At 36.8% G+C, this 139,934-nt stretch overlaps 8 protein-coding genes and 2 long non-coding RNA genes across 15 annotated transcripts in view; 8 read left to right on the top strand and 2 right to left on the bottom strand.

Moving 5' to 3' along the window:
- The first annotated feature begins 1,695 nt into the window (after positions 1–1,695).
- LOC141376536 (uncharacterized) lies at positions 1,696–11,172 on the top strand. The gene is made up of 8 exons (XM_073916350.1): positions 1,696–2,071; positions 4,004–4,150; positions 5,119–6,735; positions 7,103–7,197; positions 7,327–7,377; positions 8,404–8,896; positions 9,812–9,920; positions 10,214–11,172. The coding sequence occupies exons 1-7, from the start codon at positions 1,852–1,854 to the stop codon at positions 9,916–9,918; spliced, it is 2,730 nt and encodes a 909-aa protein (XP_073772451.1). The 5' UTR covers positions 1,696–1,851; the 3' UTR covers positions 9,919–9,920; positions 10,214–11,172.
- Positions 11,173–21,796: 10,624 nt separating this feature from the next.
- On the top strand, positions 21,797–35,900 carry LOC110440124 (uncharacterized). Its single transcript, XM_073916349.1, has 8 exons — positions 21,797–22,307; positions 24,517–24,663; positions 25,917–27,698; positions 28,056–28,150; positions 28,280–28,330; positions 29,355–29,847; positions 30,563–30,668; positions 32,937–35,900. Exons 1-7 carry the CDS (start codon positions 22,088–22,090, stop codon positions 30,664–30,666), a joined length of 2,892 nt encoding a protein of 963 aa, XP_073772450.1. The 5' UTR covers positions 21,797–22,087; the 3' UTR covers positions 30,667–30,668; positions 32,937–35,900.
- A 3,676-nt stretch (positions 35,901–39,576) lies between these two features.
- On the top strand, positions 39,577–51,090 carry LOC137496750 (uncharacterized). The gene is made up of 8 exons (XM_073916348.1): positions 39,577–41,777; positions 43,441–43,587; positions 44,846–46,672; positions 47,036–47,130; positions 47,260–47,310; positions 48,324–48,816; positions 49,732–49,840; positions 50,133–51,090. The coding sequence occupies exons 1-7, from the start codon at positions 41,558–41,560 to the stop codon at positions 49,836–49,838; spliced, it is 2,940 nt and encodes a 979-aa protein (XP_073772449.1). The 5' UTR covers positions 39,577–41,557; the 3' UTR covers positions 49,839–49,840; positions 50,133–51,090.
- LOC141376538 (uncharacterized) lies at positions 50,123–59,783 on the bottom strand. Its single transcript, XR_012386989.1, has 4 exons — positions 58,574–59,783; positions 58,101–58,176; positions 53,834–55,358; positions 50,123–53,597 (listed from the first exon to the last, which is right to left on the bottom strand). It is a non-coding gene; the product is annotated as an uncharacterized lncRNA (long non-coding RNA).
- On the top strand, positions 59,402–69,453 carry LOC141376537 (uncharacterized). The gene is made up of 8 exons (XM_073916351.1): positions 59,402–60,199; positions 61,848–61,994; positions 63,262–65,025; positions 65,394–65,488; positions 65,618–65,668; positions 66,693–67,185; positions 68,100–68,208; positions 68,504–69,453. Exons 1-7 carry the CDS (start codon positions 59,980–59,982, stop codon positions 68,204–68,206), a joined length of 2,877 nt encoding a protein of 958 aa, XP_073772452.1. The 5' UTR covers positions 59,402–59,979; the 3' UTR covers positions 68,207–68,208; positions 68,504–69,453.
- A 6,052-nt stretch (positions 69,454–75,505) lies between these two features.
- On the top strand, positions 75,506–85,784 carry LOC141376535 (uncharacterized). The gene is made up of 8 exons (XM_073916347.1): positions 75,506–76,007; positions 78,268–78,414; positions 79,606–81,381; positions 81,745–81,839; positions 81,969–82,019; positions 83,020–83,512; positions 84,425–84,533; positions 84,826–85,784. The coding sequence occupies exons 1-7, from the start codon at positions 75,788–75,790 to the stop codon at positions 84,529–84,531; spliced, it is 2,889 nt and encodes a 962-aa protein (XP_073772448.1). The 5' UTR covers positions 75,506–75,787; the 3' UTR covers positions 84,532–84,533; positions 84,826–85,784.
- A 6,081-nt stretch (positions 85,785–91,865) lies between these two features.
- Positions 91,866–104,086, top strand: LOC141376527 (uncharacterized). Its single transcript, XM_073916341.1, has 8 exons — positions 91,866–92,495; positions 94,758–94,904; positions 96,134–97,915; positions 98,276–98,370; positions 98,501–98,551; positions 99,545–100,037; positions 100,747–100,852; positions 103,122–104,086. The coding sequence occupies exons 1-7, from the start codon at positions 92,276–92,278 to the stop codon at positions 100,848–100,850; spliced, it is 2,892 nt and encodes a 963-aa protein (XP_073772442.1). The 5' UTR covers positions 91,866–92,275; the 3' UTR covers positions 100,851–100,852; positions 103,122–104,086.
- A 337-nt stretch (positions 104,087–104,423) lies between these two features.
- LOC141376533 (uncharacterized) lies at positions 104,424–117,624 on the top strand. Of its 4 annotated transcripts, none has more exons than XR_012386985.1 (6): positions 104,424–105,811; positions 115,981–116,042; positions 116,437–116,476; positions 116,565–116,605; positions 116,995–117,034; positions 117,240–117,624. It is a non-coding gene; the product is annotated as an uncharacterized lncRNA (long non-coding RNA). The 4 variants fall into 4 exon arrangements; XR_012386987.1 differs by lacking the exon at positions 116,995–117,034 and adding an exon at positions 111,566–111,623 and having other exon boundaries at positions 105,722–105,811; XR_012386984.1 differs by lacking the exon at positions 104,424–105,811 and adding an exon at positions 107,677–111,623.
- Positions 116,002–137,077, bottom strand: dnase2b (deoxyribonuclease II beta). Of its 3 annotated transcripts, XM_073916346.1 has the most exons (7): positions 136,920–137,077; positions 136,645–136,813; positions 132,731–132,809; positions 129,436–129,597; positions 129,153–129,350; positions 127,514–127,691; positions 116,002–116,205 (listed from the first exon to the last, which is right to left on the bottom strand). In XM_073916346.1, the coding sequence occupies exons 1-7, from the start codon at positions 137,021–137,023 to the stop codon at positions 116,202–116,204; spliced, it is 894 nt and encodes a 297-aa protein (XP_073772447.1). In that variant the 5' UTR covers positions 137,024–137,077; the 3' UTR covers positions 116,002–116,201. The 3 variants fall into 3 exon arrangements, with proteins under 3 accessions (XP_073772447.1, XP_691451.6, XP_068080386.2); XM_686359.10 differs by lacking the exon at positions 116,002–116,205 and having other exon boundaries at positions 121,019–127,691; XM_068224285.2 differs by lacking the exon at positions 116,002–116,205 and having other exon boundaries at positions 124,105–127,691; positions 136,645–136,782.
- Positions 137,078–139,893: 2,816 nt separating this feature from the next.
- The window catches only part of uox (urate oxidase), an 8,155-nt gene continuing 8,114 nt past the window's right edge, over positions 139,894–139,934 (top strand). The window contains 1 exon segment of the mRNA NM_001002332.1: positions 139,894–139,934. This exon segment is cut by the window's right edge and continues 5 nt beyond it. Within this exon segment, the coding sequence (NP_001002332.1) occupies positions 139,919–139,934 (16 nt within the window). The 5' untranslated portion in view covers positions 139,894–139,918.

Below are 139,934 nucleotides of genomic sequence, written 5' to 3'. Positions count from 1 at the left end.
AGTGACATATTAAGAACTATTTTTTGCTGGATAATCTTGTTGGATAGTTATTACAACTACACTTTTTGATGTACCAAAACTATTTCCTACTATTTGGTCATATTGCTTTATTTACACATTTAAACGGTAAGTTTTATTACAGTTTTATAAATATTAAAAATACTTTGAACTAGAAATTAGGACTTTAAATTCTTAGAATAAAGAAATGAAGAGTTCAGATGCCAAAACCTCTAAATGCCATGTAAAATGAGCATTTTTCTCAGCCTTGTATATTTATGTTCAATTTTTTTCACTTTAAAGGCAACGAAAAGAACGTACAGTAATTGTCACTATAAAAGGAAATTCACACACAGTCCACACACAGGAGTTGGAACAAAATACTAATTTTAGAAGAAAATATTAAATGGCATTCAGAGGTTTTTGCATCTAAACTCTTCAAATATGTAAACATACTTATTTTTAAAATACAATTTTTTTATCATAATCTTGTTTGGGAAATCTGTTAAAACTTGATTGAAATTAAAAACTGAAGCCTATAGGCAAATAACAAACTGGCCAGTGCATTCAACTTTCCTCTGTGAAAATTTGTCCATTTGAATAATAAGATAAATTCAAACATAATAACAATAATCCAACTTTTGGTCTTTCAAATCACCTGACCCCCCCTTGGCTACACGCATGACTATTAAATTTAACTTTATAAATTGTAAGAAGAGAAGATTACTTAATAATACATTTTAATAGCAGTTAAATAATAAATAGCAATATAATATAATATATATATATATATATATATATATATATATATATATATATATATATATATATATAAACAATATTAATTCTTGGTGGGGGTGACTCGTCCCCAGTCCCCACCAAAGTGAAGCGCAAACCTACGCCCTTGGCTGGATATTATTAGAAGTGTGAAGGAAAGTTAGTGCTATTGTCTCTACCCAAAGATGAAACTCAAGAGTCAGTGGTTAAGGTTTATTTTTGCAAAAATACCTCAGCATTATAGCCCAGCCATGTGCTGTACGAGTGCTTCTGGAATACTCACGCTTACAACAGAGAATTCATCAGTTGTTTGGTAAAGGAAGGATCAGAAAAATGTTGACAAACATCAGTAAATGAACAGTTATGAAAAACAATCTGAGCAAGCAATTTACTCTACTGAGTGAAGCCTGCAGGCACTGCTCTTTTGAGTCACTTTGGAAAAATTGCTAAAAGTTGGAAAATTTCTGTTAAAAATTGCTCAATTTGTTGCTAGGTGCTGTTTGAAAATAAAGTTGCTAGAGTAGTATAAAAAGTTGCTAAATCTAGCAACAAAATTGCTAAGTTGGCAACACTGTGTTTCGGACGCAGCCTAAGTGTCGCTCATATTGTTTATTATTTATTTTTCATTTAATATTTGTAATGTGTTGTAAGAGCTAGCGTGTTTCTTTAACAAAAAGGTATTTTGACAGATGTTTCTGTCTGGCGCTCAAGGTTAACTTTAAATGAATGATTATTTTATTGAATGATTATGATTTATTTTGACATTGATGAGCTATCGCTGACTGTAGTGGTTATGTGGTTTAGTGACAACTTCAGATGTGAACAGTCCTAGTTGAGTAATATTTGAAAATCGCCTTTGTAGTTTTAAGCAAAAAAACTACAAACTCGTAAGCTGTTTGAAGCAAGCTGCAACTGTTCGAAGGATTCCAAAAATGACGTCATCGCTATTCGGTGCTGCCACACCCTTCATTTAATTGATATTCTGAATTGAGTGAAGACGCGTTTGCAGAAACCTCGCGCAAATCTTTGGATTTGCGAATATCTATTGACTAACTTATTTTCTGAGTAAACAGGATTATGAGTGAGAAAACTAATTTTATGTTTGTCCACGCGATGGCAGCAACAACGCCCGTGTGTGTCGAAGGAGAGACTGAAGGGACGAAAACATGGCTGGAGAACATTGGATTCTGCACCAACTTCTGTCCCTGGCTCGACGAGGAGGATTCGACAATGGCTTCAGATGCCGACAAAGCATTTGATAAGCCTTTTACTGTCAGTGACAAGAAAAATACAACCGGTAAGACTGTCAGCAACCACACAAGCTTTCTAGGTTTTTAAAAAATGATAAAACTGGGCAAAGAGAAAGTATTAGGGGATGAAATTAATTTAATATATGACTTAAGAAACATAACATATAAAACAAAACATGAGAAGTTGTCAATAATGGGGTTTAGGATAAGAAAAGTGTGAGGTGAATTGCCCTGAATTGAGACTCTGGCCTCAGATATCCCTAACGTTAACCTTAAAGTTAGTTTGACGTTAGACATTCATTGACGTTAAACAATTGGTTTCAAACCAATTAAACTCTTTGCTCCTGCTATAGTTTGAGTCAAAAATATGTCAGATAGACATAAATATGTGCCCTTTATATTGCACAAAGATTAATTACTCGATTTAAAAAAACAAGTTTTGGTTCTGGTCTTATTGTATAAATTCATCTGATTGAATTTTAATTTTTTTCGAGAAATAAGCTTTGTGCAGCATAAAGGGCTCAAACCATAGCAAAGAAAAAACCATAGCAAAGAGTTTAATCGGTTTGAAATCAAATGTTTAATTTGGCCACAATTTTCTGTTTCTGCATATTGAATGATTTTCAAATCTTATTTTAACACATATTTTGGGAAAATGCTTTAAATATTTTCTGACATACAACAATACTCTGGGAAAGAATTTTGTTACGTTCGTGGCTGATTTTGCCCCATTAATGATGTCAGTTTTTGATAGCAAAGACATGACACCATATAATAATGCAGTTTTGACTGTTGCTTGATTTTCTTGTTGGGAAAAGGTCAGAGTTTATTTTTTACTCATCAGTTGCAGTGCAAAAAAAAGGCTTAGTTTCTGCCTTCTGTTCAATTCAATGTTGTTTCTAAAGTGCTTTCACTATGTAGACCAGGGGTCACCAATCCTGGTCGTGGAGGGCCGGTGTCCCTGCAGGGTTTAGCTCCACCTTGCCTCAACACACCTGCCTGGATGTTTCAAGTATACCTAGTAAGACCTTGATTAGCTTTTTCAGGTGTGTTTGATTAGGGTTGGAGCTAAAATCTGCTGGACACCGGCCCTCCAGGAACAAGTTTGGTGACCACTGATGTAGACTGTGTCAAAGCAGCATAACACAGCTGAAGTTCTAGTAAACTAAAACTGCTTCAGTCCAGTTTGCAGAGTTTTCCCTCTATATGGAATATTGTGTGTGTGTGTGTGTGTGTGTGTGTGTGTGTGTGCGTGGGTGCGTGTGTAAGAGACATATGTCTGAAAAAATCAAAATAAGCAAGTTAGCTCTCAGAGGATAGTAAACATAGTGAGTGTATTTATGCACAAACACTATAATCTGCAGTTTTACTCCATAGAGCTCCATAAAAAAGCCAGAATCTTATTTGCACAGGGAAAATCTAAAGGGTTAATGCTGTCAACTGATGATGAACAGTAGAAATGACACATTTTATTTCTTCCCAACAAGGAAAAACCACCAACAATCAATCGAAAATGTTATATACTTTATTACTATAAATGTTAGCCTTTTTAAGTAAGATAATATTTTACTTGATAAGATTACAAGAATAATACAAAATCTGTTTGTTTTAAGTAGCAAAGAATTAATGATTGAGATATCACCTCTGCCTTATTTTATTAGCCAGGAAAGACCCTAATATACATCACACTAACTTAATGTATTTCTGTGCGTGTGTGTGTGTGTGTGTGTGTGTGTGTGTGTGTGTGTGTGTGTGTGTGTGTGTGTGTGTGTGTGTGTGTGTGTGTGTGTGTGTGTGTGTGTGTGTGTGTGTGTGTGTGGTAATCTTTAGGAATAGACTAAAATAAATAATTTTCCTTTTTATGTCAACGATCATCTGAAAATTAAGTAATGATCATGTTCCATGAAGACATTTTGTAATGAATAAATTACAGTTGTTGTTGTTGTTTTATGACTCTTATGGCTAATTTTGTTATTTAGGGTCACATATGGAGATCATCAGCTTTTGCAGTGATTTCTGTCTCTGGCTGGACGATGACTGGACTGTAGCTTCAGATGTCGGTACAGCACCAGATGAGATGCCCGATGACCCTTTTCCCGATAACACCATGGAGGAAAACACAACCGGTGAGATAATTAGCAACCTCTTCACTGTAAAATATGAACATTTTATTAATGGGAATTAGGATACTTAATCTCTTTAAGTAAAATAAAAAGGTAAAAACAGGGTAAAGACATAAGTATTAGGGAAATTAAATTAAATATATATAAAAAAAGGAACATGACATATTAAACAAAAATGAGAAATGATTAATATTAACACAATGTTTACATGTTGTTCTATAAGGTAAATTGGCCTCAAGTGAGACTTTTTTAAAGGTGGCCTATCCAAAACAACAAATTCATATTCAAAATACTATTTCAAAATTCACAGGACATGTTATATTAACATTGAAAAAGAAAAGCTGCAAATAATACATTGAGTAAATTAAAGATTTTAATAATATATTTAATTGTGTTCTCAACTCACAAAATCACAGACTCTAAAAGTTATTTTTGTTAAAAGCAAATCTTCCTTGCTGTTCTGTGCTTGTAATAAATGGACAACAAATTACATTTATCCCTCTTTGACCTAAAAAATTGAGCCGATCGGTGACTAAAATAATGTTAACCAAACCATGAGATTTGTGATATGTTACACCATTAATTTCCTATAATAATATTTCTTTTGTGGAAGCCTTTTTTATTTTGTTTGGCTGGAATAAAAGTAGCTTTTTAACAGTTTAAGATCAATAATATTAGCCACTTTAAGAGAATATATATATATATATACAAAATGAAGCTTAAACACTTCATTTGATTTCCTTTTTATACCAAAATTCATCAGAAAATTAAGTACTTCAAAATTAAGTTTTTTAATGAATCTTATGTCTAATTTTGTTATTTAGGGTTATACAAACACTACAGCTTGTCCCCACTTTGGGAAAAGTCACCCTATATCTTGTTATTTTTTAATATGTTTTATTTATATATACTTAATAGCCTAAACAATAACAGATTGTCATGTTTTCTTTTTTGTCTTCTTTTCAATTTAGGAATTCAAATACAAGGCAGCAGCAGGTGGAGCAAAATCCGTGCTTTCTTCAAGAGAGTGTGGAAGGCCATAAAGAAACCTTTCCTCTGCTGCAGACAGATAAGCGTGGAACCACAAACACCACAGGAGAATCCACAAACGACTAATCCAGACCTAGAGACTGATTCAGATACAGAGAATGTAGCTGGACCTTCTTGGATCTGGAACTCTGTTGGTCCAGATTTAGAGCCTGTCCCTGGAGTATCTGGTCTCTGTAACTCTGTTGATCCAGATCTAGAGCCTGTCCCTGGAGTGTCTGGGCTCTGGAACACTGTTAATCCAGATTCAGAGCCTGTCCCTAGAGTGTCTGGTCTCTGTAACTCTGTTGATCCAGATTCAGAGCCTGTCCCTGGAGTGTCTGGGCTCTGGAACACTGTTGATCCAGATCCAGAGCCTGTCCCTAGAGTGTCTGGTCTCTGTAACTCTGTTGATCCAGAGCCTGTCTCTAGAGTGTCTGTTCTCCGAAACACTGTTGATCCAGTGCCTGTCTTTGGGGTGGCTGATATACAGAACTCTGTTGATCCAGAGCCTGTCCCTGAAGTGCCTGGTCCTAGGGACACTGTTGATCCAGATCCAGAACCTGTTCCTGAAGTGCCTGGTCCTAGGAACACTGTTGATCCAGATCCAGAGCCTGTCCCTAGAGTGTCGGGTCTTCGAAACACTGTTGATCCAGTGCCTGTCCCTGGGGTGTCTGATTTACAGAACTCTTTTGATCCAGAGCCTGTTCCTAAAGTGCCTGGTCCTCGGAACACTGTTGATCTAGATCCAGAGCCTTTTCCTGAGGTGCCTGGTCCTCGGAACACTGTTGATCCAGATCAAGAGGCTGTTCCTGAAGTGCCTGGTCCTCGGAACACTGTTGATCTAGATCCAGAGCCTGTCCCTGAAGTGCCTGTTCCTTGGAACACTGTTGATCTAGATCCAGAGCCTGTCCCTGAAGTGCCTGGTCCTCGGAACACTGTTGATCTAGATCCAGAGCTTGTCTCTAAAGTGCCTGGTCCTCAGAACACTGTTGGTCCAGATTCAGAGCCTGTCTCTTGGCTATCTTGGCTTTGGAACAATGTGCGTCCAGTGACACCGTTTGTCCTTGGACTTTTCCGTCTCTGGTACACTTTAAATCCAGATCCAGAGCTGTTTTCTAGAGCACCTGGGGTCAGGAACACTGTTGATTTAGATCCAGAGCCTGCCCCTGGAGTGCATGGTCTCCGGAACTCTGTTGATCCAGATCCAGAAAATGTACCTGGAATGTCTAAGCCCTGGAGTACTGTTTATTCTGATCCAGTGCCTGTACCTGAAGTATCCAGGAACCGGATTACTGTTGATCTTGATCCAGATCAAGAGCCTGTACTTGGACTGTCTTGGCTTTGGTACACTTTTGTTCCTGAGCTAGAGTTTGCCCTTGGACGGAATCGTCTCAGAGCCTGTTTAAATCCAGATCCAGACCCCGTTGCTGGACCATCTGTAGTTCAGAACATGGTTGATCAGGAACCGGAGCCTGTGCCTGGACCATCTAGTCTCCAAGACACGTCCAATGCGAGGTCCTCATCTGCCTCAGGAGCCCCTAATTTTGAGCCAAATACTGGTGAGTGTGCTAACAGCACTCTGAAATCACATACAAAACATAAATGCAGAATCAAATTCATGAAATTTTGTTTATTTAATTTGATGGAAACAGTAATATTATAGATGCTACTGTAACATACTTGTTAATGTAAGGCAGTTGTTCTCAACTTCGGGCCTCTGGCCACCCTGCACTGCACATTTTGTTAGTCTTTCTTACTTAACACACTTGATTCTGATCATCAGCTCATTAACTTATCCTTGTGTGTTAAATAACAAAGACATCCAAAATGTGTGTGTAGGGGTCCGGGGGTCAAAATTGAGAGCAACTGATGTAAGGTCAGTATGTCAGTATAAGAGAATAACCTCTTCTTTCTTCTTTTTTTCAGGATCTTTGACTGGTCTCTACGGCTTTGGAGAAATGATAGGATCTGGGAGCTTTGGCTCAACATACAAAGCAGTTCGTAAATCTGATGGCAAGCAGGTAAAAATCTCTCACTGTTCAATTGGCTTCTTATGTAACCTGTTCACTTGATCCAAACTTGTATATTTATTAAACAAATTACAGATTGAATAATGTGAAAAAAATAATTATTGTGTTTTCTTTTTTTAGGTTGCCATCAAGAAGATTCCGAAGAGAAAGAATCCAAGTTACATCTCTGTTGTAAGTTGGCAAAACTTCACTCATCATTTAATTCTTTAATGGTTTGGACACATTTACAGTAACATAGTTCAATTTCAAAAGTCAAAAAGCAGCCATATGAATCTGTATGAAAACTTCTCTCATGTTCAAACTGAAGAAAATTATTTTATGGTGACTTCAGGATGAGCTGTGCTTCATGCTGAAATTTGATTAATGTGAACATTTACTGTATTATGTAGCAGCACTGTAAGAGAAAAGAGCTGGAAAGCCTTGTTGATCATATACAAAAGTACTAAAGCAGGGTAAAATACATGTAAAGGATAAGTTTGCCCAAGCATTAAATCATTGTTTACTCACCCTGTGATTCCAATCCTCGGAGACTTTTGTTCCTCATCAGAACACAAAAGATATTTCAGATTTAAGAGCTTTCTCTTTTGCTATAGACGGCAAGGGTCCTGAGAAGCTCAAATTCAGAAAAGAAGCCAAAACCATTGTCTGAACAGTTCATGTGACTTCCGTGGTTCCACTACAATCATACAAAGCTGCTGAAACACCTTTGTCTGCCAAAAAACTGTAAAAACAAATTAGTTTGCCAATGTTTTCTCTCCTGCATCAGGTCAGGGTACATGTTTTCTACAGGCAGTATGATGTTTTGTCAGTGTCATATTACCTAAGTAGTAAATGCACACCCCAGTCTGATGTAGAAGAATTGGGCAAAGTCAGTTGTTTTTACAGTTCTTATTTTAGTGTTCTTGGAGCATCGTATGATAACAGTTGAACCACTGAAGACACTCCTTGTCTCCTTTTCTGGACTTTGAGCACCTCAGGACCGTTCCTGTGTGTGGAGGATGAGGGAGCTCTCAGATTTAATTTAAAATGCCTTAATTTGTGTTCTGAAAGATGAATGAAGGTTTCAGGGGGTTGAAATGACATGAAGGAAAGTAAATAATAACAGTATTTTAATTTTCAGGTGAACTAATTATTTAAATAGCACCAATTTTTCCTCAGATGTACAACTACTAACCTTTTTTCTCTTTTTCTCTGCAGCCTGGTTGTTCCAGACCTGTGTGTAAAGAAGCAGCGTATATGCAAATGCTGAAACATCCTTCAGCAAGCAAGCATGTGATAGAAATGTATGAGTGGTTTGATCAACCTGGATTCATTTCACTCGTCATGGAGTACCCCCAACCTTGCGTATCTCTGCGGGACTATATAATCATGCATGACAAACTGTCAGAACGGGTTGCACGTTCCCTGCTGCACCAGTTAGTCCAGGCAATGCAGCACTGTAGTTACCGTGGTGTTTCCCACAACGACATGCATCCTGACAACATCCTAGTCAACACAACGAAGGTGGAGCTCAAGCTGATTGACTTCGGTTGTGCTACCAATATCAGAGCAGAAAATTGTCAAGCTGTCGTCTTGGCAAACATCCGGACCATAGGCAACATGCTGTATTTCATGGTGCATGGAAGATATCCAAAGTACAGCATGTCTGGAACGAAGCGCCACCTTTTGTTTGGTCCCAGTGTATCCAGTGGTAAGTGAAAAGACAAATGTACATGCCAAAACCTCAACCTGTTGTAGTCTCATGACAAGACAGGAAGAGCTTAGCATTGCTGATCCTAGGAAATGTTTGACTTTATTAAGGAATCTAACGACACCTTGTGTAATAGCTAATGAATGAGCAACTTCAGTCCTGGGGGGCCACTGCCCTACAGAGTTTACCTTTAAATTGAATCCTCAAGTGATCTTGTCATTGACTGTATTCAGAATCACCCCCTATATCAGGGGTGGCCAACCCTGTTCATGGAGATCTACCTTCCTGCGATTTCAGTTGCAACCCATATCAAACACACCTGCCTGTAATTATCACACAGTGTTCAGGTCCTAATTAATTGGTTCAGGTGTGTTTGATATGGGTAGCAACTGATATCTGCAGGAAGATGGCTCTCCAGGAACAGTGCTGGCCACCCCTGCCCTATACCCTCATCTACTACTCCTTACGTTAGTCTAGTAAATTAGTGTATTTAAAGGAGTGAATGTAAACAAATAAGTCAATTGAAGCAGTTTTGTTTGGGCTTTTCTGGTTGATAAACCCCTCAGATGGATTGGATTCTGCTTGGTTAGACCCAAGTTATTTAACACAACAAGCTGTATGCTAGTAATGAAACTCTGTAGTTTTATTTGTCATGTATAGGAATGTTATTTTTACAATTAAATAAATGTATTTATTAATTCATTTAAGGGTACAGGGCTGCGATTTCAGATATAGCCATTGGTTAACTTGCTTCACAAGTGTTTGATTAGAGTTTAAGCAAAACTCTGCAGGACACAGACCCTCCAGGACTCTCCAGTAGCCTTTTTTAATAACAAATTTCAGAAGATATCTTTATAAATGTCAGCTTTAATGTCTTATACTGTCTTGATTAACTATCTCTTTCTCCTTGTACAGACTGCAGGGATCTGATAGAAAAGTGCATGGAGAGAAAATTGTCAACATTGGGGGACGTCTTACAGCACCAGTGGATGAAGAAGCAGGAGATGGAGGAGCAGGGATGAAGGTAAATACAACTGATCCAGTAGGAAACAACTTTTCTAATACTGGCACACACAAAGCTGATGATGTCACGTTAGTTTTAGATTTTTTATTAATCATCTTCACTTTTGCTAATGTGTAACATATTTAAGTGCACTTAAAACTCAAGTATTAAACATGTTTAGCAATACCGTTAATTAAAAAAAAACCCATATTAAAATATTCGAAGATGTTTAAAAAAACTGACAACGAAAACATTTAAAATGATTAATTTTCTAAAAAACTGAATTTTTTCTTCTTTTATTTTTCCTCATGTAGGAACTTCACACCGAAAGCAGCAAAATCTTCAACAAAAAATGCTCAAAAAATCATCAAAACTCATCTATAAAGAAGCTTTTCCCGATCCAGGACCACCGTCTGTGCTCATAAACACTACAGGATCAGCGTTTCCCCAGGAAACTGCCTCTTTTGAGCTACTCTCCATGGGATCGGCCTTCAGCAGAGACATTACACTGAACTGAATTTCAACAGAGACATTTGTTAAGCTGCTTAGACAACATTTTCATTGTAAAAGTTTTGTAAATAAAGATGAATTGACATGTACATATCAGAAATAAGATTTATTTTTGCACTGTTTATGTATATATTAGAGTATATTATGTGTATGTTTATTTATTTAGGAATAAAGTTTTAACTTTTGCACTTTATGCTGTTTATGACACTACTGGTCAAAAGTTTGGCGGTGGGGGGTGTTAAAGAAAATGATTCTGTAAATATTGATTTATTACTTATTGTATGTAGTTGCAAATGAAATCATTGATCCAGTCATTTTTGCTTTTATTACTGTTACCATTAATAGGATCAAGTGACTGAAGACTGGAGTAATGATGCTGAAAATTCATCTTTAAAATTACTGGAATAAATGATTAAATTAAATGATCAAATACATTTTAACAGTTATTTTATAGTGGAATAACATTTCACAATTTGTACTGCATTTTTGATGAAACACAGCCTTGGTGAGCAGGAAAAGCTTATTTTAAAACATTTAAACATTTTACTGACCCCAAACTGATGGCCGGTAGTGTATAGAGGTATTTATATGTATTTATTTTTCCATATATTTATGTATAACATTTTATTGTTGAAAGCAAAGAACTTGATTGAACAGGGAATCTTGTTTTCTACTGTGCACATGACAACATAAAATGAAGCGAGATGATGTAAGTAAAAGTACATTTCTTAATAAAAATCTCTTCAATAAAATTACTTTTTGCAAGAAAGTTACTTTTTAGAATTAATTCATATTAACTTTAAAATGGATTTTTACTTTAAAGAGCCCCTATTATGGGTTTTTGTAAATGACCTTCCATGAAGTGTGTAACAGCTCTAAGTGAAGTGAAATATCCAGCTAAGGTCTAAATCTGAAAATGCGCAGTGTTTAAAATTATTGATTAATTTATAAAAGAGTCGACTCCTAGTACTTTAAATGAATCACCTTGACAACGAGTGAGCTGTTTCTGCGTGACGTGGATACAAAACTTAAGCCCCGCCCAGCTGTTGCGCGCACAAACCCGGGAAAATTGAAACCTGCGGTCCCGTCCACTAGCACAGTAGCAAATAAACAGGCTTGACACACACTGTAGCAGACGGTTGTATGAAGTCACGCTGTGCTCAGCTAGATACAGGGGCGTAGATTCCCGTGTCCCCACCAATATCCACAAACTACCGAAATGTCCCCACCAATAGTTTAATTCACTTAAAAACATTGCGCTGTCAGTATAAACCTAGACATGCCGAAAGGGTTAAATCACTGTCTCTCCTCGAGTCGCACCGCCCCCAAACACATATGAACATTGTGATTGGCTGTGCCTTTCCTGCTGTCATGTGAGTGGCTGCTTTCAGATCATAGTTTCAGATACAAAACAACTGCGCGGGGGGAATTTCCCGATGTGTGAGGTGTGTGACACGCACAAGTGAGGATGGAGGTTGCAAAAAAAGGTGGACATAAAGAGCTTTTTCCAACGAAAAGTGTAAGTCACATAAACTCAAGTTCGCTACTGAATGAGTCCATCATGATAATGCCGTTATGCTAGTGTTTTCACCGCTTTTACGGTCAGTCTAATGTTAAAGCAGACTGATATAGTCTGTAAACAATATTCCCTGAAAACTAACAGCAGAATAATTACCTACATGTAAACTTATATGACCCTGCCAGTTCTCCTAATCTCTTAGTCCACAGGTGTCAAACTCAGTTCCAAAAGGGCCGCAGCTCTGCACAGTTTAGTTCCAACCCTAATTAAACCACCTGATCCAACTAATTGAGTCCTTCAGGCTTGTTTGAAACCTACAGGTAAGTGTGTTGGAGCAGGGTTGGAACTAAACTGTGCTGGGCTTCGGCCCTCCAGGAATCGAGTTTGACACCCCTGTCTTAGAGTAACATCTCCAATTTTGGTTGAAACAATTTGTCAGAAAAACTACAGCTTGTGCTCCATCTTTTAATAATACTATGAGACATGTTTAATTTGTACGAAAAATGAACGAAAGTCTTTAATAAAACTCTCTCTTTATCAGTTAATAAACATTATTTTAACATGACACTTTCAGGCCTGTTCAGCTTATTGAAAGGGGTTATTTGATTTCTGAAAACCTGAACCTTTTTGCAGCTATTCCCCTGATTTTCTGTTTAATTGAGGTATAAATAACACATTTTAGTGACATATTAAGAACTAATTTTTGCTGGATAATCTTGTTGGATAGTTATTACAACTACACTTTTTGATGTACCAAAACTATTTCCTACCATTTTGTCAAATTGCTTTATTTACACATTTAAACGGTAAGTTTTATTACAGTTTTATAAATATTAAAAATACTTTGAACTAGAAATTAGGACTTTAAAATCTTAGAATAAAGAAATGAAGAGTTCAGATGCCAAAACCTCTAAATGCCATGTAAAATAAGCATTTTTCTCAGCCTTGTATATTTATGTTTAATTTTTTCACTTTAAAGGCAACGAAAAGAACGTATTTGTCACTATAAAAAGAAAATCACTGAGTCCACACACAGGAGTTGGAACAAAATACTAATTTTAGAAGAAAATATTAAATGGCATTCAGAGGTTTTTGCATCTAAACTCTTCAAATATGTAAACATACTTATTTTTAAAATACATTTTTTTTATCATAATCTTGTTTGGGAAATCTGTTAAAACTTGATTGAAATTAAAAACTGAAGCCTATAGGCAAATAACAAACTGGCCAGTGCATTCAACTTTCCTCTGTGAAAATTTGTCCATTTGAATAATAAGATAAATTCAAACATAATAACAATAATCCAACTTTTGGTCTTTCAAATCACCTGACCCCCCCTTGGCTACACGCATGACTATTTAATTTAACTTTATAAATTGTAAGAAGAGAGGATTACTCAATACATTTTAATAGCAGTTAAATAATAAATAGCAATATAATATAATATATATATATATATATATATATATATATATATATATATATATATATATATATGTATATATATATATATATATATATATATATGTATATATATATATATATATATATATATATATATATATATATATATATATATATATATATATATATATATAAAAACAATATTAATACTTGGTGGGGGTGACTCGTCCCCAGTCCCCACCAAAGTGAAGCGCAAACCTACGCCCTTGGCTGGATATTATTAGAAGTGTGAAGGAAAGTTAGTGCTATTGTCTCTACCCAAAGATGAAACTCAAGAGTCAGTGGTTAAGGTTTATTTTTGCAAAAATACCTCAGCATTATAGCCCAGCCATGTGCTGTTCGAGTGCTTCTGGAATACTCACGCTTACAACGGAGAATTCATCAGTTGTTTGGTAAAAGAAGAATCAGAAAAATGTTGACAAACATCAGTAAATGAACAGTTATAAAAAACAATCTGAGCTAGCAATTTACTCTACTGAGTGAAGCCTGCAGCCACTGCTCTTTTGAGTCACTTTTTTAAAAAATTGCTAAAAGTTGGAAAATTTCTGTTAAAAATTGCTAAATTTGTTGCTAGGTGCTGTTTGAAAAAAAAGTTGCTAGAGTAGTATAAAAAGTTGCTAAATCTAGCAACAAAATTGCTAAGTTGGCAACACTGTGTTTCGGACGCAGCCTAAGTGTCGCTCATATTGTTTATTATTTATTTTTCATTTAATATTTGTAATGTGTTGTAAGAGCTAGCGTGTTTCTTTAACAAAAAGGTATTTTGACAGATGTTTCTGTCTGGCGCTCAAGGTTAACTTTAAATGAATGATTATTTTGATTTGTTTCTTTTTTGGAATAATGCACCTTCCAACACGAGCGTTACAATAACCACTTCTGAAAATAGTGGAGTTCACAGGCTGAAAAGTTCGAGAACCCTTAGAATAGACCTGATAAACTAATAAATAATTATGATAATTATAACTAGGAATGCAACAATATTACAATTCTAAATAAAAACAGATTCGCCAAATAAATTTCTAATATTCCATCCAATTTTGATTTTACGAATGAAAAACAAACAAACAAAATTAAACCCATGAAGTATTCATATATTAAAAATAAATTCCCAATATTCATATTATTTTCTTCGGCTTAGTCTCTTGTTTGTCAGGAGTTCTCACAGAGGAATGAACCACCAACTATTCCAGCATATGTTTTACACAGCGAATGCCCTTTCAGCCGCAACACAGTACTGGGAAACACCCATACACTCACTCTTTCACACACACACACTCATACACTAAGGGGAAATTTTGTTTATCCAATTCAGTTATCCCGTCTTTGGACTATAGGGAGAAACCGGAGCACCCAAAGGAAACCCACATTAACACAGAGAGAACATGTACACAGAAACTTCACACAGAAATGACAACTGGTCCAGTCGAGACTTGAACTAGTGACATTCTTGCTGCGACTGAGCTACTGAGCTGCCCCTATTCCCAATATTGATAATGTGTAAATTTGAATTCTCCATCTAAAATCACAAATAGCAAACCTCAAATCATGTGGCTTGATGTACTGTGGCTCTTGTGCACTTCAAAGCAATCACCCTTACTATTTTCATCTGGCTGACCATAAAAACTCTATTCAATATAATGGCATCAAAAGCTTCTGAATCAGTGCTCCAGCACATCAGCAGATCGATAACATCCAGGTACGAAGCATCATCTAATGCAATGTTCGATTTGGAGAAGCCATTCAAACAACAAATAGTTCTCTCTATGGGTATAGGAAACCTCACTTCCTACTGTTCCCCTGGCAAAAGGAACATGGCAGGCACTTTTTTCCAGGTGTTTCAGTACAGCGTAACCACTACTACGTCATCGGGTGGGCGTGGCCTATATGTGAATTTGCACAGGTCACGGGTCATGCGCAGATTGTGAAAACAGCCGTTTGATTCAGATACATGTACGTAATCGCAGGGGTTTCGTGTCCAATGCCTTTTATATGCAGTACAAAATAGCTGTCCTGATCGCAGGTGTTTCATGTATGATCGTTTTATATACAGTAACATCAGATACCTGTCCTGATCGCAGGTGTTTCATGTATGATCATTTTATATACAGTAACATCATATACCTGTCCTGATCCCAGGTGTTTCATGTATGATCACTTCAAGAGTTCACACTTAGCTGATAATCAATAAAGCGTATTTGGCATGCTGTCCCGGGAGAGAGCCCTGAGCTCGTAATATCCTCGAGCCCGGGGCTTCCTCCCGTTAGAAGGGCGAGAGGGGAATTCGAGGTCAGGTAGGTCTCGAGAACTCCCCTGCTTGTCACCGTGAGAAGTGTAAACTCAGGTTGTATTGGGTGATAATTTGTTTTAGTCGATTGGCTATGGTTTATGTTTTTGGATGGTGGGAGGAAACCGGGGAACCCGGGGAAAACCCACGCGAACACGGAGAGAACATGCAAACTCCACACAGAAACACCAACCAGCCCGATGGGTTGGACTAGCGGTGTTCTTGCTGTGAGGCAACAGTGCTAGCCACTGGGCCACCGTGTCGCCCGATCAGAAAAAGTGGGAGGATGTAGGGGTGGAAAGGGGGGGAGCTTCAAGACGAAGATAACTGGAGTGGAAAACTCAGGTTATTTATAATGCTTCCGTAATCATCTAATAGGGCTGATTACGGAGCTAACAAGGAGCCAGCCGTGTTGATTATAAGCACGTGATCCTCTCGAAATTAGTTTATGAATAAACCACACTTTTATATACAGTAACATCAGATACCTGTCCTGATCCCAGAGGTTTTATGTATGATCACTTTTATATTATATACAGTAACATCAGATACCTGTCCTGATCCCAGGTGTTTCATGTATGATCACTTTTATATACATTAACATCAGATACCTGTCCTGATCCCAGGGGTTTTGTGTATGATGACTTTAAACAAAAATAGAAAATAAATACAAGTTATGTTAATTAACTAAGATAGAGAAAGAAAAATGAATCACGGTTTATTACAGAAAAATGTGGTATTAATTTGTTTAAACATGACTGAAAACCATATTTTTGACTACAAAAACACGGTTAATCTTACCACAACCATTATTATTTGGTTTACCATAGAAGTATAAAAGCCTAGAGACAGTAAAACGGAGTAAAACGAGGTAAGCTGTTTTTGCTAATGAACTCTTTAAAATATAACATTATGAAAACAAAAAATAACCTGTATGATTGTTTTTTTTCCTTCGTTATCCACCGCGGTAGGTTCTTTATCCATAATCATCCTGTTTGAAATGACCGTGCAAAAAAGAACCTGTACTGTGCATGATCGGTGACCTCTCAGTATTGTTTTTTTTAAGGGGGCGTTTTCCAAACACCGACCAAGCCACGCCCATATTACGTCGTGGTAATGAAACCCCTGCAATTTAGTGCATGCCAAAGAAACAAAGTAATGACCTGATGGACACTTCCTCCCAAATATGGCCATTCCTGTGTTCAGGCCAGGCAGCTGTGGCATTTGTTAAAAAGAGACTGTGGGTCTTCTCAAATGAAGGACGCAGTAGAAGAAGCAGCTGGTAATTGCTAATTAGTATTGCATATGGGTTTAGAGATGTAATCAAACCCCTGACCCTGATTATTGAACTGCAGGGCCCGAAATTGCGACCATTTTGGTCGCATATGCGCCCGAATTTTTACCTATGCGACCTCAAAATTTATTTGGGAGCATTTGTGCGAGTGCAAAAAATTGTTGTGTGCGACCAGTTTTGACTGCAAAATGTTCACCACATGCGCAGATTTGGGAGACATTCACGCAGAATGCATCTCTGCACTTGAAACGCGAAACGCAGCGCTCAGGAATGGTATAAAACAGTTGTCATGTCAACTTGCTGCAGTAAACAAAGCCAAGTCCGTAATGCTTGCCCCGCCTTCGCGCTCTTCTTATTGGCTCACCACTGCTCTAGCACTAAAATATCAGCTGTCAATCACTCAGTCATTGCCTTCTGGTTTGGGATGACAGAGAGAGCTACTACCGCAAAAAAACTAAAGCGCTGAAGATGAGAATGAAGATGACACTGACAGATTTTGTTTTAGAAACCATGGCATCTAAAGTTACAAATAATGACACATCTTAGTAGTGATCATGTGCTGAATGTTAATCCACTGTCTACACTTTTCGATGAGTGGATAAATTACTTAAATTGGCTTCAAGTCCGCTATAAAAAGTCTGTGGGATGGAATCTTCTGGTAACTCTGTGCCGCATCTAGCACGAGAGCTTCTGTTTAATCCTTCATATAATCGCCAGATTCTGTCCGCCATGCAAGGGGCAGCTATATGTAAAATTGAACACCACGTACACCATCACAAACGGGCTTACACTGAGTAAACTAATATTGCTTCTCATGAAAAGTATTGCTATTAACATGACGTATGCATATAATAAGGTACAGTATATGTCAAAAGCATCAGTGCAATATTAGACACGACGCGTGAGAACAGCACAGTTACACTGTTAACAGATTTATTCATGTCAAGCAGTGCGTGAAGGGCCGGTGAGCGCTCCGTGTACCTTTTGGTCACTCAGTTATGTAAAAAAAATCTATTTTCTTGTGATAACGAGATTTCGTTGAGACATATTTTTCTCATGCATGCATATATATTGTTTTGCTTGTTAGTTTGATTAGTGTTGATTTTAAATTGGTGGGGTTGGGGTTAGGGGTGGGGTCAGGTGCCACGCCTCCTTTTTAAAATTGTACCATTTCGTATGACTGAACTCGTACGAATTTGTACGAATTAGCCACTAAACTGGCAAAACGTAAAATACTTGAAATTGAAAAGGCTGAAATTTTTTGTATAAAACTTGTAGTAACGGTGCTTATACGTGTGACTAAATTTTGGCTGATGCGCCTACATTTTTAAAGTTAGGAGCACCGGTGCTACCAAGCAGAAAGGTTAATTTCGAGCCCTGTATGCTACACTATTTAAGGGCATTCTACTTTAAAACATTGATAAGACCTGTTGTTCAATTGTCATTTAAATGTGTAATGCCATTTAGGGCTGTACGATATTTCAAAATTGCCATATTTTTGTATTGTATTGTAATTATATTAATACAATTTCTTTAAATGACTCGAATGTCTATTTGGAATTTATAATTTTAGATTGATATGATTCTGTAGGGGAGAATTAAATAACAGTACTTAAGTAATCAAATGTAAAAAAATATTGGACAGTCTTTGTTGTATTCATTCAATTTCTTTTGGCTTAGTCCCTTATTTATCAGGGGTCATCACAACGGAATGAACCGTCAGCTATTCCAGCATATGTTTTATGCCCTTCCAGCTGCAATCTATTACTAAGAAACACCCATACACTCACATTCACACACACTCATTCACTACGGTCAATTTAGTTAATTCAATTTACCTGCACCGCACGTCTTTAAACTGTGGTGGGAACCGGAGCACTCGGAGGAAACCTACACCGACACTGGGAGAACTTGCAAACTCCACACAGAAATGCTTACTGGCCTAGACGAGACTCGAACCAGCGACCTTCTTGCTGTGAGGCAACAATGCTAACCACTGAGTCACTGAGCCACCCTGTTGAACAAACAATTCATTAAAATAATTATTATTGAAGTTAAAAAGAAACAATTTTTAAAATTCTCATTCAATCACAGGCCTTAAAACACTTGCAAAATTATTAATTATAATTTAGACTCGATATTGTATATTCTGCGATAAACTTGTGAATGATCACATTGCGATATTGATACTGAAACGATATATCGTGTAGTCCAACCATTATCGTCCCAGTAAGATAGGAATATGCTTTTGAAAAAAGCCTATCCATATATATTGATATTTGTGTGCCAGTGTGACACTAAACTAAGGAGAGTTTAACTCAACGTTGTAAAGAAAGCCTGGTAAGAGCTTAATTAGCTAGTGCAGGTGTGTCTGATTGGGGTTGGAACTAAACTTTGCAGGACACCGGCCCTCCAGGACCGAGTTTGGGCATGCCTGGTTTAACTCATTCAAAACACTCCCTCACCTGAACTCACCATGAGAGAGATGAAGAAAATGAAAGCACACAAGCGCTAAGGTATCAAATGCTCAAGACATAATCTTTAAAATGTTGTATTAAAAATGTTATGCTGATTTTTTGTGGAGAAATCGATTAGAGGTAGCCTGCTATTTTTATTTTTAACGGAAAACAGCCTATTCTGGTTATTACCAAAAGATTGACCCAGTGTTTTTTGTTTTATGGCCTAATCTAAATCTGTAATTTAAGTGAAAATATTTAGTGCAGCAAAATTTAGAAAAAATAGACTTGAGATATTTTAAAACCAATTAACTATAATGTTTAATCCAATTAGGACATTTACTGCCATCTACTGTACAAAATATATATTTATTAAATTTTTTGAAAATAAAACACCTCTTAAAAATTGCTCATGAATATGTTATTAGAATTTTGACTTGATCATGGTTGTTGTTATCTTCTATTATGTACTTTTTATTGTCTCACTTTAACTTTTTTTTGTAGTGCTTTGGGTTGTAAGAAAATTATCCCAAATAAAATTTATTAAAATTATTATTTTTACAATAGTTTAATAATCAATTCAAAACTCCTTAAGATCACAATGAATTAAGATTTTTACTCATCATAGTACATAATGCTGTTGATAATGTAACAATAAAAATGATTTGATTTGAAAAATGTTGTCAATATCCATTAAAATCTTTTAATTCCTTAAATTGAAGTCTAAGTTGGCATTTGAGCTGTTTTTAATTTAAGAATTTTAATAGCAAACACAAACACTTTCATTGGTTAACCATAAAACATTCTTTGGTTATGCACTCTTCGAATCCAATTTTTCCACTCTCCATCAACACACACTCATGGATGAAGTCAGAACTTCTTGATGTCTGCACACAGAGCAGTAGGAGACAAATGGTCAAGTTATAGCTCTGCTGCTTTTGACAATAAAAAATGAAACATTATAATGTGAAACTGTGAAATGTTTCTCCATCACAATTAAACTGATGTTTTCTTTTAACAATTCAATGTCACTTTTTCCACTATCTACATGTCATTCAGCAGGAATAGGTCTGAATATAAGGACTGAATATAAAACACTAAATACAAAACACCTTCAGTTTACATCACGAAATGTTTCTTAGTAAAACCACCATTTAAATCCTCTACAAAACAGTTTAGACAAAGCATTGAACTTAAAATGATAGAAAATGCACATATACACTGATATAAATAAAAGTAAATAGCTAAACTCTATATTAAATAAAGAAATAATTACCTGCGCACAGAGACTCAAACTGACAGTTGTTATAATTCCACCATTTTAAAAACATCATTTCGTTAGCACATGGAAAATTGGCGCTCATGGAGAAGAGTAGGCATCAAAACGTCAACAAAGGTATAAAAATAGCACAAACATAAAGCGAAAACCCACTCTGAAATTTACATGAAACTTTGTTTAAGTTTCTGTGTGGAGCTACACAGAGATGTCGCGCTAACAGCAGCAAAGCCTGACGTTACATAGGATACAGCTGCGGACACGCACATTAATATAGCATCATTTTTGTAAGACTGTATAACAATAATTAATATTTTTACAGTACTGTGAAGGTTGGGTTTAAGGTTGGGTAGGGGTAGACGTTAATAAAATACAATTTATTGGGTAATTTATTAAATACCATAAATAATACTCGGTACAACTACTGTTTTTACATTGCTGTTATGTTTGGGTTTAGGGTTGGGGTAGGGTTTGACGTTAATAAAATACTATAAATGGAAAACTTAATAAATAATAATATAAATAATTCTCATTAACTTCCGGCCGCAGCCGTATCTGGTTGTTGCTAACGTTAGGGCAGATATGGTTGGTTAACGAGAATTATTTTTTAAATTTCCCATTTGTTGTATTTTATTAATTATTGTTATTCAGTGTTACAAAATGATATTGATGTGCGTATCCGCAGCTGTATCCTATCTAGACTTTACCCGTGTCTGATGTAGCAGCAGGATTTATTTAGAAAACCCACATACTGATTAGGATTATTTCATTCAATATTTGTTTTTATTCATATTTTTTAATCGAAGCTAAAATAACGATATCTCCTACAAGAGTAATTAATTAATAACTTGTCTATAAAATAATTAAACATTTGTTTGTTGCCCTTTTTAAACTGCCTTTATGTTTTTTTCAGTATTGTGCTATAGTATTCAATATCCGTCACAAACATTCATATTTTTGAACTTGAGCACTAATTTTGTATTTTTGTCAATCAATTTGTAATCGTTTTTAAATAAATCCTCTGCGAACTGTAAAGCCCGCCTTTTTGATTTGATTGGCTAGCATTTTGACATTGATGAGCTATCGCTGACTGTAGTGGTTATGTGGTTTAGTGGCAACTTTAGATGTGAACAGTCCTAGTTGAGTAATATTTGAAAATCGCCTTTGTAGTTTTAAGCAAAAAAACTACAAACTCGTAAGCTGTTCGAAGCAAGCTGCAACTGTTCGAAGGATTCCAAAAATGACGTCATCGCTATTCGGTGCTGCCACACCCTTCATTTAATTGATATTCTGAATTGAGTGAAGACGCGTTTGCAGAAACCTCGCGCAAATCTTTGGATTTGCGAATATCTATTGACTAACTTATTTTCTGAGTAAACAGGATTATGAGTGAGAAAACTAATTTTATGTTTGTCCACGCGATGGCAGCAACAACGCCCGTGTGTGTCGAAGGAGAGACTGAAGGGACGAAAACATGGCTGGAGAACATTGGATTCTGCACCAACTTCTGTCCCTGGCTCGACGAGGAGGATTCGACAATGGCTTCAGATGCCGACAAAGCATTTGATAAGCCTTTTACTGTCAATGACAAGAAAAATACAACCGGTAAGACTGTCAGCAACCACACAAGCTGTCTAGGTTTTTAAAAAAATGATAAAACTGGGCAAAGAGAAAGTATTAGGGGATGAAATTAATTTAATATATGACTTAAGAAACATAACATATAAAACAAAACATGAGAAATTGTCAATAATGGGGTTTAGGATGAGAAAAGTGTGAGGTGAATTGCCCTGAATTAAGACTCTGGCCTCAGATATCCCTAACCTTAAAGTTAGTTTGACGTTAGACATTCATTGACGTTAGACATTTGGTTTCAAACCAATTAAACTCTTTGCTCCTGCTATAGTTTGAGTCATAAATATGTCAGATAGATATAAATATGTGACCTTTATATTGCACAAGGCTTAATTTCTCGATTTAAAAAAACAAAAACAAATTAACCATACAAATGAATTTAGAAATTCAACCATATGAAATTATACACTAAGACCAGTACCAAATTGTTCAGAAGAACACAATAGTACACAATAAAATTTATACAATAATGATAATACAAGTTATACAATAATATTTTATATACAATAATGCATCCATGGCTATTTGTATTAGGTCGAATACACTGTAAACTCGTAAATGAATTAAACTCTGACACCATTTGAGATAAAATTCAAATCAACCCTAAAAATGGCTAAATATGAGAAATAAATCCAAATTTTCAGTATATCGATTGCACTGCAAACACTTTTCTGATATACTGACAATATGGATTCACTGCCGTATATAAAATTAACAAAGGCATAACTATAAAAAACAAAGCTTGTGCATCATAGACAGAAATATTCAAATAGTTTTACAGTTTATTTAAATATTTTATCTCAAATAGTGTCATAGTTAAGTTCATTTAAGAGTTTACAGAGTAATCGACCTAATACAAAACAGTGTCTTGTGCAAAAACCAGCATGTTTTTCTGAACATTTTGGTTCTGGTCTTATTGTATAATTTCATCTGGTTGATTTTTTTTTTCTTCGAGAAAAAAGCTTTGTGCAGCATAAAGGGCTCAAACCATAGCAAAGAAAAAACCATAGCAAAGAGTTTAATCGGTTTGAAATCAAATTTAATTTGGCCACAGTTTTCTGTTTTTGCATATTGAATGATTTTCAAATCTTATTTTAACACATATTTTGGGAAAATGCTTTAAATATTTTCTGACATACAACAATACTCTGGGAAAGAATTTTGTTACGTTCGTGGCTGATTTTGCCCCATTAATGATGTCAGTTTTTGATAGCAAAGACATGACACCATCTAATAATGCAGTTTTGACTGTTGCTTACTTTTCTTGTTGGGAAAAGGTCAGAGTTAATTTTTTACTCATCAGTTGCAGTGCAAAAAGGCTTAGTTTCTGCCTTCTGTTCAATTCAATGTTGTTTCTAAAGTGCTTTCACTATGTAGACTGTGTCAAAGCAGCATAACAGCTGAAGTTCTAGTAAACTAAAACTGCTTCAGTCCAGTTTGCAGAGTTTTCCCTCTATATGGAATATAGTGTGTGTGTGTGTGTGTGTGTGTGTGTGTGTGTGTGTGTGTGTGTGTGTGTGTGTGTGTGTGTGTGTGTGTGTGTGTGTGTGTGTGTGTGTGAGAGAGACAAATGTCTGAAAAAATCAAAATAAGCAAGTTAGCTCTCAGAGGATAATAAAGTAATATATAATAATAATAGTAAGTGTATTTACGCACAAACACTATAATCTGCTCTTTTACTCCATAGAGCTCCTTATAAAAGCCAGAATCTTATTTGCACAGGAAAAATCTAAAGGGTTAATGCTGTCAACTGATGATGAACAGTAAAAATGACACATTTTATTTCTTCCCAACAAGGGAAAACCACCAACAATCAGTCAAAAATGTTATATACTTTATTACTATAAATGTTAGCCTTTTTAAGTAAGATAATATTTTACTTGATAAGATTACAAGAATAATACAAAATCTGTTTCTTTCAAGTAGCAAACAATTAATGATTGAGATATCACCTCTGCCTTATTTTATTAGCCAGGAAAGACCCTAATATACATCACACTAACTTAATGTATTTCTGTGGTAATCTTTAGGAATAGACTAAAATAAATAATTTTCCTTTTTATGTCAACGATCATCGGAAAATTAAGTACTGATCATGTTCCATGAAGACATTTTGTAATGAATAAATTACAGTTGTTGTTGTTTTTTTATGACTCTTATGGCTCATTTTGTTATTTAGGGTCACATATGGAGATCATCAGCTTTTGCAGTGATTTCTGTCTCTGGCTGGACGATGACTGGACTGTGGCTTCAGATGTCGGTACAGCACCAGATGAGATGCCCGATGACCCTTTTCCCGATAACACCATGGAGGAAAACACAACCAGTGAGATAATTAGCAACCTCTTCACTGTAAAATATGAACATTTTATTAATGGGAATTAGGATACTTAATCTCTTTAAGTAAAATAAAAAGGTAAAAACAGGGTAAAGACATAAGTATTAGGGAATTAAATTAAATATATAAAAAAAACAAGGAACATGACATATTAAACAAAAATGAGAAATGATTAATATTAACACAATGATTACATGTTGTTCTATAAGATAAATTGGCCTCAAGTAAGACTTTTTTAAGGTGGCCTATCCAAAACAACAAATTCATATTCAAAATACTATTTCAAAATTCACAGGACATGTTATATTAACATTGAAAAAGAAAAGCTGCAAATAATACATTGAGTAAATTGAGTAGATTTTAATAATATATTTAATTGTGTTCTCAACTCACAAAATCACAGACTCTAAAAGTTATTTTTGTTAAAAGCAAATCTTCCTTGCTGTTCTGCACTTGTAATAAATGGACAACAAATTACATTTATCCCTCTTTGACCCAAAAAATTGAGCCGATCGGTGACTAAAATAATGTTAACCAAACCATGAGATTTGTGATGTTACAACATTAATTTCTTGTGGAAGCCTTTTTTATTTTGTTTGGCTGGAATAAAAGTAGCTTTTTAACAGTTTAAGATCAATAATATTAGCCACCTTAAGTTAAAAAAAAAAAAATATATATATATATATATATATATATATATATATATATATATATATATATATATATATATATATATATATATATATATATATAATTGTATTAGTCTTTATAGAACAAACCACTGTTGTCCAATGAATTGCCTAATTATTCTAACTTGCCTACTGAACCTAATTATCATAGTAGTGTCTTTAAGCATTTTCAGCTGAATACTAGTATCTTGTAAAATAGTTTTTTAAACTTAAAGTTTAAAAACATCATGAAAAAAATCTCATTAAATCACAAGAGTGCTAATAATTTTGACCATGTTTGTATGTATGTTTAGGAATAGCTTAAACACTTCATTTGATTTCCTTTTTGTACCAAAATTCATCAGAAAATTAAGTATTTCAAAATTAAGTTTTTAAATGACTCTTATGTCTAATTTTGTTATTTAGGGTTATAAAAACACTACAGCTTGTCCCCACTTAGGGAAAAGTCACCCTATATCTTGTTATTTTTTAATATGTTTTATTTATATATACTCAATAGCCTAAACAATAACAGATTGTCATGTTTTCTTTTTTGTCTTCTTTTCAATTTAGGAATTCAAATACAAGGCGGCAGCAGGTGGAGCAAAATCCGTGCTTTCTTCAAGAGAGTGTGGAAGGCCATAAAGAAACCTTTCCTCTGCTGCAGACAGATAAGCGTGGAACCACAAACACCACAGGAGAATCCACAAACAACTAATCCAGACCTAGAGACTGATTCAGATACAGAGAATGTCGCTGGACCTTCTTGGATCTGGAACTCTGTTGGTCCAGATTTAGAGCCTGTCCCTGGAGTGTCTGGGCTCTGGAACACTGTTGATCCAGATCTAGAGCCTGTCCCTGGAGTGTCTGGTCTCTGTAACTCTGTTGATCCAGATTTAGAGCCTGTCCCTGGAGTGTCTGGTCTCTGTAACTCTGTTGATCCAGATCCAAAACCTGTCTCTGGAGTGTTTGGGCTTCAGAACACTGTTGATCCAGATCTAGAGCCTGTCTCTAAAGTGGCTGGTCTATGGAACACTGTTGATCCAGATCCAGTGCCTGTCCCTAGAGTGTCTGGTCTCCAAAACAATGTTGATCCAGTGCCTGTACTTGGGGTGTCTGATTTAAAGAACTCTGTTGATCCAGAGCCTGTTCCTGAAGTGCCTGGTCCTCAGAACACTGTTGATCCAGTTCCAGAGCCTGTCCCTGAAGTGCCTGGTCCTCGGAACACTGTTGATCTAGATCCAGAACCTGTTCCTGAAGTGACTGGTCCTCGGAACACTGTTGATCCAGATCCAGAGCCTGTTCCTGAAGTGCCTGGTCCTCGGAACACTGTTGATCCAGATCCAGAACCTGTTCCTGAAGTGCCTGGTCCTCGGGACACTGTTGATCCAGATCCAGAGCCTGTCACTGAAGTGCCTGGTCCTCGGAACACTGTTGATCTAGATCCAGAGCTTGTCTCTATAGTGCCTGGTCCTCAGAACACTGTTGATCTAGATCCAGAACCTGTTCCTGAAGTGCCTGGTCCTCGGAACACTGTTGATCTAGATCCAGAGCCTGTATCTAAAGTGCCTTGTTCTCAGAACACTGTTGATCTAGATCCAGAACCTGTTCCTGAAGTGCCTGGTCCTCGGGACACTGTTGATCCAGATCCAGAGCCTGTCCCTGAAGTGCCTGGTCCTCGGAACACTGTTGATCTAGATCCAGAGCTTGTCTCTAAAGTGCCTGGTCCTCAGAACACTGTTGATCTAGATCCAGAACCTGTTCCTGAAGTGCCTGGTCCTCGGGACACTGTTGATCCAGATCCAGAGCCTGTCCCTGAAGTGCCTGGTCCTCGGAACACTGTTGATCTAGATCCAGAGCTTGTCTCTAAAGTGCCTGGTCCTCAGAACACTGTTGGTCCAGATTCAGAGCCTGTCTCTTGGCTGTCTTGGCTTTGGAACAATGTACGTCCAGTGACACCGTTTGTCCTTGGACTGTTCCGTCTCTGGTACACTTTAAATCCAGACCCAGAGCCGTTTTTTAGAGCAACTGGGGTCCAGAACCTGGCTGAGCCAGAACCAGAACCTATTTCTGAAGTGTCTGGTCTCAGGAACACTGTTGATTCAGATCCAGAGCCTGCACTTGGACTGTATCGGTTTTGGTACACTTTTGTTCCTGAGCTAGAGTTTGCCCTTGGACCGCTTCATCTCAGAGTCAATTTAAATCCAGATCCAGACCCTGTTGCTGGACCATCTGTGGTTCAGAACATGGTTGATCAGGAACCAGAGCCTGTGCCTGGACCATCTAGTCTCCAAGACACGTCTAATGTGAGGTCCTCATCTGCCTTAGGAGCCCCTAATTTTGAGCCAAATACTGGTGAGTGTGCTAACAGCACTCTGAAATCACATACAAAACATAAATGCAGAATCAAATTCATGAAATTTAGTTTATTTAATTTGATGGAAACAGTACTATTATAGATGCTACTGTAACATACTTGTTAATGTAAGGCAGTTGTTCTCAACTTCGGGCCTCTGGCCACCCTGCACTGCACATTTTGTAAGTCTTCCTTACCTAACACACCTGATTCTGATCATCAGCTCATTAACTTATCCTTGTGTGTTAAATAACAAAGACATCCAAAATGTGTGTGTGGGGGTCCGAGAGTCAAAATTCGAGAACAACTGATGTAAGGTCAGTATGAGAGAATAACCTCTTCTTCTTCTTTTTCAGGATCTTTGATTGGTCTCTACGGCTTTGGAGAAACGATAGGAGGCGGGAGCTTCGGCTTAACATTCAAAGCAGTTCGTAAATCTGATGGCAAGGAGGTAAAAATCTCTCACTGTTCAATTGTCTTCTTATGTAACCTGTTCACTTGATCCAAACTTGTATATTTATTAAACAAATTACAGATTGAATAATGTGAAAACAATAATTATTGTGTTTTCTTTTTTTAGGTTGCCATCAAGAAGATTCTGAAGAGAAACAATCCACGTTACATCTCTGTTGTAAGTTGGCAAAACTTCACTCATCATTTAATTTTTTAATGGTTTGGACACATTTATGGTTGCATAGTTCAATTTCAAAAGTCAAAAAGCAGCCATATGAATCTGTATGAAAACTTCTCTCATGTTCAAGCTGAAGAAAATTATTTTATGGTGACTTCAGGATGAGCTGTGCTTCATGCTGAAATTTGATTAATGTGAACATTTACTGTATTATGTAGCAGCACTGTAAGAGAAAAGAGCTGGAAAACCTTGTTGATCATATACAAAAGTACTAAAGCAGGGTAAAATACATGTAAAGGATAAGTTTGCCCAAGCATTAAATCATTGTTTACTCACCCTGTGATTCCAATCCTCTGAGACTTTTGTTCCTCATCAGAACACAAAAGATATTTCAGATTTAAGAGCTTTCTCTTCTGCTGTAGACGGTAAGGGTCCTGAGAAGCTCAAATTCAGAAAAGAAGCCAAAACCATTGTCTGAACAGTTCATGTGACTTCAGTGGTTCCACTACAATCATACGAAGTTGCTGAAACACCTTTGTCTGCGCCAAATCTGTAAAAACAAATTAGTTTGCCAATGTTTTCTCTCCTGCATCAGGTCAGGGTACATGTTTTCTACAGGCAGTATGATGTTTTGTCAGAGTCATATTACCTGTAATAAATGCACACCCCAGTCTGATGTAGAAGAATTGGGCAAAGTCAGTTGTTTTTACAGTTCTTATTTTAGTGTTCTTGGAGCATCGTATGATTACAGTTGAACCACTGAAGACACTCCTTGTCTTCTTTTCTGGACTTTGAGCACCTCAGGAACGTTCCTGTGTGTGAAGCGTGAGGGAGCTCTCAGATTTAATTTAAAATGCCTTAATTTGTGTTCTGAAAGATGAACGAACGTTTCAGGGGGTTGAAATGACATGAAGGAAAGTAAATAATAACAGTATTTTAATTTTCGGGTGAACTAATCATTAAAATAGTACCAATTTTTCCTCAGATGTACAACTACTAACCTTTGTTTTCTTTTTCTCTGCAGCCTGGTTGTTCCAGACCTGTCTGTGAAGAAGCAGCGTATATGCTAATACTGAAACATCCTTCAGCAAGCATGCATGTGATAGAAATGTATGAGTGGTTTGATCAAGCTGGATTCATTTCACTCGTCATGGAGTACCCCCAACCTTGCGTATCTCTGCGGGACTATATAATCATGCATGTCAAACTGTCAGAAGGGGTTGCACGTTCCCTGCTGCACCAGTTAGTCCAGGCAATGCAGCACTGCATTGACCATGATGTTTCCCACAACGACATGCATGCTGACAACATCCTAGTCAACACAACGAAGGTGGAGCTCAAGCTGATTGACTTCGGTTGTGCTACCAAAATCAGAGCAGAAGATTATCAAGCTGTCGTCTTTTCAAACATCTGGAACGTAGGCTACATGCTGTATTTCATGGTGCATGGAAGACAACTAGTGAACAGAATTTCTGGAAGGAAGCGCCACCTTTTGTTTGGTCCCAGTGTATCCAGTGGTAAGTGAAAAGACAAATGTACATGCCAAAACCTCAACCTGTTGTAGTCTCATGACAAGACAGGAAGAGCTTAGCATTGCTGATCCTAGGAAATGTTTGACTTTAATAAGGAATCTAACGACACCTTGTGTAATAGCTAATGATTGAGCAACTTCAGTCCTGGGGGGCCACTGCCCTACAGAGTTTACCTTTAAATTTAATCCTCAAATGATCTTGTCATTGACTGTATTCAAAATCAATCCTATACCCTCATCTACTACTCCTTACGTTAGTCTAGTAAATTAGTGTATTTAAATGAGTAAATGTAAACAAATAAGTCAATTGAAGCAGTTTTGTTTGTGCTTTTCTGGTTGATAAACCCCTCAATTGGATTGGATTCTGCTTGGTTAGACCCAAGTTATTTAACACAACAAGCTGTATGCTAGTATTGAAACACTGTAGTTTTATTTATCATGTATAGGAATGTTATTTTTACAATTAAATAAATGTATTCATTAATTCATTTAAGGGTACAGGGCTGCGATTTCAGATATAGCCATTGGTTAACTTGCTTCACAAGTGTTTGATTAGAGTTTAAGCAAAACTTTGCTGGACACAGACCCTCCAGGACTCTCCAGTAGCCTTTTTTATTAACAAATTTCAGAAGATATCTTTATAAATGTCAGCTTTAATGTCTTATACAGTCTTGAATAACTATCTCTTTCTCCTTGTACAGACTGCTGGGATCTGATAGAAAAGTGCATGGATAAAAAATTGTCAACGTTGGAGGAAGTCTTACAGCACCAGTGGATGAAGAAGCAGGAGATGGAGCAGGGATGAAGGTAAATACAACTGATCCAGTAGGCAACAACATTTGTTATACTGGCACACACAAAGCTGATGGTGTCACATTAGCTTTGGCGCTTTTATTAATCATCTTCAATTTTGCTAATGTGTAACATATTTAAGTGCACTTAGCAATTACTAAACACTAAACATTTTTAGCAATACAGTTTATGTAAAAGAAACATATATTTAAATATTCCAAGATGTTAAAAAAATGTAACAATGAAAGCATTTAAAATGATACATTTTCTGAAAATCTGTATATACACACAGGCATAAGGGTGTTTTACTAAAACTGTTCTCAGAACCCCTAGTTTTCACGATTGTTTTTGTGATGAAAATGTCTAATTTTGTGGTGATAGTAATTAATATATATCTTCATGACACAAGTCGTTAAAATAAAGCTTTTGTCAAGACAAGATCTGAAACGGCAGGGGTTACGCCAAAGGAAGGTTGCATAACTCTTTATTTTTTACAGACAATCTTACTTTCTCTTGCTCACTCCCAGCAGTATCTGACATCATTTATCTCACTCAGAACATGCGTTACCTTACCGTATTAAACCTAAAACACATCAATGGCAGTGAAGCGTTTTCTCTCATCAATGGCAAGGGAAAATCATTATCAATTTGGCACTTATCATAAAAGCAGCCATACATGTAATGCAAAAATAATCTCATTCAATTGGGTCAGGTCTAGCGGCCGTCATCCACAAACAATCATCATTGTAAGCTGCTTCCTTTTCTGTCTGTTCCACTGCTCTGTTTGTTAGATGTTAGATGTTGTTGGTCCCAATTCGCGTCGTGTCATTTGCTCGATTTGCTGCTTCTGCTCTCCATACGTGCTGCTCACGCAGTGCTTTCGCTTGCGGTGTAAAACAGGCATTAGGCCCCATTCACACGAGGCGTCAGCTTCAACGCTTCCCATTCACTGTGAATCGGTGACGTCAGGTGTTGCCGAACTGCATTGTGGATCAGTCTGCGCCGCTTCAGAGGCGTTGCTCGCTGCAGAAGTCGGGACTTGTTCAACTTTTCCAGGGGCGACGGAAGCGTCAGCTAATCAAATCGCTGAATGCAAATACACCAGCTAGACAGTGGCCTATTGCTGACTGAATTTCATTGGCTGATGCTGCTATGATGATCGTGTCAGCCCCAACTTCAGACATGCCTTCAGTCAAGCATTGACGCTGAAGCCCCGTTTGAATGGGGCGTCAAGCCTCCTTTCCACTGCACACGAAAAACCAGAAGTCATTTATTTCCAATGGAGAGTAGTTCGGGAACTGCGTTGAGGTCCGATCATCTCCATATGCAGAAAATTCGGATCTGAATTGAGCTGCGGATCCATTGAAATATTTAAACTCTTGCGACTAGACCGTATGCGACCAGCCGGCCGGATGTGATGTATTCCAGTGTTGTTCGAACTGGTCCGTGTGCATGAGATGAGAAATAAGACTTTATTTGGTTATTTGTTTTAATCACAAAAAGTCTATATTAAAAAAAAACATTTCTTTTCATAAATGTAAGTAATAAAGTAATAAAAATATCTTTTTTTATGTTGTCTTCACATCCCCTCCAATATTTTTAGCAGTCTGAGTTTCTAGTATTCATTCATTCATTCAACAACGGAGAATTGCTTCTGCACTCCTTTATTTCGGACACTGCGAGTACAGCTTTTCTTCCACGGTGCACATCAGAACTGAAAATTCTGTGCGACTAACACAAGGGGGCGTAATCCGACAATCGTGTCCAAATGTCATGTGTAGTGGAAAGGTGGCTTTAGGGTTGTTAGGGCGCAGGTGAGACGTCATTTTTCGAGACACTCAAATACATCACGTGCGCTGCATTTGCAACATCTACAGTATAAGTCGTGTAAAATACTTCATTGCAAACTGAAATAAATATAATTTGATAGTTTAGAATTGGATGTTTTATGAGATTATTTACATTTTTTTGCATTTAAATTAAGAATTTTGCAGAATCGCAAAGGATTTAGCTTTTTGTTGATTTTGCGTTTAGTTTAGCGTTTGTTAAATCACAGAAAACTAGGGGGTCTGTTTACTGCATATAACTACTTCAAAACAACTTGCAGTTTTGTGGTAAATAATATTCTTGTTGCGGTTTCTATTTCATGGGCTGATTGTAGCTTCAAGAGGCCGTTCATGGACAAGATGATTTTTCTATTGTGTTGTTTCCTATTTTATCGATGTGGTAGACAAATTCCAGACATGCTTTTAATTTTTTCTTCTTTTATTTTTCCTCATTTAGGAACTTCACACACAAAGCAGCAAAATCTTCAACAAAAAATCATTAAAAAATCATCAAAACTCATCTATAAAGAAGCTTTTCCCGATCCAGGACCACCGTCTGTGCTCATAAACACTACAGGATCAGCGTTTCCCCAGGAAACTGCCTCTTTTGAGCTACTCTCCATGGGATCGGCCTTCAGCAGAGACATTACACTGAACTGAATTTCAACAGAGACATTTGTTAAGCTGCTTTGACAACATTTGCATTGTATAAGTTTTGTAAATAAAGATGAATTGACATGTACATATCAGAAATAAGATTTATTTTTGCACTGTTAATGTATATATTAGAGTATATTATGTGTATGTTTATTTATTTAGTTGTACAGTTTGCACTTTTGCACTTTATGCTGTTTATGACACTACTGGTCAAAAGTTTGACGGTGGGGGGTGTTAAAGAAAATGATTCTGTAAATATTGATTTATTTCTTATTGTATGTAGTTGCAAATGAAATCATTGATCCAGTCATTTTTGCTTTTATTACTGTTACCATTAATAGGATTAAGTGACTCTGAAGACCGGAGTAATGATGCTGAAAATTCATCTTTAAAATTACTGTAATAAATGATTAAATTAAATGATCAAATACATTTTAACAGTTATTTTATAGTGGAATAACATTTCACAATTTGTACTGCATTTTTGATGAAACAGCCTGGTGAGCAGGAGAAGCTTATTTTAAAACATTTAAACATTTTACTGAGCCCAAACTTTTGCCCGGCAGTGTATAGAGGTATTTATATGTATTTATTTTTCCATATATTTATGTATAACATTTTATTGTTGATACCAAAAAACTTGATTGAACAGGGAATCTTGTTTTCTACTGTGCACATGACAACATAAAATGAAGCGAGATGATGTAAGTAAAAGTACATTTCTTAATAAAAATCTCTTCAATAAAATTACTTTTTGCAAGGAAGTTACTTTTTAGAATTAATTCATATTAACTTTAAAATGGATTTTTACTTTAAAGAGCCCCTATTATGGGTTTTTGTAAATGTCTTTCCATGTAGTGTGTAACAGCTCTAAGTGAAGTGAAATATCCAGCTAAGGTCTAAATCTGAAAGTGCGCAGTGTTTAAAATTATTGATTAATTTATAAAAGAGTCGACTCCTAGTACTTTAAATGAATCATCTGGATAACGAGTGAGCTGTTTCTGCGTGACGTGGATACGAAACTTAAGCCCCGCCCAGCTGTTGCCCGCACAAACCCGGGAAAATTGAAACCTGCGGTCCCGTCCACTAGCACAGTAGCAAAGAAACAGGCTAGACACACACTGTAGCAGACGGTTGTATGAAGTCACGCTGTGCTCAGCTGGATATTATTGGAAGTGTGAGGGAAGAGTTAGTGCTATTGTCTCTACCCAAAGATGAAACTGAAGAGTCAGTGGTTAAGGTTTATTTTTGCAAAAATACCTCAGCATTATAGACCAGCCATGTGCTGTTCGAGTGCTTCTGGAATACTCACGCTTACAACGGAGAATTCATCAGTTGTTTGGTAAAGGAAGGATGAGAAAATGTTGACAAACATCAGTAAATGAACAGTTATGAAAAACAATCTGAGCTAGCAATTTACTCTACTGAGTGAAGCCTGCAGCCACTGCTCTTTTGAGTCACTTTTTTAAAAAAATTGCTAAAAGTTGGAAAATTTCTGTTAAAAATTGCTAAATTTGTTGCTAGGTGCTGTTTGAAAATAAAGTTTCTAGAGTAGTATAAAAAGTTGCTAAATCTAGCAACAAAATTGCTAAGTTGGCAACACTGTGTTTCGGACGCAGCCAAAGTGTCGCTCATATTGTTTATTATTTATTTTTCATTTAATATTTGTAATGTGTTGTAAGAGCTAGCGTGTTTCTTTAACAAAAAGGTATTTTGACAGATGTTTCTGTCTGGCGCTCAAGGTTAACTTTAAATGAATGATTATTTTGATTTGTTTCTTTTTTGGAATAATGCACCTTCCAACACGAGAGTTACAATAACCACTTCTGAAAATAGTGGAGTTCACAGGCTGAAAAGTTTGAGAACCCTTGGAATAGACCTGATAAACTAATAAATAATTATGATAATTATAACTAGGAATGCAACAATATTACAATTCTGATTAAAAACAGATTCGCCAAATAAATTTCTAATATTCCAGACAATTTTGATTTTATGAATGAAAAACAAACAAACAAAATTAAACCCATTAAATATTCATATATTACAAACAAATTCCCAATATTCATTCATTTATTCATTTTCCTTCGGCTTAGTCTCTTGTTTGTCAGGAGTTCTCACAGAGGAATGAACCACCAACTATTCCAGCATATGTTTTACACAGCGAATGCCCTTTCAGCCGCAACAATTTTGTTTATCCAATTCAGTTATGCCGTCTTTGGACTATAGGGGGAAACCGGAGCACCCAAAGGAAACCAACGTTAACACAGAGAGAACATGCACACAGAAACTCCACACAGAAATCACAACTGGTCCAGTCGGGACTTGAATTAGTGACATTCTTGCTGCGACTGAGCTACTGTGCTGCCCCTATTCCCAATATTGATAATGTGTAAATTTGAATTCTCCATCTAAAATCACAAATAGCAAACCTCAAATCATGTGGCTTGATGTACTGTGGCTCTTGTGAACTTCAAAGCAATCACCCTTACTATTTTCATCTGGCTGACCATAAAAACAGGAAGAAATAAAATCTCTATTCAATATAATGGCATCAAAAGCTTCTGAATCAGTGCTCCAGCACATCAGCAGATCGATAACATCCAGGTACAAAGCATCACCTAATGCAATGTTCGATTTGGAGAAGCCATTCAAACAACAAATAGTTCTCTCTATGGGTATAGGAAACCTCACTTCCTACTGTTCTACTGCAAAAAACTAAAGCGCTGAAGATGAGAATGAAGATTACACTGACAGATTTTCTTTTAGAAACCATGGCATCTAAAGTTACAAATAATGACACATCTTAGTAGTGATCATGTGCTGAATGTTAATCCACCATCTACACTTTTCGAAGAGTGGATAAATTACTTAAATTGGCTTCAAGTCCGCTATAAAATGTCTGTGGGATGGAATTTTCAGGTAACTCTGTGCCACATCTTGTCATGAATCTGGTTTGTTGATTGTCAATCTTTTCCCTTCTGTGTTTCTCCTACCAGCTGTCAGCGCTTGCAATCAGCGCGAGCGCTGATCAGCAGTCACCTGTTCTCGCTTTGTCATTATTGACACTCCTATATCTACCTCCCAATTTTCTCCCTCTGTTGTCAGATTATTGTTACTCTGTGCGTTTGCTCTCCGTGTATTAGTTTTTACCAATATCAGATTTCATCATCATTTGTCTCGTATCGTCTCGTCTGGTTGTCGATCATCCCTCCTGTGTTCATCGTTTCATGTTGTGAGTACCGCAGCTTGCTTACTCACCTGTTGACTGTGCTCTGACCATCAGCATCCGGAGGTCAGTGGTTCCCGCATCTCTGTGGTGGGCACGGACCGATCGGCTCTCTCGCCCACGGCCGTGGGTGTTCCCTTTTAAGTTTGCTTTGAAGAACCGGATCTGTGTATTTCATCTGAATTACTGACAGACTGCCTTTGTTGAATTTACTATTAAAATCTGAGTTGAATTGCACAAACCTCTCTATTGATTCTGTTTCGTGCCACATCTAGCACGAGAGCTTCTGTTTAATCCTTCATATAATCGCCAGATGCTGTCCGCCATGCAAGGGGCAGCTATATGTAAAATTGAACACCATGTACACCATCGCAAACGGGCTTACACTGAGTAAACTAATATCGCTACTCATGAAAAGTATTGCTATTAACATGACGTATGCATATAATAAGGTACAGTATATGTCAAAAGCATCAGTGCAATATTAGACACGACGTGTGAGAACAGCACAGTTACACCGTTAACAGATTCATTGAGACATATTTTTCTCATGCATGCATATATATATATTTTGCTTGTTAGTTTAATTAGTGGTGATTTTAAATGCAATAAATATGTTTGTATAAAACTTGAAGTAACGGTGCTTATAAGTGCGACTAAATTTTGGCTGATGCGCCTAAATTTTTTAAGTTAGGAGCACCGGTGCTACCAAGCAAAAAGGTTAATTTCGAGCCCTGTATGCTACACTATTTAAGGGCATTCTACTTTAAAACATTGATAAGACCCGTTCTTCAATTTTCATTCAAATGTATAATGCCATTTAGGGCTGTACGATATTTCAAAATTGCCATATTTTTGTATTGTATTGTAATTATATTAATACAATTTCTTTAAATGACTTGAATGTCTTTTTGGAATTTATAATTTTAGATTGATATGATTCTGTAGGGGAGAATTAAATAACAGTAATTAAGTAATCAAATTTTAAAAAATATTGGACAGTCTTTGTTGTATAAACATTCATTAAATTTCAGCTATTCCAGCATATGTTTTACGCCCTTACGCCCAGCTGCAATCTATTACTAAGAAACACCCATACACTCTCACATTCACACACACTCATTCACTACGGCCAATTTAGTTAATTCAATTTACCTGCACCGCACGTCTTTGGACTGTGGCGGGAACCGGAGCACTCGGAGGAAACCTACACCGACACTGGGAGAACTTGCAAACTCCACACAGAAATGCTTACTGGCCTAGACGAGACTCGAACCAGCGACCTTCTTGCTGTAAGGCAACAATGCTAACCACTGAGTCACTGTGCCACCCTGTTGAAGAAACAATTCATTAAAATAATCATTATTGAAGTTAAAAAGAAACCATTTTTAAAATTCTCATTTAATCACAGGCCTTAAAAACACTTGCAAAATTATCAATTATAATTTAGACTCGATATTGTATATTCTGTGATAAACTATTGTGAATGATCACATTGCGATATTGATGCTGAAACGATATATCGTGCAGTCCAACCATTATCGTCCCAGTAAGATAGGAATATGCTTTCAAAAAAGCCTATCCATATATACTGATATTTGTATGCCAGTGTGACACTAAACTAAGGAGAGTTTAACTCACTGTTGTCCAAACTCTGTCCTGGAGGGCCGGTGTCCTGCAGATTTTAGCTCCAACTTGCCTCAACACACCTCCAAAGATGTTTCTAGAAAGCCTGGTAAGAGCTTAATTAGCTAGTGCAGGTGTGTCTGATTGGGGTTGGAACTAAACTTTGCAGGACACCGGCCCTCCAGGACCGAGTTTGGGCATGCCTGGTTTAACTCATTCAAAACACTCCCTCACCTGAACTCACCATGAGAGAGATGAAGAAAATGAAAGCACACAAGCGCTAAGGTATCAAATGCTCAAGACATAATCTTTAAAATGTTGTATTAAAAATGTTATGCTGATTTTTTGTGGAGAAATCGATTAGAGGTAGCCTGCTATTTTTATTTTTAACGGAAAACAGCCTATGCTGGTTATTAAAAAAAGACTGAGCCAGTGTTTTTTTTGTTTTATGGCCTAATCTAAATCTGTAATTTAAGTGAAAATATTTAATGCAGCAAAATTTAGAAAAAATAGACTTGAGATATTTTAAAACCAATTAACACCCACTATACCTATAATGTTTAATCCAATTAGGACATTTACTGCCATCTACTGTACAAAATATATATTTATTAAATTATTTGAAAATGAAACACCTCTTAAAAATTGCTCATGAATATGTTATTAGAATTTTGACTTGATCATGGTTGTTGTTATCTTCTATTATGTACTTTTTATTGTCTCACTTTTATCTTTTTTTTTTTTTTATAGTGCTTTGGGTTGTAAGAAAATTGTCCCAAATAAAATTTATTAAAATTATTATTTTTACAATAGTTTAATAATCAACTCAAAACTCCTTAAGATCACAATAAATTAAGATTTTTACTCATCATAGTACATAATGCTGTTGATAATGTAACAATACAAATGATTTGATTTGAAAAATGTTGACAATATCCATTAAAATCTTTTAATTCCTTAAATTGAAGTGTAAGTTGGCGTTTGAGCTGTTTTTAATTTAAGAATTTTAATAGCAAACATAAAAACATTCATTGGTTAACAATAAAACATTCTTTGGTTATGCAAATATATATATATATATATATATATATATATATATATATATATATATATATATATATATATATATATATATATATATATATATATATATATACATACAGTTGAAGTCAGAATTATTAGCCCCCTGAATTATTATCACCCCTGTTTATTTTTTTCCCCAAATTTATTATAATTAATGAAGGGAAGATTGTTTCAGCACATTTCTAAGCATAATAGTTTTAAAAACGTATTTCTCATAACTGATTTATTTTATCTTTGCCATGCTGACAGTAAATAATATTTTACTTGATATTTTTCAAGACACTTCTATACAGCTTAAAGTGACATTTAAAGGCTTAACTAGGTTAATTAGGTGAACTACGCAGGTTAGGGTAATTAGGCAAGTTATTGTAAAACGATGGTTTGTTCTGTAGACAATTGAAAAAAAAAAAAAACTTAAAGGGGCTTATAATTTTGTCCCAACATTTTTTTTTTTAAATTAAAATCTGCTTTTATTCTAGCTGAAATAAAACAAATAAGACTTTTTCCAGAAGAAAAAATGTTATCAGACATACTGTAAAAATTTCCTTGCTCTGTTAAAAATCATTTGGAAAATATTTTAAAAAGAAGTAAAAAAATCAAAAGGGGGCTAATAATTCTGACTTCAACACCATTATGAATAAAATGTCAGACACAATGTTATGGTGTAGTTAAAAAGAAAATTTAAATTGTTATTGTAAGGAAGATAATTAAACCATATGTTCATAAATATAAATATAAATAGAGTTGATAAATAAAGTTAATAAATAAGAGTTTAAAGGCAAATCTTTGACAAAACTTTTATTAAGATGAAATGTAAGTGATTGAATGGGTGTTGGCCCAATTTAGTACCTTTACATGGACAGCAAAATGAAGACCTGTTTAAAATTATATAAGACGTAAAACACAACATTTCAGTTAAATTAAGATTTTAAGGCCTAAAAGTTTTTTTTAAATTTATTTATGTGAATTGTTTTAAAATCAATGACATTATAAAAAAAATGCTTTTCTTCCTTCGATTTTAGTCTCTAGTCCAAATATCTAAAAATTCTTAAATCAAAAACATTTTCTGTACAAGCAAGTATGTCTTGTTTGAATAAATACTTTATCAAAATTAATAGATTTTTTTCCTTAAAACAAGCAAAATATGTAAAATATTAAATCTGCAAAATAATCACTTCAAAAGGAAAAACAAGATTAATTTGCTTACCCCATATCCATTTCTCAGTGAATATAGTCAATCATTTTTGGTGCATTTAAACAAACATTTTCTTTCATTATTAAACAGTTAGTCTATGTCCGTTAAAATAAGAGTTTGGTCATTGAACATCTTTAGGAATAGAAAGATTTATTGCAAACAAAGTTACAACCTACATGTGTGTGTGTGTGTGTGTGTGTGTGTGTGTGTGTGTGTGTGTGTGTGTGTGTGTGTGTGTGTGTGTGTGTGTTTGTGTGTGCTACCTAGGCACTCTTTGGACCCAGTTTTTCCACTCTCCATCAACACACACTTATGGATGAAGTCAGAACTTTTTGATGCCTGCACACAGAGCAGTAGGAGACAAATGGTCAAGTTATAGCTCTGCTGCTTTTGACAGTAAAAACGAAACATTATAATGTGAAACTGTGAAATGTTTCTCCATCACAATTAAACTGATGTTTTCTTTTAACAATTCAATGTCACCTTTTTCACTATCTACATGTCATTCAGCAGGAATAGGTCTGAATATAAGGACTGAATATAAAACACTAAATACAAAACACCTTCAGTTTACATCACGAAATGTTTCTTAGTAAAACCACCATTTAAATCCTCTACAAAACAGTTTAGACAAAGCATTGAACTTAAAATGATAGAAAATGCACATATACACGGATATAAATAAAAAACTAAGTAAATAGCTAAACTCTATATTAAATAAAGAAATTATTACCTGCGCACAGAGACTCAAAGTTGTTATATTTCCACCATTTTAAAAACATCATTTCGTTAGCACATGGAAAAATGGCGCTCACGGAGAAGATGTTTTTTTCAGTATTGTGCTATAGTATTCAATATCCGTCACAAACATTCATATTTTTGAACTTGAGCACTAATTTTGTATTTTTGGCAATCAATTTGTAATCGTTTTTATATAAATCCTCTGCGAACTGTAAAGCCCGCCTTTTTGATTTGATTGGCTAGCATTTTGACATTGATGAGCTATCGCTGACTGTAGTGGTTATGTGGTTTAGTGGCAACTTTAGATGTGAACAGTCCTAGTTGAGTAATATTTGAAAATCGCCTTTGTAGTTTTAAGCAAAAAAAACTACAAACTCGTAAGCTGTTCGAAGGATTCCAAAAATGACGTCATCGCTATTCGGTGCTGCCACACCCTTCATTTAATTGATATTCTAAATTGAGTGAAGACGCGTTTGCAGAAACCTCGCGCAAATCTTTGGATTTGCGAATATCTATTGACTAACTTATTTTCTGAGTAAACAGGATTATGAGTGAGAAAACTAATTTTATGTTTGTCCACGCGATGGCAGCAACAACGCCCGTGTGTGTCGAAGGAGAGACTGAAGGGACGAAAACATGGCTGGAGAACATTGGATTCTGCACCAACTTCTGTCCCTGGCTCGACGAGGAGGATTCGACAATGGCTTCAGATGCCGACAAAGCATTTGATAAGCCTTTTACTGTCAATGACAAGAAAAATACAACCGGTAAGACTGTCAGCAACCACCCAAGCTTTCTAGGTTTTTAAAAAATGATAAAACTGGGCAAAGAGAAAGTATTAGGGGATGAAATTAATTTAATATATGACTTAAGAAACATAACATATAAAACAAAACATGAGAAATTGTCAATAACGGGGTTTAGGATAAGAAAAGTGTGAGGTGAATTGCCCTCAATTGAGACTTTGGCCTCAGATATCCCTAACCTTAAAGTTAGTTTGACGTTAGACATTTGGTTTCAAACCAATTAAACTCTTTGCTCCTGCTATAGTTTGAGTCAAAAATATGTCAGATAGACATAAATATGTGCCCTTTATATTGCACAAGGCTTAATTTTTCGATTTAAAAAAAACTAGTTTTGGTACTGGTCTTATTGTATAATTTCATCTGGTTGAATTTTTATTTTGTTTGAGAAATAAGCTTTGTGCAGCATAAAGGGCTCAAACCATAGCAAAGAAAAACCATAGCAAAGAGTTTAATCGGTGTGAAATCAAATGTTTAATTTGGCCACAATTTTCTGTTACTGCATATTGAATGATTTTCAAATCTTATTTTAACACATATTTTGGGAAATGCTTAAAATATTTTCTGACATACAACAATACTCTGGGAAAGAATTTTGCTACGTTCGTGGCTGATTTTGCCCCATTAATGATGTCATTTTTTGATAGCAAAGACATGACACCATCTAATAATGCAGTTTTGACTGTTGCTTGATTTTCTTGTTGGGAAAAAGTCAGAGTTTATTTTTTACTCATCAGTTGCAGTGCAAAAAGGCTTAGTTTCTGCCTTCTGTTCAATTCAATGTTGTTTCTAAAGTGCTTTTACTATGTAGACTGTGTCAAAGCAGCATAACACAGCTGAAGTTCTAGTAAACTAAACCTGCTTCAGTCCAGTTTGCAGAGTTTTCCCTCTATATGGAATAATGTGTGTGTGTGTGTGTGTGTGTGTGTGTGTGTGCGCGTGCGTGCGTGTGTAAAAGAGACATATGTCTGAAAAAATTAAAATAAGCAAGTTAGCTCTCAGAGGATAGTAAACATAGTGAGTGTATTTATGCACAAACACTATAATCTGCTGTTTTACTCCATAGAGCTCCATATAAAAGCCAGAATCTTATTTGCACAGGGAAAATCTAAAGGGTTAATGCTGTCAACTGATGATGAACAGTAAAAATGACACATTTTATTTCTTCCCAACAAGGGAAAACCACCAACAATCAGTCAAAAATGTTATATACTTTATTACTATAAATGTTAGCCTTTTTAAGTAAGATAATATTTTACTTGATAAGATTACAAGAATAATACAAAATCTGTTTCTTTCAAGTAGCAAAGAATTAATGATTGAGATATCACCTCTGCCTTATTTTATTAGCCAGGAAAGACCCTAATATACATCACACTAACTTAATGTATTTCTGTGTTGTGTGTGTGTGTGTGTGTGTGTGTGTGTGTGTGTGTGTGTGTGTGTGTGTGTGTGTGTGTGTGTGTGGTAATCTTTAGGAATAGACTAAAGTAAATAATTTTCCTTTTTATCTCAACGATCATCAGAAAATTAAGTAATGATCATGTTCCATGAAGACATTTTGTAATGAATAAATTACAGTTGTTGTTGTTGTTTTATGAATCTTATGGCTAATTTTGTTATTTAGGGTCACATATGGAGATCATCAGCTTTTGCAGTGATTTCTGTCTCTGGCTGGACGATGACTGGACTGTGGCTTCAGATGTCGGTACAGCACCAGATGAGATGCCCGATGACCCTTTTCCCGATAACACCATGGAGGAAAACACAACCGGTGAGATAACTAGCAACCTCTTCACTGTAAAATATGAACATTTTATTAATGGGAATTAGGATACTTAATCTCTTTAAGTAAAATAAAAAGGTAAAAACAGGGTAAAGACATAAGTATTAGGGAATTAAATTAAATATATAAAAAAACAAGGAACATGACATATTAAACAAAAATGAGAAATGATTAATATTAACACAATGATTACATGTTGTTCTATAAGATAAATTGGCCTCAAGTGAGACTTTTTTAAAGGTGGCCTATCCAAAACAACAAATTCATATTCAAAATACTATTTCAAAATTCACAGGACATGTTATATTAACATTGAAAAAGAAAAGCTGCAAATAATACATTGAGTAAATTGAATAGATTTTAATAATATATTTAATTGTGTTCTCAACTCACAAAATCACAGACTCTAAAAGTTATTTTTGTTAAAAGCAAATCTTCCTTGCTGTTTTGCACTTGTAATAAATGGACAAAAAATTACATTTATCCCTCTTTGACCTAAAAAAATTTAGCCGATCGGTGACTAAAATCATGTTATCCAAACCATGAGATTTGTGTTATGTTTCACCATTAATTTCCTATAATAATATTTCTTTTGTGGAAGCCTTTTTTATTTTGTTTGGCTGGAATAAAAGTATCTTTTTAACAGTTTAAGATCAATAATATTAGCCACTTTAAGAGAATATATATATATATATATATATATATATATATATATATATATATATATATATATATATATATATATATATATATATATATATATATATAAATTGTATTATTCTTTATAGAACAAACCACTGTTGTCCAATGACTTGCCTAATTATTCTAACCTAATTATCATAGTAGTGTCTTTAAGCATTTTCAGCTGAATACTAGTATCTTGTAAAATAGTAATTTAAACTTAAAGTTTAAAAACATCATGAAAAAAAATCTCATTAAATCACAAGAGGGCTAATAATTTTGACCATGTTTGTATGTATGTTTAGGAATAGCTTAAACACTTCATTTGATTTCCTTTTTATACCAAAATTCATCAGAAAATTAAGTATTTCAAAATTAAGTTTTTTAATGACTCTTATGTCTAATTTTGTTATTTAGGGTTATACAAACACTACAGCTTGTCCCCACTTAGGGAAAAGTCACCCTATATCTTGTTATTTTTTTAATATGTTTTATTTATATATACTTAATAGCCTAAACAATAACAGATTGTCATGTTTTCTTTTTTGTCTTCTTTTCAATTTAGGAATTCAAATACAAGGCAGCAGCAGGTGGAGCAAAATCCGTGCTTTCTTCAAGAGAGTGTGGAAGGCCATAAAGAAACCTTTCCTCTGCTGCAGACAGATAAGCGTGGAACCACAAACACCACAGGAGAATCCACAAACAACTAATCCAGACCTAGAGACTGATTCAGATACAGAGAATGTCGCTAGACCTTCTTGGATCTGGAACTCTGTTGGTCCAGATTTAGAGCCTGTCCCTGGAGTATCTGGTCTCTGTTACTCTGTTGATCCAGATTTAGAGCCTGTCCCTGGAGTGTCTGGGCTCTGGAACACTGTTGATCCAGATCTAGAGCCTGTCCCTAGAGTGTCTGGGCTCTGGAACACTGTTGATCCAGATCCAGAGCCTGTCCCTGGAGTGTCTGGTCTCTGTAACTCTGTTGATCCAGATCCAAAATCTGTCTCTGGAGTGTTTGGGCTTCAGTACACAGTTGATCCAAATCCAGAGCCTGTCTCTAGAGTGTCTGTTCTCAGAAACACTGTTGATCCAGTGCCTGTCTTTGGGGTGTCTGATATACAGAACTCTGTTGATCCAGAGCCTGTTCCTGAAGTGCCTAGTCCTAGGGACACTGTTGATCCAGATCCAGAACCTGTTCCTGAAGTGCCTGGTCCTAGGAACACTGTTGATCTAGATCCAGAGCCTGTCCCTAGAGTGTCGGGTCTTCGAAACACTGTTGATCCAGTGCCTGTCCCTGGGGTGTCTGATTTACAGAACTCTTTTGATCCAGAGCCTGTTCCTGAAGTGCCTGGTCCTCAGACAACTGTTGATCCAGAACCAGAGCCTGTTCCTGAAGTGCCTGGTCCTCGGAACACTGTTGATCCAGATCCAGAGCCTTTTCCTGAGGTGCCTGGTCCTCGGAACACTGTTGATCCAGATCCAGAGGCTGTTCCTGAAGTGCCAGGTCCTCGGAACACTGTTGATCTAGATCCAGAGCCTGTCCCTGAAGTGCCTGGTCCTCTGAACACTGTTGATCTAGATCCAGAGCCTTTTCCTGAGGTGCCTGGTCCTCAGAACACTGTTGATCCAGATCCAGAGGCTGTTCCTGAAGTGCCAGGTCCTCGGAACACTGTTGATCTAGATCCAGAGCCTGTCCCTGAAGTGCCTGGTCCTCTGAACACTGTTGATCTAGATCCAGAGCCTGTCCCTGAAGTGCCTGGTCCTCTGAACACTGTTGATCTAGATCCAGAGCTTGTCTCCAAAGTGCCTGGTCCTCAGAACACTGTTGGTCCAGATTCAGAGCCTGTCTCTTGGCTGTCTTGGCTTTGGAACAATGTACGTCCAGTGACACCGTTTGTCCTTGGACTGTTCCGTCTCTGGTACACTTTAAATCCAGATCCAGAGCTGTTTTCTAGAGCACCTTGGGTCAGGAACACTGTTGATTTAGATCCAGAGCCTGCCCCTGGAGTGCATGGTCTCCGGAACTCTGTTGATCCAGATCCAGAAAATGTACCTGGAATGTCTAAGCCCTGGAGTACTGTTTATTCTGATCCAGTGCCTGTACCTGAAGTATCCAGGAACCGGAATACTGTTGATCTTGATCCAGATCAAGAGCCTGTACTTGGACTGTCTTGGCTTTGGTACACTTTTGTTCCTGAGCTAGAGTTTGCCCTTGGACGAAATCGTCTCAGAGCCAGTTTAAATCCAGATACAGACCCCGTTGCTGGACCATCTGTAGTTCAGAACATGGTAGATCAGGAACCAGAGCCTGTGCCTGGACCATCTAGTCTCCAAGACACGTCCAATGCAAGGTCCTCATCTGCCTTAGGAGCCCCTAATTTTGAGCCAAATACTGGTGAGTGTGCTAACAGCACTCTGAAATCACATACAAAACATAAATGCAGAATCAAATTCATGAAATTTTGTTTATTTAATTTTATGGAAACAGTAATATTATAGATGCTACTGTAACATACTTGTTAATGTAAGGCAGTTGTTCTCAACTTCGGGCCTCTGGCTACCCTGCACTGCACATTTTGTAAGTCTTCCTTACTTAACACACCTGATTCTGATCATCAGCTCATTAACTTATCCTTGTGTGTTAAATAACAAAGACATCCAAAATGTGTGTGTAGGGGTCCGGGGGTCAAAATTGAGAACAACTGATGTAAGGTTAGTTTGTCAGTATAAGAGAATAACCTCTTCTTCTTTTTTTCAGGATCTTTGATTGGTCTCTACGGCTTTGGAGAAATGATAGGATCTGGGAGCTTTGGCTCAACATACAAAGCAGTTCGTAAATCTGATGGCAAGCAGGTAAAATTCTCTTACTGTTCAACTGGCTTCTTATGTAACCTGTTCACTTGATCCAAACTTGAATATGTATTAAACAAATTACAGATTGAATAATGTGAAAAAATTAATTATTGTGTTTTCTTTTTTTAGGTTGCCATCAAGAAGATTCCGCAGAGAAGCAATCCACGTTACATCTCTGTTGTAAGTTGGCAAAACTTCACTTATCATTTAATTCTTTAATGGTTTGGACACATTTATGGTTGCATAGTTCAATTTCAAAAGTCAAAAAGCAGCCATATGAGTCTGTATGAAAACTTCTCTCATGTTCAAGCTGAAGAAAATTATTTTATGGTGACTGTGCTTCATGCTGAAATTTGATTAATGTGAACATTTACTGTATTATGTAGCAGCACTGTAAGAGAAAAGAGCTGGAAAGCCTTGTTGATCATATACAAAAGTACTAAAGCATGGTAAAATACATGTAAAGGATAAGTTTGCCCAAGCATTAAATCATTGTTTACTCACCCTGTGATTCCAATCCTCTGAGACTTTTGTTCCTCATCAGAACACAAAAGATATTTCAGATTTAAGAGCTTTCTCTTTTGCTATAGACGGCAAGCGTCCTGAGAAGCTCAAATTCAGAAAAAAAGCCAAAACCATTGTCTGAACAGTTCATGTGACTTCAGTGGTTCCACTACAATCATACGAAGCTGCTGAAACACCTTTGTCTGCCAAAAAACTGTAAAAACAAATTAGTTTGCCAATGTTTTCTCTCCTGCATCAGGTCAGGGTACATGTTTTCTACAGGCAGTATGATGTTTTGTCAGAGTCCTATTACCTGTAGTAAATGCACACCCCAGTCTGATGTAGAAGACTCTGGCAAAGTCAGTTGTTTTTACAGTTCTTATTTTAGTGTTCTTGGAGCATCGTATGATTACAGTTGAACCACTGAAGACACTCCTTGTTTCCTTTTCTGGACTTTGAGCACCTCAGGACCGTTCCTGTGTGTGGAGGATGAGGGAGCTCTCAGATTTAATTTAAAATGCCTTAATTTGTGTTCGGAAAGATGAATGAACGTTTCAGGGGATTGAAATGACATGAAAAAAAAGTAAATAATAACAGTATTTTAATTTTCAGGTAAACTAATCATTTAAATAGTACCAATTTTTCCTCAGATGTACAACTACTAACCCTTGTTTTCTTTTTCTCTGCAGCCTGGTTGTTCCAGACCTGTGTGTAAAGAAGCAGCGTATATGCTAATGCTGAAACATCCTTCAGCAAGCAAGCATGTGATAGAAATGTATGAGTGGTTTGATCAACCTGGATTCATTTCACTCGTCATGGAGTACCCCCAACCTTGCGTATCTCTGCGGGACTATATAATCATGCATGACAAACTGTCAGAACGGGTTGCACGTTCCCTGCTGCACCAGTTAGTCCAGGCAATGCAGCACTGCATTGACCATGATGTTTCCCACAATGACATGCATCCTGACAACATCCTAGTCAACACAACGAAGGTGGAGCTCAAGCTGATTGACTTCGGTTGTGCTACCAATATCAGAGCAGAAATTTATCAAGCTGTCGTCTTGGCAAACATCCGGACCGTAGGCTACATGCTGTATTTAATGGTGCATGGAAAACATCCAGAGTACAGCATTTCAGGAACGGAGCGTCTCCTTATGATTAGTCCCAGTGTATCCAGTGGTAAGTGAAAAGACAAATTTACATGCCAAAACCTCAACCTGTTGTAGTCTCATGACAAGACAGGAAGAGCTTAGCATTGCTGATCCTAGGAAATGTTTGACTTTATTAAGGAATCTAACGACACCTTGTGTAATAGCTAATGAATGGGCAACTTCAGTCCTGGGGGGCCACTGCCCTACAGAGTTTACCTTTAAATTTAATCCTTAAGTGATCTTGTCATTGACTGTATTCAGAATCACCCCCTATATCAGGGGTGGCCAACCCTGTTCATGGAGATCTACCTTCCTGCAGATTTCAGTTGCAACCCATATCAAACACACCTGCCTGTAATTATCACACAGTGTTCAGGTCCTAATTAATTGGTTCAGGTGTGTTTGATATGGGTAGCAACTGATATCTGCAGGAAGGTGACTCTCCAGGAACAGCGCTGGCCACCCCTGCCCTATACCCTCATCTACTACTCCTTACGTTAGTCTAGTAAATTAGTGTATTTAAAGGAGTGAATGTAAACAAATAAGTCAATTGAAGCAGTTTTGTTTGTGCTTTTCTGGTTGATAAACCCCTCAGATGGATTGGATTCTGCTTCGTCAGACCCAAGTTATTTAACACAACAAGCTGTATGCTAGTAATGAAACACTGTAGTTTTATTTGTCATGTATAGGAATGTTATTTTTACAATTAAATATATGTATTCATTAATTCATTTAAGGGTACAGGGCTGCGATTTCAGACATAGCCATTGGTTAACTTGCTTCAGAAGTGTTTGATTAGAGTTTAAGCAAAACTCTGCAGGACACAGACCCTCCAGGACTCTCCAGTAGCTTTTTTAATAACAAATTTCAGAAGATATCTTTATAAATGTCAGCTTTAATGTCTTATACAGTCTTGATTAACTATCTCTTTCTCCTTGTACAGACTGCAGGGATCTGATAGAAAAGTGCATGGATAGGAAATTGTCAACATTGGGGGACGTCTTACAGCACCAGTGGATGAAGAAGCAGGAGATGGAGGAGCAGGGATGAAGGTAAATACAACTGATCCAGTAGGAAACAACTTTTCTAATACTGGCACACACAAAGCTGATGATGTCACGTTAGTTTTAGATTTTTTATTAATCATCTTCACTTTTGCTAATGTGTAACATATTTAAGTGCACTTAAAACTCAAGTTTTAAACATGTTTAGCAATACCGTAAAAAAAAAACACATATTAAAATATTCGAAGATGTTTAAAAAAAACTGTGACAATGAAAACATTTAAAATTATTAATTTTCTGAAAATCTGAATTTTTTCTTCTTTTATTTTTCCTCATTTAGGAACTTCACACACAAAGCAGCAAAATCTTCAACAAAAAATGTTCAATAAATCATCAAAACTCATCTATAAAGAAGCTTTTCCCGATCCAGGACCACCGTCTGTGCTCATAAACACTACAGGATCAGCGTTTCCCCAGGAAACTGCCTCTTTTGAGCTACTCTCCATGGGATCGGCCTTCAGCAGAGACATTACACTGAACTGAATTTCAACAGAGACATTTGTTAAGCTGCTTTGACAACATTTGCATTGTATAAGTTTTGTAAATAAAGATGAATTGACATGTACATATCAGAAATAAGATTTATTTTTGCACTGTTTATGTATATATTAGAGTATATTATGTGTATGTTTATTTATTTAGTTGTACAGTTTGCACTTTATGCTGTTTATGACACTACTGGTCAAAAGTTTGGCGGTGGGGGGTGTTAAAGAAAATGATTCTGTAAATATTGATTTATTACTTATTGTATGTAGTTGCAAATGAAATCATTGATCCAGTCATTTTTGCTTTTATTACTGTTACCATTAATAGGATCAAGTGACTCTGAAGACTGGATTAATGACGCTGAAAATTCATCTTTAAAATTACTGTAATAAATGATTAAATTAAATGATCAAATACATTTTAACAGGTATTTTATAGTGGAATAACATTTCACAATTTGTACTGCATTTTTGATGAAACACAGCCTTGGTGAGCAGGAGAAGCTTATTTTAAAACATTTAAACATTTTACTGACCCCAAACTTTTGTCCGGTAGTGTATAGAGGTATTTATATGTATTTATTTTTCCATATATTTATGTATAACATTTTATTATTGAAAGCAAAGAACTTGATTGAACAGGGAATCTTGTTTTCTACTGTGCACATGACAACATAAAATGAAAGCGAGATGATGTAAGTAAAAGTACATTTCTTAATAAAAATCTCTTCAATAAAATTACTTTTTGCAAGGAAGTTACTTTTTAGAATTAATTCATATTAACTTTAAAATGGATTTTTACTTTAAAGAGCCCCTATTATGGGTTTTTGTAAATGACCTTCCATGAAGTGTGTAACAGCTCTAAGTGAAGTGAAATATCCAGCTAAGGTCTAAATCTGAAAGTGCGCTGTGTTTAAAATTATTGATTAATTTATAAAAGAGTCGACTCCTAGTACTTTAAATGAATCATCTGGATAACGAGTGAGCTGTTTCTGCGTGACGTGGATACAAAACTTAAGCCCCGCCCAGCTGTTGCGCGCGCAAACCCAGGAAAATTGAAACCTGCGTTCTGGTCCACTAGCACAGTAGCTATGAAATACAGGCTCGACACACACTGTAGCAGACGGTTGTATGAAGTCACGCTGTGCTCAGCTGGATATTATTGGAAGTGTGAAGGAAAGTTAGTGCTATTGTCTCTACCCAAAGATGAAACTCAAGAGTCAGTGGTTAAGGTTTATTTTTGCAAAAATACCTCAGCATTATAGCCCAGCCATGTGCTGTACGAGTGCTTCTGGAATACTCACGCTTACAACGGAGAATTCATCAGTTGTTTGGTAAAGGAAGGATCAGAAAATGTTGACAAACATCAGTAAATGAACAGTTATGAAAAACAATCTGAGCTAGCAATTTACTCCACTGAGTGAAGCCTGCAGCCACTGCTCTTTTGAGTCACTTTTTTAAAAAATTGCTAAAAGTTGGAAAATTTCTGTTAAAAATTGCTAAATTTGTTGCTAGGTGCTGTTTGAAAATAAAGTTGCTAGAGTAGTATAAAAAGTTGCTAAATCTAGCAACAAAATTGCTAAGTTGGCAACACTGTGTTTTGGACGCAGCCTAAGTGTCGCTCATATTGTTTATTATTTATTTTTCATTTAATATTTGTAATGTGTTGTAAGAGCTAGCGTGTTTCTTTAACAAAAAGGTATTTTGACAGATGTTTCTGTCTGGCGCCCAAGGTTAACTTTAAATGAAGGATTATTTTGATTTGTTTCTTTTTTGGAATAACGCACCTTCCAACACGAGCGTTACAATAACCACTTCTGGAAATAGTGGAGTTCACAGGCTGAAAAGTTCGAGAACCCTTGGAATAGACCTGATAAACTAATAAATAATTATGATATTTATAACTAGGAATAAAACAATATTACAATTCTAAATAAAAACAGATTCGCCAAATAAATTTCTAATATTCCAGCCAATTTTGATTTTATGAATGAAAAACAAACAAACAAAATTAAAACCCATTAAATATTCATATATTACAAACAAATTCCCAATATTCATTCATTTATTCATTTTCCTTCGGCTTAGTCTCTTGTTTGTCAGGAGTTCTCACAGAGGAATGAACCACCAACTATTCCAGCATATGTTTTACACAGCGAATGACCTTTCAGCCACAACACAGTACTGAGAAACACCCATACACTCACTCTTTCACACACACACACTCATACACTAAGGGGAAATTTTGTTTATCCAATTCAGTTATCCCGTCTTTGGACTATAGGGGGAAACCGGAGCACCCAAAGGAAACCAACGTGAACACAGAGAGAACATGCACACAGAAACTCCACACAGAAATGACAACTGGTCCAGTCGGGACTTGAACTAGTAACATTCTTGCTGCGACTGAGCTACTGTGCTGCCCCTATTCCCAATATTGATATGGTGTAAATTTGAATTCTCCATCTAAAATCACAAATGGCATACCTCAAATCATGTGGCTTGATGTACTGTGGCTCTTGTGCACTTCAAAGCAATCACCCTTACTATTTTTATCTGGCCGACCATAAAAACAGGAAGAAATAAAATCTCTATTCAATATAATGGCATCAAAAGCCTCTGAATCAGTGCTCCAGCACATCAGCAGATCGATAACATCCAGGTACGAAGCATCATCTAATGCAATGTTCGATTTGGAGAAGCCATTCAAACAACAAATAGTTCTCTCTATGGGTATAGGAAACCTCACTTCCTACTGTTCCCCTGGCAAAAGGAACATAGTAATGACCTGATGGACACTTCCTCCCAAATATGGCCATTTCTGTGTTCAGGCCAGGCAGCTGTGGCATTTATTAAAAAGAGACTGTGGGTCTTCTCAAATGAAGGACGCAGTAGAAGAAGCAGCTGGTAATTGCTAATTAGTATTGTATATGGGTTTAGAGATGTAATCAAACCCCTGACCCTGATTATTAAACTGCAGGGCTCAAAATTGCGACCATTTTGGTCGCATATGCGCCTGAAATTTTACCTATGCGACCTCAAAATTTATTTGGGAGCATTTGTGCGAGTGCAAGTAATTGTTGTGTGCGACCAGTTTTTACTGCAAAATGTTCACCACATGCGCAGATTTGGGAGACATTCACGCAGAATGCATCTCTGCACTTGAAACGCAGCGCTCAGGAATGGTATAAAACAGTTGTCATGTCAACTTGCTGCAGTAAACAGAGTCAAGTCCGTAATGCTTGCCCTGCCTTCGCGCTCTTCTTATCAAGTGGTGCTCGCTGCAGAGCCATTTGAGGAGAGGTGAGCTCCAGAGAGGGGGAGCTTAAGCTTGAGCTCCACCTTTTTTGCACTTCTTCTACGAGTGATGTCACTGGGGGTAGGGTTAGGGGTGGGGTTGGTGTACGCATTAAAACAGCTTACAGGAGGAGGAGCGACAGCTCATGCTCCCCCTCTCTGGAGCTCACCTCTCCTCAAATGGCTCTGCAGCGAGCACCCTCTCCTTCTTATTGGCTCACCACTGCTCTAGCACTGAAATATCAGCTGTCAATCACTCAGTCAATGCCTTCTGGTTTGGGATGACAGAGAGAGCTACTACCGCAAAAAACTAAAGCGCTGAAGATGAGAATGAAGATTACACTGACAGATTTTGTTTTAGAAACCAGGGCATCTAAAGTTACAAATAATGACACATCTTAGTAGTGATCATGTGCTGAATGTTAATCCACTGTCTACACTTTTCGATGAGTGGATAAAATACTTAAATTGGCTTCAAGTCCGCTATAAAAAGTCTGTGGGATGGAATTTTCAGGTAACTCTGTGCCGCATCTAGCACGAGAGCTTCTGTTTAATCCTAATCGCCAGATTCTGTCCGCCATGCAAGGGGCAGCTATCTGTAAAATTGAACACCACGTACACCATCGCAAACGGGCTTACACTGAGCAAACTAATATTGCTACTCATGAAAAGTATTGCTATTAACATGACGTATGCATATAATAAGGTACAGTATATGTCAAAAGCATCAGTGCAATATTAGACACGACGTGTGAGAACAGCACAGTTACACCGTTAACAGATTTATTCATGTCAAGCAGTGCATGAAGGGCCGATGAGCGCTCCGTGTACCTTTTGGTCACTCAGTTATGTTAAAAAAATCTATTTTCTTGTGATAACGAGATTTCGTTGAGACATATTTTTCTCATGCATGCATATATATATTTTGCTTGTTAGTTTGATTAGTGTTGATTTTAAATGCAATAAATATGTTTGTATAAAACTTGTAGTAACGGTGCTTATACGTGTGACTAAATTTTGGCTGATGCACCTAAATTTTTAAGTTAGGAGCACCGGTGCTACCAAGCAGAAAGGTTAATTTCGAGCCCTGTATGCTACACTATTTAAGGGCATTCTACTTTAAAACATTGATAAGACCCGTTGTTCAATTGTCATTTAAATGTGTAATGCCATTTAGGGCTGTACGATATTTCAAAATTGCCATATTTTTGTATTGTATTGTAATTATATTAATACAATTTCTTTAAATGACTCGAATGTCTATTTGGAATTTATAATTTTAGATTGATATGATTCTGTAGGGGAGAATTAAATAACAGTACTTAAGTAATCAAATGTAAAAAAATATTGGACAGTCTTTGTTGTATTCATTCAATTTCTTTTGGCTTAGTCCCTTATTTATCAGGGGTCATCACAACGGAATGAACCGTCAACTATTCCAGCATATGTTTTACGCCCTTCCAGCTGCAATCTATTACTAAGAAACACCCATACACTCACATTCACACACACTCATTAACTACGGCCAATTTAGTTAATTCAATTTACCTGCACCGCATGTCTTTGGACTGTGGTGGAAACCGGAGCACTCGGAGGAAACCTACACAGACACTGGGAGAACTTGCAAACTCCACACAGAAATGCTTACTGGCCCAGACAAGACTCGAACCAGCGACCTTCTTGCTGTGAGGCAACAATGCTAACCACTGAGTCACTGAGCCACCCTGTTGAACAAACAATTCATTAAAATAATCATTATTGAAGTTAAAAAGAAACAATTTTTAAAATTCTCATTCAATCACAGGCCTTAAAACACTTGCAAAATTATCAATTATAATTTAGACTCGATATTGTATATTCTGCGATAAACTATTGTGAATGATCACAATGTGATATTGATGCTGAAACAATATATCGTGCAGTCCAACCATTATCGTCCCAGTAAGATAAGAATATGCTTTCAAAAAAGCCGATACATATATACTGATATTTGTGTGCCAGTGTGACACTAAACTAAGGAGAGTTTAACTCACTGTTGTAAAGAAAGCCTGGTAAGAGCTTAATTAGCTAGTGCAAGTGTGTCTGATTGGGGTTGGAACTAAACTTTGCAGGACACCGGCCCTCTAGGGCCGAGTTTGGGCATGCCTGGTTTAACTCACAAAACACTCCCTCACCTGAACTCACCATGAGAGAGATGAAGAAAATAAAAGCACACAAGCGCTAAGGTATCAAATGCTCAAGACATAATCTTTAAAATGTTGTATTAAAAATGTTATGCTGATTTTTTGTGGAGAAATCGATTAGAGGTAGCCTGCTATTTTTATTCTTAACGGAAAACAGCCTATGCTGGTTATCAAAAAAAGATTGAGCCAGTGTTTTTTTTGTTTTATGGCCTAATCTAAATCTGTAATTTAAGTGAAAATATTTAGTGCAGCAAAATTTTGAAAAAATAGACAAATAAACTCACCCAGTATAACTATGATGTTTAATCCAATTAGGACATTTACTGCCATCTACTGTACAAAATATATACTTATTAAATTATTTGAAAATGAAACACCTCTTAAAAATTGCTCATGAATATGTTACTAGCATTTTGACTTGATCATGGTTGTTGTTATTATCTTATATTATGTACTTTTTATTGTCTCACTTTTATTATTTTTTTTTTTTTTGTAGTGCTTTGGGTTGTAAGAAAATTTTCCCAAATAAAATTTATTAAAACTATTATTTTTACAATAGTTTATACAATAATCAACTCAAAGCTCCTTAAGATCACAATAAATTAAGATTTTTACTCATCATAGTACATAATGCTGTTGATAATGTAACAATACAAATGATTTGATTTGAAAAAGGTTGACAATATCCATTAAAATCTTTTAATTCCTTAAATTTAAGTCTAAGTTGGCATTTGAGCTGTTTTTTAAATTAAGAATTTTAATAGCAAACACAAACACATTCATTGGTTAACAATAAAACATTCTTTGGTTATGCAAATATTTATATATATATATATATATATATATATATATATATATATATATATATATATATATATATATATATATATATATATATATATATATTTACATACAGTTGAAGTCAGAATTATTAGCCCCCCTGAATTATTATCACCCCTGTTTATTTTTTCCCCCATTTTATGTTTAATGAAGGGAAGATTGTTTCAGCACATTTCTAAGCATAATAGTTTTAAAAACGTATTTCTAATAACTGATTTATTTTATATTTGCCATGCTGACAGTAAATAATATTTTACTTGAAATTTTTCAAGACACTTCTATACAGCTTAAAGTGACATTTAAAGGCTTAACTAGGTTAATTAGGTGAACTACGCAGGTTAGGGTAATGAGGCAAGTTATTGTAAAACGATGGTTTGTTCTGTAGACAATTGAAAAAAAAAATAACTTAAAGGGGCTAATAATTTTTTCCCAACATTTTTTTTTTATTAAAAACTGCTTTTATTCTAGCTGAAATAAAACAAATAAGACTTTTTCCAGAAGAAAAAATGTCATCAGACATACTGTGAAAATTTCCTTGCTGTGTTAAAAATCATTTGGGAAATATTTAAAAAAGAAGTAAAAAATCAAAAGGGGGCTAATAATTCTGACTTCAACACCATTATGAATAAAATGTCAGGCACAATGTTATGGTGTAGTTAAAAAGAAAATTTAAATTGTTATTGTAAGGAAGATAATTAAACCATATGTTCATAAATAGAAATATAAATAGAGTTGATAAATAAAGTTAATAAATAAGAGTTTAAAGGCAAATCTTTGACAAAACTTTTATTGAGATGAAATGTAAGTGATTGAATGGGTGTTGGCCCAATTTGGTACCTTTACATGGACAGCAAAATGAAGACCTGTTTAAAATTATATAAGACGTAAAACACAACATTAAATTAAGATTTTAAGGCCTAAAAGTTTTTTTTTAATTTATTTATGTGAATTGTTTTAAAATCAATGACATTATAAAAAAATGCTTTTCTTCCTTCGATTTTAGTCTCTAGTCCAAATATCTAAAAATTCTTAAATCAAAAACATTTTCTGTACAAGCAAGTATGTCTTGTTTGAAGAAATTATTTATCAAAATTAATAGATTTTTTTCCTTAAAACAAGCAAAATATGTAAAATATTAAATCTGCAAAATAATCACTTCAAAAGGAAAAACAAGATTATTTTGCTTACCCCATATCCATTTCTCAGTGAATATAGTCAATAATTTTTGGTGCATTTTATCAAACATTTTCTTTCATTATTAAACAGTTAGTCTATGTCCGTTAAAATGAGAGTTTGGTCATTGAACATCTTTAGGAATAGAAAGATTTATTGCAAACAAAATTACAAACTACATTTGTGTGTGTGTGTGTGTGTGTGTGTGTGTGTGTGTGTGTGTGTGTGTGTGTGTGTGTGTGTGTGTGTGTGTGTGTGTGTGTGTGTGACCTTGGCACTCTTCGAACCCAGTTTTTCCACTCTCCATCAACACACACTCATGGATGAAGACAGAACTTCTTGATGCCTGCACACAGAGCAGTAGGAGACAAATGGTCAAGTTATAGCTCTGCTGCTTTTGACAGTAAAAAACGAAACATTATAATGTGAAACTGTGAAATGTTTCTCCATCACAATTAAACTGATGTTTTCTTTTAACAATTCAATGTCACTTTTTCCACTATCTACATGTCATTCAGCAGTAATAGGTCTGAATATAAGGACTGAATATAAAACACTAAATACAAAACACCTTTAGTTTACATCACGAAATGTTTCTTAGTAAAACCACCATTTAAATCCTCTACAAAACAGTTTAGACAAAGCATTGAACTTAATTTGATAGAAAATGCACATATACACTGATATAAATAAAAAAGCTTAAGTAAATAGCTAAACTCTATATTAAATAAAGAAATAATTACCTGCATAGGACTCAAACTGACAGTTGTTATATTTCCACCATTTTAAAAAAACATCATTTTGTTAGCACATGGAAAAATGGCGCTCACGGAGAAGAGTAGGCATCAAAACGTCAACAAAGGTATAAAATAGCACAAACATAAAGCGAAAACCCACTCTGAAATTTACATGAAACTTTATGTTTAAGTTTTCTGTGTGGAGCTACGACAGAGATGTCGCGCTAACAGCAGCAAAGCCTGACGTTACATAAGATACAGCTGCGGACACGCACATTAATATAGCATCATTTTTGTAAGACTGTATAACAATAATTAATATTTTTACAGTACTGTGAAGGTTGGTTTAAGGTTGGGGTAGGGGTAGACGTTAATCAAATACAATTTATTGGGTGATTTATTAAATACCATAAATAATACTCGGTACAACTACTGTTTTTACATTACTGTTATGTTTGGGTTTAGGGTTGGGGTAGGGTTTGAGGTTAATAAAATACTTTAAATGGAAAATTTAATAAATAATATAAATAATTCTCATTAACTTTCGGCCGGCGTGGGTTGTTGCTAACGTTAGGGCAGATATGGTTGGTTAACGAGAATTATTTTTTAAATTTCCCATTTGTTGTATTTTATTACCGTCTACTCCTTCCCCAACCTTAAACCCGTACGCGTCACAGTAATTTAAAATATTAATTATTGTTATTCAGTGTTACAAAATTATATTGATGTGCGTATCCTATCTAGACTTTACCCGTATCTGATGTAGCAGCAGGATTTATGTAGATAACCCACTAGTATTATTTCATACAATATTTGTTTTTATTCATATTTTTTAATCGAAGCTAGAAGAACGGTATCTCCTACAAGAGTAATTAATTAATACTTGTCTATAAAATAATTAAACATTTGTTGGTGCCCTTTTTAAAATGCCTTTATGTTTTTTTCAGTATTGTGCTATAGTATTCATTATCCGTCACAAACATTCATATTTTTGAACTTGAGCACTAATTTTGTATTTTTGGCAATCAATTTGTAATCGTTTTTATATAAATCTGCGAATTGTAAAGCCCGCCTTTTTGATTTGATTGGCTAGCATTTTGACATTGATGAGCTATCACTGTAGTGGTTATGTGGTTTAGTGGCAACTTCAGATGTGAACAGTCCTAGATGGGTAATATTTGAAAATCGCCTTTGTAGTTTTAAGCAAAAAAACTACAAACTCGTAAGCTGTTCGAAGCAAGCTGCAACTGTTCGAAGGATTCCAAAAATGACGTCATCGCTATTCGGTGCTGCCACACCCTTCATTTAATTGATATTCTGAATTGAGTGAAGACGCGTTTGCAGAAACCTCGAGCAAATCTTTGGATTTGCGAATATCTATTGACTAACTTATTTTCTGAGTAAACAGATTTATGAGTGAGAAAACTAATTTTATGTTTGTCCACGCGATGGCAGCAACAACGCCCGTGTGTGTCGAAGGAGAGACTGAAGGGACGAAAACATGGCTGGAGAACATTGGATTCTGCACCAACTTCTGTCCCTGGCTCGACGAGGAGGATTCGACAATGGCTTCAGATGCCGACAAAGCATTTGATAAGCCTTTTACTGTCAATGACAAGAAAAATACAACCGGTAAGACTGTCAGCAACCACTCAAGCTTTCTAGGTTTAAAAAAAAATGATAAAACTGTGCAAAGAGAAAGTATTAGTGGATGAAATTAATTTAATATATGACTTAAGAAACATAACATATAAAACAAAACATGATAAATTGTCAATAATGGGGTTTAGGATGAGAAAAGTGTGAGGTGAATTGCCCTGAATTGAGACTCTGGCCTCAGATATCCCTAACCTTAAAGTTAGTTTGACGTTAGACATTCATTGACGTTAGACAATTGGTTTCAAAACAATTAAACTCTTTGCTCCTGCTATAGTTTGAGTCAAAAATATGTCAGATAGACATAAATATGTGCCCTTTATATTGCACAAGGCTTAATTTCTCGATTTAAAAAAAAACAAGTTTTGGTACTGGTCTTATTGTATAATTTCATCTGGTTGAATTTTTATTTTGTTTGAGAAATAAGCTTTGTGCAGCATAAAGGGCTCAAACCATAGCAAAGAAAAACCATAGCAAAGAGTTTAATCGGTTTGAAATCAAATGTTTAATTTGGCCACAATTTTCTGTTTCTGCATATTGAATGATTTTCAAATCTTATTTTAACAGATATTTTGGGAAAATGCTTTAAATATTTTCTGACATACAACAATACTCTGGGAAAGAATTTTGTTACGTTCGTGGCTGATTTTGCCCCATTAATGATGTCAGTTTTTGATAGCAAAGACATGACACCATCTAATAATGCAGTTTTGACTGTTGCTTACTTTTCTTCTTGGGAAAAGGTCAGAGTTAATTTTTTACTCATCAGTTGCAGTGCAAAAAGGCTTAGTTTCTGCCTTCTGTTCAATTCAATGTTGTTTCTAAAGTGCTTTCACTATGTAGACTTTGTCAAAGCAGCATAACACAGCTGAAGTTCTAGTAAACTAAAACTGCTTCAGTCCAGTTTGCAGAGTTTTCCCTCTATATGGAATATTGTGTGTGTGTGTGTGTGTGTGTGCGCGCTTGTGTGCGTGCGTGTGTAAAAGAGACATATGTCTGAAAAAATTAAAATAAGCAAGTTAGCTCTCAGAGGATAGTAAACATAGTGAGTGTATTTATGCACAAACACTATAATCTGCAGTTTTACTCCATAGAGCTCCATATAAAAGCCAGAATCTTATTTGCACAGGAAAAATCTAAAGGGTTAATGCTGTCAACTGATGATGAACAGTAGAAATGACACATTTTATTTCTTCCCAACAAGGGAAAACCACCAACAATCAATCAAAAATGTTATATACTTTATTACTATAAATGTTAGCCTTTTTAAGTAAGATCATATTTTACTTGATAAGATTACAAGAATAATACAAAATCTGTTTGTTTCAAGTAGCAAAGAATTAATGATTGAGATATCACCTCTGCCTTATTTTATTAGCCAGGAAAGACCCTAATATACATCACACTAACTTAATGTATTTCTGTGCGTGTGTGTGTGTGTGTGTGTGTGTGTGTGTGTGTGTGGTAATCTTTAGGAATAGACTAAAATAAATTATTTTCCTTTTTATGTCAACGATCATCTGAAAATTAAGTAATGATCATGTTCCATGAAGACATTTTGTAATGAATAAATTACAGTTGTTGTTGTTTTTTTATGACTCTTATGGCTAATTTTTTTATTTAGGGTCACATATGGAGATCATCAGCTTTTGCAGTGATTTCTGTCTCTGGCTGGACGATGACTGGACTGTGGCTTCAGATGTCGGTACAGCACCAGATGAGATGCCCGATGACCCTTTTCCCGATAACACCATGGAGGAAAACACAACCGGTGAGATAATTAGCAACCTCTTCACTATAAAATATGAACATTTTATTAATGGGAATTAGGATACTTAATCTCTTTAAGTAAAATATAAAGGTAAAAACAGGGTAAAGACATAAGTATTAGGGAATTTAATTAAATATATAAAAAAACAAGTAACATGACATATTAAACAAAAATGAGAAATGATTAATATTAACACAGTGATTACATGTTGTTCTATAAGATAAATTGGCCTCAAGTGAGACTTTTTTTAAGGTGGCCTATCAAAAACAACAAATTCATATTCAAAATACTATTTCAAAATTCACAGGACATGTTATATTAACATTGAAAAAGAAAAGCTGCAAATAATACATTGAGTAAATTAAAGATTTTAATAATATATTTAATTGTGTTCTCAACTCACAAAATCACAGACTCTAAAAGTTATTTTTGTTAAAAGCAAATCTTCCTTGCTGTTCTGTGCTTGTAATAAATGGACAATAAATTACATTTATCCCTCTTTGACCTAAAAAATTGAGCCGATCGGTGACTAAAATAATGTTATCCAAACCATGAGATTTGTGATATGTTACAACATTAATTTCTTAAAATAATATTTCTTTTGTGGAAGCCTTTTTTATTTTGTTTGGCTGGAATAAAAGTAGCTTTTTAACAGTTTAAGGTCAATAATATTAGCCACTTTAAGAGAATATATATATATATATATATATATATATATATATATATATATATATATATATATATATATATATATATATATATATATATATATATATATAATTGTATTAGTCTTTATAGAACAAACCACTGTTGTCCAATGACTTGCCTAATTATTCTAACTTGCCTAGTCAACCTAATTATCATAGTAGTGTCTTTAAGCATTTTCAGCTGAATACTAGTATCTTGTAAAATAGTTATTTAAACTTAAAGTTTAAAAACATCATGAAAAAAATCTCATTAAATCACAAGAGGGCTAATAATTTTGACCATGTTTGTATGTATGTTTAGGAATAGCTTAAACACTTCATTTGATTTCCTTTTTATACCAAAATTCATCAAAAAATTAGGTATTTCAAAATTAAGTTTTAAAATGACTCTTATGTCTAATTTTGTTATTTAGGGTTATAAAAACACTACAGCTTGTCCCCACTTTGGGAAAAGTCACCCTATATCTTGTTATTTTTTAATATGTTTTATTTATATATACTTAATAGCCTAAACAATAACAGATTGTCATGTTTTCTTTTTTGTCTTTTTTTCAATTTAGGAATTCAAATACAAGGCAGCAGCAGGTGGAGCAAAATCCGTGCTTTCTTCAAGAGAGTGTGGAAGGCCATAAAGAAACCTTTCTTCTGCTGCAGACAGATAAGCGTGGAACCACAAACACCACAGGAGAATCCACAAACAACTAATCCAGACCTAGAGACTGATTCAGATACAGAGAATGTCGCTGGACCTTCTTGGATCTGGAACTCTGTTGGTCCAGATTTAGAGCCTGTCCCTGGAGTATCTGGTCTCTGTAACTCTGTTGGTCCAGATTTAGAGCCTGTCCCTGGAGTGTCTGGTCTCTGTAACTCTGTTGATCCAGATCCAAAACCTGTCCCTGGAGTGTCTGGGCTCTGGAACACTGTTGATCCAGATTCAGAGCCTGTCCCTGGAGTGTCTGGGCTCTGGAACACTGTTGATCCAGATCCAGAGCCTGTCCCTGGAGTGTCTGGTCTCTGTAACTCTGTTGATCCAGATCCAAAATCTGTCTCTGGAGTGTTTGGGCTTCAGCACACTGTTGATCCAAATCCAGAGCCAGTCTCTAAAGTGTCTGTTCTCCGAAACACTGTTGATCCAGTGCCTGTCTTTGGGGTGTCTGATATACAGAACTCTGTTGATCCAGAGCCTGTTCCTGCAGTGCCTGGTCCTCGGAACACTGTTGATCCAGATCCAGAACCTGTTCACGAAGTGCCTGGTCCTAGGAACACTGTTGATCTAGATCCAGAGCTTGTCCCTAGAGTGTCGGGTCTTCAAAACACTGTTGATCCAGTGCCTGTCCCTGGGGTGTCTGATTTACAAAACTCTTTTGATCCAGAGCCTGTTCCTGAAGTGCTTGTTCCTCGGAACACTGTTGATCCAGTGCCTGTCCCTGGGGTGTCTGATTTACAGAACTCTTTTGATCCAGAGCCTGTTCCTGAAGTGCTTGTTCCTCGGAACACTGTTGATCCAGATCCAGAGCCTGTCTCTAAAGTGCTTGTTCCTCAGAACACTGTTGATCTAGATCCAGAGCCTTTTCCTGAGGTGCCTGGTCCTCGGAACACTGTTGATCCAGATCCAGAGCCTGTTCCTGAAGTGCCTGGTCCTCGGAACACTGTTGATCCAGATCCAGAGCCTGTCCCTGAAGTGCCTGGTCCTCGGAACACTGTTGATCTAGATCCAGAGCTTGTCTCTAAAGTGCCTGGTCCTCAGAACACTGTTGGTCCAGATTCAGAGCCTGTCTCTTGGCTATCTTGGCTTTGGAACAATGTGCGTCCAGTGACACCGTTTGTCCTTGGACTTTTCCGTCTCTGGTACACTTTAAATCCAGATCCAGAGCTGTTTTCTAGAGCACCTGGGGTCAGGAACACTGTTGATTTAGATCCAGAGCCTGCCCCTGGAGTGCATGATCTCCGGAACTCTGTTGATCCAGATCCAGAAAATGTACCTGGAATGTCTAAGCCCTGGAGTACTGTTTATTCTGATCCAGTGCCTGTACCTGAAGTATCCAGGAACCGGAATACTGTTGATCTTGATCCAGATCAAGAGCCTGTACTTGGACTGTCTTGGCTTTGGTACACTTTTGTTCCTGAGCTAGAGTTTGCCCTTGGACGGAATCGTCTCAGAGCCTGTTTAAATCCAGATCCAGACCCCGTTGCTGGACCATCTGTAGTTCAGAACATGGTTGATCAGGAACCGGAGCCTGTGCCTGGACCATCTAGTCTCCAAGACACGTCCAATGCGAGGTCCTCATCTGCCTCAGGAGCCCCTAATTTTGAGCCAAATACTGGTGAGTGTGCTAACAGCACTCTGAAATCACATACAAAACATTAATGCAGAATCAAATTCATGAAATTTTGTTTATTTAATTTGATGGAAACAGTAATATTATAGATGCTACTGTAACATACCTGTTAATGTAAGGCAGTTGTTCTCAACTTCGGGCCTCTGGCCACCCTGCACTGCACATTTTGTTAGTCTTTCTTACTTAACACACTTGATTCTGATCATCAGCTTATTAACTTATTCTTGTGTGTTAAATAACAAAGACATCCAAAATGTGTGTGTAGGGGTCCGGGGGTCAAAATTGAGAACAACTGATGTAAGGTTAGTTTGTCAGTATAAGAGAATAACCTCTTCTTTCTTCTTTTTTTTCAGGATCTTTGATTGGTCTCTACGGCTTTGGAGAAATGATAGGATCTGGGAGCTTTGGCTCAACATACAAAGCAGTTCGTAAATCTGATGGCAAGCAGGTAAAAATCTCTTACTGTTCAATTGGCTTCTTATGTAACCTGTTCACTTGATCCAAACTTGAATATTTATTAAACAAATTACAGATTGAATAATGTGAAAAAAATAATTATTGTGTTTTCTTTTTTTAGGTTGCCATCAAGAAGATTCCGAAGAGAAAGAATCCAAGTTACATCTCTGTTGTAAGTTGGCAAAACTTCACTCATCATTTAATTCTTTAATGGTTTGGACACGTTTACAGTAACATAGTTCAATTTCAAAAGTCAAAAAGCAGCCATATGAATCTGTATGAAAACTTCTCCCATGTTCAAGCTGAAGAAAATTATTTTATGGTGACTTCAGGATGAGCTGTGCTTCATGCTGAAATTTGATTAATGTGAACATTTACTGTATTATGTAGCAGTACTGTAAGAGTAAAGAGCTGGAAAACCTTGTTGATCATATACAAAAGTACTAAAGCAGGGTAAAATACATGTAAAGGATAAGTTTGCCCAAGCATTAAATCATTGTTTACTCACCCTGTGATTCCAATCCTCTGAGACTTTTGTTCCTCAACAGAACACAAAAGATATTTCAGATTTAAGAGCTTTCTCTTCTGCTATAGACGGTAAGGGTCCTGAGAAGCTCAAATTCAGAAAAGAAGCCAAAACCATTGTCTGAACAGTTCATGTAACTTCAGTGGTTCCACTACAATCATACAAAGCTGCTGAAACACCTTTGTCTGCCAAAAAACTGTAAAAACAAATTAGTTTGCCAATGTTTTCTCTCCTGCATCAGGTCAGGGTACATGTTTTCTACAGGCAGTATGATGTTTTGTCAGAGTCATATTACCTGTGGTAAATGCACACCCCAGTCTGATGTAGAAGAATTGGGCAAAGTCAGTTGTTTTTACAGTTCTTATTTTAGTGTTCTTGGAGCATCGTATGATTACAGTTGAACCACTGAAGACACTCCTTGTCTCCTTTTCTGGACTTTGAGCACCTCAGGACCGTTCCTGTGTGTGGAGGATGAGGGAGCTCTCAGATTTAATTTAAAATGCCCTAATTTGTGTTCTGAGAGATGAATGAAGGTTTCAAGGGGTTGAAATGACATGAAGGAAAGTAAATAATAACAGTATTTTAATTTTCGGGTGAACTAATCATTTAAATAGTACCAATTTTTCCTCAGATGTACAACTACTAACCCTTGTTTTCTTTTTCTCTGCAGCCTGGTTGTTCCAGACCTGTGTGTAAAGAAGCAGCGTATATGCTAATGCTGAAACATCCTTCAGCAAGCAAGCATGTGATAGAAATGTATGAGTGGTTTGATCAACCTGGATTCATTTCACTCGTCATGGAGTACCCCCAACCTTGCGTATCTCTGCGGGACTATATAATCATGCATGACAAACTGTCAGAACGGGTTGCACGTTCCCTGCTGCACCAGTTAGTCCAGGCAATGCAGCACTGTAGTTACCGTGGTGTTTCCCACAACGACATGCATCCTGACAACATCCTAGTCAACACAAAGAAGGTGGAGCTCAAGCTGATTGACTTCGGTTGTGCTACCAATATCAGAGCAGAAAATTGTCAAGCTGTCGTCTTGGCAAACATCCGGACCGTAGGCAACATGCTGTATTTCATGGTGCATGGAAGATATCCAAAGTACAGCATGTCTGGAACGAAGCGCCACCTTTTGTTTGGTCCCAGTGTATCCAGTGGTAAGTGAAAAGACAAATTTACATGCCAAAACCTCAACCTGTTGTAGTCTCATGACAAGACAGGAAGAGCTTAGCATTGCTGATCCTAGGAAATGTTTGACTTTATTAAGGAATCTAACGACACCTTGTGTAATAGCTAATGATTGAGCAACTTCAGTCCTGGGGGGCCACTGCCCTACAGAGTTTACCTTTAAATTGAATCCTCAAGTGATCTTGTCATTGACTGTATTCAGAATCACCCCCTATATCAGGGGTGGCCAACCCTGTTCATGGAGATCTACCTTCCTGCAGATTTCAGTTGCAACCCATATCAAACACACCTGCCTGTAATTATCACACAGTGTTCAGGTCCTAATTAATTGGTTCAGGTGTGTTTGATATGGGTAGCAACTGATATCTGCAGGAAGGTGACTCTCCAGGAACAGTGCTGGCCACCCCTGCCCTATACCCTCATCTACTACTCCTTACGTTAGTCTAGTAAATTAGTGTATTTAAAGGAGTGAATGTAAACAAATAAGTCAATTGAAGCAGTTTTGTTTGTGCTTTTCTGGTTGATAAACCCTCGGATGGATTGGATTCTGCTTGGTTAGACCCAAGTTATTTAACACAACAAGCTGTATGCTAGTAATGAAACACTGTAGTTTTATTTGTCATGTATAGGAATGTTATTTTTACAATTAAATAAATGTATTTATTAATTCATTTAAGGGTACAGGGCTGCGATTTCAGACATAGCCATTGGTTAACTTGCTTCAGAAGTGTTTGATTAGAGTTTAAGCAAAACTCTGCAGGACACAGACCCTCCAGGACTCTCCAGTAGCCTTTTTAATAACAAATTTCAGAAGATATCTTTATAAATGTCAGCTTTAATGTCTTATACAGTCTTGATTAACTATCTCTTTCTCCTTGTACAGACTGCAGGGATCTGATAGAAAAGTGCATGGATAGGAAATTGTCAACATTGGGGGACGTCTTACAGCACCAGTGGATGAAGAAGCAGGAGATGGAGGAGCAGGGATGAAGGTAAATACAACTGATCCAGTAGGAAACAACGTTTCTAATACTGGCACACACAAAGCTGATGATGTCACCTTAGTTTTAGATTTTTTATTAATCATCTTCAGTTTTGCTAATGTGTAACATATTTAAGTGCACTTAAAACTCAAGTATTAAACATGTTTAGCAACACCGTTAATAAAAAAAATATATATATTCAAATATTTGAAGATGTTTAAAAAAACTGTGACAATGAAAACATTTAAAATTATTAATTTTCTGAAAGTCTGAATTTTTTCTTCTTTTATTTTTCCTCATTTAGGAACTTCACACACAAAGCAGCAAAATCTTCAACAAAAAATGTTCAAAAAATCATCAAAACTCATCTATAAAGAAGCTTTTCCCGATCCAGGACCACCGTCTGTGCTAATAAACACTACAGGATCAGCGTTTCCCCAGGAAACTGCCTCTTTTGAGCTACTCTCCATGGGATCGGCCTTCAGCAGAGACATTACACTGAACTGAATTTCAACAGAGACATTTGTTAAGCTGCTTTGACAACATTTGCATTGTATAAGTTTTGTAAATAAAGATGAATTGACATGTACATATCAGAAATAAGATTTATTTTTGCACTGTTTATGTATATATTAGAGTATATTATGTGTATGTTTATTTATTTAGTTGTACAGTTTGCACTTTTGCACTTTATGCTGTTTATGACACTACTGGTCAAAAGTTTGACGGTGGGGGGTGTTAAAGAAAATGATTCTGTAAATATTGATTTATTACTTATTGTATGTAGTTGCAAATGAAATCATTGATCCAGTCATTTTTGCTTTTATTACTGTTACCATTAATAGGATCAAGTGACTCTGAAGACTGGAGTAATGATGCTGAAAATTCATCTTTAAAATTACTGTAATAAATGATTAAATTAAATGATCAAATACATTTTAACAGTTATTTTATAGTGGAATAACATTTCACAATTTGTACTGCATTTTTGATGAAACACAGCCTTGGTGAGCAGGAGAAGCTTATTTTAAAACATTTAAACATTTTACTGACCCCAAACTTTTTCCCGGTAGTGTATAGAGGTATTTATATGTATTTATTTTTCCATATATTTATGTATAACATTTTATTATTGAAAGCAAAGAACTTGATTGAACAGGAAATCTTGTTTTCTACTGTGCACATGACAACATAAAATGAAGCGAGATGATGTAAGTAAAAGTACATTTCTTAATAAAAATGTCTTCAATAAAATTACTTTTTGTAAGGAAGTTACTTTTTTAAATTAATTCATATTAACTTTAAAATGGATTTTTACTTTAAAGAGCCCCTATTATGGGTTTTTGTAAATGACCTTCCATGAAGTGTGTAACAGCTCTAAGTGAAGTGAAATATCCAGCTAAAGTTTAAATCTGAAAGTGCGCAGTGTTTAAAATTATTGATTAATTTATAAAAGAGTCGACTCCTTCTACTTCAAATGAATCACCTTGACAACGAGTCTTTTTTCGTTTCGGCGTGACGTGGATACAAAACTTAAGCCCCGCCTAGCAATTGCGTGTGCAAACCCGGGAAAATTGAAACCTGCGTTCTGGTCCACTAGCACAGTAGCTATGAAATACAGGCTCGACACACACTGTAGCAGACGGTTGTATGAAGTCACGCTGTGCTCAGCTGGATATTATTGGTAATGTGAAGGAGAGTTAGTGCTATTGTCTCTACCCAAAGATGAAACTCAAGAGTCAGTGGTTAAGGTTTATTTTTGCAAAAATACCTCAGCATTATAGCCCAGCCATGTGCTGTTCGAGTGCTTCTGGAAATACTCACGCTTACAACGGAGAATTCATCAGTTGTTTGGTAAAGGAAGGATCAGAAAAATGTTGACAAACATCAGTAAATGAACAGTTATGAAAAACAATCTGAGCTAGCAATTTACTGAGTGAAGCCTGCAGCCACTGCTCTTTTGAGTCACTTTTGAAAAATTGCTAAAAGTAGGAAAATTTATGTTAAAAATTGCAAAATTTGTTGCTAGGTGCTGTTTGAAAAAAAAGTTGCTAGAGTAGTATAAAAAGTTGCTAAATCTAGCAACAAAATTGCTAAGTTGGCAACACTGTGTTTCGGACGCAGCCTAAGTGTCGCTCATATTGTTTATTATTTATTTTTCATTTAATATTTGTAATGTGTTGTAAGAGCTAGCGTGTTTCTTTAACAAAAAGGTATTTTGACAGATGTTTCTGTCTGGCGCCCAAGGTTAACTTTAAATGAATGATTATTTTGATTTGTTTCTTTTTTGGAATAATGCACCTTCCAACACGAGCGTTACAATAACCACTTCTGAAAATAGTGGAGTTCACAGACTGAAAAGTTTGAGAACCCTTGGAATAGACACTATGATAAACTAATAAATAATTATGATAATTATAACTAGGAATGCAGGCTAAGCAGTGGCGCAGTAGGTAGTGCTGTTGCCTCACAGCAAGATGGTCGCTGGTTTGAGCCTCGGCTCAGTTGGCGTTTTTGTGTGGAGTTTGCATATTCTCCCTGCATTCGCGTGGGTTTCTTCCAGGTGCTCCGGTTTCCCCCACAGTCCAAAGACATGCGGTACAGGTGAATTGGGTAGGCTAAATTGTAGTGTATGAGTGTGTGTGTGGATGTTTCCCAGACATGGGTTGTGGCTGGAAGGGCATCCGCTGTGTAAAAACTTGCTGGATAAGTTGGCGGTTCATTCTGTTGTGGCGCCCCGGATTAATAAAAGGACTAAGCTGACAAGAAAATGAATGAATGAATGACTAATGCACCAATATTACAATTCTGATTAAAAACAGATAAGCCAAATAAATTTCTAATATTCCAGACAATTTTGATTTTATGAATGAAAAACAAACAAACAAAATTAAACCCATTAAATATTCATATATTACAAACAAATTCCCAATATTCATTCATTTATTCATTTTCCTTCGGCTTAGTCTCTTGTTTGTCAGGAGTTCTCACAGCAGAATGAACCACCAACTATCCCAGCATATGTTTTACACAGCGAATGCCCTTTCAGCCGCAACACAGTACTGGGAAACACCCATACACTCACTCTTTCACACACACACACTCATACACTAAGGGGAAATTTTGTTTATCCAATTCAGTTATCCCGTCTTTGGACTATAGGGGGAAACCGGAGCACCCAAAGGAAACCAACGTTAACACAGAGAGAACATGCACACAGAAACTACACACAGAAATGACAACTGGTCCAGTCGAGACTTGAACTAGTGACATTCTTGCTGCGACTGAACGGCTGTGCTGCCCCTATTCCCAATATTGATATAGTGTAAATTTGAATTCTCCATCTAAAATCACAAATAGCATACCTCAAATCATGTGGCTTGATGTACTGTGGCTCTTGTGCACTTCAAAGCAATCACCCTTACTATTTTCATCTGGCTGACCATAAAAACAGGAAGAAATAAAATCTCTATTCAATATAATGGCATCAAAAGCCTCTGAATCAGTGCTCCAGCACATCAGCAGATCGATAACATCCAGGTACGAAGCATCATCTAATGCAATGTTCGATTTGGAGAAGCCATTCAAACAACAAATAGTTCTCTCTATGGGTATAGGAAACCTTCAAAATTGCCATATTTTTGTATTGCATTGTAATTATATTAATACAATTTCTTTAAATGACTCGAATGTCTATTTGGAATTTATAATTTTAGATTGATATGATTCTGTAGGGGAGAATTAAATAACAGTACTTAAGTAATCAAATGTAAAAAAATATTGGACAGTCTTTGTTGTATTCATTCAATTTCTTTTGGCTTAGTCCCTTATTTATCAGGGGTCATCACAACGGAATGAACCGTCAGCTATTCCAGCATATGTTTTACGCCCTTCCAGCTGCAATCTATTACTAAGAAACACCCATACACTCTCACATTCACACACACTCATTAACTACGGCCAATTTAGTTAATTCAATTTACCTGCACCGCACGTCTTTAAACTGTGGTGGGAACCGGAGCACTCGGAGGAAACCTACACCGACACTGGGAGAACTTGCAAACTCCACACAGAAATGCTTACTGGCCCAGACAAGACTCGAACCAGCGACCTTCTTGCTGTGAGGCAACAATGCTAACCACTGAGTCACTGTGCCACCCTGTTGAACAAACAATTCAATAGAATAATTATTATTGAAGTTAAAACGAAACAATTTTTCAAAATTCTCATTCAATCACAGGCCTTAAAACACTTGCAAAATTATCAATTATAATTTAGACTCGAGGCGAGGCAGTGGCGTAGTGGGTAGTGCTGTCGCCTCAGAGTAAAAAGGTCGCTGGTTCGAACCTCGGCTCAGTTGGTGTTTCTGTGTGGAGTTTGCATGTTCTCCCTGCCTTCGCGTGGGTTTCCTCTGGGTGCTCTGGTTTCCCCCACAGTCCAAAGACATGCGGTACAGGTGAATTGGGTAGGCTAAATTGTCCGTAGTGTATGAGTGTTTGTGTGAATGTGTGTGTGGATGTTTCCCAGAGATGGGTTGCGGCTGGAAGGGTATCCACTGCGTAAAAACTTGCTGGATAAGTTGGCGGTTCATTCCGCTGTGGCGACTCCAGATTAATAAAGGGACTAAGCCGACAAGAAAATGAATGAATGAATTTAGACTCGATATTGTATATTCTGCGATAAACTATTGTGAATGATCACAATGTGATATTGATGCTGAAACAATATATCGTGCAGTCCAACCATTATCGTCCCAGTAAGATAGGAATATGCTTTCAAAAAAGCCGATACATATATACTGATATTTGTGTGCCAGTGTGACACTAAACTAAGGAGAGTTTAACTCACTGTTGTAAAGAAAGCCTGGTAAGAGCTTAATTAGCTAGTGCAGGTGTGTCTGATTGGGGTTGGAACTAAACTTAGCAGGGCACCGGCCTCACGGGCCGAGTTTGGGCATGCCTGGTTTAACTCACAAAACACTCCCTCACCTGAACTCACCATGAGAGAGATGAAGAAAATAAAAGCACACAAGCGCTAAGGTATCAAATGCTCAAGACATAATCTTTAAAATGTTGTATTAAAAATGTTATGCTTATTTTTTGTGGAGAAATCGATTAGAGGTAGCCTGCTATTTTTATTTTTAACGGAAAACAGCCTATGCTGGTTATTAAAAAAAGATCGAGCCAGTGTTTTTTTGTTTTATGGCCTAAATCTGTAATTTAAGTGAAAATATTTAGTGCAGCAAAATTTTGAAAAAATAGACAAATAAACTCACCCAGTATAACTATGATGTTTAATCCAATTAGGACATTTACTGCCATCTACTGTACAAAATATATACTTATTAAATTATTTGAAAATGAAACACCTCTTAAAAATTGCTCATGAATATGTTATTAGAATTTTGACTTGATCATGGTTGTTGTTATTATCTTATATTATGTACTTTTTATTGTCTCACTTTTATCTTTCTTTTTTTGTAGTGCTTTGGGTTGTAAGAAAATTGTCCCAAATAAAATGTATTAAAACTATAATTTTTACAATAGTTTAATAATCAACTCAAAGCTCCTTAAGATCACAATAAATTAAGATTTTTACTCATCATAGTACATAATGCTGTTGATAATGTAACAATACAAATGATTTGATTTGAAAAATGTTGTCAATATCCATTAAAATCTTTTAATTCCTTAAATTGAAGTGTAAGTTGGCATTTGAGCTGTTTTTAATTTAAGAATTTTAATAGCAAACACAAACACTTTCATTGGTTAACCATAAAACATTCTTTGGTTATGCACTCTTCGAATCCAATTTTTCCACTCTCCATCAACACACACTCATGGATGAAGACAGAACTTCTTGATGCCTGCACACAGAGCAGTAGGAGACAAATGGTCAAGTTATAGCTCTGCTTCTTTTGACAATAAAAAATGAAACATTATAATGTGAAACTGTGAAATGTTTCTCCATCACAATTAAACTGATGTTTTCTTTTAACAATTCAATGTCACTTTTTCCACTATCTACATGTCATTCAGCAGGAATATGTCTGAATATAAAACACTAAATACAAAACACCTTCAGTTTACATCATGAAATGTTTCTTAGTAAAACCACAATTTAAATCCTCTACAAAACAGTTTAGACAAAGCATTGAACTTAAAATGATAGAAAATGCACATATACACTGATATAAATAAAAAACTAAGTAAATAGCTAAACTCTATATTAAATAAAGAAATAATTACCTGCATAGGACTCAAACTGACAGTTGTTATATTTCCAACATTTTAAAAACATCATTTCGTTAGCACATGGAAAATTGGCGCTCATGGAGAAGAGTAGGCATCAAAACGTCAACAAAGGTATAAAATAGCACAAACATAAAGCGAAAACCCACTCTAACATTTACATGAAACTTTATGTTTAAAAGCCTGACGTTACATAGGATACAGCTGCAGACACGCACATTAATATAGCATCATTTTTGTAAGACTGTATAACAATAATTAATATTTTTACAGTACTGTGAAGGTTGGGTTTAAGGTTGGGGTAGGGGTAGACGTTAATAAAATACAATTTATTGGGTAATTTATTAAATACCATAAATAATACTCGGTACAACTACTGTTTTTACATTGCTGTTATGTTTGCGTTTAGGGTTGGGGTAGGGTTTGACGTTAATAAAATACTATAAATGGAAAAATTAATAAATAATAATATAAATAATTCTCATTAACTTCCGGCCGCAGCCGTATCTGGTTGTTGCTAACGTTAGGGCAGATATGGTTGGTTAACGAGAATTATTTTTTAAATTTCCCATTTGTTGTATTTTATTAATTATTGTTATTCAGTGTTACAAAATGATATTGATGTGCGTATCCGCAGCTGTATTCTTTCTAGACTTTACCTGTATCTGATGTAGCAGCAGGATTTATTTAGAAAACCCACAAACTGATTAGGATTATTTCATTCAATATTTGTTTTTATTCATATTTTTTAATCGAAGCTAAAATAACGATATCTCCTACAAGAGTAATTAATTAATAACTTGTCTATAAAATAATTAAACATTTGTTTGTTGCCCTTTTTAAAATGTCTTTATGTTTTTTTCAGTATTGTGCTATAGTATTCAATATCCGTCACAAACATTCATATTTTTGAACTTGAGCACTAATTTTGTATTTTTGTCAATCAATTTGTAATCGTTTTTAAATAAATCCTCTGCGAACTGTAAAGCCCGCCTTTTTGATTTGATTGGCTAGCATTTTGACATTGATGAGCTATCGCTGACTGTAGTGGTTATGTGGTTTAGTGGCAACTTTAGATGTGAACAGTCCTAGTTGAGTAATATTTGAAAATCGCCTTTGTAGTTTTAAGCAAAAAAACTACAAACTCGTAAGCTGTTCGAAGCAAGCTGCAACTGTTCGAAGGATTCCAAAAATGACGTCATCGCTATTCGGTGCTGCCACACCCTTCATTTAATTGATATTCTGAATTGAGTGAAGACGCGTTTGCAGAAACCTCGCGCAAATCTTTGGATTTGCGAATATCTATTGACTAACTTATTTTCTGAGTAAACAGATTTATGAGTGAGAAAACTAATTTTATGTTTGTCCACGCGATGGCAGCAACAACGCCCGTGTGTGTCGAAGGAGAGACTGAAGGGACGAAAACATGGCTGGAGAACATTGGATTCTGCACCAACTTCTGTCCCTGGCTCGACGAGGAGGATTCGACAATGGCTTCAGATGCCGACAAAGCATTTGATAAGCCTTTTACTGTCAATGACAAGAAAAATACAACCGGTAAGACTGTCAGCAACCACCCAAGCTTTCTAGGTTTTTAAAAAATGATAAAACTGTGCAAAGAGAAAGTATTAGGGGATGAAATTAATTTAATATATGACTTAAGAAACATAACATATAAAACAAAACATGATAAATTGTCAATAATGGGGTTTAGGATGAGAAAAGTGTGAGGTGAATTGCCCTGAATTAAGACTCTGGCCTCAGATATCCCTAACCTTAAAGTTAGTTTGACGTTAGACATTCATTGACGTTAAACAATTGGTTTCAAAACAAATAAACTCTTTGCTCCTGCTATAGTTTGAGTCAAAAATATGTCAGATAGACATAAATATGTGCCCTTTATATTGCACAAGGCTTAATTTCTCGATTTAAAAAACAAAAACAAATTAACCATACAAAAGAATTTAGAAATTCAACCATATGAAATTATACACTAAGACCAGTACCAAATTGTTTAGAAGAACACAATAGTACACAATAAAATTTATACAATAATGATAATACAAGTTATACAGTAATATTTTATATACAATAATGCATCCATGGCTATTTGTATTAGGCCGAATACACTGTAAACTCGTAAATGAATTAAACTCTGACACCATTTGAGATAAAATTCAAATCAACCCTAAAAATGGCTAAATATGAGAAATAAATCCAAATTTTCAGTATATCGGATGCACTGCAAACACTTTTCTGATATACTGACAATATGGATTCACTGCAGTATATAAAATTAACAAAGGCATAACTATAAAAAACAAAGCTTGTGCATCATAGACAGAAATATTCAAATAGTTTTACAGTTTATTTGAATATTTTATCTCAAATAGTGTCATAGTTTAGTTCATTTAAGAGTTTACAGCGTAATCGACCTAATACAAAACAGTGTCTTGTGCAAAAACCAGCATGTTTTTCTGTACATTTTGGTTCTGGTCTTATTGTATAATTTCATCTGGTTGATTTTTTTTTTCTTCGAGAAATAAGCTTTGTGCAGCATAAAGGGCTCAAACCATAGCAAAGAAAAAACCATAGCAAAGAGTTTAATCGGTTTGAAATCAAATTTAATTTGGCCACAGTTTTCTGTTTTTGCATATTGAATGATTTTCAAATCTTATTTTAACACATATTTTGGGAAAATGCTTTAAATATTTTCTGACATACAACAATACTCTGGGAAAGAATTTTGTTACGTTCGTGGCTGATTTTGCCCCATTAATGATGTCATTTTTTGATAGCAAAGACATGACACCATCTAATAATGCAGTTTTGACTGTTGCTTGATTTTCTTGTTGGGAAAAGGTCAGAGTTTATTTTTCACTCATCAGTTGCAGTGCAAAAAGGCTTAGTTTCTGCCTTCTGTTCAATTCAATGTTGTTTCTAAAGTGCTTTCACTATGTAGACTGTGTCAAAGCAGCATAACACAGCTGAAGTTCTAGTAAACTAAAACTGCTTCAGTCCAGTTTGCAGAGTTTTCCCTCTATATGGAATATTGTGTGTGTGTGTGTGTGTGTGTGTGTGTGTGTGTGTGTGTGTGTGTGTGTGTGTGTGTGCGCGTGCGTGCGTGTGTAAAAGAGACATATGTCTGAAAAAATTAAAATAAGCAAGTTAGCTCTCAGAGGATAGTAAACATAGTGAGTGTATTTATGCACAAACACTATAATCTGCAGTTTTACTCCATAGATCTCCATATAAAAGCCAGAATCTTATTTGCACAGGGAAAATCTAAAGGGTTAATGCTGTCAACTGATGATGAACAGTAGAAATGACACATTTTATTTCTTCCCAACAAGGGAAAACCACCAACAATCAGTCAAAAATGTTATATACTTTATTACTATAAATGTTAGCCTTTTTAAGTAAGATAATATTTTACTTGATAAGATTACAAGAATAATACAAAATCTGTTTGTTTCAAGTAGCAAAGAATTAATGATTGAGATATCACCTCTGCCTTATTTTATTAGCCAGAAAAGACCCTAATATACATCACACTAACTTAATGTATTTCTGTGTGTGTGTGTGTGTGTGTGTGTGTGTGTGTGTGTGCGCGCGCGTGTGTGTGTGTGTGTGTGTGTGTGTGTGTGTGTGTGTGTGGTAATCTTTAGGAATAGACTAAAATAAATTATTTTCCTTTTTATGTCAACGATCATCGGAAAATTAAGTAATGATCATGTTCCATGAAGACATTTTGTAATGAATAAATTACAGTTGTTGTTGTTGTTTTATGACTCTTATGGCTAATTTTGTTATTTAGGGTCACATATGGAGATCATCAGCTTTTGCAGTGATTTCTGTCTCTGGCTGGACGATGACTGGACTGTGGCTTCAGATGTCGGTACAGCACCAGATGAGATGCCCGATGACCCTTTTTCCGATAACACCATGGAGGAAAACACAACCGGTGAGATAATTAGCAACCTCTTCATTGTAAAATATGAACATTTTATTAATGGGATTTAGGATACTTAATCTCTTTAAGTAAGATAAAAAGGTAAAAACAGGGTAAAGACATAAGTATTAGGGAATTAAATTAAATATATAAAAAAACAAGGAACATGACATATTAAACAAAAATGAGAAATGATTAATATTAACACAGTGATTACATGTTGTTCTATAAGGTAAATTGGCCTCAAGTGAGACTTTTTTTAAGGTGGCCTATCCAAAACAACAAATTCATATTCAAAATACTATTTCAAAATTCACAGGACATGTTATATTAACATTGAAAAAGAAAAGCTGCAAATAATACATCGAGTAAATTGAGTAGATTTTAATAATATATTTAATTGTGTTCTCAACTCACAAAATCACAGACTCTAAAAGTTTTTTTTGTTAAAAGCAAATCTTCCTTGCTGTTCTGTGCTTGTAATAAATGGACAATAAATTACATTTATCCCTCTTTGACCTAAAAAATTGAGCCGATTGGTGACTAAAATAATGTTATCCAAACCATGAGATTTGTGATGTTACAACATTAATTTCCTATAATAATATTTCTTTTGTGGAAGCCTTTTTTATTTTGTTTGGCTGGGATAAAAGTAGCTTTTTAACACTTTAAGGTCAATAAAATTAGCCACTTTAAGAGAATATATATATATATAAATTGTATTATTCTTTATAGAACAAACCACTGTTGTCCAATGACTTGCCTAATTATTCTAACTTGCCTACTGAACCTAATTATCATAGTAGTGTCTTTAAGCATTTTCAGCTGAATACTAGTATCTTGTAAAATAGTTTTTTAAACTTAAAGTTTAAAAACGTGATGAAAAAAATCTCATTAAATCACAAGAGGGCTAATAATTTTGACCATGTTTGTATGTATGTTTAGGAATAGCTTAAACACTTCATTTGATTTCCTTTTTATACCAAAACTCATCAGAAAATTAAGTATTTCAAAATTAAGTTTTAAAATGACTCTTATGTCTAATTTTGTTATTTAGGGTTATACAAACACTACCGCTTGTCCCCACTTAGGGAAAAGTCACCCTATATCTTGTTATTTTTAATATGTTTTATTTATATATACTTAATAGCCTAAACAATAACAGATTGTCATGTTTTCTTTTTTGTCTTCTTTTCAATTTAGGAATTCAAATACAAGGCAGCAGCAGGTGGAGCAAAATCCGTGCTTTCTTCAAGAGAGTGTGGAAGGCCATAAAGAAACCTTTCCTCTGCTGCAGACAGATAAGCGTGGAACCACAAACACCACAGGAGAATCCACAAACAACTAATCCAGACCTAGAGACTAATTCAGATACAGAGAATGTCGCTGGACCTTCTTGGATCTGGAACTCTGTTGGTCCAGATTTAGAGCCTGTCCCTGGAGTGTCTGGTCTCTGTAACTCTGTTGATCCAGATTTAGAGCCTGTCCCTGGAGTGTCTGGGCTCTGGAACACTGTTGATCCAGATCTAGAGCCTGTCCCTGGAGTGTCTGGGCTCTGGAACACTGTTGATCCAGATCTAGAGCCTTTCCCTGGAGTGTCTGGGCTCTGGAACACTGTTGATCCAGATCCAGAGCCTGTCCCTGGAGTGTCTGGTCTCTGTAACTCTGTTGATCCAGATCCAGAGCCTGTCCCTGGAGTGTCTGGTCTCTGTAACTCTGTTGATCCAGATCCAGAGCCTGTCCCTGGAGTGTCTGGTCTCTGTAACTCTGTTGATCCAGATCGAAAATCTGTCTCTGGAGTGTTTGGGCTTCAGTACACTGTTGATCCAAATCCAGAGCCTGTCTCTAAAGTGTCTGTTCTCCGAAACACTGTTGATCCAGTGCCTGTCTTTGGGGTGGCTGATATACAGAACTCTGTTGATCCAGAGCCTGTTCCTGAAGTGCCTGGTCCTCGGAACACTGTTGATCCAGATCCAGAACCTGTTCACGAAGTGCCTGGTCCTAGGAACACTGTTGATCTAGATCCAGAGCCTGTCCCTAGAGTGTCGGGTCTTCAAAACACTGTTGATCCAGTGCCTGTCCCTGGGGTGTCGGATTTACAGAACTCTTTTGATCCAGAGCCTGTTCCTGAAGTGCTTGTTCCTCGGAACACTGTTGATCCAGATCCAGAGCCTGTCTCTAAAGTGCTTGTTCCTCAGAACACTGTTGATCTAGATCCAGAGCCTTTTCCTGAAGTGCTTGTTCCTCGGAACACTGTTGATCCAGATCCAGAGCCTGTTCCTGAAGTGCCTGGTCCTCGGAACACTGTTGATCCAGATCCAGAGCCTGTTCCTGAAGTGCCTGGTCCTCGGAACACTGTTGATCTAGATCCAGAGCTTGTCTCTAAAGTGCCTGGTCCTCAGAACACTGTTGGTCCAGATTCAGAGCCTGTCTCTTGGCTATCTTGGCTTTGGAAAAATGTGCGTCCAGTGACACCGTTTGTCCTTGGACTTTTCCGTCTCTGGTACACTTTAAATCCAGATCCAGAGCTGTTTTCTAGAGCACCTGGGGTCAGGAACACTGTTGATTTAGATCCAGAGCCTGCCCCTGGAGTGCATGATCTCCGGAACTCTGTTGATCCAGATCCAGAAAATGTACCTGGAATGTCTAAGCCCTGGAGTACTGTTTATTCTGATCCAGTGCCTGTACCTGAAGTATCCAGGAACCGGAATACTGTTGATCTTGATCCAGATCAAGAGCCTGTACTTGGACTGTCTTGGCTTTGGTACACTTTTGTTCCTGAGCTAGAGTTTGCCCTTGGACGGAATCGTCTCAGAGCCTGTTTAAATCCAGATCCAGACCCCGTTGCTGGACCATCTGTGGTTCAGAACATGGTAGATCAGGAACCAGAGCCTGTGCCTGGACCATCTAGTCTCCAAGACACGTCCAATGCGAGGTCCTCATCTGCCTCAGGAGCCCCTAATTTTGAGCCAAATACTGGTGAGTGTGCTAACAGGACTCTGAAATCACATACAAAACATAAATGCAGAATCAAATTCATGAAATTTTGTTTATTTAATTTGATGGAAACAGTAATATTATAGATGCTACTGTAACATACTTGTTAATGTAAGGCAGTTGTTCTCAACTTCGGGCCTCTGGCCACCCTGCACTGCACATTTTGTTAGTCTTTCTTACTTAACACACTTGATTCTGATCATCAGCTCATTAACTTATCCTTGTGTGTTAAATAACAAAGACATCCAAAATGTGTGTGTAGGGGTCCGGGGGTCAAAATTGAGAGCAACTGATGTAAGGTTAGTTTGTCAGTATAAGAGAATAACCTCTTCTTCTTTTTTTCAGGATCTTTGACTGGTCTCTACGGCTTTGGAGAAATGATAGGATCTGGGAGCTTTGGCTCAACATACAAAGCAGTTCGTAAATCTGATGGCAAGCAGGTAAAAATCTCTTACTGTTCAATTGGCTTCTTATGTAACCTGTTCACTTGATCCAAACTTGTATATTTATTAAACAAATTACAGATTGAATAATGTGAAAACAATAATTATTGTGTTTTCTTTTTTTAGGTTGCCATCAAGAAGATTCCGAAGAGAAAGAATCCAAGTTACATCTCTGTTGTAAGTTGGCAAAACTTCACTCATCATTTAATTCTTTAATGGTTTGGACACGTTTACAGTAACATAGTTCAATTTCAAAAGTCAAAAAGCAGCCATATGAATCTGTATGAAAACTTCTCTCATGTTCAAACTGAAGAAAATTATTTTATGGTGACTTCAGGATGAGCTGTGCTTCATGCTGAAATTTGATTAATGTGAACATTTACTGTATTATGTAGCAGCACTGTAAGAGTAAAGAGCTGGAAAACCTTGTTGATCATATACAAAAGTACTAAAGCAGGGTAAAATACATGTAAAGGATAAGTTTGCCCAAGCATTAAATCATTGTTTACTCACCCTGTGATTCCAATCCTCTGAGACTTTTGTTCCTCATCAGAACACAAAAGATATTTCAGATTTAAGAGCTTTCTCTTCTGCTATAGATGGCAAGGGTCCTGAGAAGCTCAAATTCAGAAAAGAAGCCAAAACCATTGTCTGAACACTACAATCATACGAAGCTGCTGAAACACCTTTGTCTGCCAAAAAACTGTAAAAAAAAATTAGTTTGCCAATGTTTTCTCTCCTGCATCAGGTCAGGGTACATGTTTTCTACAGGCAGTATGATGTTTTGTCAGTGTCATATTACCTGTAGTAAATGCACACCCCACTCTGATGTAGAAGACTCTGGCAAAGTCAGTTGTTTTTACAGTTCTTATTTTAGTGTTCTTGGAGCATCGTATGATTACAGTTGAACCACTGAAGACACTCCTTGTCTCCTTTTCTGGACTTTGAGCACCTCAGGACCGTTTCTGTGTGTGAAGCGTGAGGGAGCTCTCAGATTTAATTTAAAATGCCTTAATTTGTGTTCTGAAAGATGAATGAAGGTTTCAGGGGGTTAAAATGACATGAAGGAAAGTAAATAATAACAGTATTTTAATTTTCAGGTGAACTAATTATTTAAATAGCACCAATTTTTCCTCAGATGTACAACTACTAACCCTTGTTCTCTTTTTCTCTGCAGCCTGGTTGTTCCAGACCTGTGTGTAAAGAAGCAGCGTATATGCTAATGCTGAAACATCCTTCAGCAAGCAAGCATGTGATAGAAATGTATGAGTGGTTTGATCAACCTGGATTCATTTCACTCGTCATGGAGTACCCCCAACCTTGCGTATCTCTGCGGGACTATATAATCATGCATGTCAAACTGTCAGAACGGGTTGCACGTTCCCTGCTGCACCAGTTAGTCCAGGCAATGCAGCACTGTAGTTACCGTGGTGTTTCCCACAACGACATGCATCCTGACAACATCCTAGTCAACACAACGAAGGTGGAGCTCAAGCTGATTGACTTCGGTTGTGCTACCAATATCAGAGCAGAAAATTGTCAAGCTGTCGTCTTGGCAAACATCCGGACCGTAGGCAACATGCTGTATTTCATGGTGCATGGAAGATATCCAAAGTACAGCATGTCTGGAACGAAGCGCCACCTTTTGTTTGGTCCCAGTGTATCCAGTGGTAAGTGAAAAGACAAATGTACATGCCAAAACCTCAACCTGTTGTAGTCTCATGACAAGACAGGAAGGCTTAGCATTGCTGATCCTAGGAAATGTTTGACTTTATTAAGGAATCTAACGACACCTTGTGTAATAGCTAATGATTGAGCAACTTCAGTCCTGGGGGGCCACTGCCCTACAGAGTTTACCTTTAAATTGAATCCTCAAGTGATCTTGTCATTGACTGTATTCAGAATCACCCCCTATATCAGGGGTGGCCAACCCTGTTCATGGAGATCTACCTTCCTGCAGATTTCAGTTGCAACCCATATCAAACACACCTGCCTTTAATTATCACACAGTGTTCAGGTCCTAATTAATTGGTTCAGGTGTGTTTGATATGGGTAGCAACTGATATCTGCAGGAAGGTGACTCTCCAGGAACAGCGCTGGCCACCCCTGCCCTATACCCTCATCTACTACTCATTAAGTTAGTCTAGTAAATTAGTGTATTTAAAGGAGTGAATGTACACAAATAAGTTAATTGAAGCAGTTTTGTTTGTGCTTTTCTGGTTGATAAACCCCTCAGATGGATTGGATTCTGCTTGGTTAGACCCAAGTTATTTAACACAAGCTGTATGCTAGTAATGAAACACTGTAGTTTTATTTGTCATGTATAGGAATGTTATTTTTACAATTAAATAAATGTATTTATTAATTCATTTAAGGGTACAGGGCTGCGATATCAGATATAGCCATTGGTTAACTTGCTTTAGAAGTGTTTGATTAGAGTTTAAGCAAAACTCTGCAGGACACAGACCCTCCAGGACTCTCCAGTAGCCTTTTTTAATAACAAATTTCAGAAGATATCTTTATAAATGTCAGCTTTAATGTCTTATACAGTCTTGATTAACTATCTCTTTCTCCTTGTACAGACTGCAGGGATCTGATAGAAAAGTGCATGGAGAGAAAATTGTCAACATTGGGGGACGTCTTACAGCACCAGTGGATGAAGAAGCAGGAGATGGAGGAGCAGGGATGAAGGTAAATACAACTGATCCAGTAGGAAACAACGTTTCTAATACTGGCACACACAAAGCTGATGATGTCACCTTAGTTTTAGATTTTTCATTAATCATCTTCACTTTTGCTAATGTGTAACATATTTAAGTGCACTTAAAACTCAAGTTTTAAACATGTTTAGCAACACCGTTAATAAAAAAAAACACATATTAAAATATTCGAAGATGTTTAAAAAAACTGACAATGAAAACATTTAAAATGATTAATTTTCTGAAAGTCTGAATTTTTTCTTCTTTTATTTTTCCTCATTTAGGAACTTCACACACAAAGCAGCAAAATCTTCAACAAAAAAATGTTCAAAAAATCATCAAAACTCATCTATAAAGAAGCTTTTCCCGATCCAGGACCACCGTCTGTGCTAATAAACACTACAGGATCAGCGTTTCCCCAGGAAACTGCCTCTTTTGAGCTACTCTCCATGGGATCGGCCTTCAGCAGAGACATTACACTGAACTGAATTTCAACAGAGACATTTGTTAAGCTGCTTTGACAACATTTGCATTGTATAAGTTTTGTAAATAAAGATGAATTGACATGTACATATAAGAAATAAGATTTATTTTTGCACTTTATGTATATATTAGAGTATATTATGTGTATGTTTATTTATTTAGTTGTACAGTTTGCACTTTTGCACTTTATGCTGTTTATGACACTACTGGTCAAAAGTTTGGCGGTGGGGGGTGTTAAAGAAAATGATTCTGTAAATATTGATTTATTACTTATTGTATGTAGTTGCAAATGAAATCATTGATCCAGTCATTTTTGTTTTTATTACTGTTACCATTAATAGGATCAAGTGACTCTGAAGACTGGAGTAATGATGCTGAAAATTCATCTTTAAAATTACTGGAATAAATGATTAAATTAAATGATCAAATACATTTGAACAGTTATTTTATAGTGGAATAACATTTCACAATTCGTACTGCATTTTTGATGAAACACAGCCTTGGTGAGCAGGAGAAGCTTATTTTAAAACATTTAAACATTTTACTGACCCCAAACTTTTGCCCGGTAGTGTATAGAGGTATTTATATGTATTTATTTTTCCATATATTTATGTATAACATTTTATTATTGAAAGCAAAGAACTTGATTGAACAGGAAATCTTGTTTTCTACTGTGCGCATGACAACATAAAATGAAGCGAGATGATGTAAGTAAAAGTACATTTCTTAATAAAAATTTCTTCAATAAAATTACTTTTTGTAAGAAAGTTACTTTTAAAAATTAATTCATATTAACTTTAAAATGGATTTTTACTTTAAAGAGCCCCTATTATGGGTTTTTGTAAATGACCTTCCATGAAGTGTGTAACAGCTCTAAGTGAAGTGAAATATCCAGCTAAAGTTTAAATCTGAAAGTGCGCAGTGTTTAAAATTATTGATTAATTTATAAAATAGTCGACTCCTTCTACTTCAAATGAATCACCTTGACAACGAGTCTTTTTTCGTTTCGGCGTGACGTGGATACAAAACTTAAGCCCCGCCTAGCAATTGCGTGTGCAAACCCGGGAAAATTGAAACCTGCGTTCTGGTCCACTAGCACAGTAGCTATGAAATACAGGCTCGACACACACTGTAGCAGACGGTTGTATGAAGTCACGCTGTGCTCAGCTGGATATTATTGGTAATGTGAAGGAGAGTTAGTGCTATTGTCTCTACCCAAAGATGAAACTCAAGAGTCAGTGGTTAAGGTTTAAGTTTGCAAAAATACCTCAGCATTATAGCCCAGCCATGTGCTGTTCGAGTGCTTCTGGAATACTCACGCTTACAACGGAGAATTCATCAGTTGTTTGGTAAAGGAAGGATCAGAAAAATGTTGACAAACATCAGTAAATGAACAGTTATGAAAAACAATCTGAGCTAGCAATTTACTCTACTGAGTGAAGCCTGCAGCCACTGCTCTTTTGAGTCACTTTTTAAAAATTGCTAAAAGTTGGAAAATTTCTGTTAAAAATTGCTCAATTTGTTGCTAGGTGCTGTTTGAAAAAAAAGTTGCTAGAGTAGTATAAAAAGTTGCTAAATCTAGCAACAAAATTGCTAAGTTGGCAACACTGTGTTTCGGACGCAGCCTAAGTGTCGCTCATATTGTTTATTATTTATTTTTCATTTAATATTTGTAATGTGTTGTAAGAGCTAGCGTGTTTCTTTAACAAAAAGGTATTTTGACAGATGTTTCTGTCTGGCGCTCAAGGTTAACTTTAAATGAATGATTATTTTGATTTGTTTCTTTTTTGGAATAATGCACCTTCCAACACGAGCGTTACAATAACCACTTCTGGAAATAGTGGAGTTCACAGGCTGAAAAGTTCGAGAACCCTTGGAATAGACACTATGATAAACTAATAAATAATTATGATAATTATAACTAGGAATGCAGGCTAAGCAGTGGCGCAGTAGGTAGTGCTGTTGCCTCACAGCAAGATGGTCGCTGGTTTGATCCTCGGCTCAGTTGGCGTTTTTGTGTGGAGTTTGCATGTTCTCCCTGCATTCGCGTGGGTTTCTTCCAGGTGCTCCGGTTTCCCCCACAGTCCAAAGACATGCGGTACAGGTGAATTGGGTAGGCTAAATTGTAGTGTATGAGTGTGTGTGTGGATGTTTCCCAGACATGGGTTGTGGCTGGAAGGGCATCCTCCGTGTAAAAACTTGCTGGATAAGTTGGCGGTTCATTCTGCTGTGGCGCCCCGGATTAATAAAAGGACTAAGCTGACAAGAAAATGAATGAATGAATGACTAATGCACCAATATTACAATTCTGATTAAAAACAGATAAGCCAAATAAATTTCTAATATTCCAGCCAATTTTGATTTTATGAAAGAAAAACAAACAAACAAAATTAAACCCATTAAATATTCATATATTACAAACAAATTCCCAATATTCATTCATTTATTCATTTTCCTTCGGCTTAGTCTCTTGTTTGTCAGGAGTTCTCACAGCAGAATGAACCACCAACTATTCCAGCATATGTTTTACACAGCGAATGCCCTTTCAGCCGCAACACAGTACTGGGAAACACCCATACACTCACTCTTTCACACACACACACTCATACACTAAGGGGAAATTTTGTTTATCCAATTCAGTTATCCCGTCTTTGGACTATAGGGGGAAACCGGAGCACCCAAAGGAAACCAACGTTAACACAGAGAGAACATGCACACAGAAACTCCACACAGAAATCACAACTGGTCCAGTCGAGACTTGAACTAGTGACATTCTTGCTGCGACTGAGCTACTGTGCTGCCCCTATTCCCAATATTGATAATGTGTAAATTTGAATTCTCCATCTAAAATCACAAATAGCATACCTCAAATCATGTGGCTTGATGTACTGTGGCTCTTGTGCACTTCAAAGCAATCACCCTTACTATTTTCATCTGGCTGACCATAAAAACAGGAAGAAATAAAATCTCTATTCAATATAATGGCATCAAAAGCCTCTGAATCAGTGCTCCAGCACATCAGCAGATCGATAACATCCAGGTACGAAGCATCATCTAATGCAATGTTCGATTTGGAGAAGCCATTCAAACAACAAATAGTTCTCTCTATGGGTATAGGAAACCTTCAAAATTGCCATATTTTTGTATTGCATTGTAATTATATTAATACAATTTCTTTAAATGACTCGAATGTCTATTTGGAATTTATAATTTTAGATTGATATGATTCTGTAGGGGAGAATTAAATAACAGTACTTAAGTAATCAAATGTAAAAAAAAATATTGGACAGTCTTTGTTGTATTCATTCAATTTCTTTTGGCTTAGTCCCTTATTTATCAGGGGTCATCACAACGGAATGAACCGTCAGCTATTCCAGCATATGTTTTACGCCCTTCCAGCTGCAATCTATTACTAAGAAACACCCATACACTCTCACATTCACACACACTCATTCACTACGGCCAATTTAGTTAATTCAATTTACCTGCACCGCATGTCTTTGGACTGTGGTGGGAACCGGAGCACTCGGAGGAAACCTACACCGACACTGGGAGAACATGCAAACTCCACACAGAAATGCTTACTGGCCCAGACAAGACTCGAACCAGCGACCTTCTTGCTGTGAGGCAACAATGCTAACCAATGAGTCACTGTGCCACCCTGTTGAACAAACAAATCAATAGAATAATTATTATTGAAGTTAAAACAAAACAATTTTTCAAAATTCTCATTCAATCACAGGCCTTAAAACACTTGCAAAATTATCAATTATAATTTAGACTCGAGGCGAGGCAGTGGCGTAGTGGGTAGTGCTGTCGCCTCAGAGCAAAAAGGTCGCTGGTTCGAACCTCGGCTCAGTTGGCGTTTCTGTGTGGAGTTTGCATATTCTCCCTGCCTTCGCGTGGGTTTCCTCTGGGTGCTCCGGTTTCCCCCACAGTCCAAAGACATGCGGTACAGGTGAATTGGGTAGGCTAAATTGTCCGTAGTGTATGAGTGTTTGTGTGAATGTGTGTGTGGATGTTTCCCAGAGATGGGTTGCGGCTGGAAGGGTATCCACTGCGTAAAAACTTGCTGGATAAGTTGGCGGTTCATTCCGCTGTGGCGACTCCAGATTAATAAAGGGACTAAGCTGACAAGAAAATGAATGAATGAATTTAGACTCGATATTGTATATTCTGCGATAAACTATTGTGAATGATCACATTGTGATATTGATGCTGAAACGATATATCGTGTAGCCCAACCATTATCGTCCCAGTAAGATAGGAATATGCTTTCAAAAAAGCCTATCCATATATACTGATATTTGTGTGCCAGTGTGACACTAAACTAAGGAGAGTTTAACTCACTGTTGTCCAAACTCTGTCCTGGAGGGCCGGTGTCCTGCAGATTTTAGCTCCAACTTGCCTCAACACACCTCCAAAGATGTTTCTAGAAAGCCTGGTAAGAGCTTAATTAGCTAGTGCAGGTGTGTCTGATTGGGGTTGAAACTAAACTTTGCAGGGCACCGGCCCTCACGGGCCGAGTTTGGGCATGCCTGGTTTAACTCATTCAAAACACTCCCTCACCTGAACTCACCATGAGAGAGATGAAGAAAATGAAAGCACACAAGCGCTAAGGTATCAAATGCTCAAGACATAATCTTTAAAATGTTGTATTAAAAATGTTATGCTTATTTTTTGTGGAGAAATCGATTAGAGGTAGCCTGCTATTTTTATTTTTAACGGAAAACAGCCAATGCTGGTTATTAAAAAAAGATTGACCCAGTGTTTTTTTGTTTTGTGGCCTAATCTAAATCTGTAATTTAAGTGAAAATATTTAGTGCAGCAAAATTTTGAAAAAATAGACTTGAGATATTTTTAAACCAATAAACTCACCCAGTATAACTATAATGTTTAATCCAATTAGGACATTTACTGCCATCTACTGTACAAAATATATATTAAATTATATATTATTAAATTTTTTGAAAATGAAACACCTCTTAAAAATTGCTCATGAATATGTTATTAGAATTTTGACTTGATCATGGTTGTTGTTATTATCTTATATTATGTACTTTTTATTGTCTCACTTTTATCTTTCTTTTTTTGTAGTGCTTTGGGTTGTAAGAAAATTGTCCCAAATAAAATGTATTAAAATTATTATTTTTACAATAGTTTAATAATCAATTCAAAACTCCTTAAGATCACAATGAATTAAGATTTTTACTCATCATAGTACATAATGCTGTTGATAATGTAACAATAAAAATGATTTGATTTGAAAAATGTTGTCAATATCCATTAAAATCTTTTAATTCCTTAAATTGAAGTCTAAGTTGGCATTTGAGCTGTTTTTAATTTAAGAATTTTAATAGCAAACACAAACACTTTCATTGGTTAACAATAAAACATTCTTTGGTTATGCACTCTTCGAATCCAATTTTTCCACTCTCCATCAACACACACTCATGGATGAAGACAGAACTTCTTGATGCCTGCACACAGAGCAGTAGGAGACAAATGGTCAAGTTATAGCTCTGCTGCTTTTGACAATAAAAAATGAAACATTATAATGTGAAACTGTGAAATGTTTCTCCATCACAATTAAACTGATGTTTTCTTTTAACAATTCAATGTCACTTTTTCCACTATCTACATGTCATTCAGCAGAAATAGGTCTGAATATAAGGACTGAATATAAAACACTAAATACAAAACACCTTCAGTTTACATCACGAAATGTTTCTTAGTAAAACCACCATTTAAATCCTCTACAAAACAGTTTAGAAAAGCATTGAACTTAAAATGATAGAAAATGCACATATACACTGATATAAAAAAACTAAGTAAATAGCTAAACTCTATATTAAATAAAGAAATAATTACCTGCATAGGACTCAAACTGACAGTTGTTATATTTCCACCATTTTAAAAACATCATTTCGTTAGCACATGGAAAATTGGCGCTCATGGAGAAGAGTAGGCATCAAAACGTCAACAAAGGTATAAAATAGCACAAACATAAAGCAAAAACCCACTCTGAAATTTACATGAAACTTTGTTTAAGTTTTCTGTGTGGAGCTACACAGAGATGTCGCGCTAACAGCAGCAAAGCCTGACGTTACATAAGATACAGCTGCGGACACGCACATTAATATAGCATCATTTTTGTAAGACTGTATAACAATAATTAATATTTTTACAGTACTGTGAAGGTTGGGTTTAAGGTTGGGGTAGGGGTAGACGTTAATAAAATACAATTTATTGGGTAATTTATTAAATACCATAAATAATACTCGGTACAACTACTGTTTTTACATTGCTGTTATGTTTGGGTTTAGGGTTGGGGTAGGGTTTGACGTTAATAAAATACTATAAATGGAAAACTTAATAAATAATAATATAAATAATTCTCATTAACTTCCGGCCGCAGCCGTATCTGGTTGTTGCTAACGTTAGGGCAGATATGGTTGGTTAACGAGAATTATTTTTTTAATTTCCCATTTGTTGTATTTTATTAATTATTGTTATTCAGTGTTACATGATATTGATGTGCGTATCCGCAGCTGTATCCTATCTAGACTTTACCCGTGTCTGATGTAGCAGCAGGATTTATTTAGAAAACCCACAAACTGATTAGGATTATTTCATTCAATATTTGTTTTTATTCATATTTTTTAATCGAAGCTAAAATAACGATATCTCCTACAAGAGTAATTAATTAATAACTTGTCTATAAAATAATTAAACATTTGTTTGTTGCCCTTTTTAAAATGCCTTTATGTTTTTTTCAGTATTGTGCTATAGTATTCAATATCCGTCACAAACATTCATATTTTTGAACTTGAGCACTAATTTTGTATTTTTGTCAATCAATTTGTAATCGTTTTTAAATAAATCCTCTGCGAACTGTAAAGCCCGCCTTTTTGATTTGATTGGCTAGCATTTTGACACTGATGAGCTATCGCTGACTGTAGTGGTTATGTGGTTTAGTGGCAACTTTAGATGTGAACAGTCCTAGTTGAGTAATATTTGAAAATCGCCTTTGTAGTTTTAAGCAAAAAAACTACAAACTCGTAAGCTGTTCGAAGCAAGCTGCAACTGTTCGAAGGATTCCAAAAATGACGTCATCGCTATTCGGTGCTGCCACACCCTTCATTTAATTGATATTCTGAATTGAGTGAAGACGCGTTTGCAGAAACCTCGCGCAAATCTTTGGATTTGCGAATATCTATTGACTAACTTATTTTCTGAGTAAACAGGATTATGAGTGAGAAAACTAATTTTATGTTTGTCCACGCGATGGCAGCAACAACGCCCGTGTGTGTCGAAGGAGAGACTGAAGGGACGAAAACATGGCTGGAGAACATTGGATTCTGCACCAACTTCTGTCCCTGGCTCGACGAGGAGGATTCGACAATGGCTTCAGATGCCGACAAAGCATTTGATAAGCCTTTTACTGTCAATGAAAAGAAAAATACAACCGGTAAGACTGTCAGCAACCACACAAGCTGTCTAGGTTTTTAAAAAAATGATAAAACTGGGCAAAGAGAAAGTATTAGGGGATGAAATTAATTTAATATATGACTTAAGAAACATAACATATAAAACAAATCATGATAAATTGTCAATAATGGGGTTTAGGATGAGAAAAGTGTGAGGTGAATTGCCCTGAATTAAGACTCTGGCCTCAGATATCCCTAACCTTAAAGTTAGTTTGACGTTAGACATTCATTGACGTTAGACATTTGGTTTCAAACCAAATAAACTCTTTGCTCCTGCTATAGTTTGAGTCATAAATATGTCAGATAGATATAAATATGTGACCTTTATGTTGCACAAGGCTTAATTTCTCGATTTAAAAAAACAAAAACAAATTAACCATACAAATGAATTTAGAAATTCAACCATATGAAATTATACACTAAGACCAGTACCAAATTGTTCAGAAGAACACAATAGTACACAATAAAATTTATACAATAATGATAATACAAGTTATACAATAATATTTTATATACAATAATGCATCCATGGCTATTTGTATTAGGTCGAATACACTGTAAACTCGTAAATGAATTAAACTCTGACACCATTTGAGATAAAATTCAAATCAACCCTAAAAATGGCTAAATATGAGAAATAAATCCAAATTTTCAGTATATCGTATGCATTGCAAACACTTTTCTGATATACTGACAATATAGATTCACTGCAGTATATAAAATTAACAAAGGCATAACTATAAAAAACAAAGCTTGTGCATCATAGACAGAAATATTCAAACAGTTTTACAGTTTATTTGAATATTTTATCTCAAATAGTGTCATAGTTTAGTTCATTTAAGAGTTTACAGCGTAATCGACCTAATACAAAACAGTGTCTTGTGCAAAAACCAGCATGTTTTTCTGAACATTTTGGTTCTGGTCTTATTGTATAATTTCTTCTGGTTGATTTTTTTTTTTCTTCGAGAAATAAGCTTTGTGCAGCATAAAGGGCTCAAACCATAGCAAAGAAAAAACCATAGCAAAGAGTTTAATCGGTTTGAAATCAAATGTTTAATTTGGCCACAATTTTCTGTTTCTGCATATTGAATGATTTTCAAATCTTATTTTAACACATATTTTGGGAAAATGCTTTAAATATTTTCTGACATACAACAATACTCTGGGAAAGAATTTTGTTACGTTCGTGGCTGATTTTGCCCCATTGATGATGTTAGTTTTGATAGCAAAGACATGACACCATCTAATAATGCAGTTTTGACTGTTGCTTGCTCTTCTTGTTGGGAAAAGGTCAGAGTTTATTTTTCACTCATCAGTTGCAGTGCAAAAAGGCTTAGTTTCTGCCTTCTGTTCAATTCAATGTTGTTTCTAAAGTGCTTTCACTATGTAGACTGTGTCAAAGCAGCATAACACAGCTGAAGTTCTAGTAAACTAAAACTGCTTCAGTCCAGTTTGCAGAGTTTTCCCTCTATATGGAATATTGTGTGTGTGTGTGTGTGTGTGTGTGTGTGTGTGTGTGTGTGTGTGTGTGTGTGTGTGTGTGTGTGTGTGTGTGTGTGTGTGAGTGTGTGAGAGAGAGAGAGAGAGAGAGAAATGTCTGAAAAAATCAAAATAAGCAAGTTAGCTCTCAGAGGATAGTAAACATAGTGAGTGTATTTATGCACAAACACTATAATCTGCTGTTTTACTCCATAGAGCTCCATATAAAAGCCAGAATCTTATTTGCACAGGAAAAATCTAAAGGGTTAATGCTGTCAACTGATGATGAACAGTAAAAATGACACATTTTATTTCTTCCCAACAAGGGAAAACCACCAACAATCAATCGAAAATGTTATATACTTTATTACTATAAATGTTAGCCTTTTTAAGTAAGATAATATTTTACTTGATAAGATTACAAGAATAATACAAAATCTGTTTCTTTCAAGTAGCAAAGAATTAATGATTGAGATATCACCTCTGCCTTATTTTATTAGCCAGGAAAGACCCTAATATACATCACACTAACTTAATGTATTTCTGTGTGTGTGTGTGTGTGTGTGTGTGTGTGTGTGTGTGTGTGTGTGTGTGTGTGTGTGTGTGTGGTAATCTTTAGGAATAGACTAAAATAAATAATTTTCCTTTTTATGTCAACGATCATCAGAAAATTAAATAATGATCATGTTCCATGAAGACATTTTGTAATGAATAAATTACAGTTGTTGTTTTTTATGACTCTTATGGCTCATTTTGTTATTTAGGGTCACATATGGAGATCATCAGCTTTTGCAGTGATTTCTGTCTCTGGCTGGACGATGACTGGACTGTAGCTTCAGATGTCGGTACAGCACCAGATGAGATGCCCGATGACCCTTTTTCCGATAACACCATGGAGAAAAACACAACCAGTGAGATAATTAGCAACCTCTTCACTGTAAAATATGAACATTTTATTAATGGGAATTAGGATACTTAATCTCTTTAAGTAAAATATAAAGGTGAAAACAGGGTAAAGACATAAGTATTAGGGAATTAAATTAAATATATAAAAAAAACAAGGAACTCGACATATTAAACAAAAATGAGAAATGATTAATATTAACACAATGATTACATGTTGTTCTATAAGATAAATTGGCCTCAAGTGAGACTTTTTTTAAGGTGGCCTATCCAAAATAACAAATTCATATTCAAAATACTATTTTAAAATTCACAGGACATGTTATATTAACATTGAAAAAGAAAAGCTGCAGATAATACATCGAGTAAATTGAATAGATTTTAATAATATATTTAATTGTGTTCTCAACTCACAAAATCACAGACTCTAAAAGTTATTTTTGTTAAAAGCAAATCTTCCTTGCTGTTCTGTGCTTGTAATAAATGGAAAACAAATTACATCTGTGACCCAAAAAATTGAGCCGATCGGTGACTAAAATAATGTTATCCAAACCATGAGATTTGTTACAACATTAATTTCTTGTGGAAGCCTTTTTTATTTTGTTTGGCTGGAATAAAAGTAGCTTTTTAACAGTTTAAGGTCAATAATATTAGCCACCTTAAGAAAAAAAAAAAAAAAAAAAAAAAAAAAAATATATATATATATATATATATATATATATATATATATATATATATATATATATATAATTGTATTAGTCTTAATAGAACAAACCACTGCTGTCCAATGAATTGCCTAATTATTCTAACTTGCCTAGTCAACCTAATTATCATAGTAGTGTCTTTAAGCATTTTCAGCTGAATACTAGTATCTTGTAAAACAGTTTTTTAAACTTAAGTTTAAAAACGTGATGAAAAAAAATCTCATTAAATCACAAGAGGGCTAATAATTTTGACCATGTTTGTATGTATGTTTAGGAATAGCTTAAACACTTCATTTGATTTCCTTTTTATACCAAAATTCATCAGAAAATTAAGTATTTCAAAATTAAGTTTTTAAATGACTCTTATGTCTAATTTTGTTATTTAGGGTTATAAAAACACTACAGCTTGTCCCCACTTTGGGAAAAGTCACCCTATATCTTGTTATTTTTTAATATGTTTTATTTATATATACTCAATAGCCTAAACAATAACAGATTGTCATGTTTTCTTTTTTGTCTTCTTTTCAATTTAGGAATTCAAATACAAGGCAGCAGCAGGTGGAGCAAAATCCGTGCTTTCTTCAAGAGAGTGTGGAAGGCCATAAAGAAACCTTTCCTCTGCTGCAGACAGATAAGCGTGGAACCACAAACACCACAGGAGAATCCACAAACAACTAATCCAGACCTAGAGACTGATTCAGATACAGAGAATGTAGCTGGACCTTCTTGGATCTGGAACTCTGTTGGTCCAGATTTAGAGCCTGTCCCTGGAGTATCTGGTCTCTGTAACTCTGTTGATCCAGATTCAGAGCCTGTCCCTGGAGTGTCTGGGCTCTGTAACTCTGTTGATCCAGATTCAGAGCCTGTCCCTGGAGTGTCTGGTCTCTGTAACTCTGTTGATCCAGATCCAGAGCCTGTCCCTGGAGTGTCTGGTCTCTGTAACTCTGTTGATCCAGATCCAAAACCTGTCTCTGGAGTGTTTGGGCTTCAGAACACTGTTGATCCAGATCTAGAGCCTGTCTCTAAAGTGGCTGGTCTATGGAACACTGTTGATCCAGATCCAGTTTCTGTCCCTAGAGTGTCTGGTCTCCAAAACAATGTTGATCCAGTGCCTGTACTTGAGGTGTCTGATTTAAAGAACTCTGTTGATCCAGAGCCTGTTCCTGAAGTGCCTGGTCCTCAGAACACTGTTGATCCAGTTCCAGAGACTGTCCCTGAAGTGCCTGGTCCTCGGAACACTGTTGATCTAGATCCAGAGCCTGTCCCTGAAGTGCCTGGTCCTCGGAACACTGTTGATCTAGATCCAGAACCTGTTCCTGAAGTGACTGGTCCTCGGAACACTGTTGATCCAGATCCAGAGCCTGTTCCTGAAGTGACTGGTCCTCGGAACACTGTTGATCCAGATCCAGAGCCTGTTCCTGAAGTGACTGGTCCTCGGAACACTGTTGATCCAGATCCAGAGCCTGTTCCTGAAGTGCCTGGTCCTCGGAACGCTGTTGATCCAGATCCAGAGCCTGTATCTAAAATACCTTGTTCTCAGAACACTGTTGATCTAGATCCAGAACCTGTTCCTGAAGTGCCTGGTCCTCGGGACACTGTTGATCCAGATCCAGAGCCTGTCCCTGAAGTGCCTGGTCCTCGGAACACTGTTGATCTAGATCCAGAGCTTGTCTCTAAAGTGCCTGGTCCTCAGAACACTGTTGATCTAGATCCAGAACCTGTTCCTGAAGTGCCTGGTCCTCAGGACACTGTTGATCGAGATCCAGAACCTGTCCCTGAAGTGCCTGGTCCTCGGAACACTGTTGATCTAGATCCAGAGCTTGTCTCTAAAGTGCCTGGTCCTCAGAACACTGTTGGTCCAGATTCAGAGCCTGTCTCTTGGCTGTCTTGGCTTTGGAACAATGTGCGTCCAGTGACACCGTTTGTCCTTGGACTGTTCCGTCTCTGGTACACTTTAAATCCAGACCCAGAGCCGTTTTTTAGAGCAACTGGGGTCCAGAACCTGGCTGAGCCAGATCCAGAACCTATTTCTGAAGTGTCTGGTCTCAGGAACACTGTTGATCCAGATCCAGAGCCTCCACTTGGACTGTATCGGTTTAGGTACACTTTTGTTCCTGAGCTAGAGTTTGCCCTTGGACCGTTTCATCTCAGAGCCAATTTAAATCCAGATCCAGACCCTGTTGCTGGACCATCTGTGGTTCAGAACATGGTAGATCAGGAACCAGAGCCTGTGCCTGGACCATCTAGTCTCCAAGACACGTCTAATGTGAGGTCCTCATCTGCCTCAGGAGCCCCTAATTTTGAGCCAAATACTGGTGAGTGTGCTAACAGCACTCTGAAATCACATACAAAACATAAATGCAGAATCAAATTCATGAAATTTTGTTTATTTAATTTGATGGAAACAGTAATATTATAGATGCTACTGTAACATACTTGTTAATGTAAGGCAGTTGTTCTCAACTTCGGGCCTCTGGCCACCCTGCACTGCACATTTTGTAAGTCTTCCTTACCTAACACACCTGATTCTGATCATCAGCTCATTAACTTATCCTTGTGTGTTAAATAACAAAGACATCCAAAATGTGTGTGTGGGGGTCCGAGAGTCAAAATTCGAGAACAACTGATGTAAGGTCAGTATGAGAGAATAACCTCTTCTTCTTCTTCTTTTTCAGGATCTTTGATTGGTCTCTACGGCTTTGGAGAAACGATAGGAGGCGGGAGCTTCGGCTTAACATTTAAAGCAGTTCGTAAATCTGATGGCAAGGAGGTAAAAATCTCTTACTGTTCAATTGGCTTCTTATGTAACCTGTTCACTTGATCCAAACTTGTATATTTATTAAACAAATTACAGATTGAATAATGTGAAAAAATTAATTATTGTGTTTTCTTTTTTTTAGGTTGCCATCAAGAAGATTCTGAAGAGAAACAATCCACGTTACATCTCTGTTGTAAGTTGGCAAAACTTCACTCATCATTTAATTCTTTAATAGTTTGGACACATTTATGGTTGCATAGTTCAATTTCAAAAGTCAAAAAGCAGCCATATGAGTCTGTATGAAAACTTCTCTCATGTTCAAACTGAAGAAAATTATTTTATGGTGACTTCAGGATGAGCTGTGCTTCATGCTGAAATTTGATTAATGTGAACATTTACTGTATTATGTAGCAGCACTGTAAGAGAAAAGAGCTGGAAAACCTTGTTGATCATATACAAAAGTACTAAAGCAGGGTAAAATACATGTAAATGATAAGTTTGCCCAAGCATTAAATCATTGTTTACTCACGCTGTGATTCCAATCCTCTGAGACTTTTGTTCCTCAACAGAACACAAAAGATATTTCAGATTTAAGAGCTTTCTCTTCTGCTATAGACGGTAAGGGTCCTGAGAAGCTCAAATTCAGAAAAAAAGCCAAAACCATTGTCTGAACACTACAATCATACAAAGCTGCTGAAACACCTTTGTCTGCGCCAAATCTGTAAAAACAAATTAGTTTGCCAATGTTTTCTCTCCTGCATCAGGTCAGGGTACATGTTTTCTACAGGCAGTATGATGTTTTGTCAGAGTCATATTACCTGTAGTAAATGCACACCCCACTCTGATGTAGAAGACTCTGGCAAAGTCAGTTGTTTTTACAGTTCTTATTTTAGTGTTCTTGGAGCATCGTATGATTACACTTGAACCACTGAAGACACTCCTTGTCTTCTTTTCTGGACTTTGAGCACCTCAGGAACGTTCCTGTGTGTGAAGCGTGAGGGAGCTCTCAGATAAAATGCCTTAATTTGTGTTCTGAAAGACGAATGAACGTTTCAGGGGGTTGAAATGACATGAAGGAAAGTAAATAATAACAGTATTTTAATTTTCGGGTGAACTAATCATTAAAATAGTACCAATTTTTCCTCAGATGTACAACTACTAACCCTTGTTTTCTTTTTCTCTGCAGCCTGGTTGTTCCAGACCTGTGTGTGAAGAAGCAGCGTATATGCTAATACTGAAACATCCTTCAGCAAGCAAGCATGTGATAGAAATGTATGAGTGGTTTGATCAAGCTGGATTCATTTCACTCGTCATGGAGTACCCCCAACCTTGCGTATCTCTGCGGGACTATATATACATGCATGACAAACTGTCAGAACGGGTTGCACGTTCCCTGCTGCACCAGTTAGTCCAGGCAATGCAGCACTGCATTGACCATGATGTTTCCCACAACGACATGCATGCTGACAACATCCTAGTCAACACAACGAAGGTGGAGCTCAAGCTGATTGACTTCGGTTGTGCTACCAAAATCAGAGCAGAAGATTATCAAGCTGTCGTCTTTTCAAACATCTGGAACGTAGGCTACATGCTGTATTTCATGGTGCATGGAAGACAACTAGTGAACAGAATTTCCGGAAGGAAGCGCCACCTTTTGTTTGGTCCCAGTGTATCCAGTGGTAAGTGAAAAGACAAATTTACATGCCAAAACCTCAACCTGTTGTAGTCTCATGACAAGACAGGAAGAGCTTAGCATTGCTGATCCTAGGAAATGTTTGACTTTATTAAGGAATCTAACGACACCATGTATAATAGCTAATGATTGAGCAACTTCAGTCCTGGGGGGCCACTGCCCTACAGAGTTTACCTTTAAATTTAATCCTCAAATGATCTTGTCATTGACTGTATTCAAAATCACTCCTATACCCTCATCTACTACTCCTTACGTTAGTCTAGTAAATTAGTGTATTTAAATGAGTAAATGTAAACAAATAAGTCAATTGAAGCAGTTTTGTTTGTGCTTTTCTGGTTGATAAACCCCTCAATTGGATTGGATTCTGCTTGGTTAGACCCAAGTTATTTATCACAACAAGCTGTATGCTAGTATTGAAACACTGTAGTTTTATTTATCATGTATAGGAATGTTATTTTTACAATTAAATAAATGTATTTATTAATTCATTTAAGGGTACAGGGCTGCGATTTCAGCCATTGGTTAACTTGCTTCACAAGTGTTTGATTAGAGTTTAAGCAAAACTCTGCAGGACACAGACCTTCCAGGACTCTCCAGTAGCCTTTTTTAATAACAAATTTCAGAAGATATCTTTATAAATGTCAGCTTTAATGTCTTATACAGTCTTGAATAACTATCTTTTTCTCCTTGTACAGACTGCTGGGATCTGATAGAAAAGTGCATGGATAAAAAATTGTCAACGTTGGAGGAAGTCTTACAGCACCAGTGGATGAAGAAGCAGGAGATGGAGCAGGGATGAAGGTAAATACAACTGATCCAGTAGGCAACAACATTTGTAATACTGGCACACACAAAGCTGATGGTGTCACATTAGTTTTGGCGCTTTTATTAATCATCTTCAATTTTGCTAATGTGTAACATATTTTAGAGCACTTAGCAATTACTAAACACTAAACATTTTTAGCAATACAGTTAATGTAAAAGAAACATATATTTGAATATTCAAAGATGTTAAAAAAAATGTGACAATGAAAGCATTTAAAATGATTAATTTTCTGAAAATCTGTATATACACACAGGCATGAGGGTGTTTTACTAAAACTGTACTCAGAACCCCTAGTTTTCACGATTGTTTTTGTGATGAAAATGTCTAATTTTGTGGTGATAGTTCTTGAAAATTTTGCGATTAATATATATCTTCATGACACAAGTCGTTAAAATAAAGCTTTTGTCAAGACAAGATCTGAAACGGCAGGGGTTACGCCAAAGGAAGGTTGCATAACTCTTTATTTTTTACAGACAATCTTACTTTCTCTTGCTCACTCCCAGCAGTATCTGACATCATTTATCTCACTCAGAACATGCGTTACCTTACCGTATTAAACCTAAAACACATCAATGGCAGTGAAGTGTTTTCTCTCATCAATGACAAGGGAAAATCATATCATAAAAGCAGCCATACATGTAATGCAAAAATAATCTCATTCAATTGGGTCAGGTCTAGCGGCCGTCATCCACAAACAATCATCATTGTAAGCTGCTTCCTTTTCTGTCTGTTCCACTGCTCTGTTTGTTAGATGTTAGATGTTGTTAGTCCCAATTCGCGCCGTGTCATTCGCTCGATTTGCTGCTTCTGCTCTCCATACGTGCTGCTCACGCAGTGCTTTCGCTTGCGGTGTAAAACAGGCATTAGGCCCCATTCACACGAGGCGTCAGCTTCAACGCTTCCCATTCACTGTGAATCGGTGACGTCAGGCGTTGCCGAACTGCATTGTGGATCAGTCTGCGCCGCTTCAGAGGCGTTGCTCGCTGCAGAAGTTGGGACTTGTTCAACTTTTCCAGGGGCGACGGAAGCGTCAGCTAATCAAATCGCTGAATGCAAATACACCAGCTAGACAGTGGCCTATTGCTGACTGAATTTCATTGGCTGATGCTGCTATGATGATCGTGTCAGCCCCAACTTCAGACATGCCTTCAGTCAAGCATTGACGCTGAAGCCCCGTGTGAATTTGGCGTCAAGCCTCCTTTCCACTGCACACGAAAAACCAGAAGTCATTTATTTCCAATGGAGAGTAGTTCGGGAGCTGCGTTGAGGTCCGATCATCTCCATATGCAGAAAATTCGGATCTGAATTGAGCTGCGGATCCATTGAAATATTTAAACTTCTGCGACTAGACCGTATGCGACCAGCCGGCCGGATGTGATGTATTCCAGTGTTGTTCGAACTGGTCCGTGTGCGTGAGATGAGAAATAGGACTTTATTTGGTTATTTGTTTTAATCAGAAAAAGTCTATATTTAAAAAAAAAACATTTCTTTTCATAAATGTAAGTAATAAAGTAATAAAAATATCTTTTTTTATGTTGTCTAAACATCCCCTCCAATATTTTTAGCAGTCTGAGTTTCTAGTATTCATTCATTCATTCAACAACGGAGAATTGCTTCTGCACTCCTTCATTTCGGACACTGCGAGTACAGCTTCTCTTCCACGGTGCACGTCAGAACTGAAAATTCTGTGCGACTAACACAAGGGGGCGTAATCCGACAATCGTGTCCAAATGTCATGTGTAGTGGAAAGGCGGCTTTAGGGTTGTTAGGGCGCAGGTGAGACGTCATTTTTCGAGACACTCAAATACATCACGTGCGCTGCATTTGCAACATCTACAGTATAAGTCGTGTAAAATACTTCATTGCAAACTGAAATAAATATCATTTGATAGTTTAGAATTGGATGTTTTATGAGATTATTTACATTTTTTTGCATTTAAATTAAGAATTTTACAGAATCGCAAAGGATTTAGCTTTTTGTTGATTTTGCGTTTAGTTTAGCGTTTGTTAAATCACAGAAAACTAGGGGGTCTGTTTACTGCATATAACTACTTTAAAACAACTTGCAGTTTTGTGGTAAATTATATTCTTGTTGCGGTTTCTATTTCATGGGCTGATTGTAGCTTCAAGAGGCCGTTCATGGACAAGATGATTTTCTATTGTGTTGTTTCCTATTTTATCGATGTGGTAGACAAATTCCAGACATGCTTTTAATTTTTTCTTCTTTTATTTTTCCTCATTTAGGAACTTCACACACAAAGCAGCAAAATCTTCAACAAAAAATCATTAAAAAATCATCAAAACTCATCTATAAAGAAGCTTTTCCCGATCCAGGACCACCGTCTGTGCTCATAAACACTACAGGATCAGCGTTTCCCCAGGAAACTGCCTCTTTTGAGCTACTCTTCATGGGATCAGCCTTCAGCAGAGACATTACACTGAACTGAATTTCAACAGAGACATTTGTTAAGCTGCTTTGACAACATTTGCATTGTATAAGTTTTGTAAATAAAGATGAATTGACATGTACATATAAGAAATAAGATTTATTTTTGCACTGTTTATGTATATATTAGAGTATATTATGTGTATGTTTATTTATTTAGTTGTACAGTTTGCACTTTTGCACTTTATGCTGTTTATGACACTACTGGTCAAAAGTTTGGCGGTGGGGGGTGTTAAAGAAAATTATTCTGTAAATATTGATTTATTACTTATTGTATGTAGTTGCAAATGAAATCATTGATCCAGTCATTTTTGCTTTTATTACTGTTACCATTAATAGGATCAAGTGACTCTGAAGACCGGAGTAATGATGCTGAAAATTCATCTTTAAAATTACTGGAATAAATGATTAAATTAAATGATCAAATACATTTTAACAGTTATTTTATAGTGGAATAACATTTCATAATTTGTACTGCATTTTTGATGAAACACAGCCTTGGTGAGCAGGAGAAGATTATTTTAAAACATTTAAAAATTTTACTGACCCCAAACTTTTGGCCGGTAGTGTATAGAGGTATTTATATGTATTTATTTTTCCATATATTTATGTATAACATTTTATTATTGAAAGCAAAGAACTTGATTGAACAGGGAATCTTGTTTTCTACTGTGCACATGACAGCATAAAATGAAGCGAGATGATGTAAGTAAAAGTACATTTCTTAATAAAAATGTCTTCAATAAAATTACTTTTTGCAAGGAAGTTACTTTTTAGAATTAATTCATATTAACGTTAAAATAGATATTTACTTTAAAGAGCCCCTATTATGGGTTTTTGTGAATGACCTTCCATGAAGTGTGTAACAGCTCTAAAGGTTTAAATCTAAAAGTGCGAAGAGTTTAAAATTATTGATTCATTTCTAAAAGAGTCGAGTACTTCAAATGAATCATCTGCATAACGAGTCTTTAGCCGTTTTGGCGTGACGAATACGAAACTTTAGCTCTGCCCAGCTGTTGCGCATACTAACCCGGGAAAAGTGAAACCTGCGGTCCCGCCCACTAGCACGGTAACAAAGAAAAAGAGGCTAGAAACACACTGTAGCAAACTGGGGTCCGTTCTTCGTACGTGGATTACTCAGTTAGCTGGATTTGGATATTGACGATTTGACACGATCCAGGATCGTTTCGTTCTTCAAAGCTGATCCGAGAGTTGTTGTCATGGCAACAGATCTGCTAGGTCAAACCTGATCGGGAGCAGGTTCAAATCATATAAACAGGATTAGATCGGCTCAGTTCAAGCAAAGATAATACAGAAAGTATGTACCGAGTTCTGATATTTTCTTACAGTAAAAGTTATATACACTTGGGAAAATAGTAGTTTTTAACTATATATTTAAAGTTATAGTCATTAATAAAATAAATAAAGTTTTACATATTAATAAAACGTATGCAATCTGCACCCTCGAAATGAAAGTACAAAGACTGCCACCTGGTGGTGCAAAGAGAAAACTTATTGATATGAACTTTTTAGATCGCTTTAGTACAAATTGTGTATAATAGAAATGCACAATATGTGACTTTTTTTAAAAGCAATAATACATTTATGCAGTCATAAACATGTTTTGACAGTTAATATGCCAGTGATGCTTCACAAAAGTTGCAGACGCCTTTACCAATATCAAAATGCTTTTGGAAACAACCAGTTATTCTTTACACCGATTAAAAAACTGTACTATAATAAAGAAAATCTTTTCTAAATGTAGAACTAAATACATTGATTTGCATTGAAATACATGATGAATACTCTTGTCTTGACAAATGAAAGTGTAAAGCCTGCAGCTCACAACAAATGTGAAGTTACTGCGTGTCTTATTTAACAAGCCGTTTACTGCTAATTTGATGTAATTTTGCTCACATGGATAATTGAATATTAATCAGATGATGTCATTACGCTGCTGTGCCGTCAGCCAATCGTTGCATTGTTGATCATGATTTCGAGGATCGATAGATCTGTCCTTAACAACAAACGCAGCGATCTCAGATCAGTTCATCCAGATATTCTAATCTGATTCGCGAACTTGTTTGAAGAACCAAATAAGCGAGAGATCAGTTATCAAGATTAAAAGATCCAGGATCTGCCAAATCATCTTAGATCATTTAAGCGAGGTACGAAGAACAGACCCCTGTTGTATGAAGTCAGGCTGTGCTCAGCTGAATATTTTTGGAACTGTGAGGGGAATGTTAGTGCTATTGTCTCTACCCAAAGATGAAACTGAAGAGTCAGTTGTTAAGGTTTACTTTAGCAAAAATACCTCAGCATTATAGCCCAGCCATGTGCTGTTCGAGTGCTTCTGGAATCTACATGCTTACAACGGAGAATTCATCGTTTGTTAAAGGAAGGATCAGAAAAGACAATTGATGTAAGGGACTATGTCAGTACATGGATTAGTGGATCATGAATCCGTTTCGTCCTCCATTTCACAAGTGTAAGTACGTGCGATTAAAATGGCTGCCTCCTTGTTTTCTCTAGCTTGCTAATTAGGTAACTAACATAGACTATATTCCGTACACAACGATGTTCCGTACAGATGACCTTTTAACGTTAATCTCTGAATAAATACTTAAGGGTAGTAGGCAAGCTATATATCTGTGTAATCTTTAATTCTCACTCTTTCAGCTCCAACCACAACAGAGACATTCCTACTATATCTTTCCGAGTAAAATCAGTAAGTTTGCTACGTGCACCTAATGCGCTTGAAAATAGAAAGTGGGCAAGCTTAGTGCGAGTGTCGCTTGGGAGGGGAGACATTAAAGCCCCGACAATATGCTTTAGCGTTTAATTTATGCATCACACGGTATTACAGTCTTTATGAAGTGAATATTATGTTATCACAAATTGTTAAATTATCTTTTGTTGAATAAATGCTTTGAAATGGGGATGTTTAAACGTCAGTTGTGGGTGACGACCGTATGTCGCAACTCTCCGCCTGAGAGACAGGCTGCAAACGCTGTTTGGATCCTCCTTTTGCAGTGATTATGTTTATATTCATAAAAGGTCAGTCAAGTTAGCGTTAATGTGCACGAATTTAATTTTTTATATTTTGAAATGTCATGCTGTAATAAACATGATACAAAAAGTAAATGATTTTGAAGCTCTTTCATTTCAAACTTTCATAAAAGAGTTATTTAATATCATTAACTTCAAGTTAAACACAATAATAGTATATTCTGACATAAGATTTTAATAAGACTTCAAACAATGCCCATTTTTGCCAGTAAATTAAAGTTATGCGCCCTGTACGGAACACTATTTTAGTCGTGTACGGAACACCATTAATACCTATCATCTTGCGTACACATGCGAAGCCGGTACTTATCCCATCTTTTCTCAAAAACTACTGGTCCAAAAGACATCAATCAAGATTTGGGTTGTGCAATAGGTATTCCCCCAGAGAATGAACACACAAGCATGCTTATCTGGCTTTCAATGAGGGAGGAGTGGTCGTTTGAATGCGCTGAATAGAGAAAAGTGTACGGAACATGGTTAGTCTACGTTAATTGTGTTTTGTTACTTGTAACCGCTTGTACTGTATCAGATTAGCTCTTTATATTCTTATATAAAGGCTAATGCCACATTGAAAATGTGACGCAGCCACTTTGTTTAGAAATTTAAATACGTTTGTGAGCTCACGTTTCATTGCCGTTTGTCGTTGCTATGGCCACCTTCAGCTGTTCTTACACACGTGCGGCGGTCAAGTTTCAAAATTGTTCAGCTTTTGACACTGTGTGGATTAATACTGAATTTGTGACTCCCGGCAAAAACAGGAGTGTTGACAGGTAAGCTCACATACACACTCTCCACTCTGACTAACCTTACTTCTGTATTGTTGATAAGCTGTGCTAGGCATTTCACTCTGTCTCTCGGTGAACGCTGTCAGTGTCGACCAATCGCAACAGGCTGTCATCAGTCCAATCAGTGCAGATTTGCTTTGTGCCAAGAAGGGGTTTGGGAACAAATGAATCGCTGTATGATTCATATGGGAGTCGCTGGGATAATTAGGTAAAAATAAATGCATATTATAAGACCATGAAAGTGTTTTTTACAACCAAAATATGACCATATTTCATGTATAATAGGGGCCCTTTGACAAACTTGAGAGTAGGTGGTGCGGTGGCACAGTAAGTAGTGCTGTTGCCTCTCAGCAAGAAGGTTGCTGGTTCAAGCCTCGGCTGGGTCAGTTGGCGTTTCTGTGGGGAGTTTGCATGTTCTCCCAGTGTTTGCGTGGGTTTCCCTTCGGGTGCTCCGGTTTCCCCCACAGTCCAAAGACATGCGGTACAGGTGAATTGGGTAGAGTAAATTGTCCATAGTGTATGAGTGTGTGTGTGAATGTGTGTGTGGATGTTTCCTAGAAATGGGTTGTAGCTGGAAGGGCATCCTCTGCGTAAAAACTTGAACTTGCTGAATAAGTTGGCGGTTCATTCCGCTGTGGCGACCCTGGATTAATAAAGAGACTAAGCTGACAAGAAATTGAATGAATGGATGAATGAATGACTAGGAATGCATCAATATTACAATTCTGATTAAAAACAGATAAGCCAAATAAATTTCCAATATTCCAGTCAATTTTGATTTTATGAATGAAAAACAAACAAAATTAAACCCATTAAATATTCATATATTAAAAACAAATTCCCAATATTCATTCATTTATTCATTTTCCTTCTGTTAGTCTCTTATTTGTCAGGAGTTCTCACAGCAGAATGAACCACCAACTATTCCAGCATATGTTTTACACAGCGAATGCCCTTTCAGCCGCAACACAGTACTGGGAAACACCCATACACTCACTCTTTCACACACACACTCATACACTATGGGCAATTTTGTTTATCCAAATCAGTTATCCCGTCTTTAACCTGCTGCACCCAAAGAAAACCCATGTGAAGACGGAGAGAACATGCACACAGAAATGACAACTGGTCCAGTCGGGACTTGAACTAGTGACATTCTTGCTGCGACTGAGCTACTGTGCTGCCCCTATTCCCAATATTGATATGGTGTAAATTTGAATTCTCCATCTAAAATCACAAATAGCAAACCTCAAATCATGTGGCTTGATGTACTGTGGCTCTTGTGCACTTCAAAGCAATCACCCTTACTATTTTTATCTGGCCGACCATAAAAACAGGAAGAAATAAAATCTCTATTCAATATAATGGCATCAAAAGCCTCTGAATCAGTGCTCCAGCACATCAGCAGATCGATAACATCCAGGTACAAAGCATCATCTAATGCAATGTTCGATTTGGAGAAGCCATTTAAACAACAAATAGTTCTCTCTATGGGTATAGGAAACCTCACTTCCTACTGTTCCCCTGGCAAAAGGAACATAGTAATGACCTGATGGACACTTCCTCCCAAATATGGCCATTCCTGTGTTCAGGCCAGGCAGCTGTGGCACTTGGTAAAAAGAGACATCTGTGGGTCTTCTCAAATGAAGGAAGCAGTAGAAGAAGCAGTTGTTAATTGCTAATTAGTATTGCATATGGGTTTAGAGATGTAATCAAACCCCTGACCCTGATTATTGAACTGTGACGCACAACGAATTGTACTAGTGGGAAGAAGAGGTGAGTGTTTACATTTTTAAAGTCTGCAGAAAATTAAAAATGAAATGTTTATTTTTAGTGTTACATTTAATTTAGTCATTTAGCAAACAGTTTTGTCCAAAGTGACTTACAACTGAGGAGATATTCAGCGATTCAGCAAGAAGAGGCAATACACATTAGCGGCCCGTTTCCACTGAGAGGTAAAATACGGTTCGGTATGCCTTTTGACAGTGGAAACAGCAATAAAACCGAACCGTACCGTACCACTTTTTCGGCACCCTTTCGAAAGGGTACCAGACACGAGAAAAGGTACCAAAAGGCGGAGACATGCAGCTGAACGCTGTTGGTTTACAGAGATACGTCATTTGCTTACGCAACAAGCCAGAATGAAAACAAAACAGTCGCCATGTTTAAAATACACAGCCGAGAAATCTTTTACAGCGTAAATATATGGCCCGTTTCCACTAAGTGGTACGATACTGTCTGGTTTAGTACGCTCTTATGGCCATTTCCACTGTCAAAAACCCTTTTGAAAGGGTACTAAAGGGTACTAAGCATAGTTCCATGTTCAGATGAATGCTGATTGGTTACAGAGATATGTCACTAGCTCGTAGAGCTACACAGAATGAAAACAAAGGAACTGCCATGTTCTAATACACAGCTGAGACATTACATGAAAATTCTATATGCATTTAATAACGAGCCATGGATGACCGTAGCTCAAACAAACTATGTCGTCGTCTTGATGAACAGACACAAAGCCAAAAAGAAAAAATCTGCCATGTGCTGTTGTTGTTTTACGAGCCCGTCTAAGAGTGCAAGCGCTTTTCCCTTTCTTCCAGAAGCTCACAATCGCGTCTATATTTGATATAACAAACTTCTTGAGCTGATGATAATAACGTGTACTCTTTCAGTGTTTAAAGACAAACCTTAGTCAAATGATTTCTAAGTTAATAAAGTTTACAGTACGTTAATATCACTACAATATTATTGACTGACAAATCTGCTGTAAATGCTGCTCTCCAAGTGTAAACATGTGAACACCGCAATCAAACTATTTCCATTGTGCATGAATAACACACGCAGCTTTCTGACGCTACCTACAGAGTGCATCCAAGTTACAGAGAAATGCGGAGGGTTTTTTTTTTTCTCTTATTCGCCGTGCTGTCTCAAACATTGCATGAAAAATGCACGCTTCCAGCAGCTCCTCGAATCAAATATCTCATTTGTTACGAGGGGCATGAATAAAATTCCTAAATGAAAGTGCCAAACTGCAGTTAAAGTCCACCATTTAATCATTTGTCAAGTAATTCGGTTATTGATATCGATGTAAACACAGTCACTGTCTTTCTCCCCTGCGTCTTTGTGTTTTGCCTCTGTGAAAATCAGCGCGTGCCTAAATCAAAACTCTCATTTTTATGCAATTTTTAATGGACCTTCCCTCTTTCCCTCCCCCGACACTCCCCCCTTTCCCTCCCCCGACACTCCCCCCTATACAGAGCTGGACACGCCCACTTTCCTGACTTTTTTCCAAAGTAGAGGTGTGAAAAAACCCTGCTGAAACAGGGGTGTTTCATGGCCCTTTAAGACTGCACCTACTGTCCTTTTAAATAAAATCAAATCAGTTTTATTGTCACATCATCAGCAGCACGTGTGCTATGATGAGTGAAAAGCTTAGACTGGCTCCAGACAATACAAAATACAGATGCAAATACAACGACAGCGCAAAATACAGACAGTGCAAATACAACAACAGTGCGAAATACAACAGCATACCCCTCAATTAATTAATTTAAAAAGCTGCCAACTTATTCTGCTATCATGACGCACATCCACCTGTTACTGTAATTAAAAAACTGTAGGGTGGTGCAAGATTTTGTCCTTTGGGAAATGATCGGATTGTGGGAAGATGGGCATTGCTAACAAATTGGCAGCTTTAAAATCGCCATGAAATGAAAGTTAAGATTGTCATTTTTTTTCTGCTATAATGATGTACATCCACCTGAAATAGTTTCTGAAATGAGGAAAAAAAAATTAGGGAGGTGCAAGATTTTGTCCTTTAGGAAATTATTGGGTTGTTGGAAGATGGTTGCTAACAAAGTCAAGTTTCACAAACTAATTTTGAGAGGAGCACCTTATATAATTGACTGCAGCTAGCCACCCATCTACAATCATTAGTTACCCAATCAGATTAATCCAAACTCACTATAAGTAGCCTAGCTAGAACTACTCTCTTACCTTCGTTTTCTGAAGAAGGACCCCATCCACCTCTTTTCCTCTTTTACCACGGGGAGCTCTTGAGAACCACCAGATCTTGTACTCCCCTTACATGCTCTGCTGACCGAGCGGGAGCCCTGGGCCCAACTATCTCTGAGCTCAGGGTTCTCCCCCGGGACAGCATGCCAAACCCGCTAACATTTGTCAAACAATATCTAAGTGTAAACTCTTGAAATGGTGGAAAATTGACAAATAAATGTGATGAAAAGTCATTTCGAGGGGGGGGGGGGGGTGGAAGGTTATGGATTTTGAATAAAGATTATTAGGGCAATTTAATGTTTATAAAAAATGAAGTACATTTTGATTTATTGCACACTTTATGGCTATCGCTTGTGCGTATGTGTGTGTTTTTACAGAAGAACAAGAAAGGAAGAAGGAAAGAAATTAGTCATATATGCATAAAACAACAGAAGGGTGAGTAAATTATGCTGTATACTAGTCATGTAAGCAATGGCCTGCTCTAATATGCTGGCCTATTTAATGGAGGCACTCAGCCTGTGGTTTGCACTCTTCACTCAGTGGCTGGGTCATTAAAGCTGTAAAAAGAGTCAGGGGTCATGTTGGTAATATCCAGTGTGATGATGACAGAGCACACGTGTCTAGGGTCCAAGATGTCAGTGCTGGTAATTTAAGCTCATCATTAAGCACATGCACAGATGAGCTGCTGATCTTACAAACAAAGTGTCTTCAGGCATTACACTGTATTATCGCTAATGTATTAACACACACACACACACATGTTTGTTTTGTGAATTGTGGGTACATTACAAAGGTTTGTATTGATATTATACTGTACAAACTGTATTTTCTATTGCCTTAACCCCTCTTTACCCCTAAACCCAACTATCACCAGAAATTGTATACAGTTTTACTTTCTGGGGGGGGGGGGGGAACGCACACACGTACGCACATACACACACAGAATGCTATAACTTTCATAAACGTTAGTTGTTACTTTCTTAAATTGCAACACCAAGAATGATTCACAGGATTGTGCTCAGAATAAAACAGCTGCATAATTTTGGCGATATAATCTACAGTGAATTAATACATTTAGCTTAATCCTTCTGAAACATGTATTGCTGTATAAGTATTGCGACGTTTACTGCTGCTCTTTATTTTGTTGAAGTGCCTTGGTTGTAAACCCTGCCCGGCTAGCATTGTAGCCTATAGCCACATTTCCCACTGACAATGATGAGATGTTGTAATTGATAAATGTGCTGTAAATTGCATTCAGTTGTGCCTTGCCTTTCTGATCCAGAAGAAAGCTGATTGAAACGACAGAGTATTGTAAAGTGTTCACATGAGCTTTTAGTATTATGATGTTACACAGTGAATTTGATCTGTTCTCAGAAGGTTGTTTGTCGCCCTCTGCTGTCTGATGTTTGCATTTAAGTATTGAGACGTTTCTAGTTCAACTTGGTCATTTCAACAACTAAATAAACAGATCTATCTGATTTTAGTTTGAGAACAAATATTTTAGGTTTAGTAAAAGAAATATGCAGACATAATTTATCTGTTTTAAGCATGGTCAAACTAAGGCATGGGCCAGTATAAGTTTTTGACAGTATGATAACTGGATAAAAGTTTTACAGTATCATGGTATTGTGATTACTACTCAAAAATAAGTACTCTTTAAATGTAATTTAAAACTATTTGTTTGATTTTAAGAAACATTTGTCAGGATAAATAATTTAAATAAATCATTGACTTCTGCTCTCTTCATTGGTTTCAAAAGCACAGATTTCTATAACAGGGCGAGGCAGTGGCGCAGTAGGTAGTGTTGTCGCCTCACAGCAAGAAGGGCGCTGGGTCACTGGTTCGAACCTCGGTTAAGCTGGCGTTTCTGTGTGGAGTTTGCATGTTCTCCCTGCCTTCGCGTGGGTTTCCTCCGGGTGCTCCGGTTTCCCCCACAGTCCAAAGACATGCGGTACAGGTGAATTGGGTAGGCTAAATTGTAGCGTATGAGTGTGTGTGTGGATGTTCCCAGAGATGGGTTGCATCTGGAAGGGCATCCGCTGCATAAAAACTTGCTGGATAAGTTGGCGGTTCATTCCGCTGTGGCGACCCCGGATTAATAAAGGGACTAAGAAAATGAATGAATGAATGAAGATTTCTATAACACATTAAAAACCCCTTACATGTACCTTAGGTACAGTATAACATAATTTTTGTGTGATTTAAAAACCTTAGACATTCCAAACCACGGTAAACCCTGAAACCGGTTATCGTCCCATGCCTTGATCAAACTAGGGAGCCCTGCACATAACTTGTGGGACATACTGTTGAAATAACCAAATAATTACAATTGACCTAGAGCTGCACAATTAATTGTAAAAAGATTGCGATCTTGATTTGACCCCTAAGACGATCTTAATCCTGTATTTCTACGATTCTGTCAATCATATATTCAAGTTTAGGAGAGAAGCAATGGTGGCCGCACCAGTCTTCACATTGTTTTACATGCGTTGTTCAGCAACGTGGACACCTCCTAATGGAGTTGAAAGAGTGCTGTATTTATAAGATATAATTCACCTAAAAAATGACCAGGCTCAGCCCTGCTTAGCTTCAGTGAATAACCAGTCTTGGGCTGGGCTGAGTTTATTTCAACATGCAGCAAACAAACAAGAAAATTGTAATTTATTATTAATTGTAATTGTGTATGTGTGTGTGTGGGTTCATCTAATCTGTAAAAAAATAAATAAGAGATCACTATAAATGTGATCTACAAAAATGATTTATACACAGAAAAATCTTTTTGCACCACAAATATTGTGGAATATATGAAAAATATTGACTTTTTTGTAAATATATTTTTTTAAAGATTATTTACATTATTTGAAAACATTTACGTTTAAAAACATTTTTCACATTGACATTAGCCCTTTCACACAAAGATACCGGTAAATATCCGGAAAATTTCAGGGACGACTTTACTGGTAAATTCAAAAAAGCGCTGTTCCCACAGGCGCGGACGTTACGGAATTTTTCCGGAAAAGACCGTTCACACATGCATTCCAAAATACAGGTAAATTCTGACATCATTAACCAGAAACGACCTCTGGCTGCGCTTGTATTTGTAAACATTTTACCTGCTGCTTTACGGGCACACGCATCAGAACTTGAAGGTAAACAAACAACAACGGCTTATGAGTATTTTATCGATAATTATTTACACAAATCGGCATTAAGAAGGAACATGGAAATTAGAGCTGTGAACCTACACTAGTCTTACGGTTCGGTTCGGTTACGATTATCATGCCATTGATTCGGTTCAATTCGATATTTCGGTGCATCACGGTGTATATATTTATATATGTTATTATTTGTAATACAATTGTGTCATTTAATACAAACAGTCAGATATATAAACTGTAACTTTGAAAAAAACGAGCATTAAGCAAATAATATAAACAAATATAAATATTCAGCTCAATTTCTGATCCTTGTCTAGTTCTCTTACACCCCTTTGATTGGGATTGATTGGGTTGCGATTGGCTCTTGCGCGCTGCGCTCTTCAGATGAATGATAAGCTGCAGGCGGCAGCAGCGATCTCACAGCTGATCTATGATAGACACGGTGGAGAAAACTCTGCAGACACGCGCTCGTTTCTGTATCCAAAAGTAACGCTGTAAAACAGCCGAGAGGAGAAGAAAAGCCACGCCAGCAGGTCAAATGGGCCACTGTGTGTGTGTGAGAAAGAGAGAGAGAGACAGAGCGAGAGAGAGAGAAAGAAATGGAGTAGGCTACTTTCATTCTCAAACTCACACAGTGAAATTGTGCACAGTTCATGAGTATTAAGAAGTTAGAGCGTTGTAAATACTCGCGATCGTCTCCCTCGCGACAGAGCGCATATGTGGTAAATGACGTCAGTAATAACCGGTTATGATTTTTACTGAACCGATACCAAATTGTCTGCATCTGCATCGCGGTGCATCGAAGAAACGATTAATTTTGACACCCCTAATAGAAATGTTATCTGACTGACATCTAGCAGCTAAATGTGTCTGAAAATACATTCACAGGCTTTTATTCTCATTAACCGCGCGAACGTGAATGCGTCTGAGTGTTCTGATTGGCTAAAGTCAACATCTCACGTCAGCGCGTTCTAGACATGAACGCGCTCTTTCCGGCAATCTTCCTTCTGCATTCACACAGCGCAGCATTCTGGCAAATTACCGGTAATGTTACAACTTCTCTTTCCGGAAAATAGCTGGAGCAAATTTTCCAGTATTTTCAAAAAGGGCCCTTTCACACATACAGACCTTTCCGTAATATAAATTTTCCGGAAAGGTCTGTATGTTTGAAAGGGGCTTATTTCATTTTCTGAAAATGTCTTAATAATCATAAATATATATGAACATTGACATACAGTCTATACTGTATATAGCCAATGTGTTTGATTCGTTTATTTATTTTAAATATTAACATTTTCATTATTTTAGTAGTCCTAATATAAAATACTCCATTGGATAAAAGGAGGTCTTTCTTTTGGGGGTTTATTTTCATGACATTGTCTTTTTACCCTCTCAAATGTCCACCAACAACCTGCCACCAAAAAGCACCTGCGTGTAAAGTCTCTCACTAGGCCTACATTAATCCTCGGTGTGAATTGTTGTGAGGTCAGCTGGAATCCCTTGTCGCTGATATGATATGAGAGCCGATTTACCCAGCCCTTGACCTTCACGAGTGCAGACATGATATTTGGATAGTATAATAATAATGCATTGTCAACCAACATGGAATGATTTTGTGTGTTTGTGCGTGACAGACTTACAAGGACACGGCATCAGCTGGTCTCTTGACGGCACACTTTCTTTACAGAACAACAAAGTAAGTGTTACATAACGAAAATCTTTGTCATAACAAAAAAAAAACTGTATTTTCTCGATGACTTTGATTAGTTGACAGTTGATTCGTGTGGCGATTTGTTTGTTTTCCGTCAGGCAACTTTGTTCCGCAATGAGACAAAGATACCTGTCATTTCCTTTGTTACCTAAAATGAAAGAAGCACATTTCAAAACAATTAATGACATTTATCCATGTAATGAATTTCTTACAAAAAGATTTAATTTAGATAGTAATGCTTGTATTTTCTGCTGGAAAGGTATTGAATTTCAGGAACATCTTTTTTTTATAGTTCTATTGTCAAATCCTTTTGGGACACATTGTATGAAAAAAAAATATTTACAGTAATTCACCCTACTGTATGTTCATGTATTTATAGGGTGTAGTATATTCACTGAGGCCAGACAAACTTTCTACAGGTGAGATTTTAGCCATATTTTTACAGTACACAATATTTTTGAAAAATATTTACAGTAAATCATCCTACTGTACTTTTATGACTTTAAGGGATGTGGTACATTCGTAAAGGCCATACTGACTTACTACAGGTGAGATTTTACCCATATTTTAATTCGTATTTGTACAGTACACAAATATTGAAGAAAAGTGTTTACATTAATTCACCCTACAGTAATTTTTTTATGTTTTTAAAGGGTGTAGTACATTCACAGAGCACTCACTGACTTACTACAGATGATGTTTTACCCATATTTTCATTCATATTTTTACAGTACACAAATATTTTATAAAAATATTTACAGTAAATCATCCAATTGTAGTTTTATGATTTTAAAGGGTGTAGTACATTTGTATAGGCCAGTCTGACATACTACAGATGAGATTTTACCCATATTATTATTATTCATATTTTTACAGTACACATATATAGAAAAAAAAAATGACAGTAAATCACCCTACTGTAACTTTGTTTTTAAAGGGTGTAGTACATTCACAGAGGCCAGACTGACTTACTACAGGTGATATTTTACCCATATTTTTATTCATATTTGTGCAGTACACAAATAATGAAGAGAAATAATTACAGTAATTTACCCTACCGTAACTTTATGATTTTAAAGGGTGTAGTACATTTGTTTAGGCCTTACTAAGCTTTCATTGTTCAAAATGTGTAATTTGGAAACTTACACATGAAGTACAGTAAACAGAATGTTTTGCATTTAGGATGCTACATAGAAAGACTTGGTGAAGAACACAGAAACATCTTTAAAAGACATGGCCCAAAAGAAGGGATGGAAAGAAGGAAGTGATCTATGCCCGTCTCATTTGACCAGCGGTGGAAACAGATCCCCCCCCCATATCCCCCCTTACTGTTATGTGTTATCTTCTTTATTTGCCCTCTTCACTCCCAATTTCTTTATATAATATTTCTCTATCCTTAGATCAGATAACCTGTTGATATTTCTTTGTTTGGTTTATGTTGTTTTTCTTCCTCTTATTCACTTTTATCGGCACCATTCCTAATCAAATGCTTGATATTGTAAATGATGTGGACCAAATGTATCTTTCTGTTATACAATAAATGTTCAAAAAATAATAACTAAAAAAATTTAAACAGGGTTGTCAAAAGACAAAAAACTAATTGTTGCCAGTATTAATATGTTCAATAGCTCTATATTCGAAAACAAACATCATTTCTTTTTGATCAAAGTGTCGTAATCACAACTTCAAAAATATGAATTCCAAATCTAAACAATATATATGGAAAATTTGTATGTGTTCTACCCAGCACTAACTTATTATTCCTTAAATAATAGACAGAAACCACATTATGTATTTATGTTGCATACTGCACTGCCCCTATGGAGAGAAAGAGCTCATGGAAAGCAGGCCTCAGATTTCCTCACACTGTTCACACTCACTGGAAGTTTCAGGATGTCATCACACTATCAAAATGCATTTAAATGCTTCATTATTCCCCAGACAATCTACCAAAAATGCACATTTGTTCACTAAGAAGTACAACAGCAAGAAGAGTGTGTGTATATATAGGACTGTTTCATGCAAAAGTTTGGCCAACCCTGACCATTTTCATAATTGCAAGCCTATTGATAGATTCCTGAACATTGTTCTTAAGAATCTGCTGACACACACCTGCCACTCAACCCCACAGCATGATGGAGCCCCCACCATATTTTACAGTAGAGATCAAATTCTTCTGGAATGCTGTGTTCCTTTTCCGCCTTGTAAAGCACCTATGTTTGTGGAATCTGTCCACACGATATTTTTTCAAATTATTTAGGCGGAGTATTCTGGACTGTGGAATGATGTACAGACATTATCAGCAGTAAAATGTTCCTGGAGATCTTTGGAGGTGCACTGTGACTATTCTAAACATTCTTCCCTATTTCCTTTCAGATATTTTTCTTAGTTTTTCCAAGAATTGTTCCTGGGGCCTTCCATTTTCTTACTATATTTCTGACTGTGAAGATAGAGACTTCAAACCTTTGTGACATCTTTTTGCATCCTTCCCCTTACACCCTAGTTTTAGGTCATTAGGAAGTTCTTTTGAGGTTTCCATGTTGCTACTTTCTAGTTCACAACAAGGAGAAGCACAACTAGCTAACTCAAATATCCTTTTTCATGATTGGTTGAACCTGATTGTTAAGGTTTACTGAGGGTGCTTTCACACCTGTGAATCGATTCAGTTGTTCGGAAACAGAGATTACAATTGTTACATTGTTGCTCTTTGCTCTTGGAGCGGTTCGCTTTCACACTGCAAAGTTTCTAATCGGACCAAAAGAGCTAAAACAAGTCACGTGCGAGTAAACTCTCCTCACATTGGTCAGAGTGTCAGGGTTTATTTTGCAGCGTCCCGCTAAGCTGTCAGGAGAAGTGGTGGTTTGGTGGTGATTGACAGGGTGCGCGCGCGATGTGTCTGAGGAGAGATGCGGAGGGGAGGGGTGAGAAGGGTGCGCGACGATGCCTATTTGAGGACCTGTAGGGAGACGCGAGATTACCGGGAGATCATCACTCGTTTGCGGGCATCCGGAGACTCGCGAAACTTCCCACCCCAATCATAATTCTTTCTTCATATAGCCGTATATGCCTATTACATATCCATAAAACACAGTGATACAACCGCGCTCGGATCGGATCGCTTTCTCACTACAATCGAACCGCTCCAGGGTTCGTTTCAATCGAGCCGAGACCACCTCATTCAAGCGATCTCGGAGCGATTACTTTGGCGCGGAACAGAGCGCGATTGCCCTGTTCACATATGCCAATCGAACCGCGCTAACTGGGCAAACGAGATACGTTCCGAAACAAAAGTGTAGGTGTGAAAGCACCCTGAGTCACTCAAATCAAGTTTGTGTTGTGATCAATCAGCATTAAGTGACTACAGATTTATTTTGAAATCCACACAAAAGAAGGATCCCAAACTTTTGCACAGCCTTGTTTTTAGTTTTAATTAAATTTCATACCTCTCAATACTGTTACACTACAGATTTTTGTCTGAAAAACATTACATTATCTAGCTTTCTCTAAAAAAACAAATGGCATAATGCTGCGATCTTCTCTTATAGAGAAAGAGCACATTACTATGCAGCTACAGAGGGGTGCCTCAAACTTATGCCCAAAAAAAAGATAGGTAAATGCATATATAACAACAATGGTTGAGAATTGTTTGATTTTATGCTTTTCTGACAAATTACAAAATCATTCACAGTCTTTATTCACTTTAGCATGGTCAAACTGCTTGGTTTAGTCACACAGAATGGCATTTTTATGTATCCTGCAGGTTTAAAACAACACAGTATTTTACTTCTCATGATATGAATGATTTTGCTGCTCTTACGTTCTCTCTTGTGCAATTAACATAATAGCAAACCATTATCACAGTCAGATTACCGAACATTGACTTGCCTATATTGATATCTATTGTTAAACATCTATTCAAGTCATAATGACTGATCACAAAATGGCCGCTCTATTGATTACTAAGCATTTGAGGATCGATGTCCTCTTCTGCAGTCAGTCTAGCTTTACGATTATCATCAATTTGTATGCGCAGACTGCATGAGTTACACAATTGACCTGGAAATGTGATAAGTTGGCTCATTACAGGTTTCAGATGGTGTGTATCAGAAAAATTACTGATAAAATAAAAACTGTGCAAATATTAATTCATATCACAGAATGGAAAGCACAATCACAGAAAATATCAAATGAGCAAACTAAAAAAAGGTGTATGCAATATAGAAATAAATCCCAAGAGTTCTTGAAAGCACAATATATATTTTTATTGAATTTATTGGTAGTATGTTTTAGGCAGATTTTTGAATAGTTATAACGCGCGCACACTGTAGACTATTAGGAATAATTTGCAGATGAAGTACAAACTTTTTTAATATTTATTTGCTTATTTAATTGAAGTATGACTAAAACGATTTTCATTTCTGTGAAATGATTCGGGTGTAGATGTCTTTATTTATATATTTTATTAATCCTTCATAGTAGATGTTGGAACGGGCATAGGGAGGCCAAAAAAGGGAGTCTCATTTAGACTGATTAATCATATTTCCCTTCTCAAGCCTCGTGTTTCATAACAATTTAATTGTCAACTATTTAAAAATATATTCGTTGTATATTGAATAATTCACATTTTTATTCTGTACAAATAGAACCCTGAGGCAGAACGGTAAAGATTTTATTAACATTGGGATTAATACATTTCTGCACAAATTGTAGGCCTAATAATAAAACTACAGCTAGAGAATTTAATTATGTATGTATGTATGTATGTATGTATGTATGTATGCATGTATTATTATTATTATTATTATTAATAATAATAATACTAATAATAATGATGGTGATGGTAATTAAATCTAAACCTAAAAATATTTGTATTTCTAAGTAGATGTTTTTTAAGCAGCAGATTGGCACAGTGGTTCTGAATTCTACTTTTAAATGAATCTTTTTATTTATCTTTTTTTTTCCCCCTGGTTTCCCATTTCTAACATCACATGTGAGTTGAAAAACAAACTCAAACCGGTTTGGCTATAGACCAAGGCAGGGAGCATTAGCATACAAAAGCGAAATTGGTTGCTTTGTGATATTAGAGATGGATGCTCCTTAAAATGCAATTAATTGTTTGCATTTGATCCACAAGCACTTCAGATTATGTTGTTTCAAGATATGTTGCAAACCCTCTGTGGTCCGCCAGGCAAAAACACAAGGTTCTTGCTGTGTATTACACTTTAGGCAATATTTATGCATAAGTTGGATCCCACTATCTTGGTGGATTTACTGAAAACTTTAGTTCCACAGAACATTTTTGCAGGTTCTGACACATTAGAAAAGAGGATTTTCAAAGAGATCCTTTTTTCTACAGCCTCTGAAAGGACCTGAGAAAGTTACAGCGAGTCATTGCTGGTGTTACAAAAAAACGCTGATATGCAGATTCACAATGGTGTGCAGTCCAATAGGGTTTTAAACAAAGTCAAATATTTTCATATGTGTGCACCAGGACTTCCACCCTGCCTTGTCCATTAATTATTTGAGAGTGTAGTTGACTGATTTGGCAATGTACTTGCAGGTTCTAGTTAAAACAAGGAAGTGGTTTAGCTATGACATCCTTAACAGCAGATTTATTTCATTTACAGGAGAGACTCAGAACAAAGCTAATATATTTATCTGTTAATTTGACAACTTGGAGGACATGCTGCCCAAAACTGGTGGTCACTTTCCACCAGTCTTGCTACATGACGGAGTAAGAAATCCTAAGGATGATGTCTGGGAATTCATACTGCTGCTTAGGCAGGTGGTTGAGCTAGTTTGTGCTCCCACAGTGTCTGAATCGCAGGTTGCCTACATGAAGATCCTTATTGAGGAGTACATAGAAACAAGGCAAGCCCTTTTCCCACTCAGACCCAAACATCATTACCTTTTGCATTATTCAGATCTTACATTGCAGTTTGAGCCATTATTTGCGCATGGACAATGCATTTTGAAAGCAAGAACAGCTACTTTAAGAGGTGTTTTCAGGCAAGTAAGTATTTCAGAAACATCACAAAATCACTTTCACAGTGGCATCAATTGCTGCAAGTAGATAATGATGCTGGTACTTTGATTTGATTAAGACTCAATGAGCTTCTCGACTACAAGACACTACCATAAAGGTGGCAGACTGCTGGTTGCCCTAAAGCACAGTCCTGTCACTAGAAGAACAGCAACTGGAAACTGTTATCACAAAGTTGATGAAGCTGGGAGTTACAAATGTTGATTACTTCAGCACTTATCTAGCAGCAGACTGGGATGGGATTTTGCTACTAATACAGTGCAGACGATTGATCAGTGCATTCTGCTCAGGTGTGTAACAACTCTCAACGTCTTTCGAGACTAGGGATGTAACGATTTGATTATGGACGAGTGGATTATGACCAGCGTACACTCCTATCGGAAAAGGGCCAGCACTCAATTAAACATCAAAATGTCTCAAGGCCAACAACAAAGCTAAGGTCTCCTTCTCAACTGCACTGCATCGTCGCTGACAATAGTCAAACCCTTTAGAAAAGTAACTGCCAGGCAACTCCACATTTGACTGATAATTGCATCAATAACGCTCCTGCAGCCACTGCGCCGGCATCAATGTCAAGCACGAAAGCCCTGGAAAAATCCAGCACAGCCAAGATCAGAGTCCACACAAAAGAACCCTCGCTCCATCAAAAGCACGCTCGCAATCCGGTGTCCACGCAAACTGGCGAGTGATTTTTAAAAGATCTGTTAGAGGTGTCACTAGGATTGCAAAATTACAACAAAATCCATGATAATAACCGGTCAATCCTAGTAAACGACGTAATTCTTGCCTATTAGAGGGTCTGGGAAACTCTGCCATGACTGTGATTTTCACATCCACTGGTTCCCCCTGGCCTTGGCCCACTTGCTTCCCAAGGTAAGTAATTGTGGCTTTAGGAATCTCAGACTTCACTGGAAAAGATGACAGTGTCATCTAAGTATGCCTCACAGTCAGGTATATTTTGCAGTGCTAAACGCATGAGGTGCTGGAAGGTGGCTGGAGCATTTCGCCTGCCAAAGGACATTACCGAATATTGACCAAAGAAGTCAGGAGTTATAAAAACATTTTTTGCTGTGCGGTGTGCGGCGATAATGGCACTTGCCAATATCCTTTTAACAGGTCTAATTTCATTACAAATTTAGCTGGACCAACATAATCAATGCAATCGTCAATTCTTGGTAAAGGAAAGGAGTCAAGTTTTGTTACTGCATTGAGTTTTCTGTAATCTGTAAGCAAACACGGTGAACTTCAAGAACTTTGGCTAGGTACAGCCTTGCCATTTTGCAACATATAATGTACTTCAGACTTCATTATTTCTCTCCTTATGGGGTTTAGTCTGTAAGGTTGTTAAGTGGACCGGCATTTTCCACATCAATGTCATGAAACTGAATGAACGTTGGTTTGAGATAGGACATTGGAAAAGATATTAGGAAAGTGCTTAATTAAAGCTATAACATCTGGCCGATGTAATTCTGGCATATAGCTTAGATACAAGGTCAGATTCTGTAAAATTGAGTTTTGCAGACGACTCGTTGGAAAAGAGACAGCTTCCACACTTTAGACATGCATTGAAAGGTTTTCTTAACTCCTAGATGACCAGCCATTATATGATCATGAGCTAGTTTTAATACTGCAGTTCGAAACGCAGAAGGAAGCACAATTTGAAATCTTGGACTTAAGCTTTTATTCGTGTGTCATTGGATTCCACTTGCGCATCTAAACTGATGTGCATGTAAATCGCTTTTGCGCCTGTAAACACTGCGAAAAAATGAAACAAATTGCGATGCATTTTTTTAACTGAGGGGGCTTAGTTAAAAAAAATGCATATCGATTTGTTTAATTTTTTACTGATTTGAATCGTCCCATATTTGAATCGATTTTCAACCGCCTCACAGTAAATTATTACATCCCTACTCGAGACTAATTCTATTCAGTACTCATTACTCTCTCTGTAAAAGTTCCATCAAACAAATTTGTGACAGTTGTGTTTTTATTGTATTTTTTTTTCACTTAGCATCTAAAAGCACTGTGGTTGAGTCATGTGCTTCCAACAATTCTAGTTTTACTGAACATGTGACACCAACCGTAACACCAACTGTGACTTCACAGTAGTTTTAATTTTTACGGCATAAGTTTCCAGTTAAGTTAATGAATGTACAAAAGGAAAAGAAGAGACCACTACCAAAAGACAGAAGATATATGATCAGGATCCATTGACGACTTAATGGATACTGACACCAGACCAGGAACAATCAAATTGAAGCAGATTGCACAACAACTAGATGAGAAACACGCTGATTGCTTCTTGGATAAATTTGGTACAGATCTTGTGGGTCAAGGTTTTGCCTCCCTTGTTTTGCAAAGGGAGAACCCAGTTAAGAATGTTAGACAACAGTTTGCTTTGTACGCATTCCTTGTACAGAGACCATAGGAAAAAGTCCAAATTATCTGACCGTTATGGTTGCAGTCAGTAGGAACCAGAGTCACCAAATGACTATTGGCTACCATGAGGAAAATAAGAAAATTCAGCAAGAAGCATTTAAAAGAAAATCCCTTCCTGAGAGTGACATTAAACGATTAATTCAGCGAATCACTCAGAATAATAAAAACTACGTAATCCAAGTAATGGAATAACGACCTTACCTCTTTGAAGCCACCCATCTGCTAGATCAAAAAGATAAATGGGTATGGTTTCCTGTCCAAACTAAATTGCTGAACCAAATTGAGGAGAAGGGCAAGACCATCACATAGTTTCTTATGAGCAAGAGAATCAGAGTGACTACAGACCCATTAAAAGTTCTCCAGGGCATTATGGAGTACCTTGCAGAGGGCCCAAAGGTGCTGCTTCTTAACAAAGATGTAAGTGCACTGCATAATATTTGAATTAGTTAGATTTTAACTATATCTGTTTGAAAAAAACAAACAAACAAACAAATATCTTGTGCCAGGACACTGGCACTCTGCCAGTCATCATAGTAAATGACTACCAGCTTGATGTCCAAAATGTCCATCACCTTTAACCTCTCCCTGGGTGCTAAGCTTGACAGGAGGATCGGGAAGGCAGCCTCTACTCTAACCCGCCTGACAACCCGAGTGTGGACAAACCGTAGGCTGACAACCGCAACAAAGATGGTGTTTGAGTAAATGTTACTCAATTTAGAGAGGGACCAAATATTCTTTGAACTGAGTAAATTGGAGTGAACATTGGAGGGCGCATGCTGAAAGGCAGAGGAATGCGCTGTCTTTGATAGCTCGCGACTTCATCTGGCACTTTCTGAGTACCTTTACATGGACACCAATACTCTGATTTTAATGTGTTTAAGATAGTACTCTTATTAAGAGTCTACCATGTAAGCATAGATTTTTTTTTTTCTCTACCGTAAGTGTATCTGCTCTGCAGGCGCTGCGCACCTCCTCCTCTGGTTCTGCGCCAAGCTGACTGATTTTTAACATCTGATGACCCAATGCACTAAAGTACACATTCCAAGCACACCGGTGTAATCGTATGCTTAAGGGAATGGCCAATGTTGTCTGATCACATGAGTCTCAGTGGTATGGTACGCGTCAAAGTGTTAGTGTTTTATTTTTTAGCATTTTTTATTCAGCGATTCTTCTGTCTATTAGAGCATGTTTTACTTTCGAAATGGGGTGTAAATTCATCTTAGGGTGCTTTCACACCTAGACTTTTGTTTTGCAATCTGTCTCGTTTGCCCAGTTAGAGTGGTTCATTTGGCATATGTCAATCCACTAATCGCACTCGGATCCGCGCCAAAACAAACGCTCTAAGAAACGCTCATGACCCTCACCACCGCATTCCTCCTAGCTCTTCAGACACATCGCATGCACCTTGTCAAACACCACCAAACCACCACCCCCCTGACAGCTGAGCGAGAATCTGCAAAATAAACCGTGAAACTCTGACCAATGTGAGGAGAGTTTACTCACACATGACTTGTTTTAGCTCTTTTGGTCCGGTTAGAAAAGTTTATTCTTGTTGTCAATTGCGGAAAAAATGATCAATAGGTTTTTTTGATAAACCGCTGTGAGTTTAACAGGTGCTGCGTGATGATTGCGCATGCGATGGGGAGTCGGCTTTGTCCGGGAAGTCAGATTTTGAACTTTCACCTCCTCTTGCGGGTGGACCCATGTGATTTGTGCTATGCACTGGTCACTACTAACTGAATGAAGTAGGAGCACAGAGTTATGCTTTGTTAAATAAATTTCATATAAAATTTAGGTTTTCAAACCGCTCAAATTTTGTCAACCTGCCTATGCCATGTTTTATTTGCAACAATTCAAAACTGCCCTGAAAAAAAGTGTTGCATGCAGAACTGTTGCAAACAATTTATTTGTGTTGAATTTAAACAAATTTAATTTAATAATGTTCAACTCAATTTTCTTGTTTAAATTCAACAAAATAAATTGTTTACAACTACTTAACTTTTAAAAAAAATTGAGGAAATCCAAGGAATAATCTTTGAATATTTTTTTTTTGCAGTTGGGCGGAAAACCACCCAATCAAAGCATTTTCTCAAAATTTGTGTAAAAAAAGATTTGTCACCAAAAATCATTGTTCTAGCTGGTTCACAAAAAGATTTGGCCAAATTAAGACACAAAATCACCCCAGAGAAGATAAAAACATCCCCAACAGAATTAAGAGATCATAAATATATTTGTTTAATAAATCTGTTTTGTTCAAATTCACCCAAATATATGACCTATATTCACTGAGAAAGGTATAAAAATATTCATTATCAAAATGGGGTGTAGGGTGTCATAGTGGCGTAGTGGGTAGTACGATCACCTCACAGCAAGAAGGTCACTGGTTTGAGCCCCGGTGGGTCAGTTGGCATTTGTATGTTTTCCCCCCATGTTGGCGTGGGTTTCCTCCTGGTGCTCTGGTTTCCCCCACAGTCCAAAGACATACGGTATAGAGGAATTGACTAAGCTAAATTGGCTGTAGTGTATGTGTGTGAAAGAGTGTGTATGGGTGTTTCCCTGTGTTGGGTTGCAGTTGGAAGGTCATTTGCTTCATAAAACATATGCTGGATAAGTTAGTGGTTCTTTCCGCTGTGGCGACCAATGATGAATAAAGGGACTAAGCCAAAAAAAATAAATAAATGAACATGGGCTGTACTCATTTATGTTTAACTCTGCACTGTCTTGTTGTTAAACTGTATTACCTGCAGGTTTTCATCCAGGGGTTAAAATCCCTTGCATTGAGCAATACATGTCCAGAGCTGCTCAGTGCTGTATTTTTCAGCAGTGTTTATAACTGGCCATGGCCTTACGGAAAGCTTTATAAATAACTGAGTTTTGACAACATGTTAACCCTCCACCTCTGCCAGCCTGACCACCATCTCTGTTCAAGTCCCCCAGGCATGTCCACTGGTCTTTAAAAGTGTAAGACACACACCACTTAGAATGATCCTCATAGCTTCTGAACATCTGAGGTCCGGGTAGACAGACCGCGTTAATGTTCATCACGTGCCAGGGTAGGGAGCAGTTAGAGGGGAGTTGATGAGCCTGGTGAAGCCATGATTCCACCAGTAGATCTGTCCCTAGTGCTTGAGCAACCCAGCCTGTGTAAATATCTGTAGAGAAAATGTTCAGCATGGATAAAGAGATTATATGTTATTTAAAAGCCCCCACCATGGGTTTTTGAAAATGACCTACCATGTAGTGTGTAACAGCTATAAGTAAAGTGAAATATCCAGCTAAGGCTTAAATCTGAAAGTGCACAGTGTTTAAAACTATTGATTCATCTACAAAAGCGTCGACTAATTGTGTTTCAAATTAATCATCATGATAACGAGTCTTTAGCCGTGCCGGAGTGACTTGGATACAGAACTTAAGCCCCGCCCATTTGTTGTGTGGGCAAACAATGGCTGTTTCTCAATATGCGTTCTTCAGCGGTCTTGCGTCCTCGTGTTCTTGTGCAACGTCATCATCAGCTGCCTATATTCAGTTCCAATACTCAAGACCGCAAGTACGGAGGACGCGTGAAACTTCCCGGATGTGATCTTGATATCGAGGACGCACTGAAGCAGACTTGAGCACCGAACTCACTCTGGAAGTCCCAGAAATCATTGCGACTGGAGGTGGGAAGCGCAGCATTTTATTTCGATTTATTATTAAAGTTCAGAGATATAATTTATTTACCTCAAGAGTTTCCCTAAATGAAACGGTGAAAGTAAACATTAACATGAACATCTTAATAAAGGAATAAACACATTAAGGGTTGTTTGTTTGATGAAATTCGTATTAATTTTTTAAAAATTTATATTGTGCAGAGTATATTTATAATGTTTTTATGCAAAGTATATATTTTGAAGAGGGGGGAAACAATAAATCGTTGTATGAAGGCTGTAATGTTTAAATAATTTCCATTTAAAACATGTGAAGGTCACATGACCATCAGGAAGAACGCAGCATCCCATTTCCCAAAGGACGCATTCTCTGCCCTCGCGGTCTCCTAATTACGTTCTTCCGAGGACACCTGGCAAGACCGGTCTCCACAAGAACGCAAGTCCATTCTCTGCATTCTTGGAATTGAGAAACAGCCAAGGAAAAAATTTAAACTCCTCGGCCCTGCCCACAAAAGCAGAAGAAGAACACGGCTAATTAATAAGGGCAATCGCCATCAGCTGGACAGGGGTGGGAATTACAGTTAGCTACAAATTAAAATAGATCGCCCTCAAAATGACAGATCACCTTCAGATTTTTCCATCACTGCTGAAAAAAATCCATCAATGACGGAAAATATTCGGTTAACGCGACCTCTGGTGTATATATTATGATGGGATTAGTGAGGTATACTAAAATATTATGTTAGCCTAATAGTGAGCAATTAAGTGAAAGTCTTTTGTGCCCTGCAAAGTCAAGTTTTTTGAAGCTATACGAATGTGTGTGAAAAAAACAAAGGTTGAACTTGAATCTTGTGCATGACTACATAATCAGTGTAAATAGTTGCTCAAGCACAGTTTTGTACTTTGACATAATGCAGTGTCAATGAACTGCAGCGGTTTGAAAAAGGAGATTTGAAGAGCTCTCACCATCCACATAGTTCTGTGATTTGGCAAAACTGAAAAACGTCTGTCCTTGAACTGACTGCAGCTTTTGCAAACTCCTCCTGTTTTTTATGGCAGGTGTCTTTCCATCACAAATTTGTGCCATTTCTCCAATATCGGGGCGAAACGCCACAGGGACAGAGCAATTATACACACGTGGATTTAGATACGCTAACTGCCATGCTGTTAAGACAAAGGAATACTTATTTTAGATTTGTGAATAGTTAAATTAAACGTATCATATAACATTGGAATCCCACGTGCTTACATATATGAGGGAATTGTGTATAGTTGAATGTAATGCAGAGCAAAGTCTGTCCGTAGTATTTTCCTGTGAGAGGGTAGCTGTAGTTTCTTTCTGGGAACGGAGGAAAATGAGGAACACTGTGTGTGAGCCAGAATCCCTGATCCTGGTCGAACATCAGCACCCCTGCAGAAAATATAAAGAAGACAATACAATCACTCATAAATCCTCAAACAGTCAGAAACATTGATCCATCATTACAAGGAATGTTTATTTACAAATAGTGTTGGGTAAAATACTTTTATGCCTACCTTACTCTTAAAAAACAAAACAAAAGAATGCAAAAAAAAAAAAAACATAACATACTTTCAAGGGAGACTCGAGTGTAATACATTTCTTTTAAATGCAACTTTAGCTAACACTGTTCGTAAAGTGATTCCTCATGTGGACTTTGTAGGAGAATGACTAAAAACAACCTGTATTACTGGGAACTAGGAGGTTAAACAAAGAAAGGATGGATAAACTATATATATATATATATATATATATATATATATATATATATATATATATATATATATATATATTTGTTTATATATGTGTATATATATATATATATATATATATATATATATATATATATATATATATATATATATATATATATATATGTATGTATATATATATATATATATATACCCACATAGCTAAATTTCTCTGGCCCACACAATCAGGTTTTGCTTGGCCCACATGCCGCTGTGAATTACGGTACATGACTGGACCAAATCTGGCTTCCAGACAAGGGCCAAACACAGACCATATCTGGGCCAAGTCTCAGTCAAGTTAATAACTCATAACTGGGCCTGAACTGGGCCAGAAAGGTTGGTGTGTCACGATTGCAATGAAATTAATAAACCTATGAAGCGTTGTGCTTTAGGCACACTATAGGCTTTGTTTTTTCTCAGTGACCTGATTGGTAGAATTGATTTATTTAATGAAAAATTATTTTTATGTATTTTAAATGTGGGTCAAGACTGGCCAAACTCACGTGGCCCACAATCAATTTTTAAAATCTGGGCCAAATACTACGTTTTACATTTGGCCCAAATCTTGTGTGCCGCATTATAGACGGTGCCACCTCTGCCAAACCCAGGCCATGGTTGGCCCACATGCTGTATGTCAGTGCCGGATGAATGCCTGATGTCCCAGCTTTATGCCAAATCTGGGCCAGAATTCTTTGCTACTAGGGTATATATATATATATATATATATATATATATATATATATATATATATATATATATATATATATATATATATATATATATATATATATAGATGTATGTATATATATATGTATGTGTGTGTGTGTGTATGTGTATATATATGTATGTATGTATATTTATTATATATATATATATATATATATATATATATATATATATATATATATATATATATATATATACATATATATATATATATATATATATATATATATATATATATATATATATATATATATATAATGAATCTGAGGCTACATATAATACTTAAACTAGGAATGTTGTGGGACTGCTATACAGGAGTTATTATTAGGCATTATAGATAGTGGAATTTAGCAGTTTTTATTTATTTATTTTTAAAAGCATGATGACGGTAAAACACGAATGTGGTTATGAATATATTAAAACATGTTTGTTTGTCTTAAAATTCATAATAATGACAAAAATACTAATTTGTGGATCTTCTTACTTCCCAGTGCAACTATCCTGTTGTTGTGGCTGGTGTATTCTGAGAAATTTTCTTACCCCTTGGTTTGAGTGTGGTCCTGAAAAATCTTCATTTGAAGGGCTATTTACCCCATCCCCTTAGCCCTACGCCTCAAGCTAAAGAGAATTGGGACAATCCTACTCCTTCACGGGAACACGCAAAAAGAGGGGTAAGGGGAAGGGCTTAGGGGTAGAATTGGGATTGGGCCTAACTAAGCGTGCTTTCATACCTAAACTTTTGTTTCGGAACGTATCTCGTTTGCCCAGTTAGCGCGGTTCGTTTGGCATAAGTGAACAGGGCAATCGCTCTCTGTTCTGCGCCAAAGTAATTGCTCCGAGATCGCTTGAATGAGGTGGTCTCGGCTCGATTGAAACGAACCCTGGAGCGGTTCGATTGCAGTGAGAAAGCGATCCGATCCGAGCGCGGTTATATCACTGCTATATGAAGAGAGAATTATGAGTAGGGCGGGAAGTTTCGCGAGTCTCCGGATACCCGCAAACGAGTGATGATCTCCTGTTAATCTCGCCGCTCGCGTCTCCCTCCCGGTCCTCAAATAGGCATCGTCTTTCCCCAATGCGTCTCTCCTAAGACACATCGCGCGCGCACCCTGTCAATCACTACCAAACTGCCACCTCTCTGGACAGCTTATCGGGACGCTGCAAAATAAGCCCTGACACTCTGACCAACCAATGTAAGGAGAGTTTACTCGCACGTGACTTGTTTTAGCTCTTTTGGTCCGATTAGAAACTTTGCAGTGTGAAAGTGAACCGCTCCAAGAGCAAAGAGCAACAATGTGACAATTGTAATCTCTGTTTCGGAACAACTGAATCGATTCACAGGTGTCGGCCAGTCTATTTTTTTGGCCTCGAGGGCCGGTGTCCCTAGCTGCTTGCACTTTCAGCAGTCACACTTTATTTATTCATTTATTTATTTGATCATAGCCTCAGTCTTTTATTCATTACTTTGCTGCAGCTCCGCTCTTTTTTTTTTTTCTCTCGCAGCCCAAAATGCAGCCTGCAGGTCATTTGACCCAAACAGCGGCACCTTGGTGAAAATCAGAATTTGAATAATTAATACAAATGAATATTACACCTGCTCAATTAAAATTACATGATTCACTACATTGATAAATCTGACATAACTTGGTCAGAAATTCAAAAAGGGGAAAACCACCATCACAGCGCCATTGTGGTCCAGTGGCCTCACCTGAATAATTTTAATATATTTTTAAGTGTTACTTAAAACTATAATACTGTTTGGGTTATTATGTAGGTGTAAACATTTTATTTTGTTGTGTGACAACCGTTACATAGGACTTTTTATGAAAAACATTTAAAATTCTAAAGCAGCTGTTTCCTTGAAAAGGACGTGACATTAGAAACTGAACGGAACGTTTTTTAATATAGTCAGTTGTGAACTGAGGTTGGCCAGTCTAAGGCGTGAAACTCCAGGGCTGAAAAGGAGTCCCACTCCGGCCCTGCTACAGTCCCCAATCTTCTGAATGCATAGTGTAAATAAATACAAAACACCACACGCATAAAAGTACCTTTTGTATGTCCGTACTTGCTTGGGTACTTCAGTTCTGGTGGAGCATCATTGTAAAGCATATACACTGAGCTGTTGGACTGAAATGTAAAAAGTGCACTAATATGAGTGCAGCAAAAAGTAGTTATTGAGAGTTTGCTTACACTTTACAGAATCTGTTAAATTGTGAAGAATTGTAATAAAATAAGAGATCATACAAAATCTGTGAGAGACTATGCAGTATTGTCCTGAGTAAGACGTTTTAGATAGTGAGCGTAAGCATTTGAATCTTTTTTATTTACTGTAATAGCTGTGTTTGAGTCCCTCAGTCCTCCTCAAAAGGAAAAGTTGGATCTCACAATCATACATTCACTACTGGAAAGGGTTCAAATCTGCAAAAGATGCTGAAAAACTGGAAAATCTGCAGGACACAGGGATTTTTTTGTCGAGAACAGCAGCAGTTTAACTGTTCAGAACAAACAAGAGACTCATGAACAACCATTACAAAGCAGAAAAACATGCATAGATCATTTGATAACCACACACACTGCTCAAAAAAGGTATAGGCAAACTTTTGCAGTGGGTTATTATATATATATATATATATATATATATATATATATATATATATATATATATATATATATATATATATATATATATGTGTGTGTGTGTGTGTGTGTGTGTTTTTGTCTTGAATTTCATTAGTCAACATTTGACATCACAGTTGTCCTTCAGTTACTGAACAACACCCATTCAAGTCTTGCTATTTTTTAAATATTCACTTTGAATGTGAACTACTGTATCTAAACATCTTTTATCTGAAATATCTTACCCAGAACACTACTAAATTAAAAAAATAACAATATTTTAACAGATTCTGCGAAGGGTATGCACACTTTCAAGCACAAATGTACACTACCTGACAAAAGTCTTGTCGTCGATCCCAGTTGTAAGAGCAATAAATAATAACTTGACTTCTAGTTGATCATTTGGAAAAGTGGCAGAAGGTAGATTTGTTGTCAGTTGAACTTCATCCCATTCATCACAAATACTGTAGGAGACCTATTCAAACCCACCTGGACCTGGAGATTCTCAAAGAAATCGGTCAAGTTTGGTGAAAAAAATTATGGTTAGGGGTTATATTCAGTATGGGGGCGTGTGAGAGATCTGCAGAGTGGATGGCAACATCCAAGACATTTGTGCTGCCCATTGCATTACAGGAGAGGGCAAATTCTTCAGCAGGATAGCGCTCACTTCAGCCTCTACAGCAAAGTTCCTGAAAGCAAAGAAAGTCAAGGTGCTCCAGGATTGGCCAGCCCACTAACCAGAGATGAACATTATTGAGCATGTCGAGGGTAAAATGAAGGAGGAGGCATTAAAGTTGAACACTTAGAATCTTGAAGTCTGGGAGTCCTGAAAGAACGCTTTCTTTGCCATTCAAGATGACTTTATTAATAAGTGATTTGAGTTATTGCAGAGATTTATGGATCCAGTCCTCCAAGCTCATGGGATTCATACACAATATTCATATAATCAATACTTAGTACTCACTTTTGTCTAAGCCAGGGGTGTCAAATGTACGGCCCCCTGGGCCGGATTAGACCCGCAAACAGGTTTAATTCGGCCCGCGAGATGATTCTGTAAAGTATAAAAACAAGCTGCAATTTTTCAATAAAATAAGCTGCTGTCCCAGTTGTGTCCACTGGATGGCAACTTCATTCATTCATTTTCTTGTCGGCTTAGTCACTTTATTAATCCGGGGTCGCCACAGCGGAATGAACTGCCAATTTATCCAGTAAGTTTTTACGCAGCGGATGCCCTTCCAGCCGCAAACCATGTCTGGGAAACATTCACACACACACACAAACTCATACACAATGGACAATTTAGCCTACCCAATTTACCTGTTCCACATGTCTTTGGACTGTGGGGGAAACCAGAGCACCCGGAGGAAACCCACGCGAAGACAGGGAGAACATGCAAACTCCACACAGAAACGCCAACTGAGCCGAGGTTAGAACCAGCGACCCAGCGAACTTCTTGCTGTACCACTGCCTCGCCTGGATGGCAACTTCAAACGGTTAAATTCATCTAATAAAGCAGGGATTTTCAACCGGTGAGCTGCGGCCCACTAGTAGCCTCAGCAATCCTACAGGTGGGTCACAAGATTAAAATTAACTCTCAATATAATACTATAGTTTTTAGATTTCATTAAGTATATGCTATATCAAAATGAACGAAGGAATGCACTTTGTCCAGTTCTGTTATTGATTGCTCAAAAACAGCCTTATGATCGCGTCTGCAACTAGTAGGCAGCACGTAAGTCTGTTCATTCACAAACTATGTGTGAAATGAAAGTCTCTCTTTGTGTATTTTTGTGTGAACTATTTCAAATATCGGCATAGTTGTCCAAACTAATGTCCTTTAAGTGATTCATAACAGACGCGTGCCAATACAGGAGAATCTAGCGAAGCTCAATGGTGTTTCTGTCATAGAATGTTAAATAAACTTGCATATGAGTTTCAGATGCGCTTTGGCGGAGCTGTTCACTGTTTCTCTCAGTAATTTCCCAATAATATCCAGCTGCAAACTCAACCGCCATCAGATCGACACTTTTCAACAGATTTAGTTGTGTATATTACATTTGTCTGTATATATTTTTAATAGTAGATATTTTATAGTAGATATTCAGTGAGTCCAGCTTAAAGCAGAAGCTGCTCTTTTGCTATCTCCCTGTTGACCTGTGGTTCTGTTTGTCTGCATGTATATATTATATAGTTTTAATTTTATATATAATTAAATTTAAATAAAATGATATATTTTTTAATATAATGCTAATAATAGAAAAAAATAGAAGACAACAAATGTATTATATACACACACACACATTATATACATATATATATATATATATATATATATATATATATATATATATATATATATATATATATATATAATAAAGGTTTAAATGAGCATTTCATACAAACATTTTTAAGAAAAGATATTTTTCACATGGGCCTACAAAAATTGATCAGAGAAAGAACTGGGGCCCAAACTGAAAAAGGTTGAGAACCACTGCGATAAAGAATCCTGAATCGGCATCAGTTTTACAGCCTTCCAAATCTAGAGTAAGAGAAAGACCAAATCTATGCCCTGCCATACCACACTGAGGTGTTCTCATAAGGAAATGTAACTATTTCACATTTTGTCAATTTTGTGGCTAATTCATACAAGTTCAGTCGAAAATGTAAGATGTAAAAAAAGAGGCGTGGCACCTACACCCCTAAACCCAACTATCACTGGTGGACAAGCAAATCGTAATAAATTGTATGAATCAGATTGTATAAATCCATATGAATTAGCAACTAAATCAAAAACTTATGAATTTATGTGAGATCGCGTTATCCTCCAGCTTTATGTTTTATGTTGATCATATTAAAACAAAGAAAACAATCTGAAGTTGTTGTTTTTAAGTTATACAGTATATACCATGATTTTACTGGTCCGGCCCGCTTGGGAATAGATTTTCCCCCAAGTGGCCCCTGAGCTAAAATGAGTTTGACACCCCAGGTCAAAGCAAAGTCAGTCCTTACTGTCCTAATTAAATAATTAAGAATCAAGGCATAATCATATTTTATTTTATTAAAATAAGCGTAATCAAGAGGCTTTTACCTTTCATATAAGCCACTTCTGATAGCAAATGATCAATTATTATTTGTTCCTAAATTTGGATAGGCGACAAGACTTTTGTCTGGTAGTGTATATAGATCAGTGAAACAATTGTCTTTTAAACAATCCTTACAAACAACAAAGAGCCCTGTTAAAAATGTATATTATCAATTTTACAAACATTTTCATTATCCATAACAATTAAGGTTTATATTACAGATGGTTGAAGATTATAATAATTATATTGATCATAGAGCTTACTGTATAGCCAGAGTAGAGCTGCGTCAATGTTCTTCCTAAAGCTCCAGTACTGCTGTTGACTGTGTATTTACTTATCTGAAAATCCATGATGGATGGGTCCAGATACATGTAGTCTACTCCGCTTCCCTTAACCTCCATCTTGTAAATGGGAAGTTTGTACATAATAAACCTTTTAGAAGATTGCAGAATTACAATGCTGATAGACATCATTGCATATAAAGTGCACTGCTATATGATCAACGTCAACAATCAGTTAACTATTGATCTAAACCTACCAGTCCACCGGCTGACCATCCTCATTTAAGCAGGATATCACTGCCTCCGAGAAACCCATCAAAAACAACAAGCAGCACGCAGAAAGTTGAAACAACATAAACATTTCTGTCTGGAAATTGTCTGAGTTTCCTGTTTGAATGACAACAGAAAGAGAGACGTTTTCTCTAGTTCCGAGCAGCTACCGTAGTGTAAAAAAGAGGAAGTGTGTCTCATGACAGACATTATGCAGCTGTAATCTAGAGACAAAAAAGAAGCAGCAATGTTTGGAAGCTTTCCATGAAAGAGACTGGAGACATGAAAATCTGGTTAAGAAATCCAGAATTGCAAATTTCTCCCCTAAACTGTGTAAATTAGGGTCACGTACTATCAATGATGTTACCATACAAAGAACGTATGTGTGTGCTGTGTAGAGATGTCAGGCTTTTAAGGAACTATTGTTCACACATTTTTCAAATGTTTTTTAATTGCGTAATATGCTTTGCTCCCCCCTCTTGAAATTAGAAGAAAAAAAGCAAGGCAGCGCATGATTTTGTACTTTGGGAACCGACTGGATTGTTGGAAGATGGGTGTTGCTAACAAAATGAAGGAAGATTGACGAATAGATATAGGCAGAGCAAAACTAGACACACCCTGATAGGGCCTCCTGAAAGGCATTCCATATGACCAGAGGTGAATTTAAGGGCCTACTCACACTATGACATCCGTTCCGAGCTCAGACCCGTTTCCCGGATCGTTTGAGAAGTGTGAGTGCGCTGAATCGGGCTCAAGCACGGTTCACTTGGCTGGCCCTGGCCCAGTTGGAAGAGGTGGGCATGAGCGCGGTTCACTTGGGCTTTGGCGCGGTACGCTTGTGTGTGAGTGCAAAACGCACCAAAGCACGAAACTGAAAGCGAGACGTGACTTTTAAGGGGCTGTTTCAAATGGATTTATTAATCAATCCTACTGTTCAGTGAACGCAAACTGCCGTAGTTTATTAAAGACGCAAACCCCTCACTGCACCACAGCTGCGCGCCTTCAGCAGACCTCCTCATTCCTGCAGCACGAGGGCTTTATGATTGTTCATGAGCGGCAAAAGTGGCGGATCTGTTCGGCGAAATATCTGACTGCGTGTCACCGCATCCCTAAGGACTGTTTGGCAAAATATTTCACTGCATGTCACTGCATAACAAACGACTGAAACGATATAACTAGAGAAATCTCCACTGTGCTGCTGAGTGAGAGAGTGCCCCCCCCCCCCACACACACACACACACTATGGACAAGTTAGCCTACTCAATTCACCTGTACCGCATGTCTTTGAAATGTGGGGGAAATCGGAGCACCCGGAGGAAACCCTTGCGAACGCAGGGAGAACATGCAAACTCCACACAGAAACGCAGAGGCTCGAACCAGCGACCTTCTTGCTGTGAGGCGACAGCACTACCTGCTGCGTCACTGTGTCGCCTTTTGCAACATTTTAATCCTTTAATTTTTTTCATATGTATATGTGATACAGATATTGCTGTACATCCTGTGTGTATTAAGCAATGTGTGGGCCTGCATATGTGCATAACTAATGCGCTCTGCACTGGATTTTAGAGCAGCTTGTAACAAGTAAAAATGGGATAAGGTTCCTTTAAGAGGGAGAATCGCCATTTTAGGTGTGTGTGTTGACAGTCCGCAGACGCATGTAACACCAGAGGCATAACACGAGAACCGCATGTGTGCAGCTCCGATGTTTATCTTTGTCTTTCTGATGCTCGAATTAAGTTATTTTTCTGTAAGATACAGTGACGCTGTTGAAAGGGAAATAAACCTCCTGCTGTGGACTGCGACCCGTGTGAGGTTTGATTTGTTTTTCCTGCTACAACATGAGTTGGATGAGCTATCCTGTATTTATTACCTAACTCTACGCGTTACAAACTTTTAGTTGGTCAGTGGTGCGATCTTTTTCAGTTGCTCAAAATAGCAACGCTCCAACAATGAGCCTTAACACACCTCCTTTTTAAACCAGCAGAAAACTGAGTCCACAAGTGGCGCAAATGGATTTGCTATTTAAACAACTTAGTGCAAAATATAAAAATTACAGTTGTGCTGGTCTGAAAATAGCAACAAATCGCGCCAAACTCGTCTTGCACCTTATTGCGCCAGGTGTGTGATAAGGCTCTAAATCTTAACTTGTTAAACTTGTGTCACAAGATTTACTCCTCTACCGCAGCTCTCGGCCCCGCCCACACTCATCACCACCACCAAGCCAACTAATCATAGCTCTTGTGCTAAGCAGTGCTGCAAATTCTAGTTACATTTTTGAGAGTTATTCGACAGGATTTGGTGAATGGTTAATGCAACTGTGCAAAGGCATCGCCAGACCATCTGTGCACACTTGACTCAGAAGTATGAACTGGCCTTAATGCTTTATGAGTTTGTTGAACAAAGCAGAAGCTATTTTGAAGAAAGCTGAAAATAGTATGGCTGTAGAAAAAACAGATACAATGAAAGTGAATGGTAACAGGTATCCAGCTTTCTTGGAAATACCTCCTTTAATGTTCAACAGAAGAAAGTAACTCATGAAGGTTTGAGTAAATGATGACAGAACTGTCTTTTTTGGGTGAACTATCCATTTAGTTATCCCAGAAAACCCTTTGATGACTATGAAATGTTACCAGCTTAAGCCACATTTTTTCCTGTTCCTCAAAAAATATGCTGAACTTTGGTTGATTTAGGGGTGGTGAAGGGGGAGCAGTCGGCCACATGAATTTGTGGGTCATGGACAGGGCGAAGAAGGACGTGACAGTGGTCACCGTGTAAATAAAAAGAGAGAGATGGCTTGTTTTTGGAGGGTTATCAGCAAATCACCACCTCTTTGCATGGTTGTGGAGGTGGGACAGATCACTGAACATTTGGACCAATTAAAAACACGATAACTAGTATGTGACGCCACCTCTTTAGCAAAACCCTTTGCTCTATCCAAAATCTCCTCCAATCACTGGTGCAGTCAGCGGTGACTCCTGAAACAGGCATGGCCACTACCTCAA

The sequence above is a fragment of the Danio rerio genome, chromosome 11, assembly GCF_049306965.1.
Source record: "Danio rerio strain Tuebingen ecotype United States chromosome 11, GRCz12tu, whole genome shotgun sequence".
NCBI classification, from domain to species: Eukaryota; Metazoa; Chordata; class Actinopteri; order Cypriniformes; family Danionidae; genus Danio; species Danio rerio.
This window is presented reverse-complemented; position numbering and strand designations above follow the sequence as displayed.

What these genes read in the sequence shown, in the direction of transcription:
- LOC141376536 (XM_073916350.1), top strand. Translation starts at nt 1,852, where the DNA reads ATGAGTGAGAAAACTAATTTTATGTTTGTCCACGCGATGGCAGCAACA. An exon ending in TGACAAGAAAAATACAACCG is followed by an intron (nt 2,072 to 4,003) that starts GTAAGACTGTCA and finishes TTTGTTATTTAG; the next exon opens with GGTCACATATGGAGATCATC. An exon ending in TGGTCCCAGTGTATCCAGTG is followed by an intron (nt 8,897 to 9,811) that starts GTAAGTGAAAAG and finishes CTCCTTGTACAG; the next exon opens with ACTGCAGGGATCTGATAGAA.
- LOC110440124 (XM_073916349.1), top strand. Translation starts at nt 22,088, where the DNA reads ATGAGTGAGAAAACTAATTTTATGTTTGTCCACGCGATGGCAGCAACA. An exon ending in TAATTTTGAGCCAAATACTG is followed by an intron (nt 27,699 to 28,055) that starts GTGAGTGTGCTA and finishes CTTCTTTTTCAG; the next exon opens with GATCTTTGATTGGTCTCTAC. An exon ending in GTAAATCTGATGGCAAGGAG is followed by an intron (nt 28,151 to 28,279) that starts GTAAAAATCTCT and finishes TTCTTTTTTTAG; the next exon opens with GTTGCCATCAAGAAGATTCT.
- LOC137496750 (XM_073916348.1), top strand. Translation starts at nt 41,558, where the DNA reads ATGAGTGAGAAAACTAATTTTATGTTTGTCCACGCGATGGCAGCAACA. An exon ending in CATGGAGGAAAACACAACCG is followed by an intron (nt 43,588 to 44,845) that starts GTGAGATAACTA and finishes TTTTCAATTTAG; the next exon opens with GAATTCAAATACAAGGCAGC. An exon ending in TAATTTTGAGCCAAATACTG is followed by an intron (nt 46,673 to 47,035) that starts GTGAGTGTGCTA and finishes TCTTTTTTTCAG; the next exon opens with GATCTTTGATTGGTCTCTAC.
- LOC141376537 (XM_073916351.1), top strand. Translation starts at nt 59,980, where the DNA reads ATGAGTGAGAAAACTAATTTTATGTTTGTCCACGCGATGGCAGCAACA. An exon ending in TAATTTTGAGCCAAATACTG is followed by an intron (nt 65,026 to 65,393) that starts GTGAGTGTGCTA and finishes CTTTTTTTTCAG; the next exon opens with GATCTTTGATTGGTCTCTAC. An exon ending in TGGTCCCAGTGTATCCAGTG is followed by an intron (nt 67,186 to 68,099) that starts GTAAGTGAAAAG and finishes CTCCTTGTACAG; the next exon opens with ACTGCAGGGATCTGATAGAA.
- LOC141376535 (XM_073916347.1), top strand. Translation starts at nt 75,788, where the DNA reads ATGAGTGAGAAAACTAATTTTATGTTTGTCCACGCGATGGCAGCAACA. An exon ending in GTAAATCTGATGGCAAGCAG is followed by an intron (nt 81,840 to 81,968) that starts GTAAAAATCTCT and finishes TTCTTTTTTTAG; the next exon opens with GTTGCCATCAAGAAGATTCC. An exon ending in ATCCAAGTTACATCTCTGTT is followed by an intron (nt 82,020 to 83,019) that starts GTAAGTTGGCAA and finishes TTTTCTCTGCAG; the next exon opens with CCTGGTTGTTCCAGACCTGT.
- LOC141376527 (XM_073916341.1), top strand. Translation starts at nt 92,276, where the DNA reads ATGAGTGAGAAAACTAATTTTATGTTTGTCCACGCGATGGCAGCAACA. An exon ending in TAATTTTGAGCCAAATACTG is followed by an intron (nt 97,916 to 98,275) that starts GTGAGTGTGCTA and finishes CTTCTTTTTCAG; the next exon opens with GATCTTTGATTGGTCTCTAC. An exon ending in ATCCACGTTACATCTCTGTT is followed by an intron (nt 98,552 to 99,544) that starts GTAAGTTGGCAA and finishes TTTTCTCTGCAG; the next exon opens with CCTGGTTGTTCCAGACCTGT.
- dnase2b (XM_686359.10), bottom strand. Translation starts at nt 137,023, where the DNA reads ATGTTTATGTTGTTTCAACTTTCTGCGTGCTGCTTGTTGTTTTTGATG. An exon ending in AGCTCTACTCTGGCTATACA is followed by an intron (nt 132,810 to 136,644) that starts GTAAGCTCTATG and finishes TTTACATTTCAG; the next exon opens with TCCAACAGCTCAGTGTATAT. An exon ending in CAAGTACGGACATACAAAAG is followed by an intron (nt 129,598 to 132,730) that starts GTACTTTTATGC and finishes TATTTTCTGCAG; the next exon opens with GGGTGCTGATGTTCGACCAG.